Source organism: Nansenia antarctica, assembly GCF_963989245.1.
Source record: "Nansenia antarctica genome assembly, chromosome: 6".
Classification (NCBI taxonomy): domain Eukaryota; kingdom Metazoa; phylum Chordata; class Actinopteri; order Argentiniformes; family Microstomatidae; genus Nansenia; species Nansenia antarctica.
Window position 1 is genome coordinate 10361315 of NC_137676.1, and position 127340 is coordinate 10488654.

Consider the following 127340-nt stretch of genomic DNA (forward strand, 5'->3'; position numbering starts at 1 on the left):
TCTGCCTCTACATCCTCTCTCCTTCTCTCTGCCTCTACATCCTCTCCCTCCTTCTCTCTGCCTCTACATCCCCTCCCTCCTTCTCTCTGCCTCTACATCCTCTCTCCTTCTCTCTGCCTCTACATCCTCTCCCTCCTTCTCTCTGCCTCTACATCCTCCCTCCTTCTCTCTGCCTCTACATCCTCTCCCTCCTTCTCTCTGCCTCTACATCCTCTCCCTCCTTCTCTCTGCCTCTATATCCTCTCCCTCCTTCTCTCTGCCTCTACATCCTCTCTTCTTCTCTCTGCCTCTACATCCTCTCCCTCCTTCTCTCTGCCTCTACATACTCCCTCCTTCTCTCTGCCTCTACATCCTCTCCCTCCTTCTCTCTGCCTCTACATCCTCTCCCTCCTTCTCTCTGCCTCTACATCCTCTCCCTCCTTCTCTCTGCCTCTACATCCTCTCTCTCCTTCTCTCTGCCTCTATATCCTCTCCCTCCTTCTCTCAGCCTCTACATCCTCTCTCCTTCTCTCTGCCTCTACATCCTCTCCCTCCTTCTCTCTGCCTCTACATCCTCCCTCCTTCTCTCTGCCTCTACATCCTCTCCCTCCTTCTCTCTGCCTCTACATCCTCTCTCTCCTTCTCTCTGCCTCTACATTCTCTCCCTCCTTCTCTCTGCCTCTACATCCTCCCTCCTTCTCTCTGCCTCTACATCCTCTCCCTCCTTCTCTCTGCCTCTACTTCCTCTCCCTCCTTCTCTCTGCCTCTACATCCTCTCTCTCCTTCTCTCTGCCTCTACATCCTCTCCCTCCTTCTCTCTGCCTCTACATCCTCTCTCTAATTCTCTCTGCCTCTATATCCTCTCCCTCCTTCTCTCTGCCTCTACATCCTCTCTCCTTCTCTCTGCCTCTACATCCTCTCCCTCCTTCTCTCTGCCTCTACATCCTCCCTCCTTCTCTCTGCCTTTACATCCTCTCCCTCCTTCTCTCTGCCTCTACATCCTCTCCCTCCTTCTCTCTGCCTCTACATCCTCCCTCCTTCTCTCTGCCTCTACATCCTCTCCCTCCTTCTCTCTGCCTCTACATCCTCTCCCTCCTTCTCTCTGCCTCTACATCCTCTCTCCTTCTCTCTGCCTCTACATCCTCTCCCTCCTTCTCTCTGCCTCTACATCCTCCCTCCTTCTCTCTGCCTCTACATCCTCTCCCTCCTTCTCTCTGCCTCTACATCCTCTCTCTCCTTCTCTCTGCCTCTACATCCTCTCTCCTTCTCTCTGCCTCTACATCCTCTCTCCTTCTCTCTGCCTCTACATCCTTTCTCTCCTCTCTACCTCTAACATTCCACTCTGCCGCTACATCCTTTTCTACCTCCTTCTCTCCGACACCTAGCTCCCCGAAGTTGTCCCCTCTCCTAAGAGACAGGGTCGCAGGCGACAGCTTGTTTTCGCCGACCCTCACACGCAGATCTCCATGGAGGCAATGCAGTTGCAGATCAAGGACCCTCTTGCTGAGACCATGCCCCTGGTAAGACCACCCACCCTCCTACCAGGCACCAGAGGAATTCACTGAAGGATTGATTCTTCAAATCAGTCAAGTATCTTTGTCTGGGTATCTAAATAGATCTTTTTGTTTTGTTTTAAGGAAGTACTGTTCAGTAGGCTGGTCACAATAAAAGGCCACTCTAAAATGTGCAGTTTTATCACATAGCACAATGCCACAGATGTCGCCGGTTTTGAGGGAGCGTGCAATTGGCAGCAATGTCCACCAGAGCTGTTGCCCGTGAATTGAATGTTCATTTCTCTACCATAAGCCGTCTCCAAAGGTGTGTCCGAGAATTGGAATTGGAAACAACTTTGGAGATGGTTTATGGTAGAGAAATACATTTTCAATTCACCGGCAACAGCTCTGGTGGACATTCCTGGAGTCAGCATGCCAATTGCACGCTCCCTCAAAACTTGCGACATCTGTGGCATTGTGCTGTGTGATAAAGCTGCACATTATAGAGTGGCCGGATCTGGCCTGCGGGCCGCCTATTGGTGATCCGTGCTTGAGGAAGTGTAGTTGACCTCTTTGCCTAGTGTTGCTGTCTCTCTCTCCCAGTCCAAGGTGCTGATAGACCCCGCCTCCCGGTCCACGGCCGCCCCCGGAGAGCTCTTCAGCGCCCCCGCCTGCCGTGAGTATCTCATACCTCTACTGAGAGAAACTTGGATGACAAGGTCTGACGTTTCAGCGTACCCAGAGGTAGACATAATGGATCTTTCCCAGCGTATATATGCCACCGCAGATGATAGTGATGATATATTGTGAGTTGGTGGACATTGCGGTCTAGGGAGGAAGTATGCAGTTCAGTCCATGATGGATAGATGGACCCAGGAAGGGACGATTGGACGGATGGGTGGATGGATGGATAGATGGATAGATAGACAACCCTTGTGGCGTTTTTAGAGAGAGCGATCACATAAGTAGATGACTACGATTAAGATAAGACAAGTTTTCTTATCTTCTCTTTGCCCCCACCCCCACCCCTCCTTACCCTCTTCCCTAACACAGCTCACCTCCACCCTGACCTCCTGTCACTATGGCAACAGTGTGCTGTCCTCAGGAAGAAGAGCAGCAGGGAGGGGGGAGAGAAGGGGGGAGACTCTGAGGTCGACGTAGACATGGGGGTGGAGAAGGACAGAGAGAGGAGGGGCTCTGGCGTGAGAGGGGTAAATTCTTTATTTCTGTTGACTATGACCGCATTTGTTTTCATTACGACCATCAATCAATGAACATTAGTTTTTAGTAGGGATGTAACAATGCACTCAACTCACGATTCAATACGATTCACGATATGAGATTGCAGCCAAATTAGGACTATTTCTCAGACAAAAACTACAAAATACGCTTATTTGCACCTCTTCATTGCCAACAAAATAAGGAGTTATTATACTGTATTGTTTGTTTTTGTTGGCATATGGGATGTGTTCAGCTAGGCTCAAATCATATTTTCCAAAAGTATTGCTGCTGATATGTAGTTCCTATCTATATCCATATCTATTTGCATGTTCAAATGCATTGCCATAGTTGACATTTTGATGATGACCCTGCATGCATGCAGAATCACTTCTTCAACTGCATTCCCAATGTCAATGTAGCTAGCTAGTTTAGCTGTACACTTACAATAACACACCAACACAGCACCGACAATGCACACTTCAACAACAGTATTGCAAGACGAGTGCATCGAGCTACAACGTTATTCCACCACCGTTCCCCACGTTGGTTTGTTTGTTGATATACTTCGACCCATGATTCATCCAGATTATTGAGAGTACATTCTCTGTCACGACACAACATGTCTACAGTGCATGTGTCGATGAGTGTCCTCTGTACACAGGTCACACGAGAGCTGAGGGAGTCAGGACGAGCCCCCTCTGAAACCTCAGGTCAGACACCAGGGGATCTATCTCAAGTTTCAAGTTTATTGTTACATCACATTACACAAGTGTAAGAGAGTAACATTCTTAGGCTTCGGTTCCTGACATTGTGTTGCAGCACAAGACATAAGGCAATAGACATAATTCAAGAAAGTAACAGTAGTACAGGACATACATGGAGAAAAAAAATGGGCATTATACCAGATAAAGGTGACAATAGTACAGATAAGACAGAATACACTAGTGGTGCAACTAGTGATAATAGATCGTTCAGTAGTAAAGTGGCTAGGAGCTTAAGGTTTCTGTAGTCCGTTTACATGGGGTGTGCTTGGGGAAGATAGTCAATTGTCTACTACAGTGGGCTTGATCATGAGCCTGATCGATCACATGTTTCTTTCAGCTGTCTCAGAGCTCCAGGAAGTGTCCAAAGAACACACTCCGGCCAGCAGACGGTGAGAGATGAGAAAAAGAATTCAGTGAACATTATCTCTCTAGAAAGAGGATGAGAGCGACTGAAATATAAATTGAATATTAAATATAGATTATTATTTTTTAAAGGGGGGGTTAGTAGGAGTGGCTTGACATCTATGGCCCTGTCCATAATCCCAGGTGCCATTTTTTACATTTTGTCAGGGTGTAGAGGGCAAGTAGCAACGTGTACTAACATTTTCATGTCAAAAGTCAATTCTTAGAATTGTAACTGATGGCTAATGGGTGAAGATACTCTACCTAATACTAGTGTGTGTGTGTGTGTGTGTGTGTGTGTGTGTGTGTGTGTGTGTGTGTGTGTGTGTGTGTGTGTGTGTGTGTGTGTGTGTGTGTGTGTGTGTGTGTGTGTGTGTGTGTGTGTGTGTTATGTGTGGGGGGGCAGGTCTCCCATAGAAGAGGAGGTGGTGGTGGCTATGGAGGACATAGTGGAGGAGTGTGTCGACCTCCCTGAGAGAGAACCAGAGCTCACCCCTGAGAGCCTGCTGAGGTAAATGTCGATGGGTCCGACTGCATTTTTCACAATCAGTTAGTTGATGGATGCTAAATGTCATTTTTCGATCGTGCATGCTATATTTATGCTGACCTAAATTATCTTGTTTATTCAAACTCGTATCTATGTCCACGATGTAAAATAAATAACCATTTCATAGGTCTGTGTTTGAACTGTGAAGTTAGTCATGTCAGTTTGCCTGTGTCTCAGCATCACTGGAGATCGCTGGGTGTTTTGTTTTGAAGTATTGAAGCATTACAGTTGCCAAATGGTGGTATGTGAATTTACTATTGCAAAGTTTACATTGAACAACATTATCGTGAGCAGTGGCAATAGCCCATGGCAACAACTGAGAGGGGATGAATGAACTCAGCGAGGTTGTTAAATGAATGAAAAAACACGGCCACATGCATTTTTTAATCTCACAAATACTGAGTACTTGTAATGGTTTTTTTCGATTTGTCGATTAGATATCTTTGTATCGATGCGGAAGTCCGTGATTGACTGATAGATACATGGATCAACCTAACCCGTCCCTACCGAGCACCCTTCATCAGAGAACCACAGGTAAACCACTATCAATGCTACAATAAACACTCCTCTCTCCTCTTCTTCATCTCCCTCTCCAGAAAGGTGTCATTGGAAGAGGACTTCCACTCTCTGCTGCCCCCTAATGCAGACCGCAGTACTGCAGCTCAAATGTTCTTCCAACTGTTAGGTGAGGAGTTGAATGACTGAATTGATGATAGAGTGCCATATAATGGCGTGTTCAATTGGATTTAAATCTGAAGATTGCTCCCCATTGCTGTCAGGATTGCAGAGTCTCTCCCTATCTTCTGCCATAGACTTCATCTTTTCAGGCTACACCTTAACTGTCCCTCCTTAAACCTCTGAATCCCCCTGTTCAGTTTCTCAACTGTATATTACCAAAAAAGGTGTCCACTAAATTCCAAAAATGTAAATGTAAAGACTGACTTTACTTTCCACTTCACTTTTGGCCCTGAAAAGTGGGCTGACCTTATTTATTTTAGAATATAACTTTGTTGTCCAACCAAAGATGGACCACTGTTTGGGGCTCAGCTCAGGCATTAGACACTTGTAGGACTACATGGGGTCGGTCTTCTGGTTCTGGTGTGTTCTGACCTGTATGCCACTGTGTTTGTCCAGAGCGGGTGACTGGCAGAGAGCTGGGTGTGTGTCAGGGGCATCCCTACGGCCCCATCACTGTCATCCCCTCCCACTCCCCCCGGACAGCCTGAGGTACAGAGTGGGACCTGGAACCCTCTCACTGACGCTACTGCTTATGTTAAGGTCACCATGGTTACGCGTCGTTGGCTTTGAATGTTTCTAAAAACCGGAATTAGTTGTTTGATTATCATGTGTTTCTTTGTGTTGTTATTCTGCCAGTTGTGTACGTCTGCTGTGTGTTTCAGGCACAATTTTACCAAAACTGTTGTGAATACATAAATAATAAAATTGTATTAATTTAAAGCTATGAGAGGTTAGTAGTAGTAATTCTGTTATCTTAAATACAAGATAAAAAAGAATACAAGATACTTTCATTTTCACACAAACCAGTTGGTGGATTTAGTTTTCATGGGAGCGCCACATTCACATTCACCTTCACCTCACCATGGGAGCAGACAGTCCAGCTGAGCTGGAGGGGTGGGAGGTCAGTGTGTGTGTGTGTGTGTGTGTGTGTGTGTGTGTGTGTGTGTGTGTGTGTGTGTGTGTGTGTGTGTGTGTGTGTGTGTGTGTGTGTGGCTCTGGAGATGAGTGGTTGAGGGGGTCAGTGACAGTGTGTGTGTGTGTGTGTGTGTGTGTGTGTGTGTGTGTGAGTGTGTGTGTGGCTCTGGAGATGAGGAGTGGTTGAGGGGGTCAGTGTGTGTGTGTGTGTGTGTGTGTGTGTGTGTGTGTGTGTGTGTGTGTGTGTGTGTGTGTGTGTGACTGGAGATGAGGAGTGGTTGAGGAGGTCAAGAAGAGTCAGAGGGAGCATAGCCTGGCCCCAGAGGGAGAATGAATGAATGGTCTTTATTGTCATTAATACAGTACAGGTACCATACAACGAAATTTAGGAGGGGGGGCTCCCCTGGTGCTTGGAAAAAGACTAAAAACAAGAGAGCCACGGGTAAAATAAAAAAGGGAAAAGAGCTGGTTGACATAAATAAAGGCTATGTAGTATGTACACTATCTACTATACTATACTACTATACTATACAATAAAACACTGTGCTGTACTCTATGCTATGCTATAAATATCCTAACTTTTCCTATATCTGAACCTTATGTACACAAGGGTTGTCATATTGCACATAGTATTGTTGCACATTCATTTAAAGTGTCGCAGTTAGCAGGTTTGAAATGTTCACAGTTGTATTTCAATATTGCACTTATGTTTACAATCTAGTAGCTGCCATCAAGTTGTCTAGATTGTCCAGGGCCTAGAACCTAGGTCTTTGCTGTGTTCAGGGCCTGAATGGCCCTAGGGTAGAAGCTGAGCTTCAGTCTGTTTGTCCGTGCGAAGAGGGAGAAGAGGAAGAAGAGGAAGGAGAGGAAGAAGAGGAAGAGGAGGAGCCCAAGGCTGGATGCTGCTTCTGTGAGTCTGCTGACGGGAGAAGGCTGTATGGTTGATACTGCACGAACTAGCTAATCCTCAACATTACTACAAGCATCAATACACTAGGAGACACAATGTAATCCTTGAAAAACCATGAAGTCTGTGTTAAGTTAATGTCTCTCTCCCTCCCTCCCTCCCTCCCTCCCTCTCCTCCTCTCTCCCTCTCTCCTCCTCTCTCCCTCCCCTCCTCTCTCCCTCCCTCTCTCCTCCTCTCTCCCTCTCCTCCTCTCTCCCTCCCTCTCTCCTCCTCTCTCTCTCTCTCCCTCTCCTCCTCTCTCCCTCTCTCATCCTCTCTCCCTCCCTCTCCTCCTCTCTCCCTCCCTCTCCTCCTCTCTCCCTCTCCTCCTCTCTCCCTCCCTCTCCTCCTCTCTCCTCCTCTCTCTCTCCCTCTCCTCCTCTCTCCTCCCCTCCCTCTCTCCTCCTCTCTCTCTCTCCCTCTCCTCTCTCCTCCTCTTTCCCTCCCTCCCTCTCCTCATCTCCCTCCCTCTCTCCTCCTCACTCCTCCTCTCTCCCTCTCTCTCTCTCCCTCTCCTCTCTCCTCCTCTCTCCCTCTCCTCCTCCGTCTCTAGCGGCTGTCTTCAGGAGCATGGCGTCGGCAGTCGGCAAGGGGCTGTGTAAGGGGCTGTGTGAGCCCTTCAAGAAGGCCTCAAAGACCCAGAAGACACCTGAATGTCTGATTCACTAAATGTGTTTAAAAAAAAAAGGAAATTCTGTGCATTCAACCTAATGTATTCCTTGTAATTTTAATTAATTTAATTTTGCCATTTAGCAGACGCTTTTATTCCAAAGCGATTTACAATTACGAATTACAGGGACATTACAGGGACATTCCCCCTGGACACTTAGCCCTGGAGTAACTGAGGGCTAAGTGCCTTACTCAAGGACACACTAGTAGTGGTGTGGTTTCAGGCTAGATTTGAACTCACAACCTTCCGATCACAAGTCCAACTCACTATCCACTAGACCACCACTACCCCTTGTCTTTTGTCATTTCACAGTTGGATTTAATCATCCACATTACCAGAGTGATTCATTGACACCGAATAGGAAATACTCCTACATTTACTGCTCACAGCCACCAGAGGGCGCTACCACTACACCATTGTGTGTCTATAAACATAATTATTTCATGTGTTTCTACCAACATGTTTTAGTAGGAGATGGCAATTAGAACGTATTATGGCCTACATGTCTTAATAACCAGGGTTCCCTTTAAGCACACATTCAAACAGTGATGTTAGTTAGGACTATGGAGCAATTCTTTAAGGTAGTTGGGTAAACCCTGTGGGGCGGAGCTCAATGAAATAGAACAGCGTAAATCACAATGTTAGAGGTCTTTTATGCTATTATGAGAAAGTAAAAGTATTTTTGGTTCGGTATGAAACTGTGGCGGAACAATAGGTAATTGATGGGAAACACTGAAAGTAGCAGTCTGGACATAAATGAGTAGTCGACTGTTCCTGAGATCTCCTTCAGCTGGCTCAGTTGTCCTCCATCTTGTTTTTCAGAAGTAGGAGGGGACAACTCCCTGTGAACTGAATCTCCTACAGGCGCTAATAGGGGGAAATAACAACATATTAAATAAATATGAAAAGGTGTTCCTGTGGAAAGGCTATCATATATTAAGTTACTTATAAACAATTTAGTATAGGTAAGGTTTTGCCCTCTCTGATGGTACCCATATCTGGTCTGTCCCATAGACTATCAAGGAAAACCCCCATTTCAAAGATACAGGGCCTGAACATGTTGTAATCTGTGTATCTGTAATCTGTTGGTTTTCATCTCTAGCTTTTGCCCTAATCAGCAAACCTAGAGGTTACAAATGTAACACAGGTTCTCTGAAGGAGATAAGGGAGACCCTCACAATGGGACACGCATTCTGTATACCAGTGGCGTGCAGTCAGGTGAGGCAGGGTAGGCAGTGCCTCACCCAGGCATTTAAGAAAGAAAAAGAATATCATTCTTTTTTAAATATTTTTTTATTATTTTTTTATCTCAAAAATATATATATTTTTAATTTATTTTACTAATTATTCTTAACTTTAATGTGTTAAAATGTTGTTAAAATAAAAATAAATGATGTAAAATGTGTTGTTTTAAAAATAGAATGCATGCCCTGGCACCAGGAGAGTTTGCTCCCAAAGCGAGCTGATTGCTGATTGCTGGCGAGAGGCACCTGTGTGTGCGAGAGGCAGACTGTGCTTGTGCTTCTGTGCTATGCGAAGTGATAGACCAACGGTTTCGTAGGTTTGCGCATGCGTAGTCTGTTCTCACATTGTCTTCATTGATGGACGTTGAGGCACCGTGCCACGCTGCTTCTGACTGTCTGACAGCATGATTGACAGTTTGCGTTTGGCTTGTTTGGCTTGCCGTAGCGGCATTCCTCTGCTGTTTGCGCCGCGGTTCTAAAATTCCCCAGCTAACTTGCGATCTCGGCATCATGGATATCCAACAGTTAAAAAGATTTTCAACCTTCAGTTTTGAGCAAAAAACGAAATGTGATTGAAAATGGGAGGGCAACACCTGACCTATCTCAATTAACCCAAAGGAAGGGACAGAAGATTGTACGAACATTTCAAACGTAATGGTACAAAAAAAAGGACTGGCTGTGTGGATCCTGTGTCCTGTGTTGTTGATGCAGGTGAATTTATATTGTCATTGAGCTGTTTTGCGTGCTGCTGTAAATCCTGTTGAGATGCAGGTGAATGTAGGCCATGCCATACAGGCTGTTGCGCTACGCTATGTGTAGTTATGAGATAACAATACATGACATTTTTGACCAGCTATTTGATAGTATAGTATATATGGGCTATGTGATTCATTGACTTTATAGTATAGTATATTAGCCTACATTACATTACAGTCATTTAGCCGACGCTTTTATTCAAAGCGACTTACAATAATTGCATTTAACGTAGGAGTGTACCGGTACTACTTTTTTAAGGCAAAATTAAGAATAGCAAACTAACAATACAATAGGTGCTTAACAGGGAGGATCCTGGTAGTAGGCCTACTTCTTGAAGAAGTGAGTTTTGAGCCTGCGTTAAAAGATATAAGGGCTATTTGATTCCCTTTATAGTATGCGCTATGCCATTTGAAGTCTGGCTGCTGCGTTAATCGCATGATTTTTTTTTAATAGCTCACTGCCTACCCAGCCAATGACCTCACTGCACGTTACTGCTCAGAAGGGAGGCAGTGTCGCTAAGTGGTGCAGCTACCATAGAAGCTCTACACACAGCGATGAAACATGTAGCAGAAAGATGACGCAAAACAGACTGCGGACAGACGAGAAGGTGAGGAAGAACATACTTTTGTATTCACAGTCAGTCAAGGATTCCTCCCAGACACTATTAGAAGAAACGGACTAATGGTAGACTGCGGAGCTACATCCCACATCATAACAGAGGAAAACAAGTTCACGAGTTTTGACAAGACCTTTGACCCGAAGTCACACTACATGGAACTAGCTGACGGAACCAGGATGAACAACGTGGCAGTGAAACGGGGCGATGCAGAGGTGTTCTTACAGGACTCAGAAGGAAGATGCGTCGGAGTCACACTGAGGAATGCGCTATTCATACCATCCTACCCACAGAGCATACTCTCCGTACAAGCAGCCACAACTGACGGAGATAAGGTGACCTTTCAAGAAGGACAGAACATGCTCATCAACAGAGATGGAGCCGTTTTCCGCATAGAGCAGTATGAGAGACTGTACTACTTGGAAACGGTAAATGATGAAACATGTGTTGATTATTCAGTAAATGATATGATGTCCAGAGACAAAGTGAACTTGACTTGTGATGTAAAAACATGGCATGAAATTATGGGTCATTGTAATGTAGAGGATGTGTTGAAATTACCAAAGGTGGTAGAGGGTATGAAGATCACAGGTAACACTAAGATAGACTGTAGTATCTGTACTGAAGGGAAATTTACCAACATCAGAAATAGGAAACCTGACGCAAAAGCTAGTGCACCCCTAGAGTTAGTACATACTGACTTAGCAGGTCCTATTGACCCAACTTCTCAAGATGGACATAAATATGCGATTGCATTCACAGATGATTTCTCAGGGGCAGTGTCAGTTTATTTCCTTAAAAACAAGAGTGAGACAACATTAGCAACTGAAAGATTCCTTGCAGACAGTGCACCATATGGCCAAGTCAAGTGCATAAGATCAGATAATGGTACGGAATTCACAAGCAATTATTTTCAGTCACTGTTAAGAGATAGAGGGATAAGACATGAGACGTCGTGCCCCTTTTCACCTCATCAAAATGGCACCGCCGAGAGACAGTTTAGGACATTATTTGAAATGGGAAGGTGCCAATTACTAGAGAAGGGATTACCAAAGGTACTGTGGCCTTATGCTGTACAAAATGCAGCTCACATCCGAAATAGATGCTACAACGAAAGGACCAACAATACCCCTTACTTCATGTTAACAGGACAGAAACCCAATCTGTCAAAAATGTGGGTGTTCGGATCAGAGTGTTATGCGTATAAACACGATCATAAGAAGCTTGACCCCAGATGTGAAAAAGGGATATTTGTGGGGTACAGCAAAAACAGCATACCTAGTATACAAACCACATACAGGAAAGGTATCAAAACACAGACTAGTAAAATTCATTAGAAAGAACAGTGCGGAACAACATACTCAAACTGATGAGGATGATACAGAACTCCAGACACATAATGGCAGAACATCTGGTAGTGAGAACAGCACTCATGTGCCACTCCAACAGGGTGAAGAGAGCACAGGGAGTCAGGTTCTAGAGGGGAGTGATGAGACTGTAAATACAGATACAGACGAACATGATGAAAACAATGCAGATTCACAACCTAGTCATAGTGAAAAGCATCGCTATCCAAAAAGAGACAAGAGGGCCCCACAATACTTAAACGACTACTCATCAGACTTTACAGATGAGGATGTAACCAATACAAGTGTTGATTATTGTTACAGGGCGGTATGTGGAGTCCCTCAAACCTATAGAGAAGCCCTGAGGTCACCAGAGGCACCCAGATGGGAACGAGCGATGAATGAAGAGATCGACTCACTAAAAGAAAATGACACTTTTGAGCTTACCTCTTTGCCTGGGGGCAGAAATACAGTGGGGGGAAGATGGGTTTATGCCATTAAAGAAAATGCTGAAAGGGGGAAAATATATAAAGCTAGATACGTTGCTAAGGGTTACAACCAAACAGAAGGCATAGACTACCATGAGACGTTTGCCCCAACAGCAAACCTTACTTCAGTACGGGCATTGATGCAGATCGCAGTACAAGATGACCTCATTGTCCATCAGATGGACGTCAAAACAGCATACTTACATGCTCCTATAGATGAGGACATATTCCTAGAACAACCTGAGGGTTTTGAAGAGATATCACAGACTGGGGAGAAGTTAGTATGTAAATTAAAGAAATCACTTTACGGTCTGAAACAGTCTGGAAGAAACTGGTACAAACTCCTAAATGATCATCTAGAGAAAGACAACTTTACCAGAAATCTATCTGATCACTGTGTATATAGAAAGGAGGTAGAAGATGAGACGATTATCGTACTCATCTGGGTTGATGATTTAATAATCGCTGCTAGCAGTAACAAACTTCTGAACAGTTTCAAAGAAAACATGAAAGCCCAGTTTAATATGAAGGATCTGGGAAAAATATCATCTTTCCTGGGCATTCAGTTTGAGCAAAAGGGAGAGGAAATCAAAATGAATCAGAAAACATACATCCAAAAAATGCTTGATAGATTTGGAATGTCAGACTGTAAACCTAGATATACACCATGTGAACTAAAAGTGGAAGGTGACCAAAACGAGGAGAGCGACACCAGCAAAGTTAATCCCAAAGAATACCGAGAGATTATAGGCAGTTTGATCTATGCTATGACTTGTACCCGACCAGATATTAGCTGGATAGTTAGTAAACTATCACAAACACTGGCAAACCCAAAAGCAGAGAACCTAGTAGCTGCTAAACATGTTTTGAGATACCTAAAAGGGACAAGTGACTATGAGTTGTGCTTTAAGAAATCTGATGAAGACTTAAGTCTTATAGCTTATAGTGATTCTGATTGGGCATCTTCTGTGGAAGATAGACGTAGTACTACAGGGTACTGTTTTAGCCTGACAAAACAAGGCCCTGCCATATCTTGGAAGTCAAAGAAACAACCCACTGTAGCACTCTCGACATGTGAGGCTGAATACGTCAGTCTAGCCACCACTACTCAGGAAAGCATGTATCTAACCCAACTATTAAACGGCATGGATAATAGAGTCTACAGTTGTACAAAGATTTATGAAGACAACCAGGGAGCCATCGCACTAAGTAAGAACCCAGTGAACAGACAGAGGTCCAAACACATTGATGTAAAATATCACTTTATTCGTGATGCACTCAGTGAAGGAAAAATAGATATTGTTTACTGTCCATCTGAAGACATGGCTGCAGATATACTTACAAAGCCAGTAGTTAAGTTTAAGTTCAGAAAATTCAAGAGTTTTTTTTTGGAAACTAATATGGGTATCCTAATTTTCGGCTTGAGATGATGAGAACAAGTGGGGGTGTTGGGATGTGTGTTCTCATGTGTTAGGATGAGTGTACATATTTGTGTTGTAGTGCCTTGTACACATTTATTGTAAAGGTTATATTGTTATCTGTACATGTGACATGTGTAACACGTGACGTTTATGCATATATATAGTATATCACGTGACGTTTTCTGTATAAATATCCGTTTTAGCGCGGATGTTGTATTCGGCCATTTTGATGAATACCACAGTACTGAGGAGTTTGCTGGTGCTGTGAAGATTCTGGTAAATAAACCAATAATATGAACATGTGAGTGTGATAGTTCTTCTTTGTATATGGACGAGGATAATATATTGCACATTGAGATGGCGGATCAAGAAACTGAACGTCTTACAGTGTCCTTTTCAAAGGTATTAAAATAGACGCAAGGAAACATAACGTCAGCCATGTGTGTCCTTGTTGGAAATTATGGATCGTGAATCGTGATTGCTTCTGCACTCTGCAGCAATCAGATTTTGATTGACAGGCAGCTGCATCTCTTCCCCCAACGGCGTTCCGGCACAGAAACTCTTGCCGGAACGCAGCACCGGACCGTTCCGGCCCACTTTCACCTATGTCTGTGTGTGATACCAGAGTCTAACCAAACAAAGAAAGGTATAGAGGAAAGATACTGGGGATTCTGTTACTCCAGAGGTGCATACACAGTATATTCCCAAACAAAACCAGGCACTTTTCTCTCAGTGAGACAGAAACCCCTGAGGATTAGAGTGTAGTTGGACTGCGGCAGTGGAAAGCTGTCATTCTCTGACCCTGATAACAACACACACCTAGGCCTACACATGTTTACACACACTTTCGATAAGATAATCTTTCCATACCTCAGCATGTCCTGTAGCTACTCTCCACCCTTTGAGGATCTTACCAGTGAACAACAGTGGAACAAGACTTTAACTATATTCACATAGCTACTGCAACCAATCACAATACTACATACTGTACACCCATGAGCCAAGACCAGTTTATTATGACCCAATTATGACCACTGACAGGTGAAGTTACATTAACATTGATCAGGGCTGCCAAGTTTCACCAAAAGTTTGGAGTGAGATTTTTTGGTGGTGGAGCGACCCAAAACTGTGCACGTTTTGGTAGCGGCGGCCCCTCTCTCCCACACAATTATTTGTGCTATTTTCTGCAATTTTACATGTTGTTCACAATAAACCAGCACAATAAATGAAAATAATTGGAACATTTGATAAAACAAGACAAATTCAGACAATATATCATATTTATGTAAGTCTTAATAAACAAATACAGTAGCCTACAGAGTCTAAAAGAAAATTGGGCCCCATCAACTGGACTCAGCCCCTTGGTCAGCAGCAGAAAGACCCTTGGTCATTGTTGTGTCCTGCCCTTTAAGACGGAATCACGTGTTAGACTAAGGAGGAAGTTGAAGTGTATGCTGGGTAGTTGGCGGCCATACTCATTCATGCTGAGAAGTTATGTTGAGTAGTTTTGCTGCTATACTCATGCTGTAAAGAATAAACCTGCGTTTGATGGACCACGTTCTCGATCTACTATTATTACTTACAAGTCCAGTCCGGACATCACAATTGGCGACGAGTAATCGGAGTTACTAGTTTTTACAATGGCTGTAAACGTGCCGTTTCCCTGTTTTTTCCTGCCTGCGCCTGGTGAGCCCACCATTCCATTCAAGACATGGCGGAAAATTTTTGAGAACTATTTGCTGGTCATCAATGCTAGCGGTAATGCTTGGCCTGCTGCACGGCGTAGAGCCGTCTTACTACACTGCCTGGGCACCGAGGGACAGCGTCTCTTCTACTCGCTCCCGAACACAGGTGCAGACTACGATACTGCAATGACTGCGTTGGAGGAGTACTTTGTGCCCAAGACAAACACTGTTGCTGAACGCCATGCTTTCCGTAAGAGAGTACAGATGCAGAATGAAACGGTCCTTCAGTATGTGATTGCACTACGTGAACTTGCAGCTACGTGCGACTATGGCGATCGTGCGGATGAGGCGATCCGTGATCAGCTAGTTGAACATCTACACAACCCGCGGATCCGTGAAAGACTTTTGATGGACAATAAACTTACACTGGAAAGGGCCATGACAACTGCTACACAGATTGAGGCTGCTACGGAGCAAGCTAAGGCCTTCTGTGAGCCGCGGGCTGCATCTGTGCAGGCGGTGCAGCACACTCCACAACGAAAAGGGGGACAGTGGGGTAAGCGTACAAAGCCTAGGGAGGCTTCACAGCGGAAAACATGTTACCGCTGTGGATCAGATGGACATTTAGCTAATGCAACTAACTGCCCAGCTGCATCAGTTACATGCAGACAATGCAACAGAGTGGGTCACTTTGCCAAGGTGTGTCGCAGTACACAGACACACACCAAGGAGGTACGTGAGGTTGATCTCCCTGAATTTACAGTGTTATATACTGAACATTCTGCACGTAATAGTGATAAGATCACATGCACTGTGGAGATTATTTCAGAACACTCACAGTCCAGTAAAGTGGAATTGCTGGTTGACACTGGTTCATCTGTCTCTATACTGCCACAGAGCATCTACGCACAGTACTTTAAAAACATTCCACTTACTGAACCGACTGCCAGGCTGGTGTCTTACTCTAAAACCAGCATTCCAGTGCTGGGGTGCATGTCTGCTGATGTTTCTCTCCATGGCCGCACTGCTCCAGGTACCTTCTTCATTGTGGAGAGGGGGACCTCACTGATGGGGAGGGACCTAATGACTGTGTTAAGTGTGCATATTGCAAACAACAAAGTGGTGCCTCCTAATGACTCTGCATCTCTGCCTACTCCTGTGCTCCAGTGCACTACTGCATCTGCTCCCGCTGCTGTAGGGTGTGCAGAAAACTTTGTGCACCGCGTGAAGGTCGATTCCTCTGTCACACCGGTACGCCAAAAGCTGCGCCGGCTACCGCTGTCTGTCAGAGACGCAGTTTCTGATGAACTGAAGCGCTTACTCGCTGCTGGAGTGATCGAACCTGTCGACGCCTCTGCTTGGGTGTCCCCCATTGTCGTCATACAAAAGAAGACTGGAAAAATAAGGATGTGTGTCGACCTGCGTGAGCCCAATAAGGCGGTCATTATTGACGCCTTTCCACTGCCTCATATGGATGAGCTCCTTTCCAGCCTGAAAGGCTCCACCATCTTCTCATCCATCGACCTGGCTAACGCCTACTACCAGGTGCCTCTTGCTGAGGAGTCACGCGACCTAACGGCATTCTTCACCCATGATGGACTGTATCGGTTCTGCCGTGTGCCATATGGACTGGCATCAGCGCCAGCTGCCTTTCAGAAGATGATGAGCATCATTCTCGCTGACCTGCCGGGTGTGGAGTACTACATTGATGATGTCATCATACATGGCAGTGACAGGCACACACATGACGAGGCTCTTAAAGTTACCCTGCAACGTCTGAAATCTGCTGGCTTGCAGCTTAATAACGACAAATGCCGTTTCCGTGAGCCCAGTCTACCATTCCTGGGTCACACTGTCTCTGCTGATGGTCTGCTTCCAGACACTGTACGCATACAGGCCATCGCTGAGGCTCCAGCACCTACTGCTACTACTACTACTGCTACTGCTACTGTTACTGCTACTGCTACTGCTACTGCTACTGCTACTGCTACTGTTACTGCTACTGTTACTACTACTGCTACTACTACTACTGCTACTGCTACTGCTACTACTACTACTACTACTACTACTACTACTACTACTACTATTACTACTACTACTACTACTACTACTACTGCTGCTACTACTACTGCTACTACTACTACTACTGCTCATGCCACTACTGGTTCATCTCCTTTTGAACTGCTCCACGGTCGGCCCATGCGAACCAAGCTGACTCTGTTACCTCCTGCTCCTGAGTGTACTCCGGCGACGATGAACATTCGCCACAGAGTCAGTGAACGACAGCGCAAGATGAAGGCCTACACTGATGCCAAACGTGGTGCACGTCCTCCTGCTTTTCAAAAAGGGGACAAAGTGCGGGTTAAGAATCCTCTGCATGTGATGAAAGGTCACAGAAGGTACAGTGATCCTCTCACCATAAGCAAGAAGGTGGGGGACAGCACATACATTCTGAGTGATGGAAAGACTTGGAATGCCTCTCATCTCACTGCTTTCCCAGACACTGCCGCAACCACAGACGGAGACACTGTAGAGCCTGTGGTTGATCATTCACCCAGGCCTAGACGTAATATCCAGAGGTCTGGATGGCTAAAGGACTATGTCTCTTGAATAGCCTAATAATGGGTCACTGACAGTTGTTGAATTGTATTCCTGTTGTATGGGGATTGTTGCACTTATACTGTTTGCACTACTTTGGTCTATTGTTATTGTATTAGACTGTCATTACCTAGATTAATAATATTTAAGTTTCCTTATGTGATATTGATTGGGTAATGTGATATTGTTTTGTTTATACATGCTGAATCTACCATTTCATTTTTTTGCTTGCCTTGTTGTTAGTACAAGTAACTCTTTTCCAGAAAGGGGGAAATGTTGTGTCCTGCCCTTTAAGACGGAATCACGTGTTAGACTAAGGAGGAAGTTGAAGTGTATGCTGGGTAGTTGGCGGCCATACTCATTCATGCTGAGAAGTTATGTTGAGTAGTTTTGCTGCTATACTCATGCTGTAAAGAATAAACCTGCGTTTGATGGACCACGTTCTCGATCTACTATTATTACTTACAAGTCCAGTCCGGACATCACAGTCATCATCTTATATATAGTTCATTGCTCATAGATGGCTATCATGTTATACAGGACATACCAGGGTTTTTCCTGGGTCAGAATGAGGCCTTGGCGGTTGATGTTGTGCACGTAAATTGTAATTATTATTAATAATAATAATAATAACAAATACAACAATTGGGGGTCCCTCAAAAAAACATATTATTAATGAACCTGGTTATGTTACAGTAGAGAAACAAAAAACAGTTACCAAAACTGTAAAGTTGCAAAGTAGGCCTATCATCTCACCCAAATTAAGTGAGTAGTCCTATTTAAGAAACGGTATGCCATAGTGTCTTTGAGATAAAGGATACAATCCGTTTTCACACTCGTGTTGAATAACAGAAGATTAATGGAGGGGGAAAAACATGAGTGTGAGGACGGAGGATGATGAGCATCATCAAGTCCAATCATGGATTTTATCTGGAATTTCACTGCCAATCTCTCCTCCATCACCCCGAAAACAGAGGATGAAACAGCTTGCGATTTGAAAGTACCAGGCTACCAGCTATGTATGCACATATTTTACTACCAGGGTTGCCAGACAGAATTGACAATTTCCAGCCCAACCAGTCTAAAAGCTACCGAATCCACCCATCCAGTGTGACCAAAAGTAGCCCAATCTGGCAACACTGCTTGCTACATTCGACAGCTCGCGTGAACACAGGTTCTTCCAGCAGCGCGCGCCTCCCGCTTCGATTGCAGACTCAAGTTAACGCGCGTGCAGAAAGATGCCACGAAACTCTGGTCCGGTAGCTTTATTTAAAGGAATTTCAAAAATAAAAGAATTGGCAGCTCTGTATGATATATTGGAGGAATCACGCAATGCGGGTGGATTGAAAATACGGAACAAACAGCGTCCCATAATGGTTCAAAACGGGACGCATCTTTTAACTGTCCGATACGGAACGATTCCGTATTTTAAGGGACGGGTGACAACCTTAGTCACAACCCTCTGATTCACAGTAACATATGCTTCCATTCTTGATCCTACTAAGCCACCGAAAGCAGTCTCTTCAGCATATGTACATTTTTCAAAGATATGAATTAATGGGTGTTTAATTTTGTGTAGCAAAATAGCTAATAAAACAAGGCAAGGATTAACTTTTTGGTTGTACCAGACACCTAGTCTAAGCTAGCTAACATTAGCTAGACAAGCACTATAAGCTAACTTAAGTGTGGTAACTTAACTTATGGATATAAAGAATGCCATCCAGGATCCAGGTTAACCATTTAATGAAGAACTTCAATATAACATGTGTCACTCTTGTCACTTGCCAGCCTATTTTGGTACCCAATATAATCAATGCCCAAACTAATGCCCAACACTTGGGGATACCCTACTGGCGTGGGGTGGTACTTCAGGTAGTCTAACAGAATATCACACTAAGTAATCTGGTTAAAAAACAATTAAATCCAGTTATTAAACCAGTACATATATAGTGACTGGGGTACAGAAACAATCTCAATACAGTGATGTTGTATTGTTGATGCCTGATGTTGTCCCTCATTTACTGTGCAGAAGTCTCCCTCTCATCAGGGCACAGGTCTGAAACACAGAGAGAAAGAGGATATGAATGTGTGAAGTGAACAGAGATTGAATATACCACGACTCCTTCTGTGATCAAACTGTTTAATGTGATGGTGTAAAATGACCATGGTAGTTAGTTACAGTAGATAACAATATTGTCCAATATGTGACAGAGTCTAGTGTTTTGGTCCGTATGTCGGCATCCGATTTAATGTTCAGAATGTTCTTTTGAAAAATGTGAAAATAGTTCCGCGTTGTTGAAAATCAATGACACACTTGCTAGTCAACTAACACAGCTTGTTTTGTGAACCATTTCCAGATCAAATGAAAATAGCTAAAGTCATACCTCTGTATAAAACTAGGAGCAAACACCACTTCACAAACTACAGACCTGTCTCTTTACTTCCACAATAGAAAAACTCTTCAACAACAGACTGGACACATTTTTAGAGAAGCACACATTACTTACAGACAGTCAATATGGATTCAGATCAAAAAGATCAACATCATTGGCAATAATAGAATCAAATGAGGAAATCACAAATGCTATAGATCACATACGACATGCAGTTGGGGTATTCATTGATCTAAAAAAAGCTTTTGACACAATAAACCGTGACACATTAATCAATAAACTGGAACAATATGGTATCAGGGGACTATGTTACATTGGGCTAAAAGTTATTTAAGTAAGAGACAACAGTTTGTGTAGATGAGTAACTTCTGCTCAACATGTTTGGACATTGCTTGTGGTGTCCCCTAGGGGTCAGTGTTGGGCCCAAAACTGTTCATTTTGTATATCAATATGCAAAGTCTCAACGCTACTGAAGATGGTATTATTTGTATGATTCAGAGGTGTTCCGTAACAGGGTACATTTGTTTAATACGGTGCCTTTAATACGGTGCCTATCTTCAGTACAAATCATGTTGTATTTTGTCTAAATTTGGACAAATACTAATAGCCTACCATTACATTAGTTATTTATTATGAATACAATGATATGGGCTTCTAAGTTGTTGTTTTTTACATTTTAAAAGCTTTGGTTAAAGATGTAAATGGAATTTTGCCATGTCCCCAGTGTTGTTCATTCAACTTCAATCCAAAAAATAACTATTAAAAACATATAGATTTCCAAATATGTTATTATTATTTCATTTTCCTGATCAATATCTATTGAAATCAAATATAGTTTTTATCCCCAAAAAAATATTTTGTACAAAACTAAGGTATGTTTGTCCCTGCGGTCACTGTCCACCCTGTTGAGCTGTGTTAATGTCCCTTTTAAAATATATATATATATATTTTTATCAGTCACATCACTCTCATGAGTGATGAGGAGATCAATCAAATTGAATAATTTCAAAAAATAAGTATTTAGTGCAAATTAGATTCCTCATCAAGTATTCATGGTCATTCTAGGCATTATGCTAACACAGGCAGGCTAAAGACTAACTTTGACTCAAAATGTCCACCCTGTTAGTGTCCACCCTGTTAGTGTCCACTTTGTAAGCCCTATTTAACTAACAGTCCAAATGGCACCCTATTAAAAAAATGACCCAACATCTCAGCCAACACTCCTGACGTTGTGGTGAGAGTCGTAGAGAGGTGTTAATTCTAGAGTTGGCTGTACCTTCGACCACAGCCTGGAGGAAGCCTTTTTAACCAAGTTGCTGAAATAACAGCAACTCAAGCTGAACATCTCACAACTAGGCTACAAGTGTCAACTTTTAGTTTTCATTTTTGGCAGCCTGGGTCATGTTCACAAGCTGGTGGTTAGGGGCCTTCAGATGGCCCACATCTCCAAGAGAAAGGCTAAACAGTTAGCAAGGTATTGCTCTATATCTGCTATTATCTGTAGCCGCTCAAAAATGGTGTTGCTTTTTAGAGTAGATATAGTTTTACAGTAATGCTATTGTATCTGCTAACCCACATCCGCTGTGTTAATATTGTATAGTGTACAATGGTTGCTGTACAGTCACAAACGTAACTGAATGACTCCCAAATGAACTGATTGCACTGTGTTTATGTCCTTAATTCACTTTGTATTTATGTGGACATAAATAAAGCATTTAAAATGTGTGTGTGTGTGTGTGTGTGTGTGTGTGTGTGTGTGTGTGTGTGTGTGTGTGTGTGTGTGTGTGTGTGTGTGCGTGCGTCTGTGTCTGTGTCTGTGCTTCTGTGCGTGGTGTGCGGGGGGTGGTCGTGTCTGGAGAAAAAAGCTGTTATTCAGTCTGTTGATGCGTGTCCTGTACCTCCTGCCCGAGGGTAGTCCTCACACACATCCAGGATGAACTGGAGAGAGAGAGAGAGAGAGAGAGAGAGAGAGAGAGAGAGAGAGAGAGAGAGAGAGAGAGAGAGAGAGAGAGAGAGAGAGAGACGGAGAGGTCTGATCATGCCCTTCTCTAGTGAAGCAGAGAAGGTTGTTAGCTCAGAAGACCCAGGTTCAAATCCCGAGGCTGACGTAGCCCACCTGCAGGATGTCCAGGATCTTTAGCTTGGTATCCATGACGTTGATGTCCTGTTTGTCGATGCTGTCTTTGCTGCGGCCCTGAGCCTCCTGGTGCATGCTGGGACAGCCAGATCCTCCCAAAATGCTTGACTGCTTCCTGCTCAGGACCATGGTGGACATCATCTGCCCTACGCTGTGGATGGAGCGCATATTCCAATATTATCATATTCTTACCTGGGGTGGGGGTATGTGTTATTAAATCGTTATTACATCGGTATGTGTTATTACATCATCGTGTCACATGGGGTTAGTCAGAGCAGGTGTATATGCTTACAGTTATATAAGGTTATAGTTATACAGTATGGTTATCGTTATGGTTATAGTTATGATTATACAGGTGTACAGTACCAGTCGAAAGTTTGGACACACTTCCCCATTCAATTGAATGGGAAAGTGTGTCCAAACTTTTGACTGGTACTGTATATGGTTATGGTTATGTCTATGGTTATACAGCTGTATATGGTTCTATATGTATATGGTTCTATATGGTTATGGTTATACAGGTGTATATGGTTATAGTTATATATGGTTATAGTTATGCAGGTGTATATGGTTATAGTTATATATGGTTATGGCTATGGTAATACAGGTTTATTGGAAAAAATATACAATTTATCAGCTGTTATAAAACAATAAACAAATTACACAAGAATTGTTTAAGTAGGGAGAACAGGCTGTTGTGCGGGTCTGCTGGGGACTGCTGGATGTACAGTTCCTGCAGTCTGGGCAGTTCACAAAACCATTGTGTGGAGAGAAAAAAAAGAACTGGAACAGAAACAAAATAGACCAAAAAGGTGGTTTCGCAGCGCAGATGTCAAAGGCGTGTGTTAAACTGCGGCGACAACCACTTTTCCTGTCTGCGTGTCACCTTTCTGTGAGTTCTAAGACTTAACAGAGGAGGTCTCTCTCTTCAGTTAACTCACTGTAACGCTAACTGCTTTGATACATGAGGTTGAGGGACGGAGAATCTGTTGCGCCAGGCGCGGTCCGGATCTACAGAGGATCAGAGAGGTCCACGCAGATTATCAGCTGTGTCTGGTATGTATGTGCGCCGATAAATTCGTCATGATTGATTGATCACTACATTAACATGTTTCTAATTTCTGGTCAAGTCACTGTACTCCCAGCGTTGCACATTTTAGTTTGAACATCAGGGTTTTCCTGGCTCAAAATGAGGCGGAGTTGGTGGCGTTTGGTCAAACACCAGTGGCGTTTGATATGGGGGGGGGGGGGGCATGAAGCGGGGCTGTCTCTGGGTCCTTCAAACACTTAATTTCCACCATTCAATTTATGGTGGAAATGTCATATATTCAGGCACCAGATGACCATTCAAAATATAGGCAAGGCAAGGCAAGTTTATTTGTCAAATTTAGCACATTTGCCTGTTTGATTTCTTCAAGGAGTTTGTTCCAGGAGCATGCGGCGTGACTGAAAGCTGCTGCACCGTGTTTTGTTTTCACTCTTGGAATGATTAGCTGATTAGTCTCAGCTGACCTTAGGGACTTGCGGGAATATAGGGTGAGAGGAGATCTGATATGTATTTTGGTCCAAGACCATTTTGTGATTTACATAATTAGGAGGATTTTGAATTCAATTCTCTGAGAGACTGGTAGCCAGTGCAGGGATCTCAGGATTGGTGTGGAATATAATGCAATATAAGGCTCTCAGGCATTCTGTACTTTCAAATATTTATTCTCCTTCAGCAGTCAACATCAACACACAATGATTTGCTCTTGTCCTCTTTTGTATCTATACATAAGAGGTGTTTAATGTTCAACATTAAATTAAATACAATGAAATACAAAATAAATAATTATTCTCTTTTTTTTCCGTACGGTAAAGTTTTGGGCCGTGTTCGAAATGGCATAGTAACTGGACCGTAACAATCCGTAACTGGACCCTCTAAATCAAAAATCAAATTAAAAGACCCGAACTACCCACTGTACATACTTTGTGTTTTGTCCCCCGCCCCCACCTGTGGTGTATGTCCCCACCTGTCCTACCCGCTGTACATACCTTATGTTTTGTTGTATTGTTCTTCCCATGATGGATGTATGTTTATCTTGTAGATAGTACTAGTTATTTGTCTGTATTATCTTGTAGATAGTACTAGTTTTTTTGTCTGTCTTACATGTAACGATGAATTGAGAATCAAGGACCCCAATTGAAATAAGCCAGTGGCTTTCTTGGGTTTTTATCCTGTTAGTTGACCTTGTATGTAATATGTACTTTCATGTACCTACTTCTGCAAATCTTCTAATAAAGTTTTCAATCAATCAATCAATAGCTACTAGCATAGGCCTACTGCCTACATACTCAATGAGTCAGTGGCGGGCGGTGCATTTCACACCTAGGCCTTCAGTGATGTCCGACACATTCCTACCTGAATTATTCTACCTCTTAATACCATCGTTATGACGCCATGGCTCTAGAAACTAGACAGAAACACAGTATAACCGGGCGTTGCATCACCTTAACATAGTCAGACAAGTACAACAGAGTTATATTAATATTTCCGAAGCATTTTTAATCAATAAATCCGCATTTACAATGAAGAGTGTTAAACTAACATCTTTAAGATCGCTACATTACCCACGTCTGTCGTCTCGTCCACCATAATAGCGACAAAGGGTGCCTTTTTAATCTCCATTTTGATCTCTTCTCCCATCACTTCAGCAATAGCAAAAATCAGGTCGTTTTGTATTTTGCCTGACGTCCCAGTAAACACTTTGTTTGTGGACAGGTGGTAATGTAAATCTGGGTTGTTTTCAGCCAGAAAAGAAAGAAGCTCAACGTAGTTTCCTCTGTTTGTGGACTCTGCGCTTTTATCGTGTCCCCTAAATGAAAGTTATTGTTTACCCAAAAACAGGACACAATCGATCAGTATTATCGATCAGTCAACGAAAGCTTTCGTTGTGGAGCTCCGTTTCCCTGCGCACTTTCAAAAGTTTCACATCTACCGGCATAGTTACGCATCTCAATAGTGAATATCAATAGTGTGTATCAATAGTGCGTATCCAATCAAAAGACGTGCTGGGTGCTGACATCATTGAGCCTTACAGCAGGCGCCGTTGTTGCTTTTGCTCGCATCTACGTAGGTTTACTAGGTACGCCACAGGTTTTCTCGTTCCAACGTTAAGTTACAGGTCGTATTCGCGGCACCGTTTATCGTGCAGGCGGGCAGATTTTGGAGCCCCCTAGCAACACATTTTGATTGGATAAAAGCTCTAACATAAAGGCCAGCCCTCCAAATCTCAATCGGAGACTGGAAGCAGCGCAACCAAGAGGAAAGCTATGAAATGAAGAGAATAGACTATGGGGAATTAATACATATTTGTGGGAAAAAAATATTAAAATAAAATGTATATTCTGATGATGTTTAGGCCAGCAGAGAAGGCCTTGCTGGCCCTGACGGCACACCACTGCAATGAGTATACTGCATACTGCCTACTAAATTCATAATAAGTATGACAATAAGTATGCCATTACCAGCCGACTGTTCACACTGAAGTATGCAGCTCAGTATCCCAGAATGCATTTCGCATCAGCCGGCAGCGGAGATTTTAAGTCAGGTTAAACCTCCATGGGCTAAAGGCTGTAATTTTGGCTAACATGTCATTTTATTACGTTTTAATATGTTTTCAGGCGAGAAAGTAACCATATATATTCCCAAAATGTGGCCAATTTATCAAAATAACCCGTTTATATATCTGATCTGACATTTGTTTCTATAGGCTAACGTTATCTAGCTACCTAAAGTAACTAGCTTACTATGTGTCTTAGCAGTTGGTAAAATAACAGGATTAAAATAAATATATATGAGCAATAGTATATAGTGCTACTTGCTACAGCAAGCACAATAAAAAACAACTTGTTACATCTGAAGCTACTGGGACCATTCGTGACTACTGGGCTACAGGCAGTCAAATACTAGGCAAACGAGACTCTTCAGTCTTGTCAAACTTGTTGTTTGCCCTGTGCCTACCCAAGATTCAGCTTCCACACGTGACTAGTTACATGAACAATTATCACACTGTTCCTTTAAGGATAATCAAGGAAACATTGGGCTAAATGTTTGATTTGGTTTGTTTATTTGGATCCACCATTAGATACAGCAAATATGCAGTAGCTATATGTCATAATGAACACATAAACGGTAGTGTACAACCTCAAAAATGTGCACTAAGACGTTATGGTTATGTTATGTTATGACAAAGTTTGTTAGTCCTTGTTAATGACAGTAGTACCATGTCAGTCCTGTTCCAAGACTATTGACTGTCTGATCAATAGAACTTTTCAGCGATTGAAACCCCTGATAGACTTCAAAACTGATAATTTTGCAAATAAATAATACATTAAAAGTAGCACTGACTAATGCTAGTATAGGCTCAACTTGTCATTCTGGATAATGAAACAGCAAGCCAACTAATGTGACTTCCAGTATTTTTAATATGAAATAACGTTTCAACCTAGAAGACAATTACGCTTGGGAATCAACGTCATAACGCTGCATTGTGGGATACGGCCGCCATGTTCTTTTCTCTCCCAACCGTTTACCTTATAGCGCCTCCAACTGTTTACATTTTCTGTACGCCATGCTTCGAGATAGCGAGAAAACGATAACGAAATGATATACCAAATAACAAAAATAACAAATAAATAACAAAATGATGTACCAAAGAATATGGCGGCAGTGGGCGGACATAGCAACCGTCATGACGTCGTTATAATGTTGGACTGGTCCACTATGTTGAAAGAGATATGGATGATGATGGTATCAGGTGGACTGACAGCCTGCATACTGTATAATGATGATGTTCCTGATACTGTAGGTAATGAATGGTAGTGAAGGGTGGTAATGAATGGTAGTGAAGGGTGGTAATGAATGGTAGTGAAGGGTGGTAATGAAAGTCATGAGGAAAAGAATGGATATTAAGAATTGATGACGATAACAATGTTGATGTTGGTGAAGATGATGGAGATGACATCTATATCATCAATGGAAGCAAAATAGGCCTGAGTAATTGGTGTTGGTTTACCCTGAATCCTCTCAGATCTACCAGAGTTTGTTGAGTTTTGATTGATTGATTGAAAACTTTATTAGAAGATTTGCAGAAGTAGGTACATGAAAGTACATATTACATACAAGGTCAACTAACAGGATAAAAACCCAAGAAAGCCACTGGCTTATTTCAATTGGGGTCCTTGATTGAGAACTGCCAGTTTGTGGTAGGTATTGCTGATTGATATTGCTCTGGATCAGATAAGTCTTCATCCTCCTAATGGTTCTAGCCAGGTTAGAAGGAGTGTCACAGAGATTCTATCAAGCTGTACATAGATCTGATCTGTGGTACTGGCCTACCTCTGCATGACTGTAGCAGACAGACTTATTTAGGGCAGGCGAGCAAGAGCTCAACCACAGGTAGAGGTGGTGGGTAGGAAGTCAGAGAGGCCAGGGAGGGGAGGGTTGAGAAAGGATGAGAGTCGGTGGGTGTAATGTGTGTGTGTGTGTGTGTGTGTGTGTGTGTGTGTGTACGTGTGTGTGTGTGTGTGTGTGTACGTGCGTACATGCGTGTGTGTGAGTCTGGGGTGTTTGTGGTTTGTTTGCTATTGGAAACAGCTCGTAAACATTCTGGGAAACAAGGACGTTGTGGCTTACCTGTGTTTGTGTGTGTGTTTGTGTGTGTGTGTGTGTGTGTGTGTGTGTGTGTGTGTGTGTGTTTGTGAGCGCTAGGGGCCTTCTCAGAAACTAACCTTTCTAACTTCGCTTGAGGGAAGTTCCCTCAGAGTAAATGAAATGATGGTCGATAACGTCATAAGAGTTTTAAAAGAAAAAGAAAAGAAAGCAGTACTGATAAGTCATGAAAAGAGAGCAGGGGAGAGAGATGGAAACAGAATAGAGAGATGGTGAAGGGAGACATGTGGAGGTTACTGCAGCGATGAGAGGATTGTGACTCATACAACTCTGAGTAATTCTGATGTATCAAGCTGGAAGCTAGTGGACACCATACCTGACTTCTAATTAACCCAGTGAGTGTCCGTGTAGAGGGGTTGTATTTTCCATAGCACCAAAAAACACTGTGTTTCCAACTGCTATTCTTGTATATTTTGAGATCTGAGATCTTACTTTATCGGCCGCAGGTTGTGGTTTACTCATGATAACACAGAATGTCCAGAAACGGTTCACTCTTTGGTAATCAAGCTACCAAATAGACCTACTTGGAAATAGTGCTAGAAGTGCGGTTGTGGTTGAACACATTGCCTTAAGACACGGGGGTTCGATTCCCTTTGCTTCCTGTTTCCTCAATGTTTGACATAGAGAAGCAACACAAAAGAGACAAAGAGGGAACTTGAACTTCAAAACTCTGTTGACCACTGGTGCTCATACACAGACTGCTATATCTGGAAATACACCACTACTAACATCAGGGGAGCCTGTATTTGATACCATGCCTCAATCCATTCCCCCCATTACAATCAGCCCGTCCTCCGATTTCTACCTCCACAAGCCTCTACTGATTAACAACAAATTCCTGTAAAAGTACCCACGGTGGGATGTTCGAATCTAGAAGATCCCTGACTGCTCCTGACTTCTCTATTTCTTAACATGTGACATGAGTCATGCTTATACACAGTACAAACAGACCTTGTAGAGCAAATGTTTGTTAGACTTAAACCGAGGACTGTGTGGTCTTAAGAGATAACAAACGGATTAACATTATACCATGAACAAAACAGTCAACACCTAAGCCCACATTTTATGTGAAGAACTAGTGACTAAGTTCTGTAAGGCGTCTTTTATGAGTGCTCATCAAGACTTGTATTAGTTTAATCAGGTGTGATAGTGCTGAGTTGGAACACAAACATGCATCACTGTGAATCCCTATGACACAATGTGAGAAGCAGCACTCTAGAGTTCATCAACCCCAACCCGGAGCTCCACTCAGAGTTGTACACTGTTGTTCTATCCCAGCACTAACCCCGCTGATTCAACCATACAGTATATCAATTGATTCAACTACCTGGCCTGAATATGGAAGAACTGCAAGCACTGCAATTCAGGGGAGGCTGGTGGAGGTAGAAATCAGAGGACTGGCTCATTGTAATACATGGAATGGAATGGAATGAGAAATGGCATCAATCACACATGTTTGATACCATTTCTCATTCCATTCCATTCATTACAATGATCCTGTCCTCTGATTTCTACCTCCACCAGCCGCCACTGCTGCAATGAGAGAAGAGTGTGCAAGTGTCATCTTAGAAACTATTGGAATTTTTCGCAACTGATTTTGGGTTTGCATCGCAAGCGGAATGGCTTCACTGAGGTGTTCTTGTGACAGCTGTGCTCAGAAACAGGTGCGTCGAGAAAAAAGTGTGTCGACAGTCCACAAATCGAAAGAGAGATTTATTTTGGTATTTATTTCATATGTCATTCAGGGATGGAGGGAAGACAAACGTTTGGGCCTTCAGGCCATCATCAGGTACCTAGCGGTCTAGGTTGGGTCTGGGGTCAGAGATCGTGTGATAACACGTCTCAACACGGCATACTAAAGGTAAGGTGGAACATGAACGCCTGCGATTAGACCGCAGCTTCCTCCTCTCGACACCACGGTGACCTTTTAAAGGGAGAAAAACACCCAGGTGTGATGAGAGCTAGCAACAACACTCTGGCCCTGTAGGGGAACGGAAAATAACAGATTATTATCTAAATGATATATACAAAATCATCACCTTCAGCGGAAGGTGTGGTATCAGTATGTTTCCAATGGTGTCAGAGAACGCAAAGACAAATGCTGAGGACTGTTTTTAATTTTCAGGGGGTCGCTGGAGGGGTAGTCCAGGTATAAGTACATAGGCCCCAAGATGGCGACATGTACAACGCAAGGCTCTGTGACTCACCAGATTATGCAATTTAGTAGGCACGACTGGTTATTGAATCTCGATGCACAGACTGTATTCGACAACCTTCAACGAAGGTTCCCTAGCGAACAAAATGGATGAGCTGCGATTTCGGATCACATCACAGATAAGGCTTATAGGCTGCAGCATCATGATTTTCATGGAAACATGGCTTAACAACAGTATCCCTGATAACGTGATTGAGTTAGAGGGACGCAACATCTTCAGGGCAGACAAAGCCATTCCCCTCTCCCACCCGGGACAATGATCACCTCTCACTGTTCCTACTTCCCAAGTACACACCACTCTCTGCCACCACTTTCAAACATGTGAAACCAACAGTGAGGCAAGCCAAAGTCTAGCCAGAGGGAGTGGACTCGTGGACGGACACATGTGGCAGGGCATCCAGGCCTTCAAGGACTACAAGCCCGAAGTCAAACCATCAAGTCAGCAACACTTGGGGCTGAGTGTCACTATGTGTGGGCAGGGTATTACACATCATACTCCCAGTTAACTGGAATTGACACAAGTTTGTGTGTATGCACATGTGTGGGTACATGCATGTGTGTCTCTGTGCTACATATCTCTAACTATGGCTTCCTGTTCAGAGAAAATGTCGCTGTGGAAAAGGTGAAGTAGAGGCCCTGAGAGAGAGAGAGAGAGGTACATCTATGATCTATAAAGGGAAAATGAGCTGCAGGTATGGCATAATGTCCATGCAGATGTTCATATCAGTGGCATGGTTGTCTGATAGAGAATATTACCCCCCTGATGGCCCCAATGTCTTAACAGGAGAGAGAGAGAGAGAAAGAGTTGATTCCGCAGCCGCAATAGATCATTATTCCGGTTAATTCCCAGACAGCTGGTGACTTGGGTGGGATCAGCTAACTACCTGAGACGTGTTCAACATTGAACATACATTGAAATCATGTTCTTAATACATGGGCAGACTGGGCAGCACTGATTTATTTTCAGCAGTCGCAAAATGGACGCAAGTTCAAACGCAGGCTTATTGTCAATTTGTGTCCTGTGTAGGCGTGTACGTGTGCATGTGTGTGGGGTGACGTTTGTCTAGCCTTGGGAAATTCTAGTTTCGGGGTCAAGTTTCTGTTCCTGTTTTGGGGTTTTTGGGCTTCCGTTTCACACCTGTGAGTATTCAGATTCAGTTCAATTCCTGTAGGTTTCGGTGTGTGTGTGTGTGTGTGTGTGTGTGTGTGTGTGTGTGTGTGCATTTGTACATGCATGCACATGTGTGCACATGCATGTGTGTGTCAGTACGTGGGTGTGCCTCTGTGCGTACATGCACCTATCATAGAAAATAACCGTAACCAAAAACCTTACCGTACAAAAACACTTTAAAAAGCTGTAGAAAGCTTCTTTCTCTCCATTGGTTCGGTCCATCACCTGTCACTAATAGACTCTGTGTTCTAGATGATGAAGGGGATCCTGCCCTTCCTCCTTCCTCTCCTTCTGCTGCAAATACACTCCTGCTCCAGCCAATCAGATCACAGTAAGCATAAACAATGACTTTATTGTGATTAAGGCCCTGTCTACACGTACCCAGTTTTTTTGTTTTCATGCATTTTCATCCACACAGAAAACTGTGTTTCAGGTCACTGAAAACTGACCTTTTGGAAAACTCCTTCCAGGGTGAAGATATTCAGAATCTCAGCCTCTGGCTTTGGCCACGTTAGACTGTGTACCGTTATCTCCTTTGTTTACATAATCCAGAGGCAACATTTTGTGTCGCTCAAGAAGAAGTCCAAGGCCCTATTCCACAAAGCTCAATAAAGTTCTAAGCCTCGATAAAGTTCTAAGCCTCGAAAATGTTAGCTTGCGTTCGGTGCCATCAATGTGGCTCAAATAATTCGCTGCTTGGTTGAGCTCCTTCTGAGTCAGATATAATTAGCCTGGTCCCGACCAGGCTAAAACACAGGCTATAGTCATCCGTGCGTCAAAAAAGGCTCACAGGCGGAAACTAAACCCTGAACGAAAGTTCCTCATGTGTCTTTTAGGAAATATTAGTTCCCACTTCACATGAGATAGATAGATTAGATAGTTTGACTGTGTGATAGATAGATAATTTGATATTTTGAAAGTGTGATCGATCGATAGATAGTTTGATTGTGTGATAGATAACTTGATATTTTGAAAGTGTGATAGATAGATAAAGAAAAGAGTGTAAAAAAAAAAAGAAGTAATTGTCTCAACTTGCATTGCCGTCATGATAGCGGTCTGGCCGGCGTAGTGGTTAAGGCTGCGGACTCGAGTTCCAAAGGTTGCGAGTTCGAGACTTGACTAAGTCATTCATTTTTTTTTTTTTACATTTAACCGAAGATTTCATGCAAAGGTTTCAAACACCATTGTAATCGTGTCAGTTCTTGTAAATTAGCCTGCACCATAATTTTATAGCCTACAATACTTTTTTAGATGAGATTTTAGATTAGATTCAGACAACGAAATGCAGTAAAAAGTGCGTCTGTAGAGGGATTCGAACCACTGATATAAAATGACGAATAAATCCTATGGCAGCAGTCAATACCACTAGGCCATTGTGGCGATATGATGGTTTGTAGCCTGCTGCAGATATCACCACAGTAGTAATATTCATTTATTAAAATATGAACATATAACAATAACTGGGGCTAGTATGACCTACGCATTTAATCGGTCAGCAATTTCTTGCCAAACCATTTCCCTCGCCTTGTTAATTGCGGCAGTATTGCACTATTTTACATCTTATTTTTCCGTTTTCATAAAAATCAATAATTCGGAATGCTGCGCAAATGTAGTACCCCTGCAGAGTGGAGTATCTTCATTTCGACAGATCGACACTTCAGGGCTTTTTATGTCTGCGTGCACGCGCCCATATCGAAGATTTGTAAGCCTGTCTTCTGTGAACACTGATGACACAAGGCTGATCCTCATTCGAGGAATCACCTGAGGCTTGAATACCAATCTCGAGGTCCCTGAGCGCCGCATTTAATTATAGCGCCGCTATATTAAGCCACCTTTAGTGAAACGGACCCCAAATCAATGCGTATGCTCCTAATGTTCTTCTGTGGTGTTTGACATAATGTTTTATAGCCACCTACTGGCCTGGCATGCTTATGTGTTTAGCGTTTTAAATTGTTTTTGCGTTCTCTTGTGGACGGAGAAAAAGCAATCTACTGATTCTCTCCACCTGTTGTTACCGTAAAGAACTGATAAGCTCTATCTACTGAATTTCTCCACCTGTTAGAAATGTTGTTACCGTAAAGAACTGATAAGCTCTATCTACTGAATTTCTCCTCCTCAGGTCTGAAGTGTGTTAAATGCCACACAGACTTCTGTGAGACCATCACATGCACATTGAGCACAACATGTATGAACAACGAGACATACCTGTACAGCGGAGCCGACACACCACACACTCTCAGCTGCGAACACAAATACAAGAAGAATAGGTAAAGACTTTGTTTATGTTTAATCACTGATCAATGGGGATTTAAAGTGATTATTCACTCAATGGCCAGAATTAGCGTTGACGAGACATGGCTAAATTGTGTTAATGGAATAGCTTGAGTCCTTAAGTCACAAATGACGTTAAGAGTAACCAGGCTTTTTCAATTAAATGCTGACTTAGTTAGCGACGTTGATGAAATACCCCCCAGGGCTACTCTATGTAACGTCTGTTTTCAACTGAAGCAGCATGATGGCATATATTGGCATAGATGATGACATAAATTAATGTAAACATAATCCAATCAAATCAAATCTAATTCATGTAAACCTGCCTAGATCCTGTGATCTGATGGCGTCTGATGGCTCCAGCACAGCTGAGAGCACCTGCCACCTGGTCTACAAGTTAAACTGCATGGTAATTATGAAGTCGTTTTTTATATATGAGCAAACTAAATTAGTCAATAAAGTAGTCAAATAAGTTAATTAACAATCTTTAACAGGCTTTCGGACCTCCCCTCCCTTGTGAAGTTTGTTTTGGGCATTCAAAGAACTGTATCAACACGATCTTTAAACCCTTAGAAAACAGTGAGTGTATTTTGCTGTAATTTTGTGGCCACTACTGCTTCTGCTACTACTACTACTACTACTACTACTACTACTACTACTACTACTACTACTACTACTACTACTACTACTACTACTACTACTACTACTACTACTACTACTACTACTACTACTACTACTACTACTACTACTACTACTACTGCTGCTACTACTTCTACTACTACTACTGCTGCTACTACTTCTACTACTACTGCTACTACTACTACTACTACTACTTTAGACTAATATACTGCTGTTACTACTACTACTACTACTACTACTACTACTACTACTACTACTACTACTACTACTACTACTACTACTTTAGACTAATATACTGCTGTTACTACTACTACTACTACTACTACTACTACTACTACTACTACTACTACTACTACTACTACTACTACTACTACTTTAGACTAATATACTGCTGTTACTACTACTACTACTACTACTACTACTACTACTACTACTACTACTACTACTGCTACTACTACTACTACTATCACTGCTACCATCACTAACTGTGTTGTGTGATGTTTGTTTTGCAGTAAAGATGAACCCTCCAGGAGAGCCTGTCATCATTAACAACACCATATCCTGGTCCCCCGGGTCTCATATGTCAACATACTTCAAAGCTTATAGTCCCACCTTCCAGCTGCAATGGAGACAGGAGGGACAGCCCTGGAAGGTGAAAGACAAGGATGGAGGGAGGGAGAGGGGAGAGAGGGTGGTAGGAAGAGAGAGGGTGGTAGGAAAAGCGAGAGAGAGTCAGAGAGAGAGACAGTGTGTCTGTCTGTCTGTCTGTCTGTCTGTCTGTCTGTCTGCATGTGTCTGTGTATGTGTGTGTGTGTGTGTGTGTGTGTGTGTGTGTGTGTGTGTGTGTGTGTGTGTGTGTGTAGAAAGACCTATCTATATATACATATAATCTATCTTTCCTCAGGCTCATTCAGAAAACCAGAAGAAGTCTGTGGACCTTCCCCTAGACAATCTCACGAGGGGACAGTGGTACCAGGCTCAGGTTCGGGTTATGAATTCCAAATATAAAACAACATGGAGCGACTGGAGCCCCACTGCATCCTGGATAGACACCGTAGGGACCAAGCCATTGCCACTAGGTAACGATACAGTGCACGCTCATGTTCAGTCTCACATCTAGCTATCTATGTGTTGTCTATACATAGACATCTGTTTCCTTGTTAGTCAGGAAAGAATGTCTTCTTCCACTTTCACTCTTAGGATGGCACATTTAGTCAGAGTGAATCGCATGTACAGAGTTACGAACGAAGTGGCATATGTTCTGAGGATGTGCTAGTAACCAGCTGAGTGTACGGTACCACTAGGTCATACCCTCCAGGCCGTACTGGTACCCCTGCCAGTTACCACTGACCGTGTGTTCAAGTTCATGTACAGAGTTTATTGTCATAAGTAGTGGGATACAGGGGATACAGGGGAGTATGTGTCTAGTGGGGTCAAGGGGCCGCAGCCTTCAGGCAAATATTGCATGCAAAGGATTTTGAAACAAAATATTACTGTACTTATTATACGTTTTGGTTCTCTCAAATAGGGGGCCTATGCATAAAATGGGTTGTCATTTCTAAATGTTGAAACCAATCAGAAAAAAATAAGACATTGAATTAAAGCTGAGAATCTCTACTTTAACCTTCAATACTGAAGGTCAAATCCAAACTGTTGGAGTGTGGAGATAAAAGAAGACAAAATACTTCTTCTCTTTCCAGAGCTACACAGTATGAGCAAGGCAGACAGATACCATTATCATAGTTAATTTAGGTGAGGGCGCCCTCTAGTGTTAGTATGCAGTAAGTCTATGTAAGTGTTTACATTATACCACAAGCGCCAACCTCGCCCTTAACCCTCTGTGCAGTGTGTTGAGTTGTGTTCCACTGTGCTCCTCTCCTCTGGTGCTCAGAGTCACACGGGCCAGAGCTTGGCGTTCTCTTCATGGTCCTAGGAGGCTCCGCTGTGGTGTTCCTGGTCTGTTTCCTCTCTGTCCTTCACAAGACGCCTCCAACAATCTGGTGAGGGGTGTGTGTTTGTGCACGTGCACATGTGTGTGTTGTGTGTGAGATACCTTAAAATGTTCCTCTGTGTTGGAGTCTGGTCTAGTGATCACCATTTATGGATGCCACATATTCCAAATACATTGTTGATATTATATATTATACCCCACCCCCCTCCTACAATCTGGGGTTCATAGTGCAATCAGGTGCTGAAACTGAGAGCTTCCCACCAAGGGATAGCGTAGAGCTCCCTATTGGCTAGTTCTGAGATACTAGCTCCAAGCTCAGAGATCTCAAAGGTACAAGAGTTGTTGACTCAGACATTTCTGAGTTCTTTCTGAGGATTACTTGAATGCAGCATCGATCCCTGTGTCCGCCTTCCTCCTACTGTGGTGCCACCTCATCTGTCTCCCTCTATAGTCCATTAGTCCTCTCTTCTCTTCTCTTCTCTTCTCTTCTCTTCTCTTCTCTTCTCTTCTCTTCTCTTCTCTTCTCTTCTCTTCTCTTCTCTTCTCTTCTCTTCTCTTCTCTTCTCTTCTCTTCTCCTCCATCTCCCTCTATAGTCCATTAGTCCACTCTTCTCCTCCATCTCCCTCTATAGTCCATTAGTCCACTCTTCTCTTCTCTTCTCTTCTCTTCTCTTCTCTTCTCTTCTCTTCTCTTCTCCTCCATCTCCCTCTATAGTCCATGTCCGTCTGAATACAGACCCTCTTTCTCTCCTCTCTTCTGTTCTTTTCTCCTCTGACAGTGATGTTAGTCTCATCCTTCCCTCTCTGTCTCTGGTCAGGATCTACATGGAGAAGAAGATTAGGCCTCACATTCCAAACCCCGCCAAGTTCTTCGAAGGCTTGGACTCTGATTACGGAGGCAACTTCAAGGTCTGTTCTGGAGTCCGTCTAGAGACTTTTTGCCTCACAACCCCATCAATAATTTGATGCTCTAAATGGTTATGAACCCCAAAACACTTCAATACAGGTGCAATACACAGACAATGTTTGTGTTTTGTTTTATTTTTATAAAATCATAGAGGTTAGTTAGATTATTTTTTCAGGGGGCCCCGATTTGAAATCAGGGGACCCCACATGAAGATGTTCTTTAGTTATTATAATATGGTTAGGTTCGAAGTGTTGGTCTAAAATCTAGTAGAAAAAAGCCTATTTGAAATGTTACGTAGTGTACATAGTCAATTGAAATTCAATTCATGAATTTACAATCCTCATAGAAAACAGGACACAGGATTAGAATTCACCCCAACCTTGTCATCTACTGTGTCATCGTCTTATACATGCCCCTCTAGGATTGGCTGGGTCCCCTCTACACCTGTGAAACAATCACCTCAGTCCTGCAGCCTGTGGCCTTCTCCCCTGTGGAGATCACAGACAGCGTGGACAACATGGCCCCCCGCAGGCCGGAGGGAGTAGAGAAGAAGAGGCGGTGGGACAGCAGTGACCAGTCATCCTCCTCCTGCTTTTCCAACGGGAGCTACTCCCCCTCCCTGCACCCTACTCCTCCTCTTCCTCCACTAGAGGCATGTTCTATTGACTCCCCCTACGGACCTGTGTGTGAGCACAGTGGAGAGGGAGAAAGGGGGAGAGGGAGAGAGGAGGGGATGAACCCCTCCCATGAGCGCGCAAAGAAGCTCCAGGCCCAGCGGCAGGCTCTCCAGAGCCCAGATTCAGGCATGGCCAGTGGGAGAGAGGATCAGGAAAGCCAGGAGAGCTTGGAGGATTCAGGCGTGCCTTCTGCCATGCTCGTGGGTTTTGACCCGAATGCCTTTTCCAGCTCCAGTGCCCTACCTTTCCCGCTGGCCTGTTTCCCCCAGCCTCCCATCACCCTCCCTGGGATGGGGCTGGGGCCTGTGGATGAGCATAGCAGAGAAGGAGAAAGGAGGATAGGGAGAGAAGAGGGGAGGGGGGACCACTCTTATGAGCACGTGGAGAAGCTCCAGGCCCAGCGGCAGTCTCTCCAGAGCCCAGATTTAGGCATGGGCAGCAGGGGAGAGGATCAGGAGAGCCTGGAGGATTCAGGCAGGTCTACTGCCATGCTCGGGGGTTTTGATTCAAATGCCTTTTCCTGCTCCAGTCCCTTACCCTTCCGGCTGGCTTGTTTCTCCCAGCCTCCCTTCACCCTCCCTGGGATGGGGCTGGGCCCGGGGCCAGGCCTGGATCCTAGTCATCCAGGCAGGGTACTGGAGAAGATGCCCCTCCTGCCTTCCGTTGGGACTATAGAGCCCTCTGGTGATGGATATATATGACAGAGAAAATGTCCTCTTCTGTGAGTCATCACATTGCCATGGTGAAGGCGCAAACACATGATAAGCCCATGTGCTGGGCTCAACGCAAAGCTTCGCGCCCCACAACACCACTGAGGAAACTGCTGATTATGAAGCGCAGTCACATCCTCCCTTGAGAAACAACGGCACGCCTGGCGCAATGCCATTCTTGTGCTTTTCATGTGAATACCACTGAAGACTAAGAGCGATTCGTTTTTGACAAAGTTTTATGATAATGCCATATTATGCCTCGACAATAGTCAACTGAAAGACTGAAACAACTTGTTCAGTATCGTAGAGACTTTATCTTTCTGCAACTTGCCATGATGATGTCTGTTATGTCCTTAGCTTTTTACCCTGATCACCAGAACCGTGTTATAACTCTATTCAGCTCAGGGGAGGCTGGTGGGGACTGAAATGTGAGTGATACAGGTTTCCATTGCTCTTTGGCAATCATATTTATGAGTCAAACTAAAGATGTATGATGTAATGCAGGGGACGCTGGTGGAAGCAGAAATCAGAGGATGAGCTCATTGTAATGCATCGAATGGAATACACAAAATGTTTCCTTTTGTTGTAAAACTGACTGTAATACTGTACAGGTTGATACCATTCCGTGCATTACAAGAAGCCTGTCCTCCAATTTCTACCTCTACTGCTGTATAGACTATGGCTGCACCAAGGTACAGCTTTTCAACATTACCACTGAGTAGAGAGAGTTTCTTATGCTCTATTTTTGTATTGAATGTATGGTGTGAATGTGTATCGGTAGAAGACAGTGGAAGCATGTTATCATTAGGTCAGTGTTAGTATTGTTGCTCAGGGAGAGGTATTTTAGCTGCTGAAGCTAATCGATGATGAAGCTTCATCACCACTCTATCTGAGTGGCAAGCCCTCTTGACACACTTTTGTAAACAAGTAAGTAACAAGCAAGTTCCAGCACTTTGTGTTGTGTCACCACTCTGCGTAGTTGTGTTCCAATCTCCACACCACCACCACGTGGATGTATATAGTAGTTCATTCAGGACATTTACATTTACATTTTTGCCGTTTAGCAGGCGCCTTTATCCAAAGCGACTTACAATAAATACATTTGAGTATTTCAGCAAGTGAATCATCTATCCACCAGTCATAGCAGGAAAAGTAATCTATCCTTTTTGTAATATTTTTTGGGGTGTATATATATATATGATAGATCATTAGATAATTTATTATTATTCATTATTATTTATTATTTATCATTAGATAATATTATTATTATTATTATTATTATTATTATTATTTGTATTTACTTATATTTACTTACCTTATAGTCTATTTACTTCTGTGATATTTCACTGCACTGTTAGCCTTTTCTAGCCTAGAAAAGTAAGTCTTATATTGTACAGTTTCAACCTTTATCATATGTGCATATGACCAATAAAATGTGTTTGATTTGATTTGATTCAATGACTCAACATGTATAACCTTCAGCTATAGCTCATCATGTTTTTATTTCAACATAGTTACAAAGTATAGTCATCCTCAGCAGTGATGCATCATGGGGCATTTCTCTCCTTTCCTCCCCAGTCAGTCAGACAGACAGATGGACAGTCAATCAGTTATACCAACAGATATACCGACAGAGTCAGTTAGTCAATTAGACAAACAGACAGACAGACAGACTTCTCTCTGGCATTCTTCATATGTTTCTCAGGAGAGGGGCCCTGTCGTCCTCAGAGACTCTTACTGTGAAGGATATGAAACAGGGGAGACTTTGAAGGATATGACATGGATACTGTGATCAACAACATACAGAAAAAACGTCTAGATGTTTTATTTATTGTTCTGCAAGACTCAGCGGGAGTGCTACGTGGGTACGTTTCAGTGGAGGCTGGTGGAGGTAGAAATCGGAGGACGGGCTCATTGTAATGCCCTGGTGTGTCTAAGCGAGTGTTTGAGGAAGCACATACCATGTGCTTCTGTTAGGCCAATTGGATTTCTGTCAGTAGTAATAGCTGCCCTGTCTGTCCCCTATGTGATACAATGCACAGAGAAGAGAGTTGGCAAAGACAGCATTTACAACACAATTAAAGGTGTGTGTGTGTGTGGGGGGGGGGTGTATAGGGGGTTGAGAGGGGGTTAGATGCGTGCATGTGACCTACGTTTCCTGATCGTGCAGAGAGACTCTGCCTCAGCTCAGCATTCTCCCGCTGCAGGACTTTATTCTACAAGACACAGAACAACGTACAGAACAATATAGTACAAATACAATAGAACATAGAACACATCATGGAGGTCATGGGACAGCGTAAGGTAAACAGGTCACAATGACAACAACAAACCGTATACAGTATTTTTGACAGTTACAGAGCTGTGATCAGTTTACTCTCCAGGTGAGGATCAACAAAGGAATGTGATGATTTTCACTCTGGCGTTCTCGTTCCCTCTTAAAATGTCTCTCTCTCTCTCTCTACAAACCATCCTAGCATCTTCAGACTAGCCTACCTTGTGTCTGAGAGCCTCCACGACTAGGTCCCGCCCCCCTCTGACAGTCTCCTCCTTCTGCGAGGCTCGGAAGGCGTCGCCGATGATGGACACCAGCAGGTGTGACTGAGGAGAGCTTTTATTTTACTAGGCTATTTTATTTGGTGCCTGAGGCATACAGTAGACCTAAAGCTGTTTCTACCACAAACATGGACTCATATTCATATTAGACTGTGTTTGAGGTAGAATAATAACTTGACAGTTTTGATTTTGGGGTGAAAATAACTTGTGATTGCACTGGCAGTTTTTTTGTTATCACAAGGACAATCTTAAACAAATAACATTGATACACTATTAATACGCATTGTTCACAAGAAAATAGGGTGATTTTACTGGATTTCACTGACATCAGGAGGTCTACTCACAAACGTCTTGCTTTGGAACAGGTAGCAGTGGTTCATGTTGGCTGCCGGGTGTTTGGCCACAAAGCCGAAGACTTTGGGTGAGGCCGGGAGAACGGCACAGAAGGATACGGAGGGGAGGGGGCAGGTGTAGAGCATAAACTAGGGGAGGAGAGAAGGGTAAAAAAGCTTCAGTTCTGACAGCATGGTCAGGTTGTGACTAGGAAGGAAATAGAGGATATAGAAGAGGATGTGTACAGCATGAACTCTCTCACTCCTCACCCTCTCACCCCCTTATCCTCTCATCCCATCACCATTTCATCGCCTCACCCCCTCTCCCCTCCCTCTTCAACCCTCACCCTTTCCCCCCCTCACCTTCTCATCCCATCACCCCATTTCTCCATCACCCTATCACCCTCTCACATCCTCTCACCTTGGTCTTGTGCTCCAGGACGTCGATCCCACTCATGGACAGAAACAGAGACACCTTGCTCTTCTTCGGAAGCTTCTCCGTTGAATCCTTATCAGGCATCTGAGGGTGGCCAAGACGGAGGGACTGCATTAGTTAGGCAACCACTGAACTGACATGGTCAATGCAATCTGATCTGATATTAAGAAAACTGTTATATTATATGTCTTGCAAGTTTCATGTATCCACAAAGGGAGGCTAGTGGAGGTAGAAATCGGAGGAAGGGTTCATTGTAATGCATGGAATGGAATAAACACACATGTTGATACCCTTGCTTATTCCATTCCATGCGTTACAATGAGCTCATCCTCCGATTTCTACATCCACCAGCCTCCCTTGATCTATAATGGTTTGTCTGGTTACAGGATGATATGCTATGAACCATTGAGGTAGTATAAAGAAAAATGAACCTTCAGGGTCTGGGCAGCTTCCTTCAGGACCTGCATCCCCTCAGGACGGACCACTTCCACACGGCCCAGAAACTACAGACAGAGACACAGACACGGAGACCACAGACATGCCCTAAGAACTACAGACAGAGGCACAGACACTACAGAGGACAAGAGAACACAGACAGAGTGCTACCAGGCAGCTAAAGGGAACAGCCCCTGCCTACCTGCAGGCAATGGTCACCCCCCAAACTTCAGCCCGTTCCCTCCGCTCCTCCACCTCTGCTGGCCGACTGGCCCCAGCACCTCTACACCATTGCACTGCCCGATCATGTCTCTTCACTACCCATCTTCCGTCGGAGACTGAAGACCCATCTCTTCAGGTTACACCTTAACTGCTCCTCCTGAGACATCTACTACCCCCCAGCACTGCGTCTCCTGAGACACCCACTTTTCCCCTTTACTGTGTCCCCTATGACTTCTACTGCCCCCCTTGTACTGTTTCTCTGTTCTCCTGCGTCTATATATAAAAAATAATAATAAAAAAAACACAATTCAACCAATTACAGATCCCAGCTTATCGCAAAAACATGATTCTATCTAGTGTAATAATCATAGGTGTGAATGAACCCTCTCTGTGCTGTATCCACCCTCACCTTGACAGAGAAGGAGATCTCGTTACCATCCTCGTCATCAGAGTTGTCGTTCATGTTTGCTCCCTCTTGTGAACCCGAACCTGACAAGATCCTGGACAAAGACAGGTTGATGAAACTACCAACTATCAAAGTGTGAACACATAACACCCCTGTGTATACATGCGTGTTCCAATCCTTTATCTACTCAATAACATTGTCCAGTGAATCAAAGGCTAAACGTGTGATCTTACCTTTACCATCTACACAGGTGTTGTAGTTTGACTAGTTCCTGGCAGGTTGCTTCTCTTGTGTTGTTAATGGGTGTAAAGTCTGGTGAGGTTAATGCCTAACCTAAATAATGCTTCCTTATTGCTCTTTATCTGGGGGGATGGAATACAATATACACGATAGCAATGTACACACACTGCTACACAAAACATATAATTCATAGTAAACTAAGTCACACAAAAACAAAACAGTTCAAGTTCAGCCTGTGACACATGCAGATAATATAATATAATAGTTATTTAGTACTTAGTATTTTATTTTTTCATTTTGTTGTAGTTGCTGTATGTGAACCTTTTATGGGGGGGGGGTATAATAAGAACATAGTCATAAAACATTGTCAAATTGAGTCAAAGTTTATTGACCATATGCACATTCTTCTCAATAGTGCAAATATCATGACATAATGAAAATAATGTAATACTAACACAACAGACAAGTATAACAGACATAAGTGTAAACAAGACAACTAAGATACAGTGAGCAATACAATACACTAATAAATAGCAGTTGTAGTGGTAGTGAGTGTGCGCATGTGTGAGAAAGAGAAAAGGATTGAAAGAGACAGCTGTTTATCGGGTCCAGACAGATCACTAGGGTAAACTAGATTGAATCCTGTCCCTTGACGTAACCGACATCCTGGTACTTCTCCAGAGCAACCAAACTGTATGATCCTGAAACAGCAGCTCCAGGATGGGATGGGGTCCACATCTGAGGAACATTTTTGAATCATTCATGTAATCATGTTGTTTCTGACACTAACTCTAGATCAGGGACAGGTGCATCAGAGATTCTAGAACAGTTTAGATTGTGTATGTATGTGTGTGTGTGTGTGTGTGTGTGTGTGTGTGTGTGTGTGTGTGTGTATGTGTGTGAGAGAGAGAGAGGAGGCATAAAGTATGACTTAATGCTGTGTTTCCTAACAGTTTTGCTACACACACACACACACATACACTTCTCATCCGACTTAAAACACAAAGTATTACCCTTTTGTGAGTTACAGTAACACATAATTTAATTGGAAAGTCTATAAATGGACTAGAAAGAGTCAGAATGTTACTTAGCCTCAAGCACAGACGTGTCGTCTGGACGATAGCCAGTGTCATCAGTGGAGCATTCCAGGCGTGATCTCTTCACTGGAGTGCAGTTTGTTGGAGGGCCTGACAGGACACACTCTTGTTCTCTGGATTCAGAGACACTTGAAGGGCTGAGGATCACCCCCAACCTCATTCACCTCCACTGGCTCCCAGTCAAGTCCCGCATCACCTACAAAATCCTCCTTCTCACCGACAAATCTCTCCACACCTGCGCCCCCCCAGTACCTAACTGACTTTCTCTGCCAACACACCCCATCCCGGAACCTGCGGTCCTCAGACATGGGTCTGCTCTCCACCCCCCGCACCAACCTACGAACCTTCAGGGACAGAGCCTTCAGTGTGGCAGCTCCCACCCATTGGAACTCTCCCCACAGTGATCCGCAATGCCCCTACCCTGGACACCTTCAAATCAGTCCTCAAAACGTATCTGTTCACCAAGGCCTTTGCCTAGTTTTGTCACTGTCGCTGTCTTTTTGTTTTCTTTGTTTATAACTGTTCTGTGTCTGACTTTCTGTCTGTAAAATCTGTAAAGAGTCCTTGGGTTTGAGAAAGGCGCTATATATACCTTCAAGGGTTAGTGCAGGGAACGTTATGGTCTTTATGGTTCAATTTTAAATCAGTGCTTGTTAAATAAAAACATGGCATGAACGTTATTGGCGGGTGTCCGATAATAGGTGGCTGTTAACGGTTCGGCTGTGCTGGGCTAAGCCTCCAAGGTTCCAAGATCCTAACAACGCCAACGTTGTCAACATAATAAGGGTAACCCACAACACTATTGTAACAACAACACATGTACAAAACACCACTTGAATAATCCATGTTTCCTAACGTAATAGCCAGATATTATCAATCCTTTAATAATATCTTGTTGAGGAAGAAGACACACATCCATACAGGAAGTCATTTATCTTCTGTCAGATATATTTATTGTTGACATTATGCATCACTTTATGAACGCCTCATCGTACGGTAGTACACAGACACAGCACATAAGCCTTACACGCGGTAGAGGCAACAATTACCCCAGGCAACAATGGAGGATGGATGGAACGATGATGCAGCTTTGCTTTGAGTAGGTCAATCATAATTTCATTCACTGCTATTAAATGAAAAATTGAACATCCAAAAACATTGTCAACAAAGCTACATCAATGTACGTTTCCATTAAATGTGACGAACGTCACCAGCGTCAAAGTATCATTGAAGTCATCAAATCAACTCTGTTTTCTGAATTTCATCTGTCTCTGGATATACAGGAGAGGATGGTGGAGGGTTCCTTTACAAGTGAGGTCAGGTGACAGGAAAGGGCGTGGATATGATAAAGTGGGAGGGTCCAAGTCACGTTCACAAGGGAGCAAGATACCTACCATGCAGATAGAAGTCATAACCAGATCTGACGGCAAGCCTGTCTGTTCTACACAGCATGTTTCTATCTGACGGTTCCGGAACGTTATTCCCTGCTGAACGTTCCATGGTGGTGTTTCAGTTCTAGTCTAGGAGTCGTTGACTGACATGCTCTCCACTTGGCTCTGCAGGTCTCCTCCTCCTCCTCCTCCTCCTCCCTTCTTCTTTTTCCCTCCATCCTGCTGTTTCTTCTGCTTCTTGGACATCTCTAGGTCGATGGGCGCCGGCTTCACAAACTTGATCATCTCTGTCATACCTGGAGGATGGAGAGGAGGAGATAAAGATTAATAAAATCATCTCCACTCAGTTAAGACACGTAGGGAGCAACATACTCAGTGCTAACACAGGAATACATCAAATCACATACGCAGGGCTTAAAGTGGGAAAAAATCCTGTGCCTGAAACTTTTTCTTGGGGAGGGGGGTCACAGTTTGAGATATTGGGAGAGCGGATACAGAAGACAGCTTCTTGTCTCAATGTTTAAATGCATTAATACTGTTTTATACTCAATACAAAATAATATATTTAGATGTCTTTAAAAGAACAAACTGATTGCATCACTTATTAAGCCACTATCACTATAACAATAGATCAATAGATCTACATCAAGTAGAATACTGATGACTAGTGACCAGTCAAGACCATTGGACTCCAGGATATCTTTGAGCTCCTGCATGAGGGCTGATGAGTTGGCGATGTTTACTTTCCTGCTGACTAGGTGTTGTGTTGTTACTTTGGCCAGATCATCATAAAAAAAATCGAACAAGGACATTGAGGATTTTGTCCATGTTAAGATTACTAGCTTCGTCGATATTAATTGAAAACTTAGCTTTTTTAAGCTTTTCACACAGCCGTTTTTTCAATTCCGGAACAAAGGCCATGTGTGTTTAAATAGCTGGCGTGCTGATTGGAAACGGACAGCTTTGTCAGTGCATTTTTGTCTTCTGATAGCTTCTTGCACAAATCGACGAGTGGCTGAGCCATTGTGAAAGACAGATCATGTTCAGCTATAAACGCGCACACTCTGATCTTTTGCTCGCAAACACGGTCGGCCATTGAAGATGAAGTGGTAGGCTACCTGTAGCCGTCGCTCCCGGCAAGGTTGTTGTATGAGCAAGGTTTAAGAAACTTGGCTTCCATTTTAATAGACTCTTACTAAAGTTAGCGAGATAGCGGGCTGCTAAAAGCGAACGTCTCTACAAGCTAACATTACACTCATTCAAACTTCTTAAGGCCCGCCCCACTACTCTGCCTCCGATTGGCTAGAAGTCGTTGGTTGGCTTGAGCAATGTGATACCATTGGTAGGCGGAACTGTCTCTTTGCTGAAGACGACTCTTTAAATTACGATGTAAACAAATACCATGTGATTTTATTTTATTTTATTGCTCAAAATTCCCCCGCGCCGGAAATCCGGCACCGTGCCGGAGAACTTTAAGCCCTGCATACGTTGAACCAACCTACGAATCAAGGGCTAAGTTGGGCATCTCTGGAAATTATATTGGCACACCACATCAAAGGGATGGTTCAGGGTATTTTCATGTTGAGGTGAAATATCATCTTACCCAAATCTACTTTGTTACCACTGCACAAGCTAACAATTAACAGCGCTGTCTCCAATAGACAGGATTCCATTGGTAACTAGTTTAGCATTACATGGCAACATGTCCTCAGAGTGCTGCGGTAGCAAAGTAGATAACGGCGAACCGGAGAAGCTTGTCCTACTGGCCTATGAGGACAACTCAGGGTAAGATGATATTTCACCTGAACATGGACTGAACAACCGTTTAACACTTTGCGAGAAATACCCATGCGTTGTTTCTATAAGTATCTATGAGAAGCTTCTCCCTTCCAAAAGTATAAATAACAATAGACTAAAATCAATCGATCGGTGTGTCTCACCAGGGGGCATGAAGTCCTTGAGCTTGTCAGGAATGATGATGCCCTCCTCCGTCTGGTAGTTCTCCAGGATGGCACACATCACACGAGTGGTGGCACACATGGTGCCATTCAGCATGTGCACAAAGTCAGCCTAGAGAACACATGGACACAAGCCAGGATCATGTTAACATGTAACAGTCTCTTATTAAGATAAATTCATATGAAGTTAGAATTCAAACGGATACAAACTGTGTAGGCACAGTTTGATTGAGGCTTCCTAACCCTAGGCATCCTGCCGCCTACTCTCATCTGGTCTGTATCTGAAGACCCTGTCTGTACTGGTCTGTATCTGAAGACCCTGTCTGTACTGGTCTGATGAAGACCCTGTCTGTACTGGTCTCTGATGAAGACCCTGTCTGTACTGGTCTCTGATGAAGACCCTGTCTGTACTGGTCTCTGATGGAGAGCCTGTCTGTACTGGTCTCTGATGGAGAGCCTGTCTGTACTGGTCTCTGATGAAGACCCTGTCTGTACTGGTCTGATGAAGACCCTGTCTGTACTGGTCTCTGATGGAGACCCTGTCTGTACTGGTCTCTGATGAAGACCCTGTCTGTACTGGTCTCTGATGGAGAGCCTGTCTGTACTGGTCTCTGATGAAGACCCTGTCTGTACTGGTCTCTGATGGAGACCCTGTCTGTACTGGTCTCTGATGGAGACCCTGTCTGTACTGGTCTCTGATGGAGACCCTGTCTGTACTGGTCTCTGATGGAGACCCTGTCTGTACTGGTCTGATGAAGACCCTGTCTGTACTGGTCTCTGATGGAGAGCCTGTCTGTACTGGTCTCTGATGAAGACCCTGTCTGTACTGGTCTCTGATGAAGACCCTGTCTGTACTGGTCTCTGATGAAGACCCTGTCTGTACTGGTCTCTGATGAAGACCCTGTCTGTACTGGTCTGATGAAGACCCTGTCTGTACTGGTCTCTGATGAAGACCCTGTCTGTACTGGTCTGTATCTGAAGACCCTGTCTGTACTGGTCTCTGATGAAGACCCTGTCTGTACTGGTCTGATGAAGACCCTGTCTGTACTGGTCTCTGATGGAGAGCCTGTCTGTACTGGTCTCTGATGAAGACCCTGTCTGTACTGGTCTCTGATGAAGACCCTGTCTGTACTGGTCTGTATCTGAAGACCCTGTCTGTACTGGTCTCTGATGAAGACCCTGTCTGTACTGGTCTCTGATGAAGACCCTGTCTGTACTGGTCTCTGATGGAGACCCTGTCTGTACTGGTCTCTGATGGAGACCCTGTCTGTAGCTGGTCTGTAGCTGCCTTACCTTGTCCATCATCTTCTTGGTCTGGCCGTAGCGGATGCGGAGGCGTCGGGCCTGGTAGTCGGTGCAGTTGGAGCAGGAGACCAGCTCTCTGAAGGCAGAGGAACCGGGGAACCAGGCCTCCAGGTCCAGCTTCTTACTGGCCGCGTGGTTCAGAGCCCCTGGGGGCAGCAGGGAGGGGGACAGACAGGGTTGGGTGAGGTAGGGTGGCCAGGAACAACCAGGTCACAACCAGATATGGCCAATGTAAGGACACTGACTAGTAGGACTCAGCTCAGTCATATCCGTACGGATTACCCTCCACGGTACGGCACACATGTGTACCGCGGATCAATTGCAAAATTGTATATATTATTACTATATATTACTTAATATATTACTTAATATCTCTTGTAAATCACAATGTAGAGTTGCCATGAAAAGATAGACGCGACAGTTGCATGCTTTGTTTTACTCTAAAGCGCAATGATAGGTTGATAATGCGGAAAAAAAAGAATCTGTTGTTTACTCACTACACGTGAAGCTGGAAATCCACAACAACAAGGCTGCGTTCGTAAATTCGCTCTGGAATCTGATCAGCATTCAAAGAACGCCTCTTGTCCAATCAAATGACTTGGTCCCTTTAAGACGTCGGACCCAGTGTGCGCTCCGGCAAATTTACAAATGCGGCCCAAGTGTATCATGGCGAGCTAGTTACGTTGTTCCGGCGGAGAAGAACTCGAAATGCCTCCCTCGTCATTTAAATCCCATGTATGGGAGCACTTTGGCTTCTCTGTCAATTATGATGGGAGGCACGAAAAAGGCAGCTCGACAACTTCTGATAATGTAGCCTTTTTTTCATACCATGTTCAAAATAAGGGTTCACTTTATTATTTAGTTAAAAGTGGCATAAAACATGTTTATTCGTCTGCTTTAAAGAGCCCAGTGATTCACTGCTGCAACCAGGCGCCTCCCTCTTTCATATTGCACTACTTATAATTTAAGTTGAATGTGTATTTCAGTATAATATGTAATGTTTGAGTGTAGAATATGTTTTATATATATATATATATATATAACCAGTTTTTACATCTTGAATGTTGTTGGTTTTTTTCACATAATAAAAGTGGTGTTTTTACAGAATTCAAGGAAAAAGCAGTTTTTATAAAAATAAAAATGTTTTGTGTTGATCCGAAAAATGATCCGATCCGTGACTCAAAAACCGTGACCCGATCCGATCCGTGAGTTAGGTGATCCATTACACACCTAGTCAACAATCACCAACCCTTCTACCCTCTCCCAGACCCTGACCTTCATGGAAGTCCTCACCTCCACTCTCCCCCTCCTTCTAGTCCCCACCTCCTCCTCTCCTCACCTACCAGAGACGATGTTGACGATGCGGTAGGGGATGCCCAGCGACTGGTAGAACTCCTCAGCGGTCCCAACCATCTCATCAAACATCTCCCACGACTTGTTGTCATGAGGCGAGGAGTAGACAAACTGCTCAATCTGAGACGAGAGGAGTGGAGGGGAGGAGAGGTGGTCAGCTTCTGATATTTACTGGCAGCAGACCTTAACAACATCCACTGGGAATAATGAAATACAATTCTTTTCTTTGGTCACGATTAAGTCATTTATCTATCTATCTATCCATCCATCCATCCATCCATCCATCCTGATTATACTGCCAGAGATTGAATCATGATTTGAATAGGAATATCCATTATCTATTGTAATGACATGAATTTGCAACCTGTCGTACCCTACCACACACACCTTCTCAAACTGGTGCACCCTGAAGATGCCGCGCGTGTCACGTCCGTGGGAGCCCACTTCCTGTCTGAAGCAGGTGGAGAAACCGGCGTAGCGCAGGGGGAGGTCCTCTGGCTTCAGCCACTCATCTCTCAGGAAGGCTGCGATTGGCTGCTCTGAGGTGGCGATTAAGTACTTCTCGTCTATGGAGTTGTCATCATCCTTCTCACTTCCTTTACCGATCACCTAGGAGAGGGGGAGGGGGGACAGTGAATACATGAAACTACAATAGAAAATACAAAACTACTACATGAAACTATCTAAAATCATATTCAAGAAAATAACACTGATGAAAAAATGCCATTCATTGAGCACTCTAGAAACATAGAAATCAAAAGTAAAAAGAAAAAAGAAAAAACCTTTGGGGCACTCTAGAAAGTTGACAATTTGGGCAATTTCATTCACCCTCATACTCAATGATTTAAACTCTATAAACGTCATAGAAATCAAGTGGTGCTCATTTCTGCGTGTTCTGTGTACATTGTTTACATGTTGTTTGTGACATGGAGTGGGGCTTTAAACCTGGCGTCTACCTTGTAGAGCTCGTCATCAAACTGGCTGAGCTGAGCCACCTCCTGCATCACCTCCTTCCTCATGAAGAAGGGTGTGTAGAGTGGCGTGTAGCTCTTACTGTGGAGCATCCTCAGGGCGTAGTTCACCAGAGCCTGCTCCAAGAACACCAGGGGGCCCTGGGCGAGGGGAGCAGAGGAGAGGAGAGATTTATTGTTCGTGAACAGGAACAGGGTTGAAATCAGTGTCAGCTAGAGCTGTCGAATAGTGATATTTTCAGAATATTGTAATATTGTTCTCTCACAGAAAATAGTCTGTAAAAGTGTTTTCAGTGATCAGCATAACTACAAGTGCAGTACCCTGCTTTCTGCAAGGCAAAGCGCATCTAAATCTTTTTTTGCGTTCTGTAAGTTATGCTCAAGCTGGCATATCTTCAACATATTTCTATAAATCGTGAATAACTACATTTGGAAATCGGCCAACCCTAATGTGAGCCAAATCAAAAGTCATGCTGAATGGAACCACAAATGGAAACTGCCTGTGGGTGTTGATGTACTGTGTCAGTGTGAGTGTGTGTGTGTGTGTGTGTGTGTGTGTGTGTGTGTGTGTATGTATAGAACTGTGTACGAACAATAGATAAAGAATATGTGAATATATTGTGGTATGTGAGTGTGTGTCTATTATGTGCATGTGTGTTAGAACCTACCTTGAGGAAGTAGCCTCTGCTCCCAGCCACGATGGCTCCCTTCTCGCCCTCATAACCATCGATCATGACCACCAGGTCCACGTGGGAGTACTTCTTCTGAACCGTGCAGTCTCCCCAGGTCCTCTCCACCTTGTTGTCTGCATCCTGGGGGGGGGGGGGGGGAATTAGATAGTAGACAACAGTGGCTAATAACAAACTGGGACCGAGACTACACACAGACACAATGGATGACTCCCCCCCCCCCCACACACACACACATTTACATAACATCCCATTACATTACAACGAAACATCTTCAGAGCATATTCATGGTAAAAAAATGTAGGAGGTGAACCAGCACCATCAGAATGTATTAGCAGTTGATGCAACACCCCTCAGCTAATTGAACAGCTGACAAGTCCAGGAGAGTGTTCCGTCACCCACCTCGTCATTGCTGATTGGTACAGACGGGTGCAGCAGATTCCCGATCTCCCTCAGGTACTCGAAACGCACCGCCTCTAACTTTAACCTCTCGCTGTCAGACTTCTGCACTGCCTCGTCCACCATCACACGCACCTTCTTGATCTGGGTGACCGTCAGAGGCTGGGGAGAGAGGACAGAGGGATTAGAAACATACTGATTAGTTTAAGGATGCAAAGACCTTGTCCCGGAACAAGACCTTGTTGTTGCATGCCTTAGACAACTCAACTGTCTAACTTGTGTTAGTCTCCTTCCGCAGAAACCTCCGCCCCAAATGCACGAAAGGTCTGGTGGCTCAACATGTCAAACTTGGCCTTCATTAAGCCAATAGAAAGAGTTTTTAAAAACATACAACATGACAACTCATAGCCATTGGCTTTACTTGGCATCAATCATCTCCAGCAGCCCTGTCCCCCAGTGCTCACCACCATGTTTGTGATTTGGAACTACACCTCACAGTCGTGTGATTCACTGAAATCAAATAACAACAAATACCTTACTGGGCCAGGTTGGATTTGTTGTTATTCCAGGCTTTGTGCAATAGCCTGGGGACGAGGTTAAACGTGTGTAGGTTCGATAGGCAGAAGGAAGATGACACACATTTCACAGAGCCTTTCAGAAGACAAGAGGGAACTCCTACCAACTTGCTTATGCCTGTTTAAGGATCAGCTCTGATTAGAACAGGCAGCGTTCTCCCCAAAGAATGTAAGAGTGGCCCTGCAACACGCAGTGAACTCCAAGGCGTCACTAAGTAGGCCCTAACACATTTCAAGTCAAATTAAACTATATATTTAGTAATAATAGAGTCACTATCTTGGATCGCCAATGACATTGGTGTTAAAAACTAAAGTGAAAGTGGAAGCATTATGATGTTCCTCAGTGAATTTAGCTGTCTTTTTTTGGCACATCTGGACATGAATAAACACGAGTCAGGTTTTGATCGTGCAATCCAGCTTGTTAAAAAATCCCGGGGAAAGCTGACATATGGGTGAGATGAATAAACATAGTATTGTTCAAGGATTCGTTCAGATTTTAACAAGAGCTATACAATCTTACAATGTCCCTAGAAAGCTGTGTGAGATGTTAGATGACTCCTCCTCAGACCTCTCCACCCCCTAACACCCTACATTACCAGTAAACTGATGTATAGTTGATTCGCTTAGACAAATGTATTTATTGTAAGTTGCTTTGGATAGAAGCGTCTGCTAAATAACTGAAATTAAATGAAATTGACGTAGTGGTCGTACCGATAACGTGTCAGACGTCAGAACCTCTAGATTCTGTGCTTCTTCAGGTAGAGACTCGTCCTCCCCGGCTGGTTCCTTCTTCTACAAACAGGAGAAGGCAGAAAAACAGGCTGATTAGGTGATACGTTTGAAACACCACAGAATAAGACAGTTAACATACTGTATTACATCAGTGATCCTCACTCCTGGTCCTGGAGAGCTGCAGTGCTGCAGGCTTTTGTCCCAACTCCGCAGTGACACACCTGATTCAGCTAATCAAGGTTTTGGAGATCAGTTGATCCGTTCAGTTAGGAGTGGATGGCACTAGCATGGGACAAAAACCTGGACCCGTTGCAGCTCTCCAGGACCAGGATGAGGATCACTGCATCACACTAACCAACCCTCAATGACATTACAATAGTACATTGATTAATCCTCTACTTTTTTATTTTATTAAACCTTTATTTAACCAGGCAAACATGTAAGAACAAATGCTTATTTGCAAATGCAGCCTGACCAAAAAGCAGGGGGGGGGGGGGGGGGGTGGGAAGCTAGAAATAAAACAAGGTTAAGTAATACAATAAACAATAACACAATAAAACACTGGCAAATACAGATGCATTAAAATACTAACAGTCAGAGAGAGACGGAGAGAGACGGAGGAGGTAGGGGTGAGGAAGAGCGGAGGTGAGGGATAGCGGGGGTACTTTCAGAATGGTGAGGCATGGATAGACTTTACAGTGCCAACCAGTTTTCACATTGTCCTTTCTAGGACTGTTACGGCTATGGTGGATGCATAACCAGGCCAGAATGTTACAGGTTTGGCTATGGTACTCTTTGGTTTGGTTTGGCTCTTTAGTGTGATTTGGGTATAGGCAGTGATTTATGATAGGACAGGTCAGGGGAGGGGAGACTGTAGGAAGTAGACTTCGCAGGATGGGCTCATTATAATGCATATGGAATGGAATGAGGAATGGTATCAAACATGGGATTGATACCATTACTCATTCCATGCATTACAATGAGCCTATGCTCTGAGTATACTACCTCCACCAGCTTCCCTAGCTGTACAGGTGTGTGTGTGTGTGTGTGTGTGTGTGTGTGTGTGTGTGTGTGTGTGTGTGTGTGTGTGTGTGTGTGTGTGTGTGTGTGTGTGTGTGTGTCTATCCACATCCACCACCTCACTAGATACTGGCTCATACCTTCATCTTCTCCCCGATGCTCTTGCTGCAGAGGTTCTTTGCCTTGTTGAGGTTGTCGGCAGTGAAGCGACCTGGGGTGGGGGTGAAGAACAGCAATGGTCAGCAGCATTACCGTACAGGTGCGTCGTGATCGCGTCTAGGTGTGTCGCAAGGGCTCTAGTGACGCTGAGCCTGTGACAGTCGTAATGAACATGACCAACTCCATCCATAGCGTTACACTCATCACTTAAAACAGTGTGCAATTCACAGTCTTTACTTAAAAGTAGATCAACATCTCATACATCATCGTATTGAATGTCTTTCCCAAAGCTTGACAGCTGCGGCAAGCTGATGAGCGAGCTTTGACAGACGCTAGGGGGACGATTGCATCAGATCGCATGTGCATCTGAATGGAATGACGTATCGCTTGGATTCTGCTCCCAATAACCCCCTGCTAGCTAACTGAATGGCTAAATTAAATTACATAATTTATTCCACGATAATCCAGGTATCAATAACATGGCCCAAAGTGATCGACCTAACATACGAGGAAGCCAACTAGCTAGTTTAAGAGTTAGCTAGCCATGTGGGAACATTCGCATTCAATGAATGGTGGCTAGCTATGCTAACGCTGGCCTCCTAAGTAGCTACGGAACTGTCAGCGGCACTTACATTTTCTCCACTCCGTGTCTGCGTGGACTAGTTTATCCACAAGCGTCACATCTTTGAACCTCTTCTTTTGAACCTCCTTGATTGCTTCTGGATCGCCGCCTTTGTCGGTTCGAAACAGATCCAAATCCAGCACCATGATGCTTTAGAGTTCCACGTTGCCCCGGCTTCAACAGAGAAAGCGGAGAGGGGAGGATGGTGACGGTGCGTTGCGGAAAACGACCGCAGGAACCGGTGAAACGACATCCAGCCGTCAGCCAATCAAACTAACTTTCGTTGAAGTTGCAATCTAGCGGGTTTTGGTGTTGTCCAATGAGTGAACAGTGTGGTGCGCTATTTATCTTTACAGATTTTATATTGAAAATCTGTGAATTACGGTGCCCTGTACTGTAAAGTACTGTAAATAATGATATAGTGAAGCATTTTTCTCTATACTACAACCATTTGTATTCGAAATCAAACAGTTACTAGGAAATTAAAGTTATCACGGTATAAGATTATCCTATTATTATTTTTGATGGTATTCATCAATGGTTTCACCATTAAGAAATGCCAACACTTTTCATACATAGTCCCCTTGTTTCAGGGCACCATAGTATGACAAGTGTAGGCATTTCTAAATGGTAAATGTATACAAATACAATCTGGTATACAATCTCTACTTTAACCTCATAGTAATTGTTAACTGTATATCACTTAATACAACATAATATAGATGTCCTGTGAATGAAGGTACAACAATAAACATAATGAGGAACAAGTTGTTCAGTTAATTTGTTATCTCTCTAAACTTCATCTTCTAACTTGCAAGAAATGACATGAAGAAACATATCTCTATCATTTACTTTTAATGGAATGACAGGGCAGTGGCTGTACACTTCTCAAACATTCACAGACACATGACATTCAAAGTATGTTTTCACAATCAGACGTTTCTTATAGCTTATACAGCAGCCTTTATAAACATCTCAAAAATATAATATTTCATGCTATAGGTTATATCTGTACTGTTTACTGTACAATCAAATATTCTGAGCATAAATTTGACTTGTCTATTTGTATTCTCTCATCACATTTATATTGAAAATGCATCACTCTCTATATACTGTATATTTATATACAAATATATATATTCTACATTCTCTTAATCCCACTGTTGACATCACTCTCTGATTTGAGTGTTAGTTCATTCATACACAACAAACATCACAAATGTAAGTCAAGATCACAATATATATCACACAGAAACATACAACGGTAACTTATAAGACAAAGCAGCATAGGTCTATCTACAGTGTGATCCACCACAGTTCTGACTCAGGGGTTTTACACACTATAGGGCCGACCCAAACCGCACTGTGCTGGCTCTCATATTTTCCTTTCGCATTGTCCCTTCCAGCACTGTTTTCAGCAACTATGGTGGAAGCGTTACCAAGCCAGCCTGGTACTGCTCAGCTCGGCTTGGTTTGGCTCTGTAGTGTAATCAGGGTACAAAACTCAAATGGAACTGGCAGACACAGGAACTCTGGCGTTAATCAAAAACATGAATCTGGCACAGAATAGCCCCAGTTATCATACAAGTCAAGCTCCATTTAGTTTGCAGCTTCAACCATTCATTAGATAGACTCAACTTTATTGTTCCAGAATGGAAAAAACTGTCTTGGACACACAGTACTCCTGTATGTTTATCAAATGGGACTCAAACATGATGTTCACAAACTCTCTCCTACACATTTATCTCTCTACTTCCTGGTTCCTCCTCAGCCTGCTGCTGATGAGCCAATGCTAGCCCTGCCTGGTAGATGGACCACTGTAGCGCAGCCCCAGCGGGCAGCTTGACGTAGCCCTCCTCCGAGATGTGCTCTATCCTAAGGTAGCCCCCGGGCCGGTGCAGGGAGACTCCGTGCAGGTGGGAGAAGAGCAGAGGGAGGTCCCTGGTCAGGGTGTAGCGAGACACCAGCCCCAGCTCCGCCGGGATATCCTTCTCCTCAGAGTACTCAAAGATGGCCGCCATGTATTTGGAGAGGTCGCGTCCATTGGCCCTGGCTCGGCCCAGCTCCTCTCCTATTAGGGATATGGCTGCCGATGCTGCCGAGGAGCTGGAAAAGCTGCTGTTTGGTCCCCAGCCTTCGTCTAGGTCCGCTGGAGCCTTCTGCTGAAGGCCACGGGAACACACGACCAAGACAAAGTCACTCTCCTGGATCCTCCTGCAGTGCCAGGCCATGGCGCCCTCCTCTGCCAGGCTTAGAGAGTCCCACAGATCAAGACACACCTGGGGAGGAACACACCTGTTACTGTACACACCTGGGGAGGAACACACCTGTTACTGTACACACCTGGGGAGGAACACAGAGGTTACTGTACACACCTGGAGCCACAATAACACGTTCAGTTTCAGATCAGAAACAATACACCTGTGACCTGAAGGGAAAAAACACACTTGCTATATATACACCTGCAGCAAAACAACAACACCTCAAATGTTCACCTGGGACATTCTGAAATCAGCTAGGCTACATAACAGTCAGCCCTAATATGTAGATCAAATCAGCTAGGCTACAAAACAGTCAGCCCCTGATATGTCGATGAAATCAGCTAGGCTACAAAACAGTCAGCCCCTGATATGTCGATGAAATCAGCTAGGCTACAAAACAGTCAGCCCCTGATATGTCGATGAAATCAGCTAGGCTACAAAACAGTCAGCCTATCTGATATGTAGATGCACTTCAGATTAATGCAATAGCGTTTTTCAGTTTCCCCAATCCAAGTTAAAGTACAAGCTTTTTTTTTCCTTTTTAGTTTTACCTGAGTAGCTCATATACAGTATATGCTGATACATAGCTTGACAAAAAGAGTGAGTTTACCCTTTAAAACCAATAGAATGCTTCACCCCAGGCTAGCCACAGATAGAGGCCCTAAAGTCTCTTGTTATTCTCTCCTGTGTAGAGTTTACCCTTTAGAACAAATAGAGTGCTTCACCTTGGGCCAGCCACCTCAAGCAGCCTGCCTTGTTCTCTCTCTGGTTTAACTGTGTATGAGGGGAAGTTGGATCGAGGTAGAATCAGAGGAAGGGCTCATTGTAATAATACAATTGTAATAATTGGAATGGAACAAGGAATGGTATTAAACCAGTGTGTATGATACCCTTCCTCATTCTGTTCCATGCATTACAATGAGCCTGTCCTCTGATTTCTATCTCCACTGCTGTGTGTCATCGGAAGGTTCTCTAGTTTTACAATCTCTCTAACAGGTAACTGTGTACCTGCCTCCTATCTCTCTAGTTTTACCTGTGTAGCCACGTGTTGTTGCAGGAAGGCTCCCAGCTGCATCACTGCTCTCACGTGGGCGGGGCCATCGCTGCTGCTGTAGCAAATCAGCAGGCGGGGAGGAGTCAGTCGACTGGACAGGGGAGTGGCCTCCTCAGCAGTGTTCTTGGCCTGATGCTGCTCAATGATGTCTGAAAAACAAGACAAGACGTTCAAATGTACTGTACTGTACTCTGAAAGACTCGTTAGTAGAGGGCTAAGTGTACTTGTACTATTGTGAGATCACAACAACAATCAAACAGATATTTTAAGTGTTTGACCCAGGTTTAGACAGAATATGTGCAGAATAGGTTAAACGGGTGTGTGTGTGTGTGTGTGTGTGTGTGTGTGTGTGTGTGTGTGTATAAAGAAAGCACAGGTATCCTTGGTAACAATGTCAAGATGCCTACCTGGTTTTATATCCAGTTTCTTCATCCTCCTCCTCGTCCTCTTCCTGGCGAGAATGGCCAGAATAACTACAAATATGGCCACCAGGGCCAGGCCTACAGGAAGCACCAGGGCCAGGGAGGAAGAGGCAGTGAGAGGCAGGGCTGGCTCTGGGGGGGGAGGGGAGAGAGAGGTAGAGTAGAAGAACAACAGACAGATAGATGTGATTAGGACCAACATGGATCTATAACAGGGGAGGCTGTTGGAGGTAGAAAACGGTGTACAGGCTCTTTATAATACATGGAATTGAATAGGGTATCAAACCAAGATGTGTGTTCGATGCCATTCCTCATTCCATCCCATGCATTACAATGAGCCCATCCTCCGATTTCTACCTCCACCAGCCTCCCCTGACCTATAACCGTCTAACGTCCAGGTCTGGGTTGGGACGTACCTTGTTGAATGTGCATCACTGTGACATTGAACGTCTTCCTCACAGCATCCACCTCGTCCGCTGCTATCTGTGGTGACAGAACACGCTGGTTCATTTATTCAACACGGACTGAGACTACACGCCCTGTCTGTACAGAAAGAAATACAGGTATGTTGTGGTGATGAGAATGTAGCGAAAGTGGTTTGGAATCACACTCTCGTGGGGTAGCCCTGTCTAAGACACGAGAACATGAAAGTGTCACTGACGGATTGCACGGAAACTGTGTGTGAACTGTGTAACATGTATTGTGAGACCATAAGCCTAATTTCAAGTACGATGTGCTATCCCACCTCAAGTTTTCTCAAGGCTCTGCCTCCACGAGATAACACTGCGGAGTACGGCTTCCATGGTTCCACAGACTTTGTTCTGTTCACTATATTCTACAATTCTAATCTCTTGGAGTGGCGTGGTGTTTTCATGGGAGTACATTAGGAGAGATGCGTGTCTCATTCTTTGTGTATTGATGCTGATGCATCTTGGGATTAAACAATTCAAACTTCACTCAGGGATTTGGACTCTTTATTGGGTAAAAGGCTAACTTTTATATTCTAGGAATCTTAGTTTTATCAGCCCTGAGACTTGGAGGATGTCCTCTTGGCCTAATAGTAGAGTCTTGGGTCTTCCAAGTGGGAAACACAGGCTCGAACCCCGTCCGCCACGTACCTCGCAGGTGTAGTTGGAGCCCTCCTGAAGGCCGATCAGCTGATAGCTGTAGTGAGTTCTGTTTTTGGTGGGGTTCTGTGGAGAGCAGCAACACAGGTAGCAGTCATTATCCTGTAGTAGGCTATAGTGGACGCTACAGGGGAGGCTGGTGGAGGTAGAAATGGGAGGACAGGCTCATTGTAATGCATGGAATGGAATAAGGAATTGTATCAAATACACATGGTGGGATCAAACACATGTTTCATACCATTCCTCATTCCACTCATTACAATGAGTCCAATCTCATTTTACCTTCACCAGACTCCCCTGTTACAGTTCTAAATAAATACAATAGCAACAGACTTGTTACACCATACAGTAGTAATAAGCATTTTAAACTACAATATAACGCAGAGGCATTCAAGCTTCATCACTAGGCTACAGGGTGAGCAGGCCTGTCTACCCCGCTATCTGAAGGACTGCTTCTACCACAGGGCCGTCAAGGCCCTGAACACAGAAAAGGCCTAAGTTCTGGGCCCAGGACAGTCCGGACGGATTGTATGGCAGCTAGTGCTGAGGCACAAACATGTACATTTTCAAGCCTGCAAACTGTGACACTTTAAAATAATGTGAAAAAATACTCTTTGTGCAATATGACAATCCTAGTTGACTATCTGTGCAGTATAGTACAGTGGATTGTGTACATAGCCTTTATTGATGTAAACCAGCTCCTTACCTTCTTGTGATTTTATGCATTTATGCTTTTTCTAAAATGTTTTTTTTTTTTCCCTTTCCTAACACCAGGGGAGCCACCCCTCCTAAATTTCGTTGTTTGGTACCTGTACTGTAGCAATGACAAATAAAGTCCATTCCATTCCATTCCATTCCATATCTACCCTGTCTACCCCGCCCCCCCCCACGCACCCACCCACAACCCCAGTGTTCTGTCCACCTGCGCTTCCCACAGCTGCCACTCACAGGTCTGATGGCTGTGTACCTCTTCAGCCCCCCTCCTCCGTAACACAGAGAGAAGTAGTCACTAATGCCCAGGTGTGGGGGGGCGAGGTTAAAGGTCACCATGATGTCAGGTCCCTCCTGTTGAACCTTGATGTGTTGCGGGTACCAGTCTGCAATAAGGACAACAGAATTACATTCATAAACAATGTTTATATAATGTTACAGTCATACCAATACAGTTAATCGCTTTGGGTCTTAGAAAATCCCTGAATAAATGATGTGTTGTGTTATTATTTAATTTATTATTAGTACATAATGTCTGCTAACCACCCAAAGTAGTCTAAATAAATCCATACATAAATAGAATACTCCCCAGTAGTCTAAATAAATCCATAAATAAATAGACTACTCCCCACAGTACAGGTGTACAGTATAACATGCCAACATTTCAGGGAAGCATCACATCTAGGTCTAGGAGTCACATGATGCTGATGTATTTCTATGATCTCTTCTCTTGTGTAGTAGCACTTTGTAACCTTACAAAAGCGCTACATAAATAAAGGTATTATTAATATTATTATTATTATTATTATTACCATTTAACATGAAGAGGTACAGTATATGAAACAGCACATTGAGAGTATTGCACAAGCTTTAATGACCTTTCTTGCACTTCTCAAGCCCGGACTTCTCCACACAAGCTGCAAAACAAGAACACATACCCTTTTACAACACACCCGAGATTACAGCAGATACTATGTATGATGCATATGGGTAGAATGTACATTCACCGAACACTTTATTAGGAACACATCAATCACTTGAAGTGCACCTGAAAAATCTGCAGTAATTGTGTGATACAATCATGTCATCATGGACTAGAATCTTAATGCAATGTTTCCAACATCTTGTGGAATCAATGGCACAAAGAATTGAGGCTGTTTTGACATGCACGCAATAATTAGTTACTGATAAAGTGCTCAGTGAGTGTATGTTTGTGTATGTTCAGTATGTAAGGTGAGGTGCACAGTATGGCGGAGGAAGTGTTTGAATGCAGGCTTCGTGTGAAGGCAGGGTATAGGAGTTCAACTATTTAGCTTGTGGGCGCAAGTTTGGGCTGTGTTGGGTCCTTTTGTATGTATAGTAAATCTAGGTGATTTGTATTGATGGCTTTACAGTTTGAGGAGCAGGGCACCGCCTGCTCCCATCCCTCCACGTTCACCCCCCCACCCGTACCTGGCCTAAGGCTCAACTGTCTTTCAGTGTATGGTGTGTGTGTGTGAGGAGCGGTGTGTGTGTGTGTGAGGTGACAGGAGGTCTTTCACAAGGTGTCTGGCCTGAGGCTCTGTGACATACAGCGTGTGGAGAAGATGATGCCTTGGTAGAATTTGTCCCAGAGCTCGGGGACAGGCAAGGCCATCACAGTGACAGCGTACTGGGCCCCCAGGGCGAGACCGGGAAAGGGGTCCGACCTGTACACCTGCAACAAACACCACAACACACCTTGGACACAGGCTTGATAGGCCCAATAACTAATGGCTGCTTATTCTATATTATTTATATTTTTAAATAACATTCTGTTCATTTAAGATGCTCCTTAGGAGGGACGGAGGAAGGGAGGGAGGGAGTAGGGAGGGGTAGGGAGTAGGGAGAGAAGGAGGGAAGGAGGGAAGGAGGGAGGGAGTTAGTAGGGAGGGATAGGGAGGGGTAGAGAATAGGGAGGGAAACCAAATTCCTAACATGTTTACATGTCATAGCAATAAAGTCTTCTGATTCTGATTCTGAGGGGATAGAGTGGAGGGAGGGGGGATAGAGTAGAGGGAGGTGGGGTAGGGAGTTGGGAGGGGGAAAATAAGGAGGGCGAGAGGGTAGAGCAAAGGGAGGGAGGGAGGGAGGAGTAGAGTCATACCGTTTGGGCGTGTTCAGCAGAGAGAGAGATGTTTGGCTGGAACAGGAAGAGTTGACAGTCGATATGAGACCCTCCCAGAGCCTGGAGGGACACCTGGAAGCCTCGGAGGAAGGCAATCCCTGGAACGCGCGCACACACACACACACACACACACACACACACACACACACACACACACACACACACACACACACACAGAGCTCGAATTACAGGGGGGCTTGGGGGAAATGTTATCTGTCGACATGAATGACAGTGTATGACTCAATATGACAGTTTCTTTCCTATTATATTAAATATCTGATGTTTAAATCCATTGAACCAGTCTGTCATGATTCAATGGAGGACCGCAAAGGAAAGTTTTGGACTTCATTTTTCTTTGATTTCAGAGATTAACATTTTGTAATATTTGTGCCTGCTTTTTGAATTGTTACCTCAACTAAAACAGTGATGCCTTTACATTTATTGAGAATGTAATATTCTGAATTCAGCTAACTTAACGTCAACTTTCCGACAAAGTTTGGTATTAATCAGCAAACTGGCTAGTAGTCGCTCTATTGGTAGAGGGCTGCAAGGGAATTTTTCCTGGCTACATAGTATACAGGTTTTTTACTTTTGCCTGCTCGCGGCTCTGTCAGTATTGATTGATTGATTGACCGATTGACTGAACATTTTCATTGTGTGAAGCGCATTGAGTTGCATCTTGTAAGAAATGCGCTATACAAATAAAATTTGATTTGATTTGATTTGAATCAGGGGAGGCTGGTGGAGGTAGAAAACGGAGGACATTGTTATGCATGGACAGGATGAGGAATGGTATCAAACACACATGGTACCCCTGGTATCAATAATAAGTGGATATCATATTGTATTGTCCTTACCATACTGGCTGGGTCTCCAGTAGACAACGATGGTGTCGTAGGCCAGGTTCTGGTCGGATCCAAACTCCACAGTCACATGGTGAGGAGCATGCACATAATGTTGACACATCTCCTGTTCACCCAGTAGGACGAGGCACGGCCAGGGAATACAACCTGAGAGTGTGTGTGGGGGGGGGGACAGTTTCACACATAACTACAATCAGCAGCATTTTGCTTTAATTTTTATGTTTTTGGTGGAGCAGTGCAGATAGACGTGTGTTAGAATACACTGTTCTGAGTGAGAGAGACACTGGTAAGTCAATAATAGGTTAAGAACTTGTTTCTCAGAGCAATTATCCTATAATTGATTTGTCCTACATGACCCAGTTCTTGTGTGAGAGCGGTGACATGCACACACACGCACACACAAACAGACATGTATGCAGTAATACACGCACACAATCATGTACACACACGCATGTATATGCAGTAACACACGCAAACTTGCAGTGAAGTTGTACTGTGTACTGTGACTTACTTCCAAAGGCCTCCAGAGAGCGGAAGCCCAGAGTCCTCTCCACATCAGCTCTGTTGATCCTGCAGTAGTTGCATCCTGGGCCTCCCTGTGACAGAGCAACACAGGACATGGTTATGGCTGTGTTCATGGAGCAACACAGGACATGGTTGTGGCTGTGTTCATGGAGCAACACAGGACATGGTTATGGCTGTGTTCATGGAGCAACACAGGACATGGTTACGGCTAGTCAGCCAGTTATCCCCTGCAGGACACTACAGAGGGTAGTCAGACATTTTAAGTTGGAAGTTATCTCACATTTTAAGTTACCTCAAACTGTCAATGTTCAGTTAGAAGTGATATATATTGTCGTTATATAGAAAAAAATAAGAAAATAAGTGTTGATGAGTGTCCTTTCAGTCTAGCTCACTTGCCCCCCTCCACCAGCCCTAGTTTTGGCTACAGCTTGCGGTTCATTATTTTGAGGATAAATCATAGTTAGCTAGCTATAACCTCTTTATATACAGCTCTGGAAAAATTAAGTCTATTCCAAATATTTCTTAAATCAGCATCTCTACATGTATGGCAGCCATTCCATTCCAGTGTGTTGAATTCTAACACAGGCACACCTCATTCTACTTAGTCATAGTGAGTACTTACTGATTACAACCCAATCTTATTTTACAAGGAAAAGTATAAAAACCACTGCTGTGGTTATAATAATAATAATAATAATAATAATAATAATAATAACATCTGACCAGATGGATTGCAAAAACAGTTGCTAGTAGTACCTAAAAAATAATTGGAATAAAAAAATCACTATTGAGGGCATATAAGATGAGAAAATGTTTTATAAAATTCCACTGTGTTGAATTGTTTGTGTTGAAAATTCCACTGTGTCAGGCCCTGCGCTATTTACCATTTTTGCATGTTTTTTATGGCTTCTCATGGCTTTTATGGCTTCTCTTTTATGGATCTCAAAAAGTGAGATCAGTCTGCCAAGGTTGCCGGAAAGTGTTTTGAACTGGATAGTATATATTTTCAAGAGGGTTGTCGTGGTGAGGAGTAAAGATCAGAAAGAAGTTTAGAAAAGTTTTGTTTATATCTCTTGTATCTGAGGGAACGACACCAGTGGGTGATTTTGACTGCTAGAAGCACATTGTTGTTGTCCTGGAAGAAAAATTGCTTCCTTTTGCTCTGACAATGTTCGCCAACACTGAGGATTGTTTTTTCCAGTAGGACAATGCTCCATGCCACACAGCCAGGTCAATCAAGATGTGGATGGAGGACCATCAGATCAAGACCCTACCATGGCCAGCCCAATCTCCAGACCTCAAGCCCATGGAAAACCTCTGGAATGTGGAAGCATAACAAGGAAGCATGGTTGTTCCAATGACAGGGGAGGTGACGTATGACTGCTCTCATCTATAGTTCCCTGGACAGATTCCAGTGTGTGTGACCATGAGTCAGGGGTGGCTCAGGAGCTAGAGCCGGTGTCTAATAATCGCAAGGTTGGCGGTTCAATCCCCGGCCACATGTCGAGGTGTCCTTGAACCCCAAATTGCTCCCAATGAGCGCCTTGCATAGCAGCTTGCTGTCATTGGTGTGTGAATGGGTGAATGAAAGGCCATTGTAAAGTGCTTTGGAATAAGGCCCTATATAAGTGCAGTCTTTTTACATGTACCATTAAACGTGGTGAGACACAGGACAACATGTGAAGAGGCTTGGCAGAGGGGTCATAAAACAGAGCCGAGGAAATAACCTACCTACACGACACACTCCTAGAATGTACCTACTGAAGCCTCTTCAATACCTACATGACACACTCCTAGAATGTACCTACCGAAGCCTCTTCAATACCTACATGACACACTCCTAGTAGAATGTACCTACCGAAGCCTCTTCAATACCTACATGACACACTCCTAGTAGAATGTACCTACCGAAGCCTCTTCAATACCTACATGACACACTCCTAGAATGTACCTACCGAAGCCTCTTCAATACCTACAGGATACAGTCTACCTAGAACTAATAAGGGGTCTCTGGCTTTTCCTTGACGATAGAAGAACCATTGCAGGTGTTACAGTTTGTAGACAGAGGAAGGAAGGAGCAGAGGGAAGACAGTAGGGCACATAGAATAGCATGGCCCTGTCCTGAGATTACCCCTAGCCCCTGCTCCCTAGCACCTACTCCCTAAACACTACCGCTAGCCCCTGCTCTCGAAACCTACTCCCTAAACACTACTCTTGGAATCTACTCCCTAGACCCTACTCCCTAAACACTAGCCCTGGCACCTACTCTCTAGCCCCTACTCCCAACACACTACCCATGGCTCCCAGGCTTTGGAATGCTCTTCCCTTGGATCTTAGATCAGCGGTCTCGGTCGAGGCTTTTAAATAACAGCTAAAGACTGTCTTGACAGGCTTTTGGCTAGCCCCAAAAGCCTGTCTTTCTGTGTCCTGTTGATATTGTTGTACACTTGTTGTTTGTTAATTGCTCTTATTTTCACATGTTTGCCTATTTTAATCTGCTATGACTTTCGCACTTTTATTATGTTCTTGTATATGTAAAGCACTTTGTGACCCCTGGTCTGGGATAGGTGCTATACAAATACATTTTACTTACTTACTTACTACCCATAGGCCCTAATGCCTAGACACTACCATCGAGACCCGAGAACCCTAGACACTAACCCCTAGACACTACACCCTAGAGACTACCCGTAGCCCCCTACTCCCTAGACACTACCCCTAGTCCTTACTCCCTAAATCCTACTCCCTAGACACTACCTATAATAATAATAATAATAATAATAACTTTGATTTCTATAGCGCCTTTCAAAAACCCAAGGACGCTTAGCCCTTACTCCCTAGACCCTACTTCCTAGACACTACCCCTAGCCTTTACTCCCTAGCCCCTACTCCCGACACTACCCATAGACACTAACCCACATGTGTCAAACTCAAGGCCTGCGGGCCGAATAAATTGCTTACGGCCACAACCGCTAGAGGTGGCTACACGATATAGCTCAAGCTACCTTCCGTCAATTAAAATCTCCTCTACCCGCATTGACGAAACAATTGCAGTTAATTTCCAGTGATGTAGTAAACAAACAGTAGCTAATCATGAGGATGTGGTTGTCTATGTACATGATGTGGTTAGAAACACCATGACCAGGGGAGGCTGGTGGAGGTAGAAATTGGAGGACAGGCTCATTGTAATGCAATGGAATGGAATCCACAACGGAATCCAATCCATGCAAAGCAATATTTTTTTCAAGTAATTTTTTTCTGAGTGGGGCAGTCACACTCATATTTTTCATTTTATTTGACAGATACAGTGAAGATTTAGACAGGAAGGATGGGTGAGAGAGACAGGAGGGATGACATGCAGGATATGTCCCCGGGCCGAAATCGAACCGGGGACCCTACGGTTACATGGTCAGCGCTTAACCCACTACGCCACCTAAGCGCCCCCCAATTCTTTATTCCATTCCAGTCCATGCGAAATCCTTCGATCCTCTGAGAGAGGAGGGGTAAACAGATAATCTCCTGCCCTACAGGCTATCAGGTAGGGTTAGGAGGTCATAGCTTATGAAAAGCAGGTGGTAAAAATTTGAGCGTGAGAAAAACAGAATTCGCCCGAGGCAGAGAGAGAGAGAAGGAGACAGATGTTAGTCTAACTGCTTGGTAGGTTAATGGCTGCCGTTGTAACGCTGTGACAGGAGTGATACTACAGTAGGACCAGACATACCAGGTCACACTGCAAGGTACTGCCGGTCAGGACGAGCTGATCATTGCTTGACGAATAACTGCCTGAAACCTCAAACTGTGTGGTTTTCTTTATTCAAGTACACTTCAAGTACACTTTGTACGTCTACAAATGGGGCTTAAGTTTTCAAAAATGTTTCAGGTTGCTCAGCAAATCAACAACAACTGGAAACACTACAGGGGAGGAATCGGAGGACGCGCTCATTGTAATGCATGTAAAGGAACCATTCCTCATTCCATTACATGCATTACAATGAGCCCATCCTCCGATTTCTATCTCCACGAGCCTCCCCTGCTGTGCCACAAACGTATGCACAACCGCATTCATGTGACAGTTTAACTGGACTTGTGTACTGTACATTGAAATAAAATGTCTCTACTGTAGTCTACATTGAAATTCATTTATCTACTATACTCTACATTGAAATGTAAAGCCGTAGCATACCAGCAGAGGGGGTCTCAGATCATCTCTGCTTTCTATCAGGCTTTGGGGGGAAGCAGGGGGGACTCGACTCTTTACATAAAAGCAAAATGGGAAGCAGAGTTGAAAATCCAAATATCAGAGGAAGAATGGTTTCAAATGTGTGAGACGCAATTTACATCCACAAACTCATTAGTATGGAGGGAGTTCTGCTGGAAGAACCTGACTCGCTTTTTCATAACACCCAGAATAAAGAGCAAGCAACTTGGCGTACAGCAACAGTGCTGGAGGATGTGTGGGTACATGGAGGCTGACCACTCGCACATTTTCTGGAACTGTACAAAGATAAGGCCATATTGGGAGATGGTTAATGCAGTGATCAAAACTATTATGGGATATGGAATCCCAAATACCTGCCCGGTGATGTATCTTGGGAACATTAAAGATGTTGTGGGGGGAGGCGATCTCTATCTGACTAAGGTTTTGCTTGCAGCTAGTAAGAAAGCTATAACCAGGAATTGGCTTAATGTGAACGCTCCGAAACAGGAACAGTGGCTGGAAATTGTACAAGATCTTTTTGTTATGGAAAAGTTGACATACGTTCTGAGAATCCAAGAAAACGCATTCAATAGGAAATGGGAAAAGTGGAATATTTACAGAGTTGACACCTAAGAGTAAGCTGTGCATTTTATTATGTGTATCTCCAGACAACTAGTGTGTATATTGTTGTTTGTGTTGTGTTGTCAATGTTTCATGAAAACTCAATAAAAACATAAGTGTGAAATGTAAAGCCGTAGGCTCTCTGATGTTCCATCTCTATATGTATACACCTATGAACCACGTCCGTTCTGAGCTTTAAAGAGCAACGTGTTCCACTAAAACAAGGACAACCCAGCCATACATTTTGCTAGTACAACTGTAGGCACAGGTATAGCAGCTCAGGTAGTGGCCGAGGGTTTACTGCCTGTTTCTAGTAGCTAAGCCGAGGGCTTACCGCCTGGTTGTTAGCCTTACCTGCAGGACACATTCCAGGCTGCAGTCATGAGCGGAGACGGAGGCAGAGAGGAGGCGTTGGGGGTCCCTGTCTTCTCCCAGGGCCCGGAGGAGCTGACCAGCTGTCAGGAGGAGGAACAGGACCTGCATGCGTCTACACATGCTGCCTCCACGGACATGACAAAGGCACCTAACACACACAGACACACGCACGCACACACGCACACGTACTCACACAGAGACGCAAGCTGGAGACGCAGACACACGCACACACGGCCTGGTCAGACGAGCGGATCCTCTTCTCAGCGCTGAGGCTTAGAAGTGTTTCAAGTATCGTTTAGGTTGGACGACTCTTAACAATGTGTGACAAGAGTGAGTAAGACAGAGAGAGAGGGGAGAGGAGGGAGGGGGGAGGGAGAGAGAAATAGGAGAGGGAGTGGTGTCTTGAGGCTAAATATGTATGAAGCACACACATGCAGGCAGCTCAACCTGCAGGTTTTAACAGTTCAGTCCCCCATTCTTGAATGGTTTCGATGCCAGGCATCTAATTGCTGCTTTAAGGGTAGCAGAGAGAGTGAGACAACCCGACAACATTCACCAGCACACTACCTACTGGTTCACCCAGAGCTGCTAGCACACACACACACACACACACGCATGTTGCACACACACAAACATGCACGCAAACACACGCACACACCTGTTTGTAGGTGAATACAGTTTATTATTTTGAAATAAGAATATGGTCATGACAATACAGTTTTAAAACAATAAGGAAATACAATGTTTACGTCCAAAACTTCCAGAGGCCAAAACCCATGATTTCACCGGATCTGAAAAAAAAGAAAAACATGTCAGAGAGGCAAAAACTTTAATGTATGTAACACAATCTTCAAAATGTCATATCCTTTTCACGTAACATGAACATCATCGCTCACGGTTAAATGTGCAGTTAAAGATATCTCACAATCTGTAGTTAACAGCAGTTGACAGAGACAAAGAGAAAGAGAGAGACAGACACAGACAGAGTGAGAGAGAGAGAGAGAGAGAGAGAGAGAGAGAGAGAGAGAGAGAGAGAGAGAGAGAGAGAGAGAGAGAGAGAGAGAGAGAGAGAGACGGAAAGAAAGAGAGAGCATGTTCCTGCATGTATTGCTACAAGCTCCAATCCAATACTGGAGCAGATTAACACAGTCGGTTCTCTAAGAGGACAATTAGGGGTCCTTGGGGGAAGATGGGAAATGCCATGAGTGACAGAAGATGGTTAAATTGTTGCATGATCTACTGCGCTTTGCACGATGATCTTTACCATAGTAAACTGACAAAGATAAGAGATAACAACATTTAAAACACCACCTGGATCGATGGACAACACAAGAGATATACATCTCTAAAAAACAAATCTGTATGTCAACATACAGTCACTGTCATTCCGCCCTCTACCAACCATTGCCATTCCTTTAAAGGAGATAATCAGAGGGTTTGGTGCGATAGCAGAATAGAAAGTCACGTGAGGGAAATGTGCTAGTTGAATAATCGCAGCCTACTATCCGTGATGAAGATCTGTCAGGGCATGAATACTAGGTTTTCAGGATGACAACCCTGCGTTTGACGATGTCATGAGGCGAATAGAAAAAGGGGAGAGTTGTTTCCATTCAGGAAACCAAAGAAATGTATCACTAACCACAAGAAATGTTGTGGTGGTGACTATTGTACAACATGCATCAACCTTTATGCAACGCTGAGCTGGAGATGCAGTGAAACGGGTGTTAGACTCACAGTGTATTTGTCCCATTTCTTCTCTGGGTCGTAGGGTTCCCAACGGCTGGCCGGGAAGATGTGCTTGTTCTTCTCGTACCAGCTCCTCAACACTACTTTACCTGCGTGAGACTGGGACAGGATAGGGACACTGGTTAGGTTAGGGACACTGGTTAGGTTAGGGACACAGGTTAGGTTAGGGACAGTGTTATTACATGGACACAGGTTAGGTTAGGGACACTGGTTAGGTTAGGGACACAGGTTAGGTTAGGGACAGTGTTATTACATGGACACAGGTTAGGTTAGGGACACAGGTTAGGTTAGGGACACAGGTTAGGTTAGGGACACAGGTTAGGTTAGGGACAGGATAGGGACACTGGTTAGGTTAGGGACACAGGTTAGGTTAGGGACACAGGTTAGGTTAGGGACACAGGTTAGGTTAGGGACACAGGTTAGGTTAGGGACACAGGTTAGGTTAGGGACACAGGTTAGGTTAGGGACACAGGTTAGGTTAGGGACACAGGTTAGGTTAGGGACACAGGTTAGGTTAGGGACACAGGTTAGGTTAGGGACACTGGTTAGGTTAGGGACACAGGTTAGGTTAGGGACAGTGTTATTACATGGACACAGATTAGATTAGGGACACAGGTTAGGTTAGGGACAGTGTTATAATGGACACAGGTTAGGTTAGGGACACAGGTTAGGTTAGGGACACAGGTTAGGTTAGGGACACAAGTTAGGTTAGGGACAGTGTTATTAAATGGACAGAGGTTAGGTTAGGGACAGTTAGGGACACCAACATGTATGATGCATACATGAATTATATCAACCCTCAAGGACAAATAGTTAAATTAACTATTTTCAAGGAGACTGCACATATTTAAATGTACTGTCAAGGACTCTGCCACAGACACACCAGACTGTATCTAAGGAGCAGGAGATGCAGGGCAACACTGTCTTAGAAGGAGCCTGCCGACGGGAGAGAACGGTGGAGGTAGAAATCAGAGGATGGGGCTCATTGTCATGAATGGAATGGAGTAAGGATTGGTATCAAACACACGTGTAGTACAGGGATGGAGTCACGTGAGCCAGATGTGCCAGTTGACTGATCACAGGCTATTATCCATGTTACATTATGTTGTACTAAGGAGGGCTATAGGAGATCTATAGTCTCGTCTGCAGCAATTAAGGTTGGTACTAAATATAGACAAGACAACGGTTATGCTGTTCTCCAATGCAAGTAAATTGCCAGAAAATCTTCCTAATCTCTTTACCTCCCAAGGAAAAGTAATTGAGCTGGTATCAAATTATAAGTATTTGGGCATCCTTATTGATAGACAGCTTTCTTTTACGGCTCACATCGCATATTCACACATTCTAAGCTCAAGGTGAAGTTGGGCTTCTTTTTTAGAAATAAATCTTGCTTTTCCTTTGGAGCCAGGATATACCTAGTGTCAGCTACTGTTCTGCCCTTGCTGGACTATGGTGACTTACTTTATATGAATGCTTCTGCTCAATGTTTGAGATCACTAGACACTGTATTCCATTGTGCATTGAGATTTGAAATTTAACTTTTACAATTAATATCTAAGTGAAAAGAAGCAAACCTAACCTCTAAATGGTACAAAGTTAAACATGACACATTTCATCACATTTTAAAGCAAGATTAATATTTATTTTAAACTTTTTACAGTCTCAAAATAATAAAACAAGGAAAAATGCCTTGTGCAAAAGTTTGGGAACCCTGTCAGCTAGTACTTTGTAGGTCCTCCTAGGGCAACTATAACAGCTTGAAAACACTTCCTGTAGCCAGCTAACGGTCTTTAAATACTTGTTTTTGGAATTGTTCCCCATTCTTCCTGGCAGAACACCTCTAGCTCAGAAATATTCTTCTGCCTTTTTGCATGCACGGCATGTTTGAGATCTCTCCACAGATTTTCAATAATATTCAAGTCTGGGGACTGTGATGGCCATTCCAAAACCTTCATCCGTCTTTCCTCGAGGTACTTCATGGTTGATTTTGAGGTATGCTTCGGGTCATTGTGTTGCTGGAATACCCAACCTTTCTTCAACTTCAATTTCTGGACTGACCTGCGAACATTAGCCTCTAGAATGTCTTGATATTATTTGGTGGAATCCATCCAGATCTTGCCTTGACTTCAATTGTTCCATTTATTTTCCCTTTCTGATGTTTCTGACAGTGGAAATGAGTAGTTTGAAACATTGCAAGAGTTTTTTGTAGCCTTCTCCTTGATGGTGGAAGTGAACTATCTTGATTCTGACATCCTTGGACAACTGTTTAGAGGAACCCATGGTTTTTAACACCAGACACAATAGTCACCGCAGTCGGATACTTTAGAAGGCATGGAGTGACTTCAGAATATATAGTTCAACCCTGAAATTATATTCACCTGACTCATTGAAACCCTAACGAGTAAATCACCTTGGTCTGGGCCTTAGTAATCATCTTCTCAAAAGGTAACAAAGGATAATCCAAAAGGGTTCCCAAACTTTTGCACAGGGCCCTTTTCCTTTTTTATCATTTGAACAATTAAAATAAAAAGAATCCTTGCTTTAACATTTGCAAAAAGGTGTCATGTTTATGTGTTCAGGTTTGCTTTCAATCACTTGGAGATTAATTGTAATAGACATTTAAACCAGGGGTGCCCAAATGTTTGCACCCCACTGCATGTATGACTTACTGTATATAATGTTTCAGATGTCTATTTATGTCTATTTAAATTGTTTTATTGTATTTTATAATTCAATTGTCACTTTGTGTTGTTGTTGTTGTTGTTGTTGTTGTTTGTTTGTTTGTGGTGTGAACTGATGTAACGCCTTAATTTCCCCTTGGGGATCAATAAAGAACCTATCTACTTACCTACCTACCTATCTATCTGTGATGAAGATCTGTCAGGGCATGAATACTAGGTGTTCAAGGCGATCGGTACAACAACACCATGTGTTGTACTTTGTTGCTACAATGATGCGAATAGAAAAGGAACGGCAGGAAATGGAGATGAACAACGGGAAATGGAGATGAAGGGCAACACTGCTGGTGGGGTGGGGTGTGTGTGTGTAACTACGCAGGTGTCCTCACCTCGTCCTTCTCTACAGTGGCGTCGTTCACCAGTCGGATGTCATCGTGGACGTCAAAGCTGAAGAGAGGACCTGGGGGGAATCACATCAGAAACACAAGTCGTGTTCATGAAACCAGTTTGAGATGACTTTTGCTTTGTGATATGGGGCATTATCATGCTGGAAGTAGCCATTAGAAGATGGGTACATTGTGGCCATGAAGGGATGCACATGGTCAGCAACAATACTCAAATAGGCTGTGGCATTCAAGCGATGTTGATTGGTATTAACGGGCCCAAAGTGTACAAAGAAAACATCCCCCACACTATTACACCACCTCCACCAGCTTGGACTGTTGACAGGTATACAGGTGTTCCTAATAAAGTACTCAGTGAGTGTATAATAAAAAATAATTATATATGTTGAAGCGCACTTGAATACGTGGAACCTGATTATCCTGATTGTCACATAGGGAGTCAGTCTTCCTATCTCGTACGCGTCTGGAGGAGGGTTATACTTCAGTGGAAACTATTCAAGTGAGTGGAGGCGTGTGATTGAGTCATTACTGTTACAGCCTATCTCTATTGTCATACATAAATCGTGGTATCTTCAGTGTTGTCAGTGTTTCGCAACCTGACTACAGAGCACCACAGGCTATGGAGGGAGGCTACACACTACAGCACTGTATTAATCCTGGGTGGCCTCGGCTGTGTTTATAGACTCACCTGATTTCCCCCTGGCTTTAGTCACGATGAAGTCATAGAAGCTGTGATGCTGGAGGAGGGGAGAAGACAGACAGAGTGATTAATGTCCCACTTATTGTTGACAAGACGTTATTATTTATAGAACTGTTGGTGTGTGTAGAGTGCGAGAGTCACTGCTATTCCAGCCACTCTACTAACCCCAGTCCCTACCAGTCCAGCCCAGTCCGTACCCCTGCCAGTCCAGGCCCAGTCCTAGCCACAGCAGTCCCAGCCCAGCCCCTGTCCCAGCCCAGTCTGTGCTCCTGTCCTAGACCCGGTCCTAGCCCCAGCCCAGTCTAGCCCAGCCCAGTCCAATAGAACTCACATGTGGGATGATCAGATCCTCTTTGATGTACATCAGCTGTTCAACTCCTGCAGACCTATGGAGCATGTCCAGGTTTAGAACACAAAGTCAATAAACAATACAAACAATAGACACAAACAAACAAACACACAACATACATACATACATCCAACAGTATTAACTAATTTAGTGCCGAGGGTAAATAAAGTCGCTGTTACGACTCCCAGCTGTTATGGCACTACATCTAGGGGTTGTAGGGGGAGCCGAACATAAAGGTGTGTGCATAAAGTGCAATGATTCATTAATGAAAATGGTGGTGATGGTAACAGTACACAAGCCACAGAACAATAGACTATGACTATATTGACGGGAGAATGACATAGATCACATGACAGTGGTTAGTGCTAAACGTAAAAAAAAAAAAAAAAAGTTAAGAAAAAAAGACACCCACTGGGGGCGTCCAAACACTGCTCCGGTAAATCCCCTGGAAGACAGATCTCAATAAAAAAAACACTTGGCAGCAGGTCATGATAATGCCACTTCATTAGGTACACCTTTTCAACTGCTCGTTAATGCAAATCTATAATCAGCCAATCATGTGGCAGCAACTCAATGCATTTAGGCATGGAGAAAGGTGATGTAAGTGACTTTGAACGTGGCTTGATTGTTGGTGCCAGACAGGCTGGTTTGAGTATTTCAGAAAGTGCTGATCTACTGGGATTTTACCACACAGCCATCTCTCGGGGTTACAGAGAATGGTGAGAAAAAGAGAAAATATCCAGTGAGCGGCAGCGGCGGTTCTCTGGCCGGAAATGCCTTGTTGATGGCAGAGGTTAGAAGAGAATGGCCAGACTGGCTTGAGCTGATAGAATGGCAAAAGTAACTCAAATAACAACACGTCGAACCTTGAACCAGATGGGCTACAGCAGCGGAAGGCCACACCGGGTGCCACTCCTGTCAGCTAAGAACAGGAAACTGAGGCTACAATTTGCATGGGCCCATCGAAATTGGACAATAGAAGATTGGAAAAAAGTTGCCTCATCTGATGAGTCTCGATTTTTGCTGCGACATTCAGATGGTAGGGTCAGAATTTGGCGTAAACAACATGAAGGCATGGATCCATCCTGCCACCTGCTATCAACGGTTCAGGCTGGTGGTGGTGGTGTAATTAGATTAGATTAGATTCAACTTTATTGTCATTGCAGAGTACCAGACAAAGAAATGCAGTTGCTGGTACGGGACCTGAGGATCCTGTACTTCCTGAGTCTCTTAGATGGTAGGGGATCAAACAGACCGTGGCTGGGGTGCAAGGAATCCTTAATGATGCTTGCCCCCCACGGCAACACCGGTCTGCCTGGAGGGACTCGATGGTAGGGAGTTTGATGCCGATGATGCGCTGGGCGGGTTTCACCACCTGTTGCAGGGCCTTCCGGTCGGACACAGTGCAGTTGCCGTACCACACTGTCATGCAATTTGTTAGGATGCTCTCAATGGTGCAGCAGTAGAAGTTATACATACGAGGGGGGTCAGAGTTGCTCTGTAAGTGTTCCTCAATCCACAGTTTGTGGTTGAGCTTGGCCTTCCTGATGCCCCTTTTCAGAATAGACCTGACTGAGCTATAGGCCTCTGTGTCGCCTCATCTGAAGGCAGTGAACAGCCCTCTGTGTTCATCCAAGGCTTCTGGTTGGGGAAGGTTCTTATCCGTTTCTAGGTGGTGACACTTTCGGCACATGTGTTGATGTAATCCAGAACGGAAGAGGTGTACAGATCAATGTCCGTGTGATGGTCCTGTGTTGTTTTTTTCTGCCATAGACTGAAGACCCATCTCTTCAGGCTACACCTTAACTGCTTCTCCTGAGACATCTCCATCCCCTCTACCCCCCTGTACAATTTCTCTACTGTTAATAAAAATAAATAAAAATGTTCATTCTTCTAGCATTATGACTGCCAACGGCCCCTGGCACAGATTACTTTTTCCTGCTCTGACTCGTGAATAGATGATTCACTTACTTAATCAAATGTATTTGTTGTAAGTCGCTTTGGATAAAGATGTCTGCTAAATGCCAAAAATGTAAATGTAAATGTTTTTCTCAATGTGTTCTTTGTGTTGTGCTGCTGCGTGTCTCTTCTTACCTAAGCTCACTGAAGTCCTTCCTCAGCACCTCCAGGGCCTTCTGGAGGAAGTTCTGTATGGTGTTGCCTTTCTTCATCTGCAATACAACACACAGGAGAGCATCTTCATATTCATACACACTGTTATTCACACAGCAGGGGAGGCTGGTGGGGATCGACATTGGAGGACGGACTCATTGTAATGCATGGAATGGAATGGTAGAGGAATGGTATCAAACACAAAGCCATAAAATGTGAACCTGAAAACATGAACAAATACAGTGCCTCCATAAGCATTGGAGAGACAACAGTCTCCAACAGTTTGGATGTTGTACTTCCTAAATGGTAAACCCAATCTAAAAGAATATCCCATTGAAATGAAAGTTGAGAATCTCTACATTGACCCCCATAGTAATTGTTTAATTTAAAATCTAAACTGTTGGAGTATACAGCTAAAATAAGTGAAAATGCTTCCTCTTTACAATACTTAAGAAGGGCAATGTGTATTGTATATGGCTCTGAAACACACAGGAAGACCCACTGATACACAACCAGCGGTCCTACTGTGTCATGGATGATAAACTCATGAAGGGCTTGACCAATGACAGTGCGTTCAAGTGTGTGACTTACCTTTACAGTCTTACGATGGCCGGAGCCATCCCAGTAGCTGAACGTGATTTCAATCTCCTCGCCTGTAATGACCCAAGGGTTACAGTCATTACCAGGACTTTTAATCATTTTGGATTTGTCATTTTAGTGTGTGTGCCCTTTTGGTGGCGTACTCACTCTTGATCTTCTCCTGTTTGCCCTCCCACTCCTGTCTGAGTTCCTCTCTGAGACGATTCTCCTCCTCCTACACTCACAAAGAGAGAGACACAGAGAGAGAGAGAGAGAGAGAGAGAGAGAGAGAGAGAGAGAGAGAGAGAGAGAGAGAGGAGGAGAGACAGAGACAGAAAGAGAGACACAGAGAGAGAGAGAGAGAGAGAGAGAGAGAGAGAGAGAGAGAGAGAGAGAGAAAGAGAGAGAGAGGGAGAGGAGGAGAGACAGAGACAGAAAGAGAGACACAGAGAGAGAGAAACAGAGATACAGAGAGAGAGAAACAGAGAGAAAGAGAGAGTCAATAGAACAATGTAGAGAGAGACCGAGAGAACACAGAGAGATTCATGGGCAAGAGACAGATCCCACAACAAAAGTAACAAATTCAACAATCTTAAAACATGCTCTGTGTAGAATAGAAGGCCACAACCTATGAGGGGGATTATGAGGGGGATTATGGCCAGACCGTGACTACGGTCACTAAGGTTTGTTTGTTTGTCTCTATTGTTTATTGACTGTGTGTTCTAAACTGTGTTCTAAACCTGGCCTTGCTCCATGGGACTGCTGGAGTTGAACAGCTGACGCCAGGAGGACTAAGTTCTTGGCTAGCAAGTCTAAGCTATTGGACAAAGATTCAAAGACAGTGCTACCTAATGTCTTTTCGAATCTGCCAGCACCCCCTCCTGGTTGGAAGGCTTTACTGATCTAATAAAAGCTTCAGACCGCCCAGAACAAGTTAATCAGGGTGGTGTTGAATCTGATCCCACCTACACATACATTGCCGAGCTAGTTTAGGTGCTCAATTGGCTGCCAGGGGTCAAAGGTTACACAGACCAGGCTTCGTCTGGTCCAGAGGATCTGAAGCATCCAGTCCCGGACGAAGAGGTTCTGGAAAAGCTTCTACCCTCAGGCCATCACTGTTGAACCGCCCCCTCCCCCCCTCCCACCACAGACTATACTACCTCCACCCCCCCTCCTGCTCAGTGACATTGTACTCCACTGACATTGCATTGACAGTTCTGTATTTAATGTTATTACTGTTGATACTGTTTATATCTTAGCTATTATCCTTATTACATTCTATTGTTGATGTTGATTGATGCTGTAGAGCTGTTCTGCCTCTGGCATTTTGTTGCACTGTATACTTGTATAGCTCTAGGTTAAGTAACGAAATTGACCAGCCATTTTAGCTTCTGTTTTGTGTTTTGCCATTTATGCCAAACTTTTTTGGTATTTTTATCCTTGATGATTCTTAATCAGATGCACAGTTTTGTATGTGTACCTTATTTTTAAATGATCAAATAAACGAAACGAAACATGCTATAATGTGACAGTTTGATGTGGTTGTGTGAGTATGAGTGTTTCTGTGTATAAGTCTCACCTCCCGGTCTCTGTCTGGCAGGAAGCTGGTGTCCACGTCAGGGTTTTTCCCTAGTTTCCTCTTCTTCACTGGGAAGTCTAGGATAGATGGAAACCCAGTCACTCTGTACCACTGTCTCTCTCTCTCTCTCTTCACTATCAACCCTCTACACACATTCCAACAATGAGAGCTTGAGGCATCAGTGTCGCATAATCACAGAGTTGAGTATGTTTGTTACAATCACACTGGACTAATTACAATATTATTACACAGGCATAGGAGTTACTAATGTATATCTGCACCACTCACAATCCTCTTCCTCTTCCTCCTCCTCTTCCTCTTCTTCCTCCTCCTCCTCCTCCTCTTCTTCATCCTCCTCAACGTCGGGATTAAACGACAAACTGGCAATCTTTCTCTTCTGCTCCTCCTTTCTTTTCTTCTCTTTCTGCTTCTCCAGCTTCCTGCAGACAGACATAGCAGGAGAGAGAGACAGAGAGAGTGAGATAGACAGAGACAGAAACGGGGGGGGGGGGGGCGTGGAGAAGACATGATTAACTCCCAGTATTAATGATAGTACCATCTTTGCCATTGTCTTTTGTCATTGTCTTGCCAATCCATCTAAGACTAACACTTACCCCTAACACACTTACCCCTACCCATAACCATAACCCTTACCTAACCCTTAACTGTCCCTCACACTTACCATAACCTTTACCTAACCTTAACCGTTAACTAACCCTAACCGTATCCGTATTAAATCTAAACTTCAGTAGGGGTGAGTGACGTCAGAGTCAGGCTGTCCCAAGCCTCCCACTTAGCATTTACTGGTACCAGGCAGACTACCAGGACCTCCATCCCACTCACAGCATCAGCTCCTTGGACTGCTCCTTCTTGGCCAGTTGCTTCTCTCTCTCCTTCACCAGGGCCTCCTGCTTGGCCTTCATGTCATTCAAAGTCACCAGGCCTGGACAGGGCACACACAATCAATCAATCAATCAGTCAACAATCAATTCTGATCAGAACTGCACACTGCGACCCGTATCTATTCATAGTTCATGTTAATGGTTAACGGTTCTATGCAAATTTGAGTGTATATAGCCTATGCACAGATTCATATGCATAGTTATCATCAGTTTTGTATTCAGATGTGACACTTACTGTAGGTCTACTACTAGTCTAATGTCCTTACAACCTGTTAGGACATTAGACTAGTAGTCTAGTAGAGACTAGAGGGGGGTAGTGGTGGTCTAGTGCAGTGGTTCCCAACCGGGGGTACGCGGACCCCTAGGGGTACGTGAGGGGATTGCAGGGGGTACGTGGAAAGATTTGGAATTATAATTTATTTCCCTTTCCAAAAAAATAATTAAATATAGTCGTTTCATAAACCTGTTGTTAAAATGGTACGCTGCAACTTAAGTTCCTCCCCGACAGGTGATGACTGTAACACACGTGGTAGTCACGTCACATTTAAATCACGTTCATTTACGTTCATTTACGCGCGCACGTCAGCTAGGCCTGTCAGTATACCGCAAAGATGGACAGATGGCTAAAACGACCAGCTTCAGAGGCAGATCAGACGGTCAGATCAGAGGCAGATCAGACGGTCAGATCAGAGAAAAAAAGAAAAAAAGGACCCCGCTATTATTTGGAAACATGTTTTGTGGGGATTTACATGTACATCGGCTGATCCACCACAGCCACAGTGCTTTTTCTGCGGCGAAGTCCTGGCTAATAATTCAATGAAGCCAGCCCATTTACAGCGACACCAGAGCACCAAACACCTAGCAACTGTTGGTAAAACTGACGACTTTTTCAAGCGAAAACTGTCAGAGTTCAAGTCAAGTCAGGCTACACTGAAAAAAGCGGCAAGTGTGTCAAGCAAAGCACTGGAGGCGTCCTATGCTGTTTCATTACTAGTGGCTAAGTCAAAAACCCCACATTCAATCGCCGAAGATCTGATTTTGCCTGCCGCTGTGATTTTGGCTCAAACTATGCTGGACAAGAAAGCAGCTGACGCGCTCAAGTTGGTACCATTATCTAACAATACCGTCTCCCGTCGGATTGATGATATGTCCATAAATATTGTCGGACAAGTGGTGGATAAAATGAAGCAAGCAGGTCAGTTCGCTTTGCAATTAGATGAAATGACCGACGTTAGTGGGGAGGCTCAGCTGCTGGCTTTTGTGCGTTATAAAGAAGAGTCGGACATAAATGAGCATATCTTGTTTTGCAAGACGCTGCCAGGAAAGACAACTGGCGAGGAAATATTTCTGATTATTGACAGCTTCTTCAAAGACAACGATCTGGAGTGGAAATCCTGCAGTCACATCTGTACCGATGGAGCGGCAGCAATGACGGGTAAGGTGCGTGGGCTGCTTGGGCGTGTGATGAAGGTGAACCCCGAAATTAAGTGGATGCACTGTATTATTCACCGGGAGGCACTCGCCAGCAAAAGGATGAGCCCCGAGTTAAGTGCAGTTATGGATGACGCAGTTAAGGTGATTAACTTCATTCAGTCCCGGCCAATGAACCACAGACTGTTTCAAACTCTTTGTCATGACAGCGGGTCAGAGCATGAGCAGCTACTGCTTCACACAGACGTTCGCTGGCTGTCTCATGGCAAAACGCTGCTGCGGCTCTATGAATTGCGCATCGAGGTGTTTGCTTTCCTGACAGAAAACGACCACCCTCTTGCAGCCCTGTTTGAGGATGCAGTGTGGGTTGCGCAGCTGGCATATCTTGCTGATGTCTTCACTAAGCTGAATGAGCTCAACCTTTCACTTCAGGGCAAGTACTCACACATCCTTAACATGTATGACAAAGTGAATGGATTCATAAAGAAGGTTAAATTATGGGAGAGGAAATGTAAGGATGGAGATGTGAGCTGTTTCCCACTGCTTGATGGCCATCTCGCCACCACTGATGCTGACAGAGGTCCTGTGTTGAAAATAGTTAAAGCACATCTGTCCAAACTTGACACTGACTTCAACCAGTACTTTCATGACATTGAAACAAAGTCAGAAAAACTGGACTGGGTGAGGAACCCATTCAGAGTGAATGACAGGAGCAGCAGCAGCCTTCCTGCAAGCCTGCAGGAAAATCTGATGGACATGTCCTCTGATCGTGGGTTGAAGATGGCCCATGCTGACAAGTCATTGACAGAGTTTTGGTGTGATGTTGAAAAGGAATATCCAGTGCTGGGAAAGTGTGCATTTAATGAACTTTTGCCTTTTGGATCTACATATATGTGTGAAGTGACCTTCTCAGCTTTGACCCACATCAAAACCAAGCCAAGGAACAGACTGAGTGTGGAGAGCAGCCTGGTGACTGCTGTTGCCACACTGCCTCCAGAACTGTCAAAGATTATAAAAGAGAAGCAACCTCAAGTGTCTCATTAAAGCTCAACTGATGAAAAAAAGAATTGCAACTGCTACTGGGTGAGTCTATTTTTCACAATGGTGTAAATATCTATGTATTAAAGGGGAGTGGTTCAAATGATTTCATTAATAATCAGTAGAGTTAGATAAGAAGTTTAAGTGTGTGTGTGTGTGTGTGTGTGTGTGTGTGTGTGTGTGTGTGTGTGTGTGTGTGTGTGTGTGTGTGTGTGTGTGATAAGTTTTATCCTGTCTCATCTTGTCTGTTTCCTCTCCCCATCAGTCAAGACTCTGGGATGAGAAAATGATGACATCACTGCACCTCAGACAGAAGCCAAAGAGGAGCAGGAGAAAGGGAAAAGAAACAGATATCAAATCAAATTCATTATTATTTATTATTTATTTTTCTATTTTCAGTGAGTGTGTGGGCATGTGGTAACAATTAACCATTGAGGTGGCCAGGTGGCACATGTATTGGCCAATTAGCTCATGTAGTCTAATTTTGAATGGCAATGTTTTGAAATGGCAAACATGTGACTTTATGTCAGATTGTTGTGTGCAGAAAACCGTGTTCAGTGCATTTAAAAAGTGCCATTTTGAATAGCAAAATGTGTGTAAAGCAGAAAATGTGTTTAGAGTTTTGGAGACATGAGAAGAGGTTTTGCTCTCTGTGTGTCAGTAATAAATGTTATATTTGCAAGTTAGAGTTTAATTGATTTTTTTGGGAAATAATCAACACGCATGAGTGAGGGGGTACTTCTGGCATGGCAAAACAGCTCAAGGGGTACACAAGACAAAAAAGGTTGGGAACCACTGGTCTAGTGGATAGTGAGTTGGATAGTGAGTTGGACTTGTGATCAGAAGGTTGTGAGTTCAAATCCCGCCTGAAACCACACCACTACTAGTGTGCCCTTGAGTAAGGTACTTAGCCCTCAGTTACTCCAGGGGGAATGTCCCTGTAATTCGTAATTGTAAATCGCTTTGGATTAAAAGCGTCTGCTAAATGGCAAAAATAAAAAAATACTACTCACCAACAGTGCTGGACTTCAGCTCTGCCTCGACTGCATCGTAGTGGGCTGAGAACTTCTTGTCGATGTTGGACTTCACCATGTTGTCCTGCAAGACAGTCACATAGTAAGGCACAGACTGTACATTGTACTGTACTACTACTAGCCTAATCATAAAGCAGGTACAGTATCTTTAGTGTTTGGGTAATGAGAAAAGCGCTATACAAAATACATGTATTATTATTATAGCATGCTTCGCCGGTTCCACAGCAATGAGGGTTACACTGGGCTCTGTAATGCTTGTTTGACAGCTTTAATCAGGGCATAAGGTTGTTTTTCGTACCTCTGCAATCTTCATTTTCAACTGTTTAAGTTGCTCTTGTTCTTTTTCACGCTTTTTCATCAGCTGCATGGCTCTCCCAGCCTCGCTGGCGGCGCCTTTGTATTGCGCCATTACGACAACACTGTATTTGAGAAGCACAGAGAATAAACTGTGACAGGACAACGTATATACACTAGGGAGACACACGGACTACTCAACAACTGTATTTAGCGGCTTATATAAGTTATAGCGTAATGTTATTATGGACGCAGAGGCTCGGTGTCCACGCATCATAACAAACGACAGCGAAAAATGGTCTCGGATGAAAAGTGCATTCTGGGTAAAACTTGTAACTGTGGAAAAAAAACTTCCTGTTTGGGTTTTAAACACATTTCAAAATAAAAGTCCTGTCATAGACAGAGGTGGGACATAAGAGAGATAATTAATTGTCTTTCTTTCGAAAGTAGTATCGACATTGCATATTCCTTGGATGGTGTGTGTTGTTTTTAGTTGGACATTGTCAGATACAGATGAGGTTTTCTGCGCACGTGGAGATCCTTCACCCGTAAGCAGATGGATGAAAAGAACCCCTGAAATTCACTAATAGACCCCTTTAAAATACGTGACGTCAACGTGGGAGCATCGTTTTTTGGCGACATCGGCGAGCGAAGTGCATTTCCCGATGGTGACAAACGCATCTATGCTGACATGATGCTGCTCCCTGGCGCTGGAATTCTCTTTCTGCTCGCTTGGATCTGTCCAAGTTCCGCACTCTACTTCCACATAGGAGAGACGGAGAAGAAATGCTTTATAGAGGAAATCCCGGATGAGACTATGGTGATAGGTACATGGTTGTTATTGGGGTCCTTCCTTAGCTAAGCTAGCTCGCACCGTTATCCCCCCCCCCCCCAGCATCCTGCTATGAAAGAGCGCAGGACAGGTGTACATAATGCGCGGTTAGAATTACATAAACATCCGCTTGTCTTGATAATCATAAGTCATCATCATGCACTGGATGTATGTGGTTTTGTAAAGATGAGATAACAAAAGAACCCCTTCATTATGTATCCTTTCATCTGTTGCTCAGGGAAATACAGGACGCAGCTGTGGGACAAGCACACGGGCTCCTTCCTCCCTGCCACCCCTGGCCTGGGCATGCATGTAGAGATCAAAGACCCTGATACGAAGGTAAGGACACATGGCCCACCCGCACAATGGTTAGAAAGAAAGAAACTGAAGATTATTATACCAGAATACTGCACCTGTGTGGACAACATTGAGGTACAGTGAGTGGATATTTTCTCATACATACTATGCCTCACTTTTTGCCTCTGTATGTAAACGCCTCCCTCTCTCTCCTCATCCATCTATCTCCCTTTCTCTTCCCCTCTCTCTCCCTCCCATCCCTCTTTCTCTCCCTCTCATCCCTCTTTCTCTCCCTCTCTCCCTATTTCCCCATCCTCCCTCTCTCTCTCTCTCTCTCTCTCTGTCTCCATTCCTCTTTCTCTCCCTCTCTACCCCCCCTCCTCCCCTCTCTCCATCCCTCCCTATCCAGCTCATCCTGTCTCGTCAGTATGGGTCCGATGGTCGGTTCACCTTCACCTCTCACACCCCAGGAGAACACCAGATCTGCCTGCACTCTAACTCCACCAAGATGGCCCTCTTCGCTGGAGGGAAACTGGTACGGCTGAGAGGACAAGGGGCCCTCCATTATGAGTCACTTACTGATTGATCATCAATCAATAGTCTAATGTGTGCAGAGTGCATATGGTAGTTACTGGGTGTATTTCTGGCAACAGAAGTATAAATATCTTATTATATCATTTCAACTCTACGATTGGAGCATGTCCTCGGATTTCTACCTCCACCAGGAGGTACCGGTAGATGTAATACTGGGATGTAATATACTGTATTTGCTCACAGAGTCAACAGACCAGCTCAGCAGCACTACCTACTGTTCCCCTACACTAGAGCACTAGCATTTTTCCGTTGTCGAGATAATCCATCCACCTGAGAGGTGTGGCATATCCAGATGCTGATTAGACAGCATGATTATTGTACAGATGTGCTTTAGGCTGGTCACAATAAAAGGCCACTCTAAAATTTGCAGTTTTATTACACAGCACAATGCACGCTCCCTCAAAACTTGCGACATCTGTGACATTGTGTTGTGTGATGAAACTGCACATTTTAGAGTGGCCTTTTATTGTGACCAGCCTAAGGCACATCTGTGCAATAATCATGCTGTCTAATCAGCATGTTGATATGCCACACCTGTCAGGTGGATGGATTATCTCGGCAAAGGAGAAGTGCTCACAAACACACATTTAAACAAATTTGTGAACAATTTTTTTAGAGAAATAGGCCCTTTGTGTACATAGAAAAAGTCTTAGGTCTTTGATTTCATGAATAATTGGAGCAAAAACAAAAGTGTTGCGTTTATATTTTCATTCAGTGTATTTTTATTTGATTCTTAGCATTATTCACTACACTGTTGAAATGTAGCTCTTAACAACCATTTCATTGTATGTAGTATCCTGTGCACATGATAAATCAACTTTGATTTGATTTTATGATGACATTGTGTTGTTTATTCAGAGAGTGCACCTGGACATCCAGGTGGGAGAGCACACCAACAATTACCCAGAGATCGCAGCCAAGGACAAGCTGACGGAGCTGCAGCTGAGGGTCCGACAGCTTCTGGACCAGGTGGAACAGATCCAGAAGGAGCAGAACTACCAGAGGGTGAGCTAGGGGGGATACATGTTCACATACAACGCCATTTACAATGACAGGTTCATGATCCTGTGGCATAAGTTATCTTGAACTATTTTTATATTGTTGTTTTTACTGACTGTGCTTTTGTTTGACTTTTTATTGATTCGTCTCTCCATATCCAGGTAGTGTAGTGTCTGTGAAAAAATAATTGCATTATTATTTTAAGCATATCCAGTAGCATTTCAAGGCTTGTCAACTGCCATCCGAGAGATCTTATATTTCCATATTTCACTGTGTCTCTAGCTCTCTCACTACAATGTTCTTTTTTGTTACTTTTTCTGAGTGGGGCAGTCCCACTCATATTTTTCCTTTTATTGGACAGATACAGTGAAGACAGACTGGAAAGTAAGGAGAAGAAGGGAGAGAGGGCATGTCAGCAGGGCATGCCGACATGGGTTCGAATCCGGCCCATGCCCTGCTGACAAGGGCATATGTGTGCACTGTAGACCACTGTGCTGCTAGACCACTGGACCACTCCAAGCCACATCTCTACAATGCTCTAATGACTCTCTCTGTCTCCTTCTCTGACCCTCTCTCCTCCAGCACCATGAGGACTGTTTCCGTATGACCAGCAAAAGCACTAATCACTTAGGCTACTCTCTTTCTCGCTTCTTCTTTCACACTTTTTTTCTCTCTCTCCCTCCCCCCCCCCCCCTCCCCCTTAGTATCGCGAGGAGCGTTTTCGTATGACCAGCGAGAGCACTAACCAGCGTGTTCTCTGGTGGTCCATCGCCCAGACCCTCATCCTCATCATCACAGGGATATGGCAGATGAAACATCTCAAGAGCTTCTTCGAGGCCAAGAAGCTTGTTTAATGATCCCCATGGCAACAAGAAGCTGGTGTAATAAGCTCCCCGAGCAACTGATGGACAGAACATACAGTACCTAATGACCGAGTTGGAGAGAATCCACACAGTCTCTACACTCCACTGGCTAGACGGACATAGAGACAACATGATATTGACATTAGGAAAGATACGGTTGAAAACCTGGGAGCAAATTAATTGAGACCATCCTGTATGTGTTGTCTAATGTCAATTATTTTGTTAATCATTCATCATTTCAATTCCTGTAATATGTGGTAAACCATAGAAATAGAAGGAAGTAAACACCACAACTCCATTAATGTGTCTATTATCTTTTGTTTTATGTTTTGTTTTCTTTTGGGTAACACTGCAATAGGTCAACTATCTCTGTGACATAAAGCTGTATCAACATTGTTACACTGTAAATTAGCCACTTTGTTATATTAATGCTACTGTTGAGTGTTTTGTATTACAAAAGTGGCATAAGGGTGTAAATACAGTATAACTACCCACAGGCATAGAGACTTGCAGTACCCAGTGCTACCTAACTTTGTATTGTTTGTTTATATGAACTATTTTGTACATAAATGGCTTCTGTACCTACAGACAGGAATATTTCGGTTGTGACCCTGTGACTTGCTTTTTGAATTTCTGTTCTTCTGTCTATTGTTTTCAGTCCAGGCACCTGTGTGTTGACTAGATTTACTACTACTAATGCCTGAATAACACAAGGCTGGCCCCAACGACAGCTTGGTAGCACTAAGATCCTCTTATGACTACAGTACCTTCTTACACTAAAATGGTTCTACCTGAGTTCTAAATGGCTTTCCTGCAGGGACTTTCTGTTTGGGTGTAGGTTCTGAACGTACAGATGATCTTAGGGAAACTGGTGGAGGCAGAAATCGTAGGACGGGCTCATCGTAATGCATGGGACGGAATGATGCATGTGTGTTTGATACCATTCCTCATTCCAATCATTCCAATGAGCCCATCCTCCGATTTCTACCTCCACCAGCCTCCCCTGCAGAAGTTAGATGTACATAACTACCATGAGGTATAACGTGGTCATGTCATGGTCTTATTTGTAACTTTGAAGGTTTTTGTTTCATAATCTTAGTTGGCTGTCATTTCATTAAGCTCAATAAAACTGGAAAAATGAAGAAAAAAAAACTGTTCATGTCTGTGATTGTGTTAAATAAACTGTTTATATAACTCATTATTCACAGGTTGTGGTTTGAGTACTCATGTTCATGATCTCTGGATAAAGCCAAAATAAATGCCCAACAGCTATTTACAACATTTAGTTTATTGCTTGGCTTTCCACAGCATCAGGAGAGCGCCTTATTCAAGTAGACAACCATTAATATCTGGTTAAGTACCAGTCATAGACAACCATTAATCTCTGGTTAAGCAAACCAATGCTGTGTTCCACTGAATATTCTCCGATGTTTATTTTCAAGTCACTGATACTGTACATATTATTTAGTGTTTCAATCCAGTCTTCTGAGACATCTCACTTGGTAAAGTTTAGTTGTTTTGTATCGTCGACAGATACAACAGCATCTTTGTACCATAGTAACCATACAACAGAAACCTCATCGGAATCAGAATGGAACAAACCTTTGCATAGGTTATACGTGTCATCCTTTCAGGAAGTTCCTCAGTGCACCTCAGTCTCAATAGTTGGGAACACAACCCCTCACGTCCCTTCCTCCGTCCTCCACTCGCTTCATCCTCAAAAAACATTGGAGGAAAATATGTCAGGAGGAACCTAGATCTTCTCCTCCAATGCATTTTCAGTAGGGTGAGAGTGGAGGACAGAGGAGAGGAAGTGAGAGGACTATTGACAAAAGGCTATCTCAAAAGCCTTCTCTGATTCCTCCTGCCCTCTCTCTTCACCTCCTTCTGAGGATTGGAGGAGAATGCCTAAGGGGAGGAGAAGGAGGTGAGGAGAGGACAGGAGGAATCAAGGGAAGACTTTTGAGATTAGGCCATAAACTCATACTAACAAAATTACTGACTGACAATCAAATGAAATAATACAACAATGTAAACCAACGGTATGCATCTCTCTACAGCTGTGATGTTAGGATGGTTTATATATCAAGAACATAAGCGTAAAGCATTTGACAACACCATACAACACAACTTCATCAACTCACAATACCGTACGTACATCACCGTAAAGGGAGAAAGATGTTTATTGAATTATCGTTAGTGTGAAAAATTTGACACTTTACCATGTTAGAATCCCGTTCGTTTGGGCATTGAAGTCGAACACGGTAAAAGGAAGATCTCATTTAATATATTGTGATGAAAATAACACATTATCATCAAAACACTTCCAATATTAGTAATCACACGTCGTCACCAATTGACCTTTGATGTGTCAAATAATCTCAACTTCATTCCAAGAAATTCAAGTATTAGTTTTACCATTGGCACAAGATAAGGATGTGAGGAAAAGGATTTCCTTAAAACCAACATAATCTTGTTTCTAATGGATTCTCAAGAATCGATCGAGTCTTCGATGTCTGTGAAGAAGTAGCTTAAACAAGACAGATGTCTACTAGACATAGTGCTTATTAAAACGATAAAAAATGCTGCAAAAACAAAACAAATGGGCTCGTTAGAAATTAAATCAACTGGGTCAACCGATCTTTAAGACAATTCTGTGGACATTTCCAGTTGTTGATCAGAAACTCTGACATCTTCCCGTTCCACTCTGTTTCAGTCTGTTTGTGTTTGTTAAAGGTAGTGTGGAAGAGAGACAGTTCACTGTTTGGTCACAGTGAGGTGCTCCATCCTCTTAACTGCCTCCTCCGTTGGGATCTTTGACTTTTTCTCTGGGCTTGGGCTGGGGGTGTTGGGGTAATCCCTGGTACCGAAGATTGTACTACCCACTCGCACGTTGGTGGAGCCCACCTCGATCTGGGGGGGGGGGGGTGGAAACAGCAGAAAAAAACAACATTAGAGAGATATACAGTACAGTGCACAATAAAACAGCATGAACATATGTGACACGTTCTAATGCTTTGGTCCTCATATCGGGATCTGATCTGTAATTGATCAGACATTTCTTTCGGAAAAAATGTAATACCTTTCCGTGTTGTTGAAAATCAATGACACATCGCTAGTCAACTAACACAGCTTGTTTTGTGAGCCTGCTAACAAATTTAAGTAGTGTTATAGTTAACTAGGTAGCAGTGGGGGTTACTCACCGAATCCTTTGCGTCGCAGTATTTTGGCTTGACTAGCGAGTTTGTGTTGTGATTCTCAACAACGTTGAAACATAGTTCCGTGTTTCAAAAGAAAAGTCGGAACATTTTGATTGGTTGCTGATATGTGGACCAAAAGACTAGAACGTGTCACATATACTTTAAGTGGTAGTGAGGAATTGATCATTAATTAATTGATCATCATCTAAAACAAATCATCAACGGAGAATATCTATTAAAAGTGACAACTCGCTCAACCCGTGTCTAAGACATCTACTACCCCCCTGCATTGTTTCTCCTAAGACACTTACTTCCTCCCTATACTGTTTCTCCTGAGACATCTACTACCCCCCTGTACTGTTTCTCCTGTGCCATTTAAAAAAGAAAGAAAAAAATCTTCTAGCAAGACAACTGCCAATGACCCCCAGGCCTGAGCATAGATTACTTTTTCCTGCTATGACTAGTGGATAGATGATTCACTTACTTAGTCAAATGTATTGATTGTAAGTCGCTTTGGAATATGGCGTCTTCTAAATGCCCAGCATGTAAATGTGTCTCAAAAGAGTTTACCAACATGTGCATCATGAAGATAAGAGGGTTCCAGAACACTCACCGCATGTTCAAAGTCAGTGGACATGCCCATGCTCAGCTCCACATCCTCCAACGGGAGCTTCAGACTGTCACAAACTTCCTGTCTACGACTCAGCAGCATCTACACAGACACAGACACAGAGACAGAGACAGAGACAGAGACAGAGACAGAGACAGAGACAGACACAGACACAGACACAGACACAGACACACACACACACACACACACACATTAGAATACTGGTAATGTAATGCATAGCAGACTTTGATGCGGTCTACATCCGTCTCCAGAGAGAGGGTCCTCTATGGCTAGATACCTGAAAATCTGGGTTGGGCCCGTCGCTGAGGTCATAGCCGTAACGACCAATCGTCATGAGGCCAGAGAAGTGGAGGGCGGTGCAGGAGGAGAGGATGTGTTTCACTGTGTTCACCGTCTCATCAGGAGGCAGCCCGTGTTTACCTGGGGTCAACACAGAGGAGGATGTTAGAGAGAGAGAGAGAGTGTGTGTAGTTGTGACTGTGCCTACATATCTGTGTGTGTGCTGTATCTGCTTCTGCGTGTGTGCGTGTGTGTGTGTGTGTGTGTGTGTGTGTGTGACACGCATTACAATCAGCCCGTCCTCCGATTTCTACCTCCACTAGCCTCCCCTGTACACACTCCTCCACTAGCTAAGTATAGGGACAGAGTAGTAAAATAAAGACGTGACCACCTACTCTCCTCCCCGCTGGTGTTGATCTGAACCATGATGTTTAGCTTGTCTGTGCTGGCCGCTCTCAGCCTCTGCCACGAGCTGTTCACCTTGTCTGCCAGCTTCGCAGAGTCCACCGTCTCCACCATGAACAGGTGGGGCACACCTGGAGGGACGGAGATGGGTGGGGAGAGAAGGGGGTGGAGGTGGGGGAGACGGAAGGTGAGAGGAGGAGGAGGAAGAGTTGAGTGGGGAGAGGAGAGGGCGGAGATGAGTGGGAGGTGGGTGGGGAGAGGAGATGGAAGTTGAGAGGAGGAGGAGACGGGTGGGGAGAGGAGGAGGTGGAGACGAGTGGGGAGAGGAGGGGTGGGATGGGTTGGTGTGAGTATTAAAATATGGAGAATGAAGCACAAGTCTTGCATAAGATTGTAACCCCCTGCAACCAAAACTTAAACTCACCCAAAAGTTTGTTGACATTATTCTTCTGTAAGTGTCCAATAAAATGCCAATTGATTTCTGGGCATGATTCTAAGATCTGAAAGAGAAAAAAGTATTCACATTAGAATCATAAAGTATCTATATTATTATGCATTATATATATTACATCGGATGAAAAACAAGATGATCCAAACAACATTTAAACTAACCTGAGGATTTGAAGCTTTTTCCACAAGTTCATTCACCTGATGGTATATAAAAAAAACAAGTTAAGTAAAAATCTTGTGCAGGTGATACAGTTTAAGACGGTGTGTGCGGCGATGTTTTTCTTACATAGTTTTCCCCAAAGTTGCGTTGTCCCTGTTGGTACGCCTTGATCACCATATCAGAAGGCTTGGTCTTACTGACAGCTACCAGGCGGGGGGCCAGGGCAGGCAACATCTGGGGTGGTGAAGCAGGATTGAGAGGAAAAGATGGAGAGAGAGAGAGAGAGAGAGAGAGAGAGAGAGAGAGAGGGGGGGGGGGGGGGGGGGGGAGAGAGAGAGAGAGATGGAGGGCAGAACAATAACACACATAACCATACAGTCCAGAATATGCATGTAAAGCGGAAAAGAAAACCCATGATGGAATGTCAGAGAGCGTTCACGTCAGGCCTTCCTTAAAGAGGAACACTCATGGTGTACAACAGGCATGTTGTTATACCAATTGGGAATGAGGTCAAGTCTCTGAATGCATCTCTGAAAGTGACCCAGATACAAACTCCCATCCAATCAAATAGATGACTAGTCTTGGATTAACATAGAATTCCATGTTGAACAAGCCTGAGTTGCTTAAGTATAATATACTCAGCAAGATCTACTGAACTGGCCCACTAGCCATAATCACTGAATCAACCCACTGAATGTACGCTGCGATGTGAATATTGGTATTTAGAAGGGGGGGGGGGTCTTTGGTCATGTAATTTCACTGATAACAACTCTGCCTAAACAACCAATCAAAACGTTTACGGTCGTTTACAATTCAGCACTCAACGGAAGTTGGTCAGGGAAACGTCGTGGAACGTGAGTCAGTGAAGCGGTGTGACGTCACGTTACCACCAACATAACACAAGTGTCACGAGCCGAGATGAGAATGCCTAGCATGCACAATAGTCTTAACCTTTTATTTGAGCCTAACTGTTAAACCGTCTAACTGTCTGCATGCAGAAAGTAGCCTAGCAAATGTGTGTTATTATACTGTGCAGAGCTCTGGCTGTCTGTTTCCCTTCCAAAGGTTGAGGTGCTGCTTTCCTTACATAACCGCTACACTGCCCGCGTGCTACTCCAAGTCTCCAACCGTCACGATCTCGCTAAAGACGACATTCTGAAGTACGTACAACGACGCACCGGTTCTTTACGAAGCCCTCTCGGCTTTCCTCACCTTCGTGCGCCGTGCCGCCGCCTGGTTCACCCTGTCCACCACCGCTTGTAACGCCTTACCGACCTCCTCCGACATTCCTACTTTCCACATAGCCCTGGTACACACCGCCGTCACACCAATGTACTGGGACGGACTGGACGTCACTAGCCTCGCTGTCATAATAAAAGCCCTCAGCCTACGTCGATAAGCTCACGATGTGAGTGGGCGACCCTCTTGTTCTGCCAGCCAGTGATTACTATGGCCTGGCCTGCACAGTATATGAATGAATGAATGGTCTTTATTGTCATTGATATAGTACAGGTACCATACAACGAAATTTGGGAGGGGGGGCTGCCCTGGTGCTAGGAAAAAAATACTAAAAACAAGAAGGGAAAAGAGCTGGTTTACATAAATAAAGGCTATATACACTATCCACTATACTATACAAATAAAACACTGTGCTGTACTCTAATACAGAGATATCTAGTATAGAGATCATAATAACATCTTCGTGTAAATGCTATAGTAACATGTTGGTATTATAATGCCAACGTGTAGTGAAACTGGCTCTACTGTGATGATGCTGCATCTTCACAAAGCAGAAACAAGTGTTATCTTACACATATCTGTCCCTCGACCTCCTCTGCTTCTACCCCAAACACACTAGAAATAAGGCTACTGTATATATTATCGCTTTATCTTTCAATCGAAGCCCTCATTGTTTAGAAGAGTGTCGGTCCTTGTCAGTGATGGTTGATCGAATGATTCCTCCCACTGATAAGGTCTAGATGTGTGCAAGGGGAAGCTAGTGGAGATAGAAATCAGAGGACAGGCTCCTTATAATGGATGGAATGGAGTGAGGAATGGTTTCAAACATGTGTTTGATAGTCTCATTCCATTTATAACAATGAGCCCGTCCATCTTCTACCCCCATCAGCCTGTATGTAAAGAATGTATTCCATCATTATTTCTTTATCAATTAAGCAGGTAAAAGGTCTGAGTTGATTCCAAGTGTGGCATTTGCATTTAGCAGCTATTGCTGTAAACACACATACGGTCAACAGAGCTCTTAATGCAAGTGAAACAGATCCATCAGAGAGATAGCGGGAACATTAGGAGTGGCCAACAGTTTGGTACATTAACATTCGGAGAAAAAAAAGAACGCACTTGTGAGCTCGGCACCACAAAAAGGTCTGGACATCCATGGAAGACAACAGTGGTGGATGATCGCAGGATCCTTTACATGGTAAAACCCCATCACAACATACAGCCAAGTGAAGAACAGTCTCCAGGAGGTAGACAGGCCTAATCCAAGTCTATCATAAAGAGAAGACATCACTGTATGCGGGAAGGGGGAGGGAAATCTAACCATGGACAGGTGTCTGGAACTGAAAACACACAACATAACAAGTAAAGAAAACAAAGATATCCAAGTTTTATTCACAAGATTTCACAATTCAAAATGAAGCATGTCCATCGGAATGTGTCCGATACAATTCTAAAGGTTTTGAAAGAACATTCTCTTTCCATCAAAAAAAAAAGAAAGACAAAATAAGACAACGGACAAACAAGGTGTAAAAGGTGTCACGATGATCACACTGCAGACCCAGACCATCATACTCTCTCCAACGCCTCCAGCATGATGATGCTGTTCCCTCTGATCACCTGCACATAGGAAACAGTCAGACAACACAAGTCAGACAATATAACACACTATAGTTTCCAATATACCATGTGAACAGCAGCACTGTTCAAAGCATGACTCAGTAGGTGACTGGCTGCCTGCATGGGGCAGGTGCAATTTTGTGCAAAAAAAGGCATGACAATTCTTATGAGAAAATTCAGAAAAATATAATATTAAAAAACAGATATGTTTATTTTATATAGTAAACTGTGTGTGACAATCAGGTAAGTACCAACAGAGTTAGTGGCCCAATAGTATCAGTACACCGGGGATCAACAGGTACGTAGTAATTCTATCTACTAATATTCTATTCTATCTATCAGATATCACACGCGAACACATCCGTTATTACATTTAAAACGTCAAACAAAAATGAAAAACAACAGCATGGAGGAGGAGCTTTCTCAGGCTTAATATAATTCAATCTTTCGTGTTCGAGGAAGATCCAATCACTTGGTCTTTTATTTGGGTCTCCACACACCTCTGAATGTCAATATAAGAACAACAGACGTTGTGTCTGAGATACATCGCCTGTGAAAAGAAGCTACTGTACTAACCACCATGCCGATGGTGTTCTGTACTCCTCCAGCAGCCGTCTCCAAGCAGTCATCCATGACCAGGTTCATGAAGGGGTCAAAGCCCCGGAGGATGCCCTGGACCTGCCTGCCTCCATTCAGCTTCACTGGGGAGGGACAACAGGCACAACTGTAAACACCTTAATTCACTTAATAATTAAACACAAGTTCCAGAAGAAACTTTGTGGCCTTGCAAAGTCTTGTTTTGGTAGAACAAGTTCAAATATGGTTTGTGGTAGATGTTATGGGTAGTTGAAAGAAAGCTATCCTTTACTTAGTCTTTATACTAGCGGATAAAGTTAAAGATGGTTTGGTTTGTTGGATAGATGCTAGGATTTATTTTGTATAGCGTTTTTACTCAGACATCTTACACCAAAAAGGGATGGATCTGTCAGCCAGAGTTCAGCCAAGATGATGCTATGTTGCTTACAGGGGAGGCTGGTGGCGGTACAAATCGGAAGACAGGTTCAATGTAATGCATGGAATGTGGAAGGGTATCAAACATGTGCTGTTGCTACAGTAATAGATGGGGGACGCACAACCGTGGAGGCTAGTGGACACGTGTTTGACACCATTCTTCATTGCTTTCATTAGTGAGCCCGTCCTCCGACTTCTACCTCCACTAGTCTCCCCTGGTCACTCACACCTGTCCAGCCCTGTCTGATCTGTGAAGAGGAGTGCGTTTCACTTCACCGTTCACCCTGAGGCTGAGCTGTACACTTCCCAAGATGGATGAAAAACCATTGAACTAATCCTATGATAATCATTCATTTGAGGAGTAAGCCCATGTTAATTTATGGGTAAAAAATAATAATATATATACTCACATGAAAGCTTCTTGTCCATGAACCTGAGATGAGAGGAAAAAACAACATCGACGAAAAGTTAATAACGGTTAGCTCAGTTTGGGAGTCTGTTTGGACAAACAATGCACGCTTCATATCAGCAGAAAGGCTACATCTATTAAATGATATAAAACACAGTACGACACACTACTGTTGAGACACACTACGGCGATGACTGATCACTAGTTTAAACGACAGAACAAGTATTAGCTACTAGCCATTTTACAACAGAAATAGCAGGCTATTTAGCAGGATAGCATTAGCTCGCGAGCTATGAATGAACAGGATTGTATGGCCCCGTTGTGTTGAGCATCTTTTACGCAGAACAATCTTTTACGCAAAACAATATACATTTATAAAATAACTCACTTCTTAAGCTCTGGTGGGTGTGCTTTGCTCATATTTTCTAGTTCGCAGATAAAAGTGCTACACTAAAATGAATTCAGTTCGTAGGATTTTCGTTCAGGAAAAAACGCGGAAAGCATGAGTATGAGCCCCGGAAGATGAACTGTAAACTTCCTCCGCAAATATTCTGTTGACCATCAGAATGTGAGGGCAGCGCCACCCAGTGACTAGGGGTGGAAGACATCTCGCACCACCATGTTGTCTGACCGAATGTGACCTCGTACCCTGGGCCCAATTGTTCAAAACTTTTAATCTGAATCAAAATTATCCTGATTCTTTTTTGCTATCCAGGATCAGATCTATCTGGCTGACTTTAAGTCCTATAGGGGAAATCAGCCAGCTCGTCTGATCCTGGATAGCAAAAAAGAGAAGTTTTGAACAACTGGGACAAGGCTATTGCACACACAATGGGTTTCATGTGGCTGAATACAATTGCTGTCAAACTGTTTTCTCCTTCTTTGTTATGCTTCTATTAATCGAGTTTGTGGTTATTTTAAGCCAAGCTTATGCATGTGCCATGCAACTACTGTATAATGTATGCGTATACGATTATGAACTGTATTTGCCACCCTTTCCTCATATGACAGTGTGCTAATGGTCATACAATACATACTGCACTACTTTGCAATATTATAGAAAAAATTATGAAAGAAAAGAAATCATTTTATGAGAATATCTTTTTAATGAGGTATATTGTAAAAAAAATAAAAAAGATCATAAACTCTTTCTCAAAGGAAGGCAGTTCCAGAAGTGAGCCCTTTACTTTGTAAATGTCAACATGATTCATTCATTCACAGTAACATTCTGGAAACACAGTAGATAAGTATGAGGAAACCCTGATCTTGGTTCACTGTGGCTTAACTATGAAGCAACACTCGACAGGCAGACAGGAAGGCCATCGTTGTGCGTTTGCATAGCCAGATACTCCAAAACACTTCCTCTCTCGAGACAGGGGGCCATGTTCATTCAGAGGGGAAAGGCAACTCTGAAAGACAGTACGAAACCAACTACCAACAATATCTTAAAGCTTTCAAAAGTATAACTAAACTTCAAATTTTCACATCAATATCAATTCATTTGTAATTGGCTGCATGTTTGACAAGAATGGTTATAACAATGTTTTTTTTTAAATAAAAATGGACATGTATTAGGCGGATGGCGTTATCAAAATCAACATATATAACATTTAATGTTGTCTGATTTAACGATCCAATGTGCCTTGGTAATAAGAGGGATGCAGACAGTATGCTTGGGCCTGCTATGCTGCTTGCTTGTATACAATTCTAGTGAGCACAATGGTGGTCCGTCATCGATGGTCATGCTAAAGAGACTGGCTTTGCAGCATAGGCTACGCACTAACATAGTAACAATAATATTCCAGTGCAACGTGAACAGCATGTTAATAAACACAATCAAACGGCTTGTCTGGTGACAGAGGATGAACACACAGTCTCTTAACCCTTATGCACACTGAAGAGCTGAGCCAGGCTGACCAGCAGTACCAGGCTGGCCTGGTTAGACATCCACCATAGTTGATGCAACAGTGCTGGAAAGGGTCAATGTGAAAGGAAACTATCAGAGCCAGCAGTGTGGTTCAGGTCAGCCCTGTACTGTGTACAGTCCCATAGATTCCTGCCTGCTCCAGCTATACAGCTCCTTTGTTGAATAAAGCCATAACAACCTACAGTTGTCCCAAATCAACTGCTGGAACCTGTTCACTATGCACTTGTGAAGATCTGAGTAAACTGGATAGATTTGAGCAATAGAGGGATTATCTCAACCATATCTTCTGTTAGGCCAGGTGGCCGATCTATTCTACCCCCACCAACCTCCCTGGTGAGGAATTAGAGGCTAGGGGGTTAACACTTGATTGGGAGGAGGGCTTTAAACCTCAGGCTTTGCCGTCTGTGTCACTGAGTCCCTCCTGGCACCCATCCCCCTCCTCGTCCTCCTTGAGCAGCAGGTGGTCCTGGCAGTGCTGGAGGAAGGTGTCCAGTGTGGTGAAGGCCTGCTGGCAGGGAACACAGTGGTACAGCCTCTTCCTCTTGGCCCCGGGCCCTTGAGAGGAGCCGATGCCCTGGCAGCACACACTACAGCGCCTCCTACTGGCCGAGGGCTGGTGGAGCTCCTGGTGACGCCTCAGAGCCGACCTGAGGGAGAAGACCTCTGCACATGACGGGCAGGGGAACTCGCCAGCCTCCTCCTCCTCCTCTTCTTCTGGCATGGACATCACCTTCCTGGGTCTCTTAGGGCCAGCTCGGACCATGGTTCTCCCGATCTTGTCTATTAGGCCGCTCATGGGTTTCTTCTGGCTCTGGTTTGATCGGTTCTTCTTAGTGGTCTTTAGCTCCTTGCTGGCTGCGGCTGTTCCAGCGGGTTGACCTTGACTTCCTTGGCTCTGGGTGGCGGCGGTGTGTTGTTTAGAGTGAGCCGCGCGTGACAGGTGGTGGAGAAAGACCCGCCCACATACCTGACACGGGTACGTCTGGTTTGATCGGTTCTTCTTAGTGGTCTTTAGCTCCTTGCCGGCTGCGGCTGGTCCAGCGGGTTGACCTTGACTTCCTTGGCTCTGGGTGGCGGTGGTGTGTTGTTTAGAGTGAGCCGCGAGTGACAGGTGGTGGAGAAAGACCCGCCCACATACCTGACACGGGTACGTCTCTCCCTTCCTGCGTTTGATCGGTGGCCGCAGGTCCCTCCGGATGTCCTTCTCCCGGCTGTGCCTCTCCTTCCTGTGCAGGTACAGCTTGGCCGTGCTCGTGAAAACCATCTCGCAGGAACGGCAGGACAGCAGATGCTTCGGTTTGGATTTGGATTTGGATTTGGACTTGGATTTGGACTTGGATTTGGACTTCCACTCCGTGGGATGGGACTTTTCGACTTTCCACTCCGTGGGATGCTTACTCCGCTGGTGGCTGACTAGACCCGCGTTGGAGCGGAACCCCTGGTGGCAGTAGAGGCACAGGAGGAGCTCCACTGGAGTTTCTGGGGCACTGGAGGTATCCGAGGTAGGGGAGGCAGGCTCAGTCTCGGGAGGGGGGGAGTCAGTGCTGGCGGGGCGACTGCTGGTTCTACTATCAGCTTTAACAGTCAGTGAGGCCAGTTTGCTGCTGCAGCCAGCCTGTTGGTGGTAGAGCAGTGCCTGCTTTTGGCTGAAGGCTTTCCCACACGGGGCACAGGCGTAGGGGCTGCTGTCGTGGCGGTGAGGGGACTTGCCCTGGGGACTCTGGGGGTCTGAGGTCCCTGCCGTACACCCACTACACGGAGCTCCAACCAAAAAAGGCTTTCCCAGACACAGCTGACAGGGTCCTGGGTCGTGGATGCACTTGTGGAGCTGGAGGGAGGAGAGAAGGGAGAACTCCTTCCCACAGGAGAGACACTGGTGGGGCTTGGGTAAGGCATGCTCCCTCTGCTGGTGGTGGAGCAAGGAGTCCATGTCGGAGAAGCTCTGGCCGCATTCAGAGCACACACATGGGGAGGGGGAAGGGGAGGGTGACGTGCGCCGGGCCGGGGGCTTCGGGCCTCGGCTCTCCTGCTTGTGTTCTGTGCGGACCATTAGTTTAGCCAGCTTGATTAGGGTGTCCGAAGCTTTAGGCCGAGACGGGTAAACGATTCTGGAACCTCGGGGTGTGTCCCAGCTGCAAGAGGCCGCATCCATCCCCCACCACTGCTGCTAGTAGAATGGAAGAGGGGGGCAGTTTTACACAAGTAAATGTAAAGAATGTCCACTGTCTAGTATATAGTAATGTCTAGTATATAGTAATGTCACTGACGAAAAACCCTCTAGGAATAAGTTTCTCCCTATTCTTTGACTGTTGGCTGAACACTCATTATTCAGTCTGATTAGTTCTGTTGACAATTCAAGTACAATTTATGTACTGACATCTATTCCTTACACAGAATGACAGCAAACATGCTAGCTAGAGATAGCAACTCTGCATGTTCACAGTCTTTCATTCTATTTACAAAAGCAGGGAGACTTTAGCATGTGTTAGGCAAGCCTATGGCCACTTATAGCTAGCTAATGTGACGAGGGAGCATGGAACCTGACGACAACAAAAACACACGCTTAGTTAGCCTCCTAGCTCCGTTAGCATGTCAAAAGTGGTCTCCCACTCCTGTTACAAGGGGGCCAGCCTACCTTTTCACTCAAACAAACCCGATTACTGACGACACAATGTCCGACACATGTTAAATATGGAAGTTTTTGGGGCTACCTAAACTTTGGTTTCATTCTTCCGTAAGTAACAGCGGAGGCATGTCTTCCAAAGTGCAGCCGAGTTGGTGTACTTTTCGAGGACTACAAGTCCCAGAAACCCAATGATGTCCCGCCCGGTTCCGCCCCCTTAAAAGTAAAGGGCTCGATTTCAGAACACACACAGGGCCATATTCCACTAACGGTGGCTTAATATAGCTGCGCTATAATTAAATGCGGCGCTCAGGGACCTCGAGATTGGTATTCAAGCCTCAGGTGATTCCTCGAATGAGGATCAGCCTTGTGTCATCAGTGTTCACAGAAGACAGGCTTACAAATCTTCGATATGGGTGCGTGCACGCAGACATAAAAAGCCCTGAAGTGTCGATCTGTCGAAATGAAGATACTCCACTCTGCAGGGGTACTACATTTGCGCAGCATTCCGAATTATTGATTTTTATGAAGACGGAGAAATAAGATGTAAAATAGTGCAATACTGCCGCAATTAACAAGGCGAGGGAAATGGTTTGGCAAGAAATTGCTGACCGATTAAATGCGTAGGTCATACTAGCCCCAGTTATTGTTATATGTTCATATTTTAATAAATGAATATTACTACTGTGGTGATATCAGCAGCAGGCTACAATCTGTCATATCGCCACAATGGCCTAGTGGTACCGACCGCTGCCACAGGATTTATTCGTCATTTTTAGACGTGGTTCGAATCCCGCTTGAGACGCACTTTTTACTGCATTTCGTTGTCTGAATCTAATCTAAAATCTCATTTAAAAAAGTATGTAGGCTATAAAATTATGGTGCAGGCTAATTTACAAGAACTGACACGATTACAATGGTGTTTGAAACCTTTGCATGAAATCTTCGGTTAAATGTAAAAAAAAAAAAAAAGATTGACTTAGTCAAGTCTCGAACTCACAACCTTTGGAACTCGAGTCCGCAGCCTTAACCACTACGCCAACCAGACAGCTGTGATAACGGCAATGCAAGTCGAGACAATTACTTTTTTTTTTTTTTTACACGATCTATCTATCACACTTTCAAAATATCAAGTTATCTATCACACAATCAAACTATCTATCGATCGATCACACTTTCAAAATATCAAGTTATCTATCACACAATCAAACTATCTATCGATCGATCACACTTTCAAAATATCAAATTATCTATCTATCACACAGTCAAACTATCTAATCAAACTATCTAATCTATCTATCTCATGTGAAGTGGGAACTAATATTTCCTAAAAGACACATGAGGAACTTTCGTTCAGGGTTTAGTTTCCGCCTGTGAGCCTTTTTTGACACACGGATGACTATAGCCTGTGTTTTAGCCTGGTCGGGACCAGGCTAATTATATCTGACTCAGAAGGAGCTCAACCAAGCAGCGAATTATTTGAGCCACATTGATGGCACCGAACGCAAGCTAACATTTCCGAGGCTTAGAACTTTATCGAGGCTTAGAACTTTATCGAGCTTTGTGGAATATGGCCCAGGTTCAGGCGAGTTGAATGAATGAATGAATGAAAGCTTTACTTCGAACATGTGAAAAAAGAAATAGCCACAACAACAAAAAACAAAAACAAAAACAAACAACAAAAACAAAACAAAACAAAAAACACTATTTACTTAACATGTCCGAAAAGGAGTAGGAAGAAGCATAAGCTTATTTAATCCTACTACCCCTTCTCCAATACTCAGAGATTAATAATTAATAATCTACAGTTAACTTCAAAATTTATATAATATTTTTTACATTAAATCAAATTTATTTACGTATTTACCAACAATAGTTCGAACTTATTGAATAGTTCGAATTCATTGATTAATTGGATTGCAATGAAAATTCAGTTCAGCAAGGAAAAAGATCACCTGACATGATACCATGATACCGCTTTTAAATACAATCTATTATTATTATTATCATCATCATCATCATCATCATCATCCTCCTCATCATGCAGTGGTGGGTATACGTAGGAGCAGGTAAATACGCACCACCCAGGCAGGAGACGACACGGAGTAAGAGCTACTATTCAGCCCACCGGGCGTATTTAATTAGAAAAAAGGGGTTTCAATTAAAGAAAGAGGTTTAGTCCAACTTAAACTCGCCTCCTGGCGTCTAATGGAGAATTTAGGGCGTTTTTTATGGAGAGCAAAAGGGTGGACTCAGAGGCTGGGACACTAGTGTTAGCATGTGGCTATGGGGAGAGAGGCTGGGACACTCTAGTGTTAGCATGTGGCTATGGGGAGAGAGGCTGGGACACTCTAGTTTTAGCATGTGGCTATGGGGAGAGGCTGGGACACTCTAGTGTTAGCATGTGGCTATGGGGAGAGAGGCTGGGTGGGACACTCTAGTGTTAGCATGTGGCTATGGAGAGAGAGGCTGGGACACTCTAGTGTTAGCATGTGGCTATGGGGAGAGAGGCTGGGTGGGACACTCTAGTGTTAGCATGTGGCTGTGGGGAGAGAGGCTGGGTGGGACACTCTAGTGTTAGCATGTGGCTATGGGGAGAGAGGCTGGGTGGGACACTCTAGTTTTAGCATGTGGCTATGGGGAGAGAGGCTGGGTGGGACACTCTAGTTTTAGCATGTGGCTATGGGGAGAGAGGCTGGGTGGGACACTCTAGTGTATGGAGGGCGGATCGTGCCACATTCACATTTGGAGGTGTGTATTACATTTAGTCATGAGAACATTACATTTCAAATATGCCGTATTTTTGCATTGTTACACATGTATTGCATTCCGATGTGTGTATTGCATTTGAAGTTGTATTTGCATTTGAACGTTGTATGCTGTATACTGTTAGTTTAAATCCTGTATAAGTACATGAGTTGCCAACAAATAGGCCTAGTATAGTGTATGCGTGTCGTGCATGTGTACTGTGTGTGGGGGCCTCCACAAGTCTGGCCCAGGGGCCTCTGAATTCTTAATCCAGGCTTGCTCAGTACTCCGTTTTAGTGGGGCAGGTTCGGGTTAGAGGGGGGCTGGTCGCTCCGCTAGTACCAGGCGGGCTCGCTCTCTCCATCCGGCTGGTTATTTCCGCTCTGCTGGGATAAGACAACGGTTATTACCACCAGGCACATGAAGTTTCCGCCGTGCTCACCCGCACCTTGCGTTATGTCGCGATGGCTGTAGTCTGCCCCGTACTGACCAGTCTGCCCCTCTCCTTTTCTGTCCTCCCCCTGGCCGCGTGGCAGGTGTGCTTCATTGTTGAAACGAGCCCGCGCTTCCCGCGGCGCTCTACCTGATGGCATGATGGTGTGTCTGATGCAGACCCTTCTATTACTCTGCCCCTCTGTCGGTGCAGCTGCTGTCCAAGGTTCTGAAAGACAGGTTTACCTGGGCATGCGTGTGGGTCACCACAATGGGTACAAATCTTTTGAGACGAATAAATCACTATGGAAAAGTGGTTGCCCTTCTTCCTAAGCCTTTGCGTGTGTGTGTGTGTGTGTGTGTGAGTTGAGGAACACACACACGCCTCTGGCATGATCAAAAGCAGTTTGCACAATTTTTTTTTAAATTAAAATACTGAGGGCCCTTTGTGTGTGTGTGTGTGTGTGTGTGTGTGTGTGTGTGTGTATGACAAACATGGCATTAAGCACATCAGATTAGCGACATACAAGAATGAAAACCACACATTGGTCCACCGTATATGTTTGTGTATTCCGTTTTTTCAATAAATAATCATTAAAGTGCAAATCAGAACAGCACCACCATGCAGTGCATAACAGAAATCCAAACCTCAGACACACACACATATCAGGGCCTGTGTGTGACATGCGGCATAAGAACCCAACTGCAGATACACAATTACCAATGGTTCTGAGGCAGTGTGGAGGAGAACACTCATGTTGTGGTGCCACTAGTCTCAACACAGAACATTGTTGACCTCAACACCAGATGTGGGCATGCTGCTTACCTCAAAATAATGAGAAGACTATAAAAGGTGACTAAAATGCCACTCATACAGCTGTGTTTATAATATATGACAGAGAACACGGTTTATGACAATGGTGTTTCTATGGGACAATCCCAAATGTGACACCGTATTCTCCTGACCTTTGACAATATAGGTTTATATAGGGTTTTATATAAGCTCTGGTCAAAAGTATTCACCCTAGCCTAGGAGAACTCGCGATGATGGTTGACTGTGGTGTTGCAGTGTGTAATTGCATGAGTATAGCAGCAGGGGGCAGTTTCTCAGCTTCAGTCAACGCACGTACACACACGCACGTACACACACGCACGTACACACACACACATGTACACACACACACATGTACACACACATACACACACACACACACACACACACACACACACACACACACACACACACACACGAAGACACATTCTTGTCAGTCAAAACAAAGAGTAACAATCGTTTAATATAAACAAAAAGTTAATATACAGCAGATGACTGTCATTTACTCCTTTTAAGGCTAGAAACAGCACTGACTACAGAAGCATTGAACTTGAACATTGTGTTGGCCAAACAGCTTGACATACAATGAAACAATCAAGTAAAGAAAAAGAAACCATGAAAACAAACACATACCTCTGCTTCCGTCCCCATTCTAATATACAACCTAGATACAATGAATGGTTTTCATTACCGCAACGCAACATGGAGTGAATAATACAATCAATGAAGTTTCACATATAATATCACAATCGTTTGAGCTAATAATTAACAGATGAAATATGATAGAGCACGGTCTACTTTAAGGCTGAAAGGCAAATATAACTCCAACACATCACTTCGCTTACTAGGATGCTTAGTCAATCATTTGTTCTACATAAAATGGAGTGCCGATTGAGAGGGGTACATAGAAGTTAAGACAGAGTTATATGTATGCAGTGGGACCAGCAGAGAGCAAAAACATGGAGACAAATCAATTACCTATATACTTTAACTTAATATGAACTTTAGTCAATTGTAATATGTGAGGCAGTTTCATTGGTCCCATTAATGAATGGTTCAATGCCATTTCACATATAAATTCACAAACTGAACCTCAATGCCAAGTTAGGGATAATAAAATCTACAGAATGATTGTCAGATATTTCATACTGTACATTCTAGGCTAGTGCATAGGAGTAGCCTAATCATTATTATGACAGAAGTAGCTAGCAACACAAATATTCAAATTCCATAGCTCGACAGATATCACAATCAACTACTCTCTGATTTTCATCACCTTTAAAAGCTATCATCTGATTCACTACACAACCAAAATATTAATTAGAATTTTAAAAATGTAAAAAGAAATTCTGAGAGAAAACAGGGTGACTGAAGATAATTCAGTTTCCCCAGGTTAGCCAGTGAAAGAGTGCATTACCAATGAGTTACACCAAAGGCATCTTTAAAGCCTTGAAATCCAGCCGTGCTGAGTCCACAGCTTTGTTTCAACAGCTCAGGTTACTGTGTAGGTCACAGGGGAGGCTGGTGGAGGTAGACATCAAAGGACGGGCTCATCGTAATGCATGGAACGGAAAGAGGAATGGTATTAAACACACATGCTCCATTCTCCATTGTTCCACGCATGTTTGTCACCATTCCTCATTCCATTCTATGCATTATGATGAGCCCGTCTTCAGATTTCTACCTCCACCAGTCTCCCCTGTTGTGTAGGTGTCAACATCAGCAGGCAGACTATCCTCAGGTGCAAGGCAAATTCAACACAGTCATTTGCTATAGAACAACAATCGTAGAATATTCAAGGTCTAAAACACAACTCCACTTCTAGAACCAGTTTATCAGCGGTTTTCAAGTTGAGCGTCCAACAATAAGGGCGTAGATACCGTTGCTACGGTAACAGAGGGGACACGCACAACTGTGTTTCTGCCCTATTACTTCATGGTTGTTACATGTATGTTTTCTGAATGTTTCTCTAGATTGCAACAGCAGAGATGAGCAGAGCAGTTACTCTGCGGTGTAGGGACACCACACAGATACACAATACATCTGGTAGTGACAGACGCCCTTTGCACTACCTCAAAGGTCATTATCAAGTCTCATCAGTTGTCAAAGTCAACTTCATGTTGGACCGATAGTCCATCTAATACCGGAATATAAAGTTTGATACAGGTTGAATAATTAGCAGTCAGACGAAACAATAACAAAACCTACAGCAGACACGGCTCAGCTGATGAATGCTCTCTAGTGCAAACATACGAGCGGGAACTGTACAAGTACACGACATAAAAAAACAGAAGGTCCTCCATCGCTATCCTATTCACACTGAGGCAGTCAGGTTTCACTGTTAAGATCGTACCACTGTTAAGATCACACCAGTGTTAAGATCGTACCACTTAAATGTAGGGCCTGAATACAGTACCTCCCCCTGACCTACTGTACAAAAATACAGTACTGTCCCGTGGGTGTGTGTGTACCACACCGTCTGTAGATCAGATACGAGCAACTCGAGCAACTCTGTGTTCAGCCATTCGTTCCAACCCAGCACAAACACACCTGATTCTAACCAATAGCAGCCCAGACTAGCTACCGTGTTGGTGCTGGGCTAGAACCAATCACTGCACAGCAAGTACCAAAGTGGGAGGAGGACAGGGGTGCTGTATAGATATTCTGAGTGACCAATCAGGGGGCCCAATATAGTGATGTGATGAAAGAATTATGATGATGATACGAAGAAGGGAAACACAACATTTCCTTGCTCAGAGAACCCCGTACGCTACCAACATAGGAACTGTTAAAATATAATTTCTGGAACCCTCATTAATTTGAAATGCATAAACATAAATAATCCATTTGGAATATTTCACATGTACATGGTGAGACAGTCGTATGAACAATATGAACAACCTACCAGGCCATTAACTGAATGGTCTTTAATTATGTTATATTATTATTGTTATTATTACATGTAACATAGCCCCTTCAGCAGGGTACTACACCAGTCAGCGAGTCCAGAGTGGAGGCTCAGGCTCAAGTCACATGATGACAGTTCCGCTTCCGGAGTTCTACCTCTAGAACTCCCAAGAGCTCCTGTCCATACTGTGAGTTTAGCCTCCTAGTGGATGCCTACACTACAGCGTGGACCACTAAAGGCTACTATTGGGTTGACTCTGGACCAATAAGCTGCAGGTTCAGAGGGATGAGACTGGCCAATGAGGAGGGAGAAACTGCTAGAACAACAGCGTGTATAGATACACCCTGTACAGTTTGGGCTTTAGACGTTCTATTGACCACATATCATCTACAGAATAGGACTCTGTATCTGTGTGCAGGCTAACTCAGTCCACCAGTCATGTCAGGGGGAGGAATTAACGTCAACCAACCAGATGGAACACTGTACCATACCAACCAGCGGTTGAACAAACGGAACTCTTAACGTTCTAATACGAGAGTTCCGGAACGTCCTATAGAACACCGTTTCTAAAATATTAACCCTGGAACATGTACAGCAAAAAAACAACGCGAGTACCACCATTTTGCTTCAAGCCCCGTCTCTTACAAGAACATTTAACAGTGTAGTCTGATTGATTTAGTTCAGTCTGATGGGGCTACAGTGTGTCAGACTATCCGTTCTGTTTGCAGTACACTTCAAGTCTATCTCTTGTAGTGGTTTGGAGCGTCGGCGAACATGTACTTCAGTCTGTAGGCCTCGGCCAATAGGAGGCCCACTTCCTCGTTGCCCCAATGTATCGTGGGAAGGTTCTGGAGCAGCATGAGCAGGCCCTGTGAGGGAGAGGCGTTAGGTGATGGTTAGGTTATGTTTTTGTTTTTTTACCGAGGCACACGCGCACGGCCACACACACACGCAGGCGCACACAGGCGCGCACACTCACACAGACTCACATGTACGTGCACACACGTACGCCCACACACACGCACACACACAAACAAACACTGACACACAGAGACTCGCGCGCGCACACACACACACACACACACACACACACACACACACACACACACACACACACACACACACACGGCAGCTGAAGAGAGGGGACAGAGTGATGGGTACCTGGAAGTCGATCATGGAGAGGATCTCCTTCCGCCACTCAATCAGGAAGGCAGCACACACATACAGGTGGAAGTGGGAGAAGCCCTCTGATTCAGCCTGGAGAGACACACACCAACGCTCAGCACGGGGAGAAGCACTCTCTATTTCTGTGTGTGTGGGTACATGTGCCTACATGTCTGTGTGTGTGCTGTGTCTGCTTCTGCATGTTTGTGTGTGTGTGTCTGTCTGCTTCTGCATGTATGCGTGCTGTGTCTGCGTCTGTGCTGTGTGTGTACCTGGTAGGTGTCCCACAGTCGTATAGTGCAGCGTAGAGGCAGCTCTCTCATCAGGAGGTTGTTCATCCAGCGGAAGGCAAACTGGAGATACTCTACCTCGTACCTCAGCAGGTGACCATGCATGTCCTCTACGAGTACAAAGGACACACACACACACACACGCACACACAAAACACACTCTCTTTTAGGACTTTATGTTACTTACAACGTACAAGACATAAGTAACAGTAACAGTAAGTATCAACATTTGTTGATACGTGTTACTATGCTTTATATGATTTGAATAACGTTTTAAAATGACTAATAAACACTATCCTAAAACCGCGAATAAAGACCATCCCAAACACGCATGTTTGGTTTGAGGCAATTCCTCATTCCGTTCCATGCATTCCAATGAGGCCGTCCTCCGATTTCTTTCTACACCAGCCTCCCCTGCCTAAGACACATAATGTAACGTGACTATTCTCCTCACCGTCGATCCGGCTGACCAGTTCCTCCAGGGCCTTCACCTTGTTCTGGATGCCCGGCTGGGCGAAGGTGTAGTTGTCCTGGATGCCGTCGAGCAGCTTGCTCATGCACCAGAAGCTGTCGGCCTCAATGTTCCTCTGGGTGTCCAGGGGCAGCGCGGCCACATCAAAGTTCTCCACTTCCTCCTCTGTGGAGATGATCAGTGAACAGTCATATAGATAGAGGCAGGCGGGCAGGCAGGCAGACAGACAGTCAGTCAGGTAGACAGACTGACAGGCAAGACAGGCAGGCAGACAGACAGACAAATGGGGCAACAGGATCAGAGGACAAGTCATACACACACACACACACACACACAGAGACACGTGCGTGCAACATGTTTCCAGCCAGCCAGCCAGCAAGTCAACCTACCAACGAACTCAGAGAGGAAGACTACGAAGAAGGGTGTGACGAGGTCGTTGATGCCCTGGACGTAGCCGCTGGCCGGATGGCGGATCGCCCAGATGAACAGGATACGCTCAAACACCTGAACACACACACACACACACACACACACACACACACACACAGGATACGTTCAAACACCTGAACACCCACACAGAGGGTACGCTCAAACACTTGAACACACACATGCCCTGGTCCATGTCAGGTCCTGTCAAGTTTCCTACAGCTGACACCATAACAACACATCGAGGAGGCTCACAGTACAGATGACAACAAACGTTGAAGAGTCCCCCACACAGACAGAGCTCCCCAGCTCACCTCCTGAACGGCAGGCTGTTGGAACAGGGGGATCAGGGGGTTGGTCCTGGGGATATCTATGTGGATCTGGAGGAGAGAGACACAGACAAGCAACATACCTTTCAGCTTCAAGACTTTGTGACTTAACAATACATGCATATGGAAGACCTAGCTAGGGTCAGGGTCAAATAAAAGACTCGGGCTAGGACAAGGTGGATCATGTTGTACCTGTGCGTATGCATGTGTGTGTGTGTGTGTGTGTGTGTGACTTGTGTGTGTGTGAGTTGTGGCAACCCTACCTGTCGACCTTAGTTGGATTATAACCCCCTGACCCTTATGGTTGTAGAAGAATAAGAATCTAAGTTTAACATTTTCTGGAGGCAGGGAGTTATTCAGAAGACACAGCCTCCACTTAAACAGATCGGGAGAATATCACCTTACAAACAATATACTCTTCAACCTGGGACTCAAACCCACAACCTAAGCGTCGTCAGCGCCATGCTCCACCAACTGAGCCACAGGGGACCACACATATAGGCTAAATGTGTCATTTTACACTGCAATCTCACACACCGTATTGGCCAGGTTAGCAGTTGAACATATCAAACATGTCATTTTACACTGCGATCTCACATGCTGTATCGTGCAAGATAGCGGCTAAACACAGACGCAGTACCTGCAATCTCACACGCCATATCGGGAAGCACAGTGCTTGAATACAGTTACAGTAATAACACTTTTATCTATATCTTTTTATTCATTGTCTTATTATGTTGTTAAATCTTTAGCTATTTATTTTCTATATATGTATCTATTCTTGGCATTTACATTTTTTTTCTTACAATCCTTCTTTTTCTGTATTTGTTTTTTTTTGTGCGCCATGTAATAATGCATGTAAAGCACTTTGAATTGCCCCTGTTGTATGAAATATGCTACACAAATAAACTTGCCTTGACGTTATTCCCCTGACCTACGCTCCTTTATTAAACACGCCCAGTGCAGCTAAAGCCTACAATTGTGTCTGTGTCGTTCTCTAGGTTGGGTGTGTGTAAATTCCCCCGGTCGAAGCCACGGGTTACCACAGTGTGCGTGTGTGACACACAGACAGGTACGACATGCTCCACTTTGTCCTAGCCAGACTTCTATTTTATCACACACACACACACACACACACACACACATATCTCTTACCTGTCTATAAGTGTCTTTGTAGATCTCGTCTGTTCTGGAGTGGTAATACTGTTCAATGAAACCAAAGTACTCGTCTCTCTTCCTCCTCAGCACCAGCTCCCTGCGCTCCATGTTAGCAGGGAGGTAACCCTGTAGCATCCCACACACAAACACAAACACACACACACACACACACACACACACACACACACACACACACACACACACTCCAATATAAGACCAATGTAACTGTAACGAGTCTTATGGGGGGTTTGGGAATGCGACTCAACCCCTCCTATCTTGATCCTAGATCCCGTCAGAAGTCACAGAACTTACAGACAAGAGCCTCCACGTGATCGGTCGAACCTCTCGTGGTATCCCTGACCAACTGTGCTTCCGAAGCTCCTCTGAGGATCAGAGGGACACAGACATACATACAGACATACATACATACGTCAATACACCAAAACACTCGTAGTATGACTTCAACATGTTACGTGTCCTTCACTCACACACTCATCAGAACCAGCTCTCTGCACTCCATGTTAGCAGGGAGGTAACCCTGTAGCATCACACACACACACACACACACACACACACACACACACTAACAATAACAATAACAATAACAATGAATGTAATCCTCTCAGGATCAGCGGTAAACAGACAGATATTAAATACATAATGTTAACAAATCATAAAACTTGTAGCATCGCTTCAAGTGCTTTGGTCAGCTTTATTGCGCCCATCCTCAAAAGCTGTCAATGTATGGAATGTCGTCTTTAACATTGGGCAGCTTTCAAAGTATTCCTGATTATCCAATGAAATCAGCCGATCAGCCAGTCTCACCCAGGTCAGTGTTGGGACTGGCTAGCAGGTGCTTGAACTTGTCCAATCGGGTCTTCTCTCGCACAGTCATGGGCGGGGCTCCAGAGGAGTTCTGGTCGGACATGCGGGCAACCAGTGGGATGATGGGGCGGACCGGCAGTGACTGCTGCTTCTGAAGGCTGGAGCGCACTGAGGGGACGGAGGCAGAGAGCATGATGGGATAGCCTAAGCAGATTAGACACTAAATACACCTGAGTGAGTTGCTGTGTAAAGTCCTTTTAGGATATGAAAATGAGCAATGTCATAATGCACATACACTGCCCTGCATAAGTAATGGGACAGGGAAGCATTATTTATTTTGTCCCTATACTCCAAAAGTCTGGATTTGAAATGAAACAATTACTGTATGGTTAAAGTTAAGATTTTCAGCGTTTATTTGATGGCATTTGTGTAAAAATAGACATGCTCACACGCACGCACGCACACACACACACACACACTCACATGCACACACACACACACACACACTGACACACACACACACACACACACATCTCCGGTACCTGTGGTGGAGGTGTTGATGTGGGCCTCACTGTTGGACTTGACCACCACCCTTCCGTTGACCACCCCACACTCTGTCTCCCCCTCCTCCTCCTCCCCCTCTTCTTGTTCCTGGTCATGGTTGTCCTCTACCCGTCTGTCTGAGGGTGCCTGTCTGTCTGGTGGTGCCAGTCTGTCTGGTGGTGTCAGTCTGTCTGCCAGTCGTGGGTCTGGGTCTCTGGTGTGGTGAGGGGCCTGTGGAGGGAGAGAGTGGTTGATAAATAAATACATAGACAAATACACAGACAGACAGACAGGCAGGCAGGCAGGCAGACAGGCAGACAGACAGGTCAGAAAGATAGACAGACAGACAGACAGACAGACAGACAGACGTACCTGCTGCACGGAGGAGTGCAGGCCTGTCGGAGGTAGAGATGAGGGATGAACAGGCGCAAGGAAGTCTTCATCCTCCTCATCATCGATGTCCCAGGCATCATTGGTGCTGCGGGCGAACTCATGGAAGCTCGACGCCTTCTTGGACTTGAGGTTGTTGGCCTTGGGCGTGTCCTTAGGAAACCTGCAGAGAGAGGAGGGGAATGTTTATAGTAAATATATAGAAATCGGAGGACGGACTCATTGTGTAACGCACAGGGCAGAATGAAACCGTCCTCCGATTTCTAGCTCCACCAGCCTCCACTGCATACACCAATAAAGTAACCTATAAAAGGAACAGGCACAAGACCCAAAATAATGATAATGTAATTGTTGACATCATGCGTCGGAAAAAACAAAGACGGATCAAACCAAGGGTACGGTACACAGGTAAACACACGTTGAGAAACAACACAGGACCATCAACAACCAAAGGCAGGCAGTAAAGGAACAATGCTGCAAATGAAAACACTAACAGACAAGAGGTCTATGGCGCCATGCAGACCAGACTAGACGAGACCAGAGAGAGCAGAGCACTTACGTGCGGTGTATTCGAGGGTCTAGAGGTGGATGCTGTGCTCCGTAAACTGGCTGTATACTGCAGAAGAGAGAGAGAGCTGAAGCCTGCGTCTCCACCATACACCGTACAACTCTACTAGCCTAGCTATTTAGCCTAGCCAGCCTATCCAAAAACCATACAACTCTACTAGCCTACCTAGTTAGCCTACTGTAGGCTGCATACCCACACACCATACAATCCGACCAGCCTTGCTATATACTTCACTACTACAAGCATACACACCCTGTGAGGTTTCAGTTGGAGTTTCAGTGCCAGTTTAGGGGCATTAAACAGGCCTAGCCCCGTTCCCAGACCTGTATGTGCTTTAGCGAACTCCTCTGGCATATGAGGCTGTTAAAGATAAAAAACTGATCTGGGACCAGACTAGTTTATGACATGATAGTATAGACTCACTTTGAATGGTACAGGCAGATCAGCCTGAGATGACAAAATGGACAACGGTGTTCTCTCATCTTTGAGAACTTTCCGTTTTTTAGATCAAACATGGTTGTGTGTCAGCCGTCAGGGTTCTCCCCAGGAACTTTGAACAGCACGGCACTGGATTGTAATTATCAAAACCTGGCTTTCACTTTCGCTTTGTTTTTTAAACAATGGTGTTGTTGGTGATCAAAGATAGTTACTCTATGACTAAATATATAGTTTAATTTGCCTTTAATATTTACATAGTTGCTCAGCCAAGTTCACAGCATGGCACGCCCTGAGTATGGTTACACAGGAATATTTAATCTAAATACAACTAGGCCATATTTGAGTTGTTTAGTTAAGTAAGCAGCCCCTGTTGAAGAACTAATTTTAGATCGACAATGCCTGCCAGACTCATACACTACACCCTATGGTCTCTATGCTATATGAGAGAGAGAGAGAGAGAGAGAGAGAGAGAGAGAGAGAGAGAGAGAGAGAGAGAGAGAGAGAGAGATCCTGTGAACAGCTTGCAGGGCTGTAGCCTCCTTGCTGCCCCACAGAGAGGATCCTGTTCAGCGGATGATAGCATGTTGAGTTGAGCAGCACTTCTACATACTCACCTCAACTCTAATGTCCCACACACACACACACACACACACACACACACACACACACACACACACACACACACAGTACTCAAATGTCCCTAAACGCACTGGGACCTCGCTAAAACACAGGCCAACGGTACTAGTCTTTCCTTGTGTGTGTGTGTGTGTGTGTGGTGTGAGGTAAACCCAGGTCTGTAGAGGGGAAGTTATGTTATCTATAAGAATAGGTTATAGAAAGCCCCATAAATTCATAGTATGTTCAATAGGGATGGGATAAGATGTTATTGACACCGATTCCATTATCAATTCTGAATAAAAACGTTATCGGTTCCTGATAACATTTTCCGTGTGGGAAAAAAGTAGGCCTACACAGGTTTTCAGCGTCAACGGAGCTGTTTTATTATTTGAACACAGTGTATAATATCTGAACATAGTATGTTAGACACAATAGCATGCAGTTAGCATCTGTTGACAAGCATAAATGGTTGTGCTTTAAGCTTGCAAAAGATGAAGCTTAATAATAAACACATTTGTAAATACATTCGTAAATATTTGCTCTGGTTTCAACATCATAGAGCACTCTGAAATCAATTAGGCTAATTTACGAATGGTCAGTTAAAAGTCCCTGGAGACCCAGGAGAACCCCACTGCTGACACAGAGACATAAAAAAGCCAGACTGGAGTTTGCCAAAACTTACTTGGGGAAGCCAAAATCATTCTGGGAGAATGTCCTGTGGACAGATGAGACCAAAATAGAGCTTTTTGGTAAAGCACATCATTCTACTGTTTACAGAAAACGAAATGAGGCCTTCAAAGAAAGGAACACGGTCACACGAACATGGTGGAGGTTCACAGATGTTTTGGGGTTTTGCTTCTGGCCCCGGATGCATTGCATCATGAAATCTGAAGAATACCAAAGAATTATGGGGTGCAATGAAGGTCTCTGTGTCAGAAAGCTGGGTCTCCGTCAGAGGTCATGGGTCTTCCAGCAGGACAATAACCCAAAGCATACTTCAGAAAGCACCCAGAAATGGTTTAAGACAAAGCGCTGGAGAGTTCTGAAGTGGCCAGCAATCCAGTTCAGATCTAAACACCATAGAACAGCTGTGGAGCGTAGAGAAGGAACCCTTCAAATGAGAGAGACATGGAGCAGTTGGCAAAAGAAGAATGGTCAAAAATTCCAGTAGAGAGGTGTAAGAAACTCATTCATGGTTACAGGAAGCGATTGATATTTGAGCGAGAGATATTTGATTTCAACCAAAACTTTGAGCAAAAACAAAAGTGTTTATATTTTTGTTCAATGTACCTAGCAACATCACAATCTATGCATTTTTGGTGAAAAAACGTCACCCTTGGAACCTATAATGACCTTTTGGGTGACTTTATTCAGCCTCGGCACTAAATGAGCTAGAGTAGAGTGTGCAGACTGCATTTCAAACGTCTTCAACAAAAAACTAAAACAAGTAGATGCAAAGCCAGTCAGATAATTTGCATAAAAACTGCCAACAAAGTAGCGTCGTTTTTTATGTTACTCATGTGTGGTGTAAGTACTACACTACATGGTAGTGTAAGCGAGCTAACTGGGCCAACTGCTTGTATTCACTATCTCGTCCAGCGAGGACAGTTAGGGGATTTCCTCTTGTCATGTTTACATTGAGGCTACCGCCCACCAACTGTTAGAAAATAAGACAGTCTTAGCAAGAGAGAAAACACCCTCCCTGTCCCTGGAGAGATCACTCAGATTACCTCTGTCCTACCACACCTTCTCTGCCCTGGGGCCCCTCAGCACTACACACAGGCAGGGGGGACGGAGGGAGGAGGGTGGGCAGGGGTGGAGGCAGGGGGGACGGAGGGCGGCAGACAGGGACAGAGGGAGGGGGGTGGGCAGGGGTGGAGGCAGGGAGAGAGAGAGAGAGGGGGGGGGGGGGTGGTAGGCTGAGAGAGAGAGAGAGGGGGGGGGGGGGGGGGGTGGTAGGCTGGGAGAGAGGGAGAGAGACACAAACTGAAGGGGCATCTCTACGCCCTACCTGGCCTGAGGGCCACTCAACACTATAGCAAACAGAGGCAGGCTGACAGGGTGGAAGAAAGTAAGGACAGACCAACCATTCACTCCATCTCACATGAAATACATTCCTATGACATACACACCACCCCCCCCCCCCCACACCCCCACACCCCCACACCTCGACACACACACACACACACACACACACACACACACACACACACACACACACATCCCTGTCTAAAGGCTACTTGGTTATGAAACCAACATGAAACTATGAATGTGCTTTCCATGATTCCAAACTTCTGCCTGAACTGCCACACTGAATGTCCCTGAAGATCCTCATTCTTGACCACAAACGACGCCTGACGCTCAGATACAATGTTGTAAGCAAGTACCCTCTTCCACTTTCTCAGGGGACACATTGTGTCAACACCGTCACTCACACGCTGTGAACGCGTTGAGCAACACAAGAGTAACCATATGGTGATCTGCTTTGGTGTGGACGGTAATCTAACAGTACACAGTTCAACTCGGCTATATTTGGCACACAGGCTATACACAGGGCCAGATCGCTGCTGCCTTGGTGACAGCGACATATAATCAACCTGTCAAAGAATGAATACAAGTTGTATTCACTGACCCACACACATAATAGATTACTGGGTTACGCGAAGCCCAACGACCCTAAATAACCACCCTTAAATACAGATCTAACAAACGATCGCACAGGTTGCCTACATTTCAAACCTAGGCTACATCATTTTAGAAGTATTTATATAAAGACAAGAGACACCTTACCTTCCCGGAACCTTGGTGTTTCGCCTCCAAAAATGTATTCTGTTGTCGGTAGCCATGCTCCGACTGTAATACAAACCCTCTCCTCAGACCGAGACGGCGCTCGAACTAAACATCGGGGAAAGGTTTCCGCCGTATAGATTCAATGTTGTAACAACGCTTCTTGTGTCTATTATCCGCAACTAAGTTTTTTGACGTGCGTCGACAATAATATAAATGTGATACAATTACGATACGGTGTTTGACAGGACGATGGAAGTCGCCATCTTGGAGTTTGTCAACACGGACGTGTGATTGGATGACGCGCCTAACAGGTGCAGCACGATTTACCAATCGGAAAACATAGCGAGAGAGGGAGAGAGGGGGGGAGAGAGAGAGAGAGAGAGAGGGGGGGGGGGAGAGAGAGATAGAGAGAGAGGGGGGGGGAGAGAGAGATAGAGAGAGAGAGGGGGGGGGGAGAGAGAGAGAGAGAGGGGGGGGGGGAGAGAGAGAGAGAGAGAGAGAGAGAGGGGGGGAGAGAGAGAGAGAGAGGGGGGGGGGCGGAGAGAGAGAGAGAGAGAGAGAGGGGGGAGAGAGAGAGAGAGAGAGGGGGGGCGGAGAGAGAGAGAGAGAGAGGGGGGGGGGAGAGAGAGAGAGAGAGGGGGGAGAGAGAGAGAGATAGGGAGAGAAAGAGACAGAGAGAGAGAGCGAGAGAGAGGGCGGGGGGAGAGAGAGGGAGAGAGAGAGAGGGAGAGAGGGAGAGACAGTGAGAGGGGGGGCCGGAGAGAGAGAGGGAGAGGGAGAGAGAGAGAGGGAGAGAGAGAGGGAGAGAAAGAGAGAGAGGGGGGGAGAGGGAGAGAAAGAGACAGAGAGAGAGGGAGAGGGAGGGGGGAGAGAGAGAGGGAGAGAGAGAGAGAGAGAGAGAGGGGGGGAGAGAGAGGGAGAGAGAGAGAGGGGGAGAGAGAGAGGGGGGAGAGAGAGAGAGAGGGGGGGAGAGAGGGAGAGAGAGATAGGGAGAGAAAGAGACAGAGAGAGAGGGAGAGAGAGGGAGAGAAAGAGACAGAGAGAGAGGGGGGGAGAGAGGGAGAGGGAGAGAAAGAGACAGAGAGAAAGGGAGAGGGAGGGGGAGAGAGGGAGAGAGAGGGCGAGGGAGAGAGAGAGGGAGAGGGAGAGAGAGAGAGAGAGAGAGGGAGAGAGAGAGGGGGAGAGAGAGGGCGAGGGAGAGAGAGGGAGAGAGAGGGAGAGAGAGAGAGGGAGGGAGAGAGAGAGAGATAGGGAGAGAAACACAGAGAGAGAGAGAGAGAGAGAGAGAGAGAGAGAGAGAGAGAGAGAGAGAGAGAGAGAGAGAGAGAGAGAGAGAGAGAGAGAGAGAGATGGAACTGTTGGAATGTTATGTTGATGATGAAGCAAGTAACCCATCTTTCTTTGGAGCACTTGTAAAAGTACAGCCAGGTCAGTAGGTCACTAGCCTACAACATGTTGGGGTGTGGGGTTGCATCATTACATCTCTTCTATCAATCAAAACCCTGACTTCTATTGTTGCTCAACCCGAACCACTACTTATAGGATGGTGACTCTTTCCCTTTCCTCAGCCGTTGCATGTGGACCCTGCTCCCACTAGAGGGCAGGCTTCTTGGTATGGTACCTGTACTATATCAATGACAATAAAGACCATTCATTCATTCATTCATTCATTCATTCATTAATTCATTCATTCATTCATTCATTCATTCATTCTTCTGATGGTACACGGAGGCGACTGAAGCATGTGAGAGGTCTCAATGTCGTTGTTGAAACGAGGAAGGAACCAGTTTAACTACTCTCTGTATTTACTGTAAATAAAATAAAAAGATCTGAATGATTTAGAGATTTGAACTGGTTGTTATGGGATATTCACAAACTGGACTTTGATAATGATAATACACTGTAGGCCTAATTATTACATAAGGAGTTATATATTCATATGTATAATAAAGAGCACAATTACCCTCACAGGCTCACACTGATATAACACTGAGCCAATTAATATTGTATAGATTAGATGATTGCATTGAAGGAATACGGGTATTATTGTGTTGCCTATGATAATATGAATGACATTACTATGAATATCTGGAATATCTGTTCTCAAAGCAAGCCCCCCCTGACTCTCAGTAACTCTCACAGAACACATCACATTTAAATATAGGTAAATGAGAATTGTGAAAGGATAAATCAGAGTGTGTTTCCACATGGCAGTGCATTTGAATGTCGGGTGCTCCTCTGTGTGTGTTTGCTTAGGGAAATGACTGCAGCCTCGCACCTGCACTCCTTCAGCCAGGCTGCGCCTTCAACTGGCACCAGGCAGGCAGGTGAGACTGTTTTAACGGCTTACTTTGTTCACTAGAGTTCACTGACTTGGAGATCAGAAAATACTTTTTGTTATACAGTAATTACATACAGTTGTAGTTTATATACAAGTGCATATGCCAGTGGTAGTATGACAGTAGAATAAGGTTTAAATTTCGTTTTTTTATTTCCTACAGTTAGTGGGTTACTTATTGTATGTGGCCTATAAACACTGGATTCTGTTGTTTGTTTGGAGTGTGTTGAGAGTGAGGATGTTGCCCTCAGGCTGTCTGATTGCCCTACCTTTAACTGGTTAATTAAAGAGTGTTCAAAACGTACTCAAACATTTTCCACTAAAGCAGGATTTCTGATTTAGAAACTTTCCCCCGTTTTTCGGTGCAGTTTAACTTCTCAACACATTCACTGGGTGTGAAACAAGCATGTCATGATGGTGTTACAAACTTCTCAAGACTTTTTTCAAAGTTTCGGAAGCAGGTCTTGTGATTTCAACCCATACCCCCCCCTCCCCCGACATGACAATAAGGATCTGTGTGTGTGAGTGGAGGGACTATTAGGGTGACCGCCTCGTGGCTTGAAGAGGCTCCTCTGGAGACCCTTTGAACTACTTCACTTACTGGGAGGAACACAGACCATGTGCTCCTCTAATGCTCTTCCCTCTCTTCCGCCACTTCTCCTCTCCTCCTGGATATCGCAACAACTGGATATCGCTCTTTGATGTGTGTTGTCATAAGATGAGATCATAAACAAGGCTTTTCAAGAGGATTCTAGCTTCACAAATGTTGTAGAATCACAAGCAACGTGACAGTCATTCATTGTAGAGGTGAAGAGATTGAAACAGTGCAGACACAGTTGTTTGTTCCTTGAGACATCATCAACACCATGAATAAATACATTAAATGTATAATAGTTTAGTCAGGGTTGTGGACTTTGGCGACAGACATTGCTAGGTCAACGTTTATCTTTGGTAGTTTATCTCAGGCTTGGTCTTAGTTGTGAGAGATGGGTTGTGTGTGTGTGTGTGTGTGCGTGTGTGTGTGTGTGTGTGTGTGTGCGTGTGTGTTTTAAGGAAACATGCTCAGTACAGCGTGGAACCCCCCCCCAGCTATATTTTGGTTTGTGTGACCCCCTTGTTAGGCCGTCGTTCTATCCACGCTGAAAGGGGAGCTTTGTGACTCTATCTCTCCCTGAATGTGTAAGCAGCAACAAAAACCACCCTGACAGCATTCTTGTAGAAAAGAAGAACTCTCTCCTTGTCCTGTTGTCACTCTGCAGCAGGCTGGGGGTTGAGCGCTTTAGAGTTTTTCTATAAGTGTAGAGAGTGACGAGGGAGTTTGGAGTGTGAGAGAGATTTGAATCTACTACAGAGATTATTCATCTGGATTACACGCAAGCTCCTCAGAAGTTGTTCTAAAGAGTTTTACATACAGAGCTGAAAAACCTTTAACCTCCAAGTTGTACTCAATTCTTTCAGCCAAGGTAAGCATGTTCAAAAGATGATTTATGCAAAAGCATGATCAAAGTTTGCATATCTGTGTGTGTGTGTGTGTGTGTGTGTGTGTGTGTGTGTGTGTGTGTATGTGTGTGTATGTGTGTGTATGTATGTGTTGGGGTGGAGAGACACAGGATTAAGTGAAGAGTGTTGTCCATCTTGAACATACTGGAGACTGAGGGAGTGAGTAGAGAAAACCCAACAGGGATTAGGGATGTGGTGCAGAATAAAACAACTCACTGTATGTGTGTGTGTGTGTGTGTGTGTGTGTGTGTGTGTGTCTTCTGTTCTCTTATGGTAGGCGGTGATGCGTGGTCCAGTCACAGGTCTGAGTTCAAAGGTGAAAGTGTCAGCTGTAGTACCGAATCAGACCAGACGGGAGAGCTCAACCCAGGACATGGAGGACTGTGAGTTCTCAGAGAAAGGTAAGGGCCAGTGATGTCACGCAATCAACGTATGTTTCAACCTTTTAAATACGTGTGTTTGGTTGTTCCTTTGTTCACATTGGTCCTGCAGCTGTGTAAACGGATGTGTTCTCTGACTAGCCAATCAGTTGTTGATGAATTCAACATAAAAGATCACATTACAACCCTTGGAACCTGCCTGTGTGTGTGTGTGTGTGTGTGTGTGTGTGTGTGTGTGTGTGTGTGTGTGTGTGAATCACTACTTAATTGTGTGTGTGTGTGTGTGTGTGCAAATTTCTACTGTGGTGTAGAGGAGAGGCAAGGGTAATACTGCCAGGTGGAGGAGGGAAGAAAGGAAGAAAGGTTGATAGAGAGGAGAGGTTGATAGAGAGTACAGGTTAGGAGAGGTTGATAGAGAGGAGAGAAGAGGAGAGGAGAGGTTGATAGGGAGTAGAGGAGAGGAGTGGAGTGGTTGATGGAGGGGAGAAGAGAGGTTGATAGAGAGGAGAGAAGAGGAGAGGAGAGGTTGATAGGGAGTAGAGGAGAGGAGTGGAGTGGTTGATGGAGGGGAGAAGAAAGGTTGATAGAGAGGAGAGAAGAGGAGAGGTTGATAGAGAGTACAGGTTAGGAGAGGTTGATAGAGAGGAAAGGAGAGGAGAGGAGAGAAGAGGAGAGGAGAGGAGAGGAAAGGAGAGGAAAGGAGAGGAGAGGAGAGGAGAGGAGAGGAAAGGAGAGGAGAGGAGAGGTTGATGGAGAGGAAAGGAGAGGAGAGGTTGATAGAGAGTAGAGGAGAGGAGAGGAGAGGAGAGGAGAGGAGAGGAGAGGAGAGGAGAGGAGAGGAGAGGAGAGGAGAGGAGAGAAGAGGAGAGGAGAGGAGAGGAGAGGAGAGGAGAGGAGAGGAGAGGAGAGGAGAGGAGAGGAGAGGAGAGGTTGATGGAGAGGAGAGGAGAGGTTGATGAATGAATGAATGAATGAATGGTCTTTATTGTCATTGATATAGTACAGGTACCAAACAACGAAATTTGGGAGGGGGGGCTCCCCTGGTGCTAGGAAAGAAAACAAAAAACAAGAAGGGAAAAGAGCTGGTTTACATAAATAAAGGCTATGTACACTGTCCACTATACTATACTATACAAATAAACACTGTGCTGTACTCTATGCTATGCTATACCTATTCTAACATTTCCTATCTCTGAACCTTATGTACCCGAGGGTTGTCATATTGCACATAGTGTTATTGCACATTCATTTAAAGTGTCGCAGTTTGCAGGTTTGAAATGTTCACAGTTGTGTTTCAGTATTGCACTTGATTGCAATCTAGTAGCTGCCATCAAATGTCTAGATTGTCCAGGGCCTAGAACCTAGGTCTTTGCTGTGTTCAGGGCCTGAATGGCCCTGGGGTAGAAGCTGAGCTTCAGTCTGTTTGTCCTTGCGAACATGGTCCTGAACCGCCTGTCCGAGGGCAGCCGAGCAAAGTGTACGTTCCCAGGGTGGGATGGGTCTCTGGAGATCTTGGAGGCCTTCCTGAGGCAGCGTGTGTTGTACAGCTCTTCCAGAGAGGGGAGGGGGGCGCCGGTGATCTTCTGGGCCGATCTCACGACTCTCTGTAGCGCATTCCTCTCTGCGGCTGTGCAGCTGGAGAACCACACGCAGATGCAGTAGGTGAGGATGCTCTCCACTGCGCAGCGGTAGAAGGTCACAAGCATGTCCTGGCTGATGTGGTTTTTCCTGAGGACTCTCAGGAAGTAGAGCCGCTGTTGTGCCTTCTTGATGATGGCTGCTGTGTTGGTCTTCCAGGACAGGTCATCCTGTATGTGCACCCCCAGGAATCGGAGGGTTGAGACTCTCTCCACGCTCCCTCCATCGACGAGCAGGGGCTGGACCTCAGATTTTTTCCTCCTGAAGTCCACGATGATTTCCTGGGTCTTTGACTGGTTCAGCAGCAGGTTGTTAACCTTGCACAGCTTGCCCAGCTGCTGATAGAGAGGAGAGGAGAGGTTGATAGAGAGGAGAGGAGAGGAGAGAAGAGGAGAGGAGAGGAGAGGAGAGGAGAGGAGAAGAGAGGAAAGGAGAGGAGAGGAGAGGAGAGGAGAGGAGAGGAGAGGTTGATAGAGAGGAAAGGAGAGGAGAGGAGAGTTTGATAGAGAGGAGAGGAGAGGTGAGGAGAGGAGAGGAGAGGAGAGGAGAGGAGAGGAGAGGAGAGGTTGATAGAGAGGAAAGGAGAGGAGAGGAGAGTTTGATAGAGAGGAGAGGAGAGGTTGATAGAGAGGAAAGGAGAGGAGAGGAGAGTTTGATAGAGAGGAGAGGAGAGGAGAGGAGAGGAGAGGAGAGGAGAGAAGAGGAGAGGAGAGGAGAGGTTGATAGAGAGGAAAGGAGAGGAGAGTTTGATAGAGAGGAGAGGAGAGGAGAGGAGAGGTTGATGGAGGGGAGAGGAGAGGAGTGGAGAGGTTGATGAAGAGGAGAGGTTGTTATAGAGGAGCAGAGGAGAGGAGAGGAGGGGTTGATAGAGAGGAGAGGTCTTTGTTGAAGTGTCATGTATGGGGATTGAAGCCTGCGTGTTTTTGCGGTTGCACTTATCGTAAACAAGGCACTAGGCAAGGTGTGACAATATTTACTGCTTGTCTGCTTTTAGCAAATATCCATCGTAACTACCATGGTTATCACTCTACTTGTCATGCACACACACACACACACACACACACACACACACACACACACACACACACACAGATACACATTTGCTCTCTGTACATGGCTCCAATTTGATTTGGTATATGACAAAACATGTTATCTTATCCATTTTACATTGCACATGTTTAATCAACTGAATTGAACTGAACTGTTTTACTAATCAATTCTAAGGTGTCAAGATTGATTGAGAGCTTGCTATTTCTATCCATCTAGTCATTGGTGGTACTTGATTGGGAGGTTGTCATATGACCTTTGGCCAGCAGGTAGCGATATTGCAGAGTAGCTGATGTCTTAGAGTTGATAAATGAGGAGAGGAGAATCACTTTCATTCAGCTTCTCCTGACTTCTTCCTCTTCTCCAGTTCAGGGGAGGCTGGTGGAAATCCATTCCATGCATTACAATGAGCCCGTCCTCTGATTTCTACCTCCACCAGCCTCCTTGGGGATTGCAAACCTTTCCTATAATCTATTCACGAATCCTCTTTTGAATTGATTTCTTCATCATCTTTATGCAATACCTTAGTCTATCAACAAGAATCAGTGAGCATGCATTCCAAATAGACAATATCTACATACATGCCATGTGTGTTAGTATAAATAGAATATTGTATGGCTGAGCGGGCGTGGATTGAATATCAATATTGTTCAATTTGTTAAAGATTTACATATTTCATATGCTTATTGGTCTCTTCGTCTTTGCTTATTGTTTGTTTATGTGTGTGTGTGTGTGTGTGTGTGTGTGTGTGTGTGTGTGCACTACCGTGTGTGTGTGTGTGTGTGTGAGAGTGTATACATATTTCATATGCTTATTGGTCTTTTCGCCTTTGCTTATTGTTTGTTTGTATGTGTGTGGGTGTGTGTGTGTGTGTGTGTGTTTGTGTGTGTGTGTGTGTGTGTGTGTAGACGCTCATGTTTATCTGTTCGCTAGCAGCTCCACTCCAGTATGTACCTTGTTGACTGCACACTCATTACAGGGCCAAATGAATGTGACGGGTAGTGACATTAGACTACAGCTGGAACCAATGGGCCTCCCCCCGTCTCCCCCCTGGTCTCCCCCCTGTCTCCCCCCCACGGTCTGGCCAATTTGGCCTCCCTCCGCCTCGCACACACATACCCTGGTTATTTAGGGGCTTGGGGATGTGTGTGTGTATGTGAGTGAGTGTGTGTGCATGTATGTGCGTTGTGGGGGTGATGATGGACCAGGGCTGATATTGGAGAGATGTAGATGGGACTGTTTTGAATTGGATTGCACGCTTTGATGCAGGGACAGATTGTAAACTGAGATTTTATTAAAGCCTTCATTA

At 44.3% G+C, this 127340-nt stretch overlaps 8 protein-coding genes across 8 annotated transcripts; 1 reads left to right on the forward strand and 7 right to left on the reverse strand.

Moving 5' to 3' along the window:
* Positions 1-45264: 45264 nt before the first annotated feature.
* sars1 (seryl-tRNA synthetase 1) lies at positions 45265-55684 on the reverse strand. Its single transcript, XM_080535239.1, has 11 exons — positions 55523-55684; positions 54872-54942; positions 53691-53771; positions 52408-52566; positions 51985-52128; positions 51302-51457; positions 50733-50954; positions 50336-50465; positions 48981-49138; positions 47670-47799; positions 45265-46025 (listed from the first exon to the last, which is right to left on the reverse strand). Exons 1-11 carry the CDS (start codon positions 55656-55658, stop codon positions 45859-45861), a joined length of 1554 nt encoding a protein of 517 aa, XP_080391365.1. The 5' UTR covers positions 55659-55684; the 3' UTR covers positions 45265-45858.
* A 1561-nt stretch (positions 55685-57245) lies between these two features.
* LOC308160266 (interleukin-17 receptor D) lies at positions 57246-69935 on the reverse strand (the record flags this gene model as incomplete). The annotated part of the gene is made up of 12 exons (XM_080534184.1): positions 57246-57791; positions 58807-58976; positions 59235-59375; positions 59666-59732; positions 60368-60442; positions 61325-61473; positions 61966-62004; positions 62660-62783; positions 63213-63331; positions 64091-64243; positions 64608-64692; positions 69795-69935. 12 exons carry the CDS (start codon positions 69933-69935, stop codon positions 57246-57248), a joined length of 1809 nt encoding a protein of 602 aa, XP_080390310.1.
* A 541-nt stretch (positions 69936-70476) lies between these two features.
* fam50a (family with sequence similarity 50 member A) lies at positions 70477-84939 on the reverse strand. The gene is made up of 13 exons (XM_080533330.1): positions 84666-84939; positions 84347-84431; positions 80806-80905; positions 80251-80402; positions 79963-80039; positions 78552-78618; positions 78396-78457; positions 77787-77863; positions 75675-75729; positions 75332-75380; positions 74629-74699; positions 71550-71660; positions 70477-70606 (listed from the first exon to the last, which is right to left on the reverse strand). The coding sequence occupies exons 1-13, from the start codon at positions 84774-84776 to the stop codon at positions 70598-70600; spliced, it is 1026 nt and encodes a 341-aa protein (XP_080389456.1). The 5' UTR covers positions 84777-84939; the 3' UTR covers positions 70477-70597.
* A 430-nt stretch (positions 84940-85369) lies between these two features.
* Positions 85370-88339, forward strand: tmed4 (transmembrane p24 trafficking protein 4). Its single transcript, XM_080533321.1, has 5 exons — positions 85370-85488; positions 85732-85832; positions 86200-86325; positions 87243-87389; positions 88088-88339. Exons 1-5 carry the CDS (start codon positions 85479-85481, stop codon positions 88235-88237), a joined length of 534 nt encoding a protein of 177 aa, XP_080389447.1. The 5' UTR covers positions 85370-85478; the 3' UTR covers positions 88238-88339.
* A 1246-nt stretch (positions 88340-89585) lies between these two features.
* plpbp (pyridoxal phosphate binding protein) lies at positions 89586-94698 on the reverse strand. The gene is made up of 8 exons (XM_080533212.1): positions 94584-94698; positions 93498-93605; positions 93374-93409; positions 93186-93261; positions 92752-92892; positions 92355-92497; positions 92060-92158; positions 89586-91159 (listed from the first exon to the last, which is right to left on the reverse strand). Exons 1-8 carry the CDS (start codon positions 94671-94673, stop codon positions 91004-91006), a joined length of 849 nt encoding a protein of 282 aa, XP_080389338.1. The 5' UTR covers positions 94674-94698; the 3' UTR covers positions 89586-91003.
* Positions 94699-96002: 1304 nt separating this feature from the next.
* On the reverse strand, positions 96003-98171 carry snrpg (small nuclear ribonucleoprotein polypeptide G). The gene is made up of 4 exons (XM_080535341.1): positions 98036-98171; positions 97649-97671; positions 96804-96928; positions 96003-96227 (listed from the first exon to the last, which is right to left on the reverse strand). Exons 1-4 carry the CDS (start codon positions 98065-98067, stop codon positions 96177-96179), a joined length of 231 nt encoding a protein of 76 aa, XP_080391467.1. The 5' UTR covers positions 98068-98171; the 3' UTR covers positions 96003-96176.
* Positions 98172-99514: 1343 nt separating this feature from the next.
* LOC308160267 (uncharacterized protein) lies at positions 99515-101726 on the reverse strand (the record flags this gene model as incomplete). Its single annotated transcript, XM_080534185.1, has 2 exons — positions 99515-100541; positions 100713-101726. The coding sequence occupies 2 exons, from the start codon at positions 101724-101726 to the stop codon at positions 99963-99965; spliced, it is 1593 nt and encodes a 530-aa protein (XP_080390311.1). The 3' UTR covers positions 99515-99962.
* An 8131-nt stretch (positions 101727-109857) lies between these two features.
* tbc1d22b (TBC1 domain family, member 22B) lies at positions 109858-119184 on the reverse strand (the record flags this gene model as incomplete). The annotated part of the gene is made up of 13 exons (XM_080534186.1): positions 109858-109986; positions 110279-110374; positions 110554-110681; positions 111026-111208; positions 111433-111547; positions 111784-111849; positions 112954-113082; positions 113269-113339; positions 113782-113949; positions 114324-114555; positions 114697-114877; positions 115274-115330; positions 119129-119184. The coding sequence occupies 13 exons, from the start codon at positions 119182-119184 to the stop codon at positions 109858-109860; spliced, it is 1611 nt and encodes a 536-aa protein (XP_080390312.1).
* Positions 119185-127340: the final 8156 nt, after the last annotated feature.

Bases quoted from the DNA above. Each gene is read 5' to 3' on its own strand.
- fam50a (XM_080533330.1), bottom strand. From the start codon at position 84,776: ATGGCGCAATACAAAGGCGCCGCCAGCGAGGCTGGGAGAGCCATGCAG. The intron at 80,403-80,805 runs GTGAGTGGGATG...GTCTGTCTGCAG, and splicing joins CAGTCCAAGGAGCTGATGCT to GAAGCTGGAGAAGCAGAAAG. The intron at 74,700-75,331 runs GTGAGTCTATAA...GATTCCCCCCAG, and splicing joins TAAAGCCAGGGGGAAATCAG to GTCCTCTCTTCAGCTTTGAC.
- plpbp (XM_080533212.1), bottom strand. From the start codon at position 94,673: ATGTGGAAAGTAGGAATGTCGGAGGAGGTCGGTAAGGCGTTACAAGCG. The intron at 93,606-94,583 runs GTGAGGAAAGCC...TCACCACCCCAG, and splicing joins CGGCGGCACGGCGCACGAAG to ATGTTGCCTGCCCTGGCCCC. The intron at 91,160-92,059 runs GTGAGTGTTCTG...CCCCCCCCCCAG, and splicing joins CCACTGACTTTGAACATGCG to ATCGAGGTGGGCTCCACCAA.
- snrpg (XM_080535341.1), bottom strand. From the start codon at position 98,067: ATGAGCAAAGCACACCCACCAGAGCTTAAGAA. The intron at 96,929-97,648 runs GTGAGTATATAT...GTCCCTCCCCAG, and splicing joins CATGGACAAGAAGCTTTCAT to TGAAGCTGAATGGAGGCAGG. The intron at 96,228-96,803 runs GTTAGTACAGTA...TCCTATGTGCAG, and splicing joins AGAACACCATCGGCATGGTG to GTGATCAGAGGGAACAGCAT.
- sars1 (XM_080535239.1), bottom strand. From the start codon at position 55,658: ATGGTGCTGGATTTGGATCTGTTTCGAACCGACAAAGGCGGCGATCCA. The intron at 52,567-53,690 runs GTACGACCACTA...CTCTCTCCCCAG, and splicing joins TGACGTCTGACACGTTATCG to CCTCTGACGGTCACCCAGAT. The intron at 49,139-50,335 runs GTAGGTGAGGAG...TGCTGCCCCCAG, and splicing joins CATCGTCAACATCGTCTCTG to GGGCTCTGAACCACGCGGCC.
- tmed4 (XM_080533321.1), top strand. The intron at 85,833-86,199 runs GTAAGGACACAT...CTCCCTATCCAG, and splicing joins TCAAAGACCCTGATACGAAG to CTCATCCTGTCTCGTCAGTA. The intron at 87,390-88,087 runs GTGAGCTAGGGG...CCTCCCCCTTAG, and splicing joins AGGAGCAGAACTACCAGAGG to TATCGCGAGGAGCGTTTTCG.